A 111,842-nucleotide genomic window follows, 5' to 3' on the forward strand; every position below is an offset into this window, starting at 1 on the left:
GGACAGGCTTCCTGTGTGTGTCTTCTGAGTTCCTGTCTGGCCAGAGCATCTTTCCCTGACAGAATGTTAGTCTGGACCACTTGGCCCTGCAGCACTTAGATGAACCACGTGCGGCCACACCCCAGTCCTAGCCTAGGTCACCAATTTCAGTGCCAGCTGAAGCCTGTCCCAGGGTCTATTCCTTATCTGGTTTCATTGAAGATGAACCTTGGGCCTGGAAGACTTGAAGACTTACACAGCTTTCTACCCATGTAAGGGTTTGTTTTTGTTTGTTTTTCTGAAGGGATCAGACACCCATCACAGCTGGAAACATCATGGAGACCTGTGGGTAGGCCAGTACTCAGGTCCCGGGGGCAAGCTGATAAATGCTGCTGGAGGGGGATCAGCTGCTATGGTGCCTTAACCCTCCTTGCTCATCTTGAGAATTGCTTTCTAAGTGACTGTCCAGCTTTAGGAGTGCAATCTGGTCCATTCCTGTGTCCCCAGACACTACAGGGATTTGAGTCCTGGGGCCTCAGTCTCTACCATCTTCTCTGCTCCCAGATCCTACTATTGGGTGACATGTAGCTATAAACCAAATCTGGGATCCCCAAAGACAAGACAGCACCTCTCAAAGAGAAGCAAAAAATGCTGCAGGAGTAACAGCCGCCGCCACTGAGATTCTGGGTGGTTTTAGGCTGGCTTTGCGTTTTTCTGTGTTTCCTGAAATCTTTCTAACGAGCATGTGTTGTGTTTCAGTTAGAACAAGGAACATTACATGTTATTTTTAAGGGATAGCAGAGAATTCTCTGTGTGTCAGTCAGGGTTCCTAGCTCACACAGAGCCTGTTCGCAGCAGCCTTATCTCGTGATGGTCCCAACCCTCTTGCCTTGGTGTCAGGGACAAGCGCCAAATTTAAGGAGGTGGCCCCCCGCAGCCATCTTAGTTTGCACTGGCCAGAGCCTGAAGGTGATCACCTCCTTCCATCCTGTGCCGAGTGCCTGCCTGGCTTGCTCTTGCCCCCACTCCAGCTCTGTGTGCTCATCCTGTTTTGCAGAGGGATAAACTAAGGCTGGACATGTGAAAGGTTCCGCTCTACAGGTAGCTATAGAAGAGCAGCCCCTGGTGCCAGGGATGGTGGCACACGCCTTTAATCCCAGCACTCAGGAGGCAGAGGCAGGTGGATCTTGGAGTTTGAGTCCAGAGTGAGTTCCAGGGCAATTGGGCTACACAGTGAACCATGTCTCTCAAAACCAAAAAAAAAAAAAAAAAAAAAAAAAAGCATCAGCCCTATCCAGGCTCCTGAATTTGAGTGCTCTATGGTGCGTTCCCTTACCTCACTGACCAGGCCAAGTCAGGGTTGGGACCAGGCCTCACAAGGCACCCTCTAGTATGGAGCTGCCAGCATGCCTGGTCACCATACTGGGGACCCAGGAGCCTCTAGCTTCTTTGTGTTGCGTTCTGCACCTGCAGGAAGCTCCCATCTCCTCTCATTGGCTTTCTCAGATGGAAATGTGGCAGGTGGCAGCACCAATTCCAAGGGTGGACGCTCAGAGGACTACAGATTTGCCCTTCTGCCCATGGGACACTAAGTGGAGCCCATCACTACCCAGCCCTGTTCTTTCCAACCACACAGCCTTGCTTGACCCTGAGTGCCCGGCCCCAGTTCCCACCTCAGTACTACCACTTCTCCCAGGCACATGCCTCAGAGGGTCCTAGCAAAGCCCCCCATCTGGATCTGGGTTTGGGTCTGCTTAGGAACTTCTGGGTTGCCACAGGACTCAGCACACTGTCAGGTACACAGTGGTGCTCAATAGATTCATTGATTGAAGAGTATTCTTCCAGGTATGTGAAGCAGTAGGTGGGACATGGGGTCCTGACCGCTTCCCACTAGAATCCCCTGATCAGCTATGGGGTGCCAGGACACAGGCCTCTCTCGGAACTGGGCTTGAGGGTAGGTAAAGCTGTAAGCTGGGTCTTCTGATCTCCATCAAGAGTGGTGGTACTGACTTCTATCCCCAACTGGGTGCCCTGTGCAGATTTCCAGTGAGGCCTGGGAGACAGGGTTTGGGGGCGGGGTGGGGGGCTAACACAAATTTCACTGTCGTTGCTGGGCATTACATTTTACACACACACACACACACACACACACACACACACACACACACAAGACCCACAGGCAAGAGCTTTTTTCAGGTGCTAAAAATATTATCAGGAAATACTTTTCAGCAACATGCCGTTTTAGGTCCCCCCCCCCCCCACTGGACTCAAGGGCGCCTTTGTCTCTACCACAGAAAATCCACATTTATCACAACCAAAATCGTTTTATCAAGCAGGCTCATGCTCTGCAGCAGGAAACTTGAGCTCCCCAAGAGGCCTGTGACACTTTAATTTAGAGCCCAACTGTGTGTGCCTGTTTTAGTGGGGGAGCCCCAGAGCCACCCACCAGATGTTCAGGCCTCAGGAATCCATGAAGGTCAAGATGGAGAACACTATTCTTGTTCTGCGTGGTAAGGGGATTGGGCTAGTCAGCTGGTCCCACACAGCAGGCCTGAGGCTGCCACCCACCCTGCCTTTTTCTCCTTCCCTTTGGATATAACTAGAGAAACACATGCTCCCCAGCTCTTTCCATCATGAGGCACAATCAGAAGCCCCCACCCTCTGTTGTTCCAGGATGGGGCCCAGGGCAGGTGGGCCCCGCTTCTGAGGAGAAGCACATAGCCCACCTATAGGTGAGACTGGACAGTCCACCTTGACAAAGGGGAGCGATGCTGTACCTGCACAGTATCTGCACATGAGGCCTGCCGACCTCAGCACCCACGACATGACCTTTGCTGTTGCTCTGGGGAAGACAATTAGCTGGAGCTCAGCATGGGCTTCCCAAATGGCTACAACTTGCTTTGTTTCAAGCAAATAGGAACTGAAAAGGCCAAGGCAGGTGGGGCGCAGGCAGAGCTTTCCCACCCATTTGAGGGGGTGGTGATGCAGGAATTGACCTATGGGAAACTCTGAGTCCACTTGAGGTACAGGGTGGCTGGGGATATATGCATATGTGTACCTGGGCTCCACTAGATAGGTACCTTGGGGACCATCTCCTTCAGGGACAACTCTATTTCCTGCTTCCTGAAAACTGAGGCAGCTGTCATAGGATGGACATGTAGACCTGGAGAAACCACAGCCAATAAAGTCACTCTGCTGGGATATTTTTAAAGGCATTGGGAAAACTCTGATGATATCATGCCAAGTAAAACATTTGGGAAACAGCATTCAGGGTAGCATGCCCATTACAACCATCCTAAGTGTGTTTTCTGGAGAAAGGAACTTCTCAAGTTTCTCCTCTGTAGCAGCGGGGTTCAGATTATGTGTGGTGGTGTGATCTTTACATGCCTCCTGCGTGGTTTTATTTTCTTGTATAACAATCTTTCAGTCAGGCACAGATCACATATTCCAGATGGTCTCCAAAGAGTGGATCACCCAGGAATATTGCAGTGATCTTGATTTGTGTAATAAATTCCATGATGCTCTGTAGTGACAAAGTTGCCCCATGACATTTCTCAGATGTCCATTGTTCAACGACACAGGATGTCTTTTTAAAAAATATTAATGTTTTAGACATCTCAAATAAGTAGTGCATGTCGATTGCATCCTGCTCCAGCGTAGTTAAGGGGAGTCTTTGCTCCTACTCCGGGTCTGATGCTGGCCAATCTCTTGATGTGACATCCGAGCTCTCAGTCTGGCCTTTTCTCCAAGCTCTCCCTGAGCCCAAGCCCTTCTGTTCTATTTGTCTTCTCCCTACAGTGACCTGAGAGGTTGGTGAGGCTGGGAGCTCCAGACTGAGGCACCCAAGGGCTTGGTCAGAGCCCCTGGTCAGAGGGAATAGGGATGTTAGTACCCTCAGTATGGTCCAGATCTCTCAGTGGAGGTTGCACAATGGCATGTGTCTGTCAGATTCTGTGTTCTGTCTCTAAGAACTGGGCCAATGCCTGATTCTGGGCCGTCTGTGTATATGTGTACCGGTTTGTCTGTCTGTCTCCTGGTGTTCAGAGCCCTGGGAGATATCTCTGTATTTTGTGCTCCCCAACCCCTGGAGGGGATGGAGAGCAGGCCGAGGCTCATCTGTGGAATGCCAGCTGAGGAGTTACACATGAGATCCAGGCCTAACAATGTATGTGCCACTCCAGGCTCCACAAGGAGCTGAGACTCCATCGTTGCAGGACAATGCCTGGGAGCCACTTTCTCATTCTCACAGACATCCAGAGAGCCTGTTCAGATAGCTCAGGTGAGCGGCAGAGCTGAGGCACCCATCTGAGGCTAGCACCTCTCAAATGGATGTTGGGATCCATCAGACTTCGTACAGATCAGGAACCAAATGTGGGGCAGTCTTAAAAAAAAAAAAAGAAAGAAAGAAACTGCTTGCCTTTCCTTGGAAGTAAGACTGGGCAGTTCCAGCAGTGAGGTATCAGAGTCCTTTCCTCTCAAACTCTGGGGAGGACAACAGCCAGAAGGCTAGGTCCCCCACCATCTGCCTAGTCTGAATTGTTCACCCCAGCTGCCTCCTTCTTTGGCCTTGCCTCTATCCAGGGATATCATTCCACCTTCTTTAGTTTGTGCTTGCAGCTCCACTGGGCAGGCGGACTGAGGCAAGGCCCGAATGGAGTGAGCTGTGGGGTCCTGGATTTGACCCACTGGCTGCCAATAGTTAGTTACCTATCTGATCTTGGCCCAGTTGCAAGGTTCCCCCCTCCCCCCAAACAGTGGTCTCATAGCACAGATGTGAAGGCCTTTCACAATTTCCACCACTCTGCCCAGAGCAGTAATCAACAGACTCTGACACACACCAATGTGCACACACCTTAGAAAATGTTTAGAGAAATGCAATATATTCTTTAGAAAACATCTCTTTTCCCAAACACATTCCTTTATGTTGAATAAGTAAGAACAATATCCCCTGAACTGATTTAAATACTCAAAGCGTGGCACTCTCAGAAGGCCTCACTGTACTCTGAATGCTCTCCTGAGCAGCCAGTGTAAAGGCCCCGGATCACCAGGGAGCACCTTGGCCAGATCACAGTGTCTTTCACTTTGGTGCTGAGAAGTATCCAGGCTTCTTCCTGCTGAAGTGTGTCCTCCGCTTCCAGGTACATTTCCAGGATACCCGCTCAGCTGGCAGCTTCAATCCCATCAGTGTCCCCGGGACACCAGTGAGTCCTGCAAGGACAGGAAGAGCCACACTGCACGTGGGCTCCTGGAATGAGCAGTGGAGGAACTCCCTGGCTTCCTGTGGACATCTCCAGCTTCTGCGCCACTCTGGGGTCCTTGAGCAGGGAGTTCACTCCTACCACCAGAGAACTGTAGACCAGGGAAGGAGGGAGGTGAGGCCAAGTAGGAAGTCCCAGCTTCTCAGTCCTTGGAACAGGCCATCCACTCTCCTCCACTAGGCTCAGTGTTGGCTGGTACCTGGCAACTGTAGGTGGGCACATATCAGGGTACCTGTGCCACTGCCAACTTATCATTTGTCCAGGGAAGCCATTGCCAATGGGTCTCTGTGCTCTTTCAGAGCCTGGGCTGAACTTCAGGATCCTTCTTAACACTGTCACCAGTGATCGAGCCTATCTGCCCACCTTGACTGTGCAGGATCTGGTTACTAGGTTCAACCGAAGGTCTGATGCCAGGATGGCTGATTTTAAGTCCCTGGTGATCTTGAAGTGAACTGACAGGCTGTCACATGTCTTGGCCACAGCTACATGACTGTGACTGGATGGGCTCCAGGAGCCTCTGGCCTTTCCTGCCCCATGCCAGGGTCCTCGAAGATGCTTCGGGAGGTCCTGGAGGAGGCACAAGCTGTGGGCCAACCTGCACCCTGTGGTGCAGGCAAGCATTTACCAGGCTGGCTGGTAGCCTAGAGGTACTGGAAAGTGCCATTTACAATGCCAAAGAGACTGGTCGGAGGGGAAAACAAGTCATTCTGGCTAGTGCTAAATAGGAGAGAGGGATACAGATGCCAGCAGGTGAGGCAGGAGCAGGCTCTGCTAAGATGATGGCCTTGGTCTCCATAGCAACCAGAGCAGGGTTCTCCACTGGTGTTTTCCAGCATTTTTTTTTTTTTTTTTTTTTGGTGTAGAAATGGGAGATGCTGGAAGAGCTTCATATCTCCAATGCCCCTGTGGTCAGCGAATCAAGGGGACTTGCATCTGAGTCATTTCCAGCCACCTGCCACCAAGCCGGGACTGCAGTTCCTGGATGTGGAAGATTCTGTGGCCTCTGGATGTGGGGTGTGGTGGCCGGCCTTGCAGGACATTGTGTTTTTGGCTCTTGCTGGTGGAAATGTTTTCCATGTGTTTCCCAGTGTTTACAGAGCTGAGGGCATGGAATGCAGCCCATGGCAAGGGAGCTGGTCTGACAGGGCCCAGCCACCAGTGCCTGGCCCAAGTAGCAGGTCCAGTTTGGAAATGGAGCCCCAGGCCCGGTATGGGCTGAGGGGTGATCAACGCCCCTGCTCCTTGCAGCAGGGAGAAGTTTTAAAGAGCAGTGACCAACAATGTGGCCCAGGTCAGCGGGAGGCTGAGGTCCCCATAGGCAGGGTTGCTGCAGTCTGGGGAGGCACTGGTAGTGTAGTGTGCTTTGGTTGGTGGCTGCCTATACGTGCAGCTTCTCACAACACACCAATGTTTGTTGAACTTGGCCCCTCTAGTATAGTGTGCATAGCACCAGTTTCCCCAGTAGCCCAGGGCCCCAACATCCACCCCAGAGCCCGCTGTCCTGGCTGATTGGTGCAGGCCACCCAGCACAGGGGTGCAGGGAAGGAACTGCAGTCATTGCTTAGCTCAGAATGTCGTCTAGTCGCTGTGGGCCTGTCGCTGCCGCCGCCACACTTCCTGGTCCAGCTGTTTCTTCAGGCTAGCCACCTGGGGACAAAGTAGAGCCTCAGTCAGGTGGGGGAACGACCCCAGGAACAGAGCCATGAAGAGTTGTGTCAGGAAGGGCTGGTGTCGGGGGGGGGGGGGGGGGAGGCTGTAGTCCATGGCTCCCAAGGGAGTGTGCATGGGATAGAAACAGCAGATGGACAGGCAGAGGGACTCATCAGCTTAGGCCTGCAATGATGAGCATCTGTAAGCACCCTATGAGTAGTGAAGGGGATTTTTTTTTCTGCTATGACCAGAAATGTGCTTAGAATGACTGGGTTAGAATAAGCATTGCTAGTGGGTCATGGACACTAAGTCGGAGGTAACACTGGGCATCCACTTTGCCTCTCTGTATCCATTTCCGTAAAATAAGGGTTTTGACCACCAGGGGTTCTAAGGTTCTGACTCAGCAGTTCAGCTGGGGCAGGCTCAATGCACACACACGTACTTGTGCGAGTGCACTGTACGCACACTCCCAAGCTCTGTGTTCAGATGCATTTTCCCAGCCCGCTAAACTAGCTGCTCACGTGCTGATGTTCTCCCTGTGACTCAAAGGACAGGTATGGGGCCACCACTGTTAGCTGTACGCCACAGGCAGTCTCTGCATGTCACTGGTGACGGCCAGCTTTACGGCTACCTCTGACAGGAATCATCCTCTCAGGGACAGGGCAGTGGAGGTCCAGAACCCATGTTCTACCACTCATTGAGCTGCAGGTGATCCGTGGAGTCGCTCATAAAAGGGCAGACAGACACACAGAGTATGCTAAGAGCCAAGGCTCCCAATAGACATCACGTGGTTACCCTTGCATGGGGTGCTATGGGAACAGGGGCTCTTCCTTTCCCCTTATGCAGCCCTGCTCAGAGGACCTGGGCTCCTGGCCCTACCTGTCTTTCCAGGACCTTCACCCTCTGCTGGTGTATCTGCTCACGGGACTCCAGAGCCTGTGTGGCCTGCAGCTGGGCCTCGTGGAGCCTCTTGGCCTCAGCTGCCAGGTCCCGCTGGTGCTGGGCAGCCAGCTCTTGGAGCCGCTGGGTGTGGGCCTGTTCCAGCTCCGCCATCTGGGCCTGGAGTGAGAACACAGGCACTGAGGGCTGCTGGGATCCTGGGGTCAGGTCCAGTGGGATGCCCCACCCTATCTTTGGGGCTGCACTTCCTGTCTTGGCCCCACTGCTTTCGGCTGAGGTGCTGGCCCTGGCCCAGGACCAGCAACAGACTGGAGCTGGCATACATATTTAGCCCACAGGTTTTGAGTCCAGGCCACCTGCTAAGGGTTTTGCTGGGCTGGAGCCCAAGCCACAGGCCCCAGGAGTGGGCCTTAAATCTGTGTGAACAGCCTCCCAGGTTCCCTTGGAGGTTACTGAATATTGATGATTATCCATCCTCCCTAAAGGTAGTCAGCTGGAATGGGGGGTGTCCGTGGCAGAAGGGGGGACAGAACCCTCAAAGGAGCACAGGCTGGTATCAAGCCCTGGGCCTAGGAGATATGTATGGCCCCATCATAATGGAGTAGGCCTGTCTGATCCTCCTGTTTCTTGGGCCATTTTGCAGAGCCTGGCTCACAAGCCCCCCCCCCCCCCCCCCAGTCCTAAAAGACTGCTCTCAGTCCTGACTCCAGTTCTGTTTGGAACTCTGAGGGGATCTCTGGTGGACTCACTGTCGTCTCGGTCTCGGCTTGGCACTCGTCACAGCCAGCGACCTGTCCAGCTGCCTTTTCTGTACATGTGCATGTATGCACATGTGGCATTCGCATGCATGGGATACACATGGGCCCACCACTTGGGGACCGCACCATTTGACTCTGCCCCAGGTTTATCCCCAAGCGTACACAGCGCAGGGCTCCACTGGCTCAGCTCACCTGCAGCTGCTGGCTCTGACGAAGGGCCCCGTCTACTTCCTGGTGTAGACTGCTCAGAGACTGCAGCAGCAGCTCCTTCTTGGCTCCCAACATCGCTGTGTCTTCCTCCTTCCTCAGGGTCTCCTGCTCTGTCTGCAGGGAGACAGGGAAGACCTGTGGTGGGATCTTTTTAGGGTCTTTCTGGAAGAGGTGCAGTATCAGGGCAGACTGCCCTCCGGAGAGTAAAGGATGCTTCTGGGATGGACTCCAAATCTCCCAGTGGAGTTGGCAAGATTACTGCCCCTGCCCGGATCTATTGGCATCTGCAGCCAGAGTAGGAGCTAAGGAAAAGGGGCCAAGTGTCTGCCCTGTTTTGGACCAGCAGAAGTTCCTGCAGTGATCCTTGGTAAGGGAGGGGGTATTTGAAGATCCATGCAACTCTACCTCTTGCAAGACTTACTCAGGCCTCTTGAGCCCTACATGCCCCTATGGTCTTTTGCAATGCACAGGACCTTCTAACTCTGCACACCCAAAGCCATCGTCACTGTCACAGTGCCAACAAAGGTGTATCAAAGTGGCATAGCTGTCTTTGCCGTCCTGGGACAGAGTCCTCCTTGTCACCCACTCCCACCAGGATGGGTACAGGACAGGAGGAGGAGCCTGTAGGTTAGATATGAGACATAATCATTTCCCGTGCGGAGGTCAGGGATCCTTTTCTCTTGCGGATGGAACCTCTGGAAGACACAACTGACGAGAAATCCTCTCCCTTGAGAACGGCAGAAGCCTGCCTACCCACCCAGGGAGCCTAGAGTATCTGCATGGTGCTCTCGGAAACGCAGGGGATCTCGGCTTCATAGTCTCACCAGGCTGGCCATCAGCAAGGCAGGACTAGAGGCAGGCCTTGTTCTTAAGCCGGACTGTCTCTTTGCTCAAACGCTGGGCCTGCTTGCTGCTGGTCTGCTGCGGTCATGTCCAAGTGCCATGCAGCTCCCTTTTCAGTACTAGGCAGACCTACTTGTGCCATCTGGGGCCTGGAGCCCAAGCGAAACTCTCGGGACCTTGGGATATAGTGAGTTGTTTGCATGGGCAAAGTTATAGGATCAGGATCTGAGCCTTAAAAAAAAATAAAAATAGAAATTTTCTTCTTTAGCATTGAGAAAAACAAAGAGTCCTCTCCACTGGAAAGGGAACCCTGTTTCTTTAAAAAAGAATCTAGTTACACTGCTAGAAATGCGTATTATAAAGAGAAGAGAAAAGTGAAATCCAAAATAAATAAATGTCCACATCCGGGTTTCCCCTCCTGAGACACCAATAAAGGGTTTATGGGTTTGTGGGCCCCTCACAGCTGACCTCCTGGAACTAATTAGCTGTTCCTGCCCTCCCCCTCTTGGGCCCCAAGGACCCGACGCTGGCATTGTGCCCACAGCTAGCTCTGTTGCCCCTAGGCAGTGCCACCTCCAGGGAGGCACTGATGCTGCTCCCCACCCCTCCTCAGCTGGGACTAGCACATCTTTCCCTCCAGCAACTACAGTAAGATCCTAGTGACCCTTTCCCGCTGACACCACCTTCCCTTTGTGGGAAGGCAGGCAGCCTTTTATGGACAAGCTGGTTGGTGGCTTTTGTAACCACCCTGGCCTGCTGGCTCCTGTGCCCTGGGCAGGCTGGGGTGTAAGGGTGAGTAAAGAGGCCTTGAGAGGGGGGGCCTGCGTTGGAGCCCATGCCTGAGGCCCTCAACATCTCAACACAAATGTTCCTGCTTCGCTGCTTTGCAAACGCAGACACAAAGCCCCAAGCAATCAGGTTGCTGACGCCACTTGGCCAGCCTGGCAGAGTTTACCCTTCCCTTCTCCCTTCCACACTCCATCCTTCATCTCCCTCCTGACTCTTTCTCTGGGGCCAGTCCTCTGGGCCTTTTCTATCTTGGAGAGGGCAGTGAGGGTATCAGAGTTCTGTGGCCACAGCCTAGCCCTGTACTCTGCAAAGCTAGCTTAAATGAGCCGTGTCCTGCTCCTCTCTGCTTCTTCTAGTGGGTACCGGGCTGCACGAATTCTGTCTTGTACCCTGACCCGTGCTGAGCAATGACCATCCATAGCCCTACGCAGCATCAAGACCACTGGGTCTCATTGTTTGGCCTGCCTGTCTGCTCTGCTCTACATGTGCTGGGGGAAGGGGGGCGCTCTCAATGAGAAATATGAGAAGGGGACAGGCAATGAACATTGAGAGAGGCTTGCAGAACACTGTATCTGCCGCCTCACCTGCTGCCCCTGACAGCCCATGACATCCTTCAAAGTTGGGGGCTAGTTCCACTGTGAACAGGACCCAGGAGCCCAGGAGGTAGTTTGGGCAGAGCTGGCCACAAATTCAGGGGTGGTGCTACTAATCCATGGTACTTCACCTTCCTCAAAGACAGTCAAGATAGGGTGCCTTGTCACCACCAGAGGTCTCTACAAGGTGCGTGGAAGCGCTGGGGCTGCCTCTGAACTTGGCACCATGGCTAGGCCGGATGTAGACACTGAAGCCTGCTGGACCAGCCTTTCTTTTCCTAGCATCCGCTCTCGGGCCAGCCGTGGATCTTCCCCACTTCTTGCCGCTCTCTCCCCTGTATCTCTAGGAATCTTCCCCGCCTCAAAAACAAATACCTGTATGAGGCGCGTGCGCAGCGCCGCGAGCTCCCCCTGCAGGCGGGCCCGCTCGGTGCGCAGTGAAGTTGTTTGCTCCCGCAGGGCTCGCCTCTCGGCCCGCTGGGTCGCTGCCGCTTCCTGCTCCCTGTGACTCCGCAGAAGCACCTGGGTGGGAAGAGGCTGCATGGGCATGGACCAGGAATGGGAGATCCTTGGCCTCCCGGAGTCAGGCATTCTGTCTGAGGACGGTCTTGGGCTCAGCTTATCCCCCCCCCCCCCCGCCCCCAAACTATGCATCTGCTAATAACCCATCCTTCTGGAGGTGCCTACTGTGGAGCGAGAAAGTCAGTCCTCGGACTCCCTGTCCCTCCAACCTCAGTTTTCTTGACTGTCTGTCATCTGGGAATTGGATGCACAGTCGACTCCACACCTGCCTCTGGCATCTGCCTACGGCCTTCTTTTATGCTGAAGAACTTTTTAGGTATTCCTCGCCATGGTGAGCAGGTTCACTGCCTCCCTGCGACAGGTATACCCTGTCCTCCTGGGGCCCCTCACCTGCTGCAGTGGCCCCAGCTGCCTCCCCTTCTCTGTAAGGCTCTGGCTGTGCTTGCTGCTCTCTTCCAGGGCCTGGCGCAGGGTGTCCACTTGCTCCTAGGAAGGGAGAGAGAGAGGGGTGGGGTGGGGGTGGGAGTGGGGGAAGCATGAGAGTCACGGCCTCTGCCCGAGAGCCTGCGGGTGTGTGGATGTGATAGACAAGAACATGGTCGAGGATAAGGTGCTGTGCGCCGGTAGGCAGTGAGTGGTTAGTGCAACAGCAGAGAGGTGGAAGGCTCTTTCAATGTCCTCTGGCTTCATTAAGAAGGACAGAACAGGGGCTGGAGAGAGATGGCTCAGGGCTTAAGAGCACTGAATGCTCTTCCAGAGGTTCTGAGTTCGGTTCCCAGCAACCACATAGTGGCTCACAACCACCTAGAATGAGATCTGGTGCCCTCTTCTGGTGTGCAAGCATACATGCAGGCAGAACATTGCATACACTATAGATAAACAAATCTTAAAAAAAAAAAAAAAAAAAAGGCCGGAACAGGCTACCAAGCACCCTAAATCTGTCCCTTGGGCCCAAACTGATGACTTTGGGTCATTGAGGGTGTGTGTGTATGTGTTCATATGGGCTTGTGCACATGTGTGTGCAGGTACATAGGCCTGTGCATGTGGAAACTAGAGGATGCTGTATATCGTCCATGATCATTCTCCACCTTAGGGTTTTTAAAAATTTATTTTTATTTTATGTGTAAGAGTGTTTGCTTGCATGCATATGAGTGTACCACATGCATGCTTGGTGCCTGCAAAGGCCAGAAAAGAGCTTTGATTGGATCCCCTAGAACTGGAGTTATGGAATGTTGTGAACCACCCTGTGGGTACTGTGAATCGTACATTCCTGGGTTCTCTGCAAAAGAAGCAAGTGCTTTTAGCTCCTGAGCCATTTTCCCAGCTCCTCCACATTTTTTGAGACAGGGCATCTTACTGAACCTAGAGCTCATTTATTCCACTAAGCTGGTCGTAAGTGAGCTCCAGGAATCCACTTGCCCTCTCTTCGAGGCTGAGGTTACAGGCACACTGCTGTCTACGTTGTGCTGGTTCTCCTATCTGATCATGCTGGCCACCACAGTTTTAACATTCTCCTTCAAAATTTTGTTAGCATATCTCAAATATTATCTACCCTGTAAATAGACAAAACCAAACCCAAAGCGCCCAGCCAACATGTAACCATCAAGCCCACACAGAAATAAAGACCCACATGAAACTGATCTAAGCAAGCCATCCTCTGTGCCAGAGCCCAACCCCTCTAGGGAGCATGTGCACAAGGGACGCACAGCAACAAGAAGTGACAAAAGAAGCCAGGGACACCGGGAGAGAGGGTGAGAATTTATACTCCAAACTTCAGGAAGACTGGGATGTAGCTCAGTGTGTAGAGTATGTGCCTAGCATACATGACGTCCTGTGTCTGATCCCTTAGCACCACATAAACTGGGCATGATGGTGTCTGCCTGTAAATGAAGTGCTTGGGAGGTGGAGGCAGGAAAATTAGAAGTTCAAAGTCATCCTTAGTTATGTACTGAGTTCAAGGCTAGCCTGGGCTACACGACTCTGAGGAAACAAAACCAAACAAACAAACGAATGAAAACCACTGCAAGGACACACAGCAAATCACAGCTAGGGAAAATGGAAAGAGAGCTCAAACACCAACAGATCACTTTAAAGAAGTAGGAAACTGCAGCAAAAACAATAAGATATAGTATTATTAGTGATAAGAGCTGGAATGAGTAATTGAGATGGAAACGGGAGAAGAGATAAAAGTTGATTATTTGAAAAGACGGACTTGGGGTAAGGCAGATTAGGAATAACAGAGTAACACCAACAGCAAACCCTGCAATGGTCAGGGACTGTGGGGTATACGATTCCAGACACACCTCCACCCAGTAAACCATTGTGCACATACATTCATGTACCACATTTGCATACATGTGTAAGTCAACTGAGGCCCAGGGTGATGTACATACAGGTTCTTGGCATGCCTAACTCCCAAATGACATACTGATCCGAGAAATGGCAGAGACAAAGACTGGCCAGGACTGGAGGGGATAGCGTGCATGACAGGAGCTGTAGGGTGGAATAGTTAACCTTTCTTGAAAAGCTAATTCCCGTGCAGTTTCTATCACTCCAGTGATAGACAAGGATAGGAAGCTCAACAATTCTTTTTATAGCAGGACATATTCTTAGCACAGATAAATCCAAACACATGTGACATCACTGAGGAATTACAGCTGCAAACATTGACAGCAGCTGGGCCCGCATGCCCGCGATGTGAGCCCCAGCAAACGTGCGCCCCCAAGGCAGGCCAGGTACGCCCAGACTTGGAACCCAGAGCTTGGTCCTAAGGCTTCTTTATGCCAGCAGGAGAGCGAGCGAGCGAGCGAGCAGTGGGCTGTGTAAATCAGTGGAGATGTTCAGGGTGTGCTTGCCACAGGGGAGGCCTGGGCAGGAGTCCAAGGACTCTTCAGGCGCCGCTAGGACTCTGGGGCTGTGACCTGGTGCCAGTCCCACAGAGAATGTTAGTGGCCTCTCCACTGGGGCATGAGGAATGTGTGCACAGGGGGCAGTTCTTGGTTCCTCTGCTTGAAAGCCCATCCAGATGCATGTGCCCTGGTGCTGGTGGGTGTATGTCCTCATGCTGCGGACACGGCTGTACATGCAGCTGGGTCCCCGGGGTAGTCCTGTGTCCTGTCCTTCTGCTGGGTCCCTAGGACAGTCCTCTGTGTCTATCATTCTGCTGGGCTCCCTGAATAACCTTTGTGTCCCATTTTTCTGTTGGGTCCCAGGATAGCCATGTGTGTCTTGTTGTTCTTCTAGGTTCTCAGGGCAGCCCTGTGTGCCCTGTTGTTCTGCTGGGCCCAGGAGTAGCCCTGGCAACGGGAAGGAGTTGCTCTCAAACAAGACTTGTACTGTTTGCATAGCACAGCCTACCATTTAATTAGAAAAATATGTTTTTAATTAACTTTTTCTTGACAAACACATTGGCTTATGTGAACGGGGGTGGGGGGGGTGGGGGGGTGGAGGGGTGGGAAGAATCAGTCCATGAAAGTGAAAGAAGTGGTGTAAAATGCAGGGCTTGCTTTGGAATATGCCCTAGGTTTGGCAGAACCAGGAGGGCACTAGGCCAGCCTTGTGGGGGCTGGCAACAACCCAGCTGTGGCAAGGGGGCACTGGGAAGCCATAAGAGTAGCCATGTCCCCAGGCCTCCAGCTGGCCAAGAACAAAAGGCACTTTTCTAGGGTTATGAGAAAAAGATGGCATAATGTTGATAGGTTTTAGGAGACTTCTATTAAAAAAAAAGTGAATCTTCATTGAACTGAGAAGTGGCTATGGACAGAGGAGAGCAGAGAGACAAGGGCCGATATCCAGATCCCAGGGAAACTGACTCATATGGATAAGGTGGCCCCCCATGCCCCCCAGGACCCCACACTGGCAAGCTTGGAGCAGAGGGCACCTCAACAGCAGCGTCACTAGGAAAGCAAGGCTTTGTCTCTTTGTTCCCGGGCAGAGGGTCTTTGGAAGGGGGAGACGCTGCTCTGATGCAGGCCGACATGGTTCCCCACACCTTTCTGCCTTTCCCCTCAGCCTACGATGTCAGGATGGAGTCTCCAAGTTCCCACGGACTCTTCTTCTACTCTGACTTCCAACAACAGCCAAGTTCCCCTCTTTTCAAAGACGGGCAAAGTAAAAAAAATCATGGAAGAGTGCCATTCAGAGGGGTTAGGTCTGCGGCCTGCTAGCTAGCCAAACTGAGTATTGTTTTTAAGGTGAGCTAGGGCAGGGGCCAGAGGTCCAATGATCAGAAAAAGGACAGTCACAGCCCACGATGCAGGGAAGACTGATGACCCAACTTCTGGATTTGGGGGAACAGTGACAGGAAGAAGAAGTGGGAGGCAGGGGCCAGGAGTCCAGCTTAGGCCCCAGTATCAAGAGTCTTGAGTTAGACAAAGCGCTAAGAAGAGACTGGTGAAGAAAGGGGGGTTGTTTGTTTGTTTGTTTGGTCTATTTTTGCACTGGAGATTGGGCCTAAGGCCTTGCGTATGTTGATGAGAGCTCTACTCTTGAGTCATATCTTCAGCCATTTTCCTATTTTGTTTCTTTTGAGTCGGGGTTTCATGGCTACCCAGGCTGTCCTTGAACTCCGTCAATGTTTTAGGTAGTCCTTGAACTTCCTCAGCCTTCCCACGGCAGCATCTGGAGTGGCTGAGGTTACAGCCCTGGCTGAGATGCTTCTGAAGTGGCAAGGACTGAGAGCAGAAGGCAGGTGACTGGACCCTGCTGGTGCAGAAGGCTCACAGCAGACAGGAAAAGGTGGTAAGAGGGACTGTGGCAAGGCAACATTTTGGTAATTCACATAGCCCTGGCTAACTTGGAGCTCTCTTGTTATACAAAGCAGGCTGCCTTGGAACTTGTGGCAATCCTCCTGCTGCTGTCTCTTGAGTGCTAGACTCACCATCACACCCAGACTTGGCAACATTTTTTGAATTTTAAAGACAAGCGAGCCTTCTGGCTTCCACCTTAGAGAGAGCTCTAAGAAAATCTGCAGAACTGTCGCATCTTGGTAACGCATCTGAGACGGTGCTCAGAGGGCAACAAAGAACCTGAAGTCTGAGAGAAATCAGGTCCCTCCCAGGGGAGCAGGGCCACACAGTGCTTCCTCACCAGGGCTATGATGTCATCTGGAATGCCCCGTACAGTCGAAACCATACCAGTCAGGTTCTGAGGGACCCTTGCATCTCCTTGCTGTGCTAAGATCATGTGAGGTCACAGAGCAAGGCACGATGTAGGGGGTATGAAGGCTACGACTCTGTTGATGGGTTAGCCACACGGGAGGCCTGCTGCTCAGCTCCATCTAGTCGCACAAGAGCTTTGAGCTGGGATCAGAAGAGGAGCAGGAACTGTCTTGAGTTGTCTAGCTCACATTGTCCTTCTGTGAGTCAATCCAGGAGGGCCCATGGTTGGGAGCCTGAGTCCTAGAAGCTAAGTGGTACTTGGCCCAGGCCCAAAAACCTCAGCCTTAGAATGGCAAAAAGCTGGACTTGCCCTAGCAAGCCTGGAGGGCCTTCTACGAGGCCTTTGGTAGGGATTCTGCCAGCTCTCCCCAGGAGAGGCCCTCTGTGCCGGTGCTGTCTCTGAGAATGGGCTTCCTGCATGAGGGAATTTAGATCATTGGCTCATGGTCGGTCACAAGCTGCAAAGTCACGGGAAGCTTTTGACCAAGTGTAAGCTGTAGCGGGTAGAGAGCCCAGGTCTGTGGCAGAAAAGGACATGGAGGCTCAGGGCACAAGTGTGGGATGTGGTGGCAGGCAGCCTCCCAGAGGTCCATCTAGAGGAGATTGAGGAACAGACAGATCCTCAGCACCAAGACACAGGCAGAAGCAGTAGGGAAGAGAGACAAAGACCCCTGCCCCGGACTTGGGAAGTGGACCTAGCCCAGCGGTGGGAGGACCCCTGAGCACAGCCAGCAGTGACCACCTTTCAGATGACCCTAGAGGAAGACCTGAGAACTGAGGCTGGAGGAAGACGGGAAAACAAAGAATGAACTTTCTGTTCACGGATGAGAAAGCACAAGTCTAAGAAAGCTCAGAGAAGCAAGTGTGGACGCAATCCGAGGAGAAACCGTTTCTCATCACGTGGCCCTTGTCAATAGGGTAAATGCCTGAAAAGGCAAAGTTGGATAGAAACAGCTGTGAATGAACATAAAGGGCAAATGAATGCAGCGGGGGCCACTGTCAGCCTTGGGTCAGGTAGGATTCAGGACAAAGCACTCAACTGGACCCAAGGCCATTCTCCCCTGTACACTGGGGTGGGAACACTCCATTAGGAAGAGCACATTACACACACACACACACACACACACACACACACACACACACACACACACACACACACTTCACAGCAGCTGTGCTTAGAGGGGTCTTCCTGAAACCTCCTGGGCAGATGAGGAAGCGGCTCCTGGAGGCAGGACAGCCTCTGTCTTCTGCCTTTTACCTCCCTGCAGGAGGCTCCTGCCCACCCGACTGCTCTGTACAGAAGGCCTCTGAGGGTGGCTAGACTCCCCCCATGATCCCTGCATGGGGAAAGGGTGTGTAGCCTAGGTGAGGCTGGTGACCAGTTTGGCCTAGTATTTGCCTCTTCAGCTGACGCTTAGCTAGAAGCCTGTGGAACCCATGATGTCTAAAAGCTAGCATTCACCTGCAGCTCCCTCCATGGAGGGGTACTTGGGGACAAGTGACCTGTAGTTTTTAACCCCATTCCTGTCCGTGGTTGCCAACGTTATCCCCCTGGCAACAGACCTGGGGATCCTGTTTCCCTGATATTTGGGGGAGACCTTCCAGCTGGGCATGCTCTTCCCTACACATCTGGGGCTGCCCAGAACATCTGGGAAGGTCTCAGCTGTTCTCTGGAGTCCTGCCCCTGGGCAGGGGAGGCTTAGCACTTGCTGCATTACTCCATCTGTGGTCCATGGTAGAGCCCCTTACTGAGAGGGCAGAGGGAGGCCAGAGCTAGGTCCTGACCTACGGCCTGGCTGCTCCCTCTCTAGGGTTTCTAGGCCTCATTGCAACTCCAGCAGCTACTCATGGCACAGCACCCGACATGGGGACACATGCTTGAGTCTCTCGCAAACCCTTTTGTGATGGAGGGACACAGAATGAAGGGCAGGCCAGGAGCAACAGCAAAGAGCCCTGCGAGGATCTCAGAGCTAAGCAGGACCTCCCTGTGCCTGCCCATGGGACCTCAGATAAAGGGGTGGACCTGGAAGGCAGGAATCCATCCCTAGTTCTGCCCCTTGCCAGCTCTGCCCTTACCAGAAGATCTCAGTTTCATGGATTTGTAAGATAAGGTCGAAGACCACTTCCAAGATAACTGTGCTGGGGAATGGGCCCAAGACCCACGTCCTGATGACGGTCTCTGATTTGTCTGTAGCCACCTCCCAGGAGTCCTACCTGCATCCTCCGCCTCTCCTGACTCGCAGCTCGAGTGCTGGCCAGGTGCTCTGCTTCCAGCCTCTGGAGTGCCTCCTTCTGCAGGACCTGAGCTGCCTGGGCACTGTGCAGTGCACCCTCTGCCCTGCGCTGGCCTGGATGGGTTGGGGGGAAGCAGTGTGGCTTGAGGCTCCCACGCTTGGCAGATCTATGGGGTAACTGCCACTTGCCTGTGCCCCTCCCCAGTTCACAGGCTGCAAGTAGACTGGGTAAACTGAGGCAAGTGTCACCTGGGTGCAGGGCTGGGAGAGGCTCCCCATCTCAGGTGGGGTGCGGGGAGTGGTCCTGGGGCTGACCTTCTGAACGTGGGTCACTGCTCCCTGTGTCTGCCCTGCTTTCTCTACCCTTAATCCTTCTCTTCTTCTTTCCTGGACTTTGGGCCATGTCTCCCACTGCCTTTTTAATGGGGGGCAGTAAGTTTAAAACAGAGGGGGGTGGGGAGAATTAGCAAAGGGCCTCTCTGAGGAGGTGACAAGCAGAGTCATGTGGATTTCTGGAAGGGAGGGTGCCAAGTAGAGGGCACAGCTGCAGCTGGCCCGAGGTAGAACTGCAGGAGGTGGGGGCATGGCCAAATTCAGCAGGTCTCAGAGGTCTCTGGAGTCCACCCCTCTAATGGGAAGGCATCAGTGAGGAAGGTGGCACAGAGCCATCCTGGGCATTGGGCATAGTCCCAGGCCTACCCCAGAGCCCCCCTGAGGCCATACACTAAAAGTGGGCAAGGAAGGGACACGGAAGGGGCCCCCCCTCATGGGAAGGAGAGGTTCACCTTCCTCTGCATCGGCTAGGTCCCTCTGTAGCTGCTCTACACGGCTCTGTAGGTGGATGCGCTCACTCTCTGCCTCGCTCAACCGGCTGCTCAAACTGGCCACCTGGATGCTAGAGTTGTCCTAGGCAGGAAGAAAGAACTCAGCAGGGTGGTCTGGTAGGCAAGAGGGAGGGGGCAAGATATTTACTAGTGAGCTGGGAGGCCAGGCAGGCAGCTTCTGGTCTAGCCCATAACATATGGGGCAGGGTAGTGGGGTGAGGTAGTGGAACCCTACACTGTAGGGAAGCCCAGCCATAGTGGATGGCTGAGCTTACACACTAGCCTGGGAGGGCATAGAGGCTGGAGAAAGGGCAGAGCCTGAAGAACCTAGATTTGGAGCATGGACATAGAGTTGGGGAGCTCCCAGGGGTGGCCATAGGAGGCTGGAGCAGTAGGCTAAGGATTAAAGCTGAGAAACCTGCTCCCAGGTCTAGCACTGCAGGAAGGGGGAGCCCAAAGAGAAGAGACAACCCCTGTGGTCTCTGTGATTATCTGTTTGTCCCAAGGAAATCATAAGGGGACAGCCATTGTGTCCCTGGTGGATTCCTGGGACCAGAGGCATCAGTGAATAGGAGGGGAGGGTGTCCCCCTGTGAGAGACTGTGGGGGAACACTCAGGTGACCTGGCCAGGTGTATAATGCAGTGTCCTCAGACTCTGGAATGCCCCAGCAGGGCGAGCGCCAGGGCATTTGTTGCTGCCTACTCTGAAGGATGGTGTAGTCCTGGGCCATGTGAGGCAGTTGGATTTGAGAGGTGGTGGCATTCCTGCTGTTTATCAGCACAGGGCAGTCTAAAAACCAACCACAGAGTATTTCTCAGGGTCTCAGCAGGCCCAGGAATGGACAGGCAGATGGACAGCAGTCTTGAGTGAGTGACTGAGTTCCTCCCTGCCTCTCAGAGTCTCTGGGGGTATATGCCCACGTGGGTGTAGAAGATCTGAATCCCTCTTTACCCGCTCCTGCTGGGCTTCCTGAAGCTTTTGCACCAAGTCCCTCAGGGCATCCCTTACAGAGGCCACATCTATGATCTGTGAGTCAGGGTCTCCAGGTACAGGTGAGGGCCATCGGGATGGAGAGGAGGATCGAGTAGTGGGGCTGGCCCTTTGCCGTCCAGGGCGAGTCTGGGAGCTGCCTGCAGGAGGTGAAAGCCCAGGGAATGTGGGTAGGGACAGACACATAGATGTCCTGCGCTCTTCTCTCTGCAGCTCCTGCCCTGTAGGAGCGGGTAGCAAGGCTATAGTAAACACAGACTCCTGAAGTTGTTGGCACTGGTCCAGTCTCATTATGTATGTTGTGAGGCCTCAGGAGAGGTTGGGGAACTCAGGTTGGGGACAGAATAGAGTGGAAATCACTGACCTGTTGTGGGAGAACGGGACCTCTCTGGAGAGGCCAAGTGGCTCTGACTCCGGAGCCCTAGGCCACTGCGAAGTGTGGAGCAGAGCCGACCCAGCTGGGCCTCCGCATTGCGCCTAGCGCCCTCAGCCTGGGCCAGCTCCTGCTCCAGGATGTGCACTCGGCTACAGGCATGGTCCAGGCTGGCCTGAAGGCTGTCGGCCTGGCTGCTGGCCTGCTGTAGCTTCCTGGTGAGCTTGCGCAACTCGGCCCGCAGGGTCTGCTCGGCCCTCTGGCTCTCACAGAGCTGCCCCTCCAGCTGCTTTACCTGGGCCTCCCTGGCTGCCTCGACTCCAGCCAACTTCTGCTGTAGCCCTAGAACCTGTAGGAAGGACGCTGGGACTCAAGTGTAGGATTCTGACATCTAGGCTGGCTGGACCAATGGTTCAGCCAGGCCAGTGGGAAACCCTGTTCTGCATACCCTTTGAAGACTCACAGCATCATCCCAAGACAGGCTATAGTTGGAAGGTACCTAGCTCAGTCTCCTAGTGTATTTAGCAGGTGGCTATATCTAAGTCAGGTGAGATCTGCCCCTCAGCATCGTGGCGTATCTTTCAGCAGCAGAGAGCTCTGAAAGATTTTGCAGCTGTCTGCAAAATCTCAGCTAGCTAGGGCCATAGACCGGCTGCCCTCTCCTGCTAGGGACCCATCTCAGCCACTTCTCTTCATCTGCCGCTTCAGAGCCTGGTCATGACCAAAGTGTGCTTTGTTACGTTTCTCACCATGGGACAATACTGTACCCTTTATACGCGTACATGCATGATCAGGGGATGGACAGGCTGTGGGGAAGAGGGAAAGGCAGCCTGCCCCCTTCCCCTGAGCCAGAGCAAGGGGGCCTGGCCCCATCTCCCTTTCTGGGTGGCTGCAGCATAACAATGGCCTTATTCACGGAATGAGGTGTGGGGCTGAGGTCATTCTGGGTCATATGAGCTTGGGAGCTAAGTCCCCACATTCTAGGCATGACTGGTGTTCAAGATGGCCAGGCATGCCATTTGGGTCTGAAAGCTGGGGACTGCTGGGCTCAGAAAGGCCGCTCTGTCCCTGGAGGCATGCAGTACCGTTAGCACACTGAACTACAATTTCGGCTGTGGCTAAACAGTATCTTGGGAGCAGGCGTAGGGGCTATGTGAGTCTGGGACATGGGGGGTATGTGTGCATGGGTTAGGCATGTGTGATGTGGACAGGCAAGGGTCTAGGCATTGACTCAGTGTCCTGAGGTCTCCCGACCTGGCTCCTGCCCAGAATTCTGCCCAGCACCTGGGCAAGATTTGGCTCTTTCCTAAAACAGATCTGGGTAAATTAAGAGGCTACAGCTTAACCAAACCCTTGCCCCCCTCAGATCCCTTTCACTTGCCCCTTGCTGCACATGGTCAGGCTATCACGGGGACAGTGGACAGAGAGAGGAAATGGGCATCTGGCCTCTTTCCACCATCCCTACTCACTGCCTCCTGCCTCCCCCATAGGTGTTCCCAATGACCTTGTCTTGGTCCCCATTTGTACCAGAGCTCAGTGGTTCCCCCTCAGAGGGACAAACAGCCTTCCTACCTCCTTCTGGGCACCGTCGTGGGCAGCCTGGGACTCAGCTACCTGCCTCTGCAGCTCCAGTGCCTGCTGCAGGTTCTTCTGTCGCTGCTGTGCATCCCTGGAGGCTTGGGCCTGCAGCTCACGCACCTCCCGTCTCTTCCTCTGGTTCTCAGCTTCCAATGTCCTTACCTAGAACATGGGGGGCAGTGCCGAGGGGTCAGGGGCCCAGCAGCTCCAATGACCTCTGCCTCCATTTAGGAGCTGTTCACGTTCGAGGGACCTCAGTTCTGGGCAGAGGGTTTGGGATCCAACCTTTCTTACTCTGCAGACATACACCTTGGGCTCCTTTTTGGGTGAATGTGCTGACTGGGGAATATGGGAGGCTTCTGTGAGTTAGTTATGGCTCTCACTGGGGGGGGGGGACCTCTGGCCAGTGTCACTCCACACAAAGAGCGGGGTAGAAACTGGCCCCCAGGGTACCTATGAGGCAGGGACAGGGGAGGGGGACCCGGGACAATCTGGTTGGGTGGAGTCCCCCTCACCTGTCTGTGGCGCTCCTGGAGCTTCCGGCGGGTATCCCCCTGTGCCCGTTCCAACTCCTGCAGCCTGGCCCTCAGCTCACAGGCTTCCTTCTGAGCTGCTACGTGGGCCTCCTGAAGCACCAGCAGCTTTTGCTCCTGCTCCTCCTTGGACCGCTTGAAACTAGGCAGGGCACAGGCTGGCTGGACACTGGGCCCAGAGCTCGGCAGACAGACCCTCCCCAGGGAGGTGCTACTCTCAGAGTGCACCCTCCACACTGCCCTAAGACATAACCTCCGCAGGGCTCCCATTACCTTCGGCTCAGAGGCTATGCAAGTCTTAGTAGCCAGAAACGTGCCCCTGTCCCCTTTCCCCTTTAGCCCACCCTTCCTTACCTCTCTATGACACCCCCAGAGACCCCATGTCTAGCCCACTCACAGGGACTCAGGTTCCCTAGCCTGTTAGGCCTGCTGGATGGGAACTCCTTGAGGACGGGAACAAGTTGGCTTGGTCCCTAGCCTCCTTGGATAGGCTGGCATTTGTAGGCATTTTAATCTGGGTTGTCTTCACTCTCTTTCTGGCCCAGCTCATTGGCTACCCCTGCCGTGCCCTCTCCCTATGGCCTGGTTGAACAGCAGGGCTGCAGGCTCCTCCCGTAACTGCTCTTTAGGGTACCTGTCCTACCGTCCTACCTGGCTTTCTCTTGCTCAGCCCTGTGGATGGTGGCCCGCAGCCTGGTGTTGGAGTGTTGCAGCACATCCTTCTCTTGAGCCTCATCGTCCAGTGCCCGGCGGGCCTCCAAGGCCTCCCTGCGAAGCCCCTCCTGACTCTCCTCCCTGTCCTGAAGCTCTTGGCGCAGTTCAGCCAGCCTTTCATGGGCCATGTTCAGCTGTGCCTGCAGCCCCTCAGCCTAAGGCAGAAATATGCTCCAGTGACCAGCTTGGGGACCATGGGGCTGTGGGTGCACAGGCAGCTGCTCCCGGAACCAGAGGGAGTAGAGGATTCTGACTCTGCCTGAGCATCCCTGGGTCACCCAGCACTTGCAAGAGAAAGCAGGTCCCTCAGGTACAAGGCCCAGATAGTGTTCACCCTGACCCTTCCTGGGGCTGGCTCTGCCCTGTGTTCACTCTGTAGAACTCTGAAATGTGGATTGGTGGTCACCGGGCTTTCCTGGGGCATGGCTTTGTCCATACATCAGCTTCGACTACAGATAACCTTTCCTGCTTGCTAACCCAGGGCCCGCGCCTCCCTTTGGATAACTATGTAGGTAGTGGGTCAGCAGCCTGGTGCCTAACACCAGCATCAATATAGTCCTGAGCTCAACCATCCCCTCCAGCCTCCTTCTCCTAATAGTGTGTGGTGGGGGAGATGGAGTGCAGAGGGAGAGTTCAGGCACCCGTGCCCTTCAAATTCTCCAGTAGACTCAGGGCTTCTCAGGCCAGGCTGCTCTATGAAGCAGGAGGCTATAAGCATCATAGGAGTCTTCAAGGCAGGGCTCAACCCATAGGAGCATGGATACACTCAGACATGAGGGTGACCACTTAGTACCTCTGTGAGCTGACCCAGGGAAGGCAAGGGGCCATGGATGTAAGTTCCCATCTCCTGCTGGCTGGCCCATGGTCCAGAGGGTGACCCTATCATGCCGGAAGCAGGGGTAGTGCCTGCACACTGCAGGGGTACCGAGTCCTGGTTTCCTGCCTTGGAGCATGAAGCATCTCTGGGCATCCAGGTTCTACATGGAAGGGTCTGGAGGAGGGCAAACCCACTCTCAACTCCCAGGCTATGGGGTAGGGACTTTCTGAGGCCTCTCAACCTACAACTCTGACCAGAAGCATCAGAGGAGGCTCCATTCTGGCTCTCAAGTGTCCCTGGGGAGGAGGTGGAGGAAGCCAGCAGGGACATGTTGAGAGAGGAAGCCACAAGAACTCAGTGATGTTGAGTGGCTGGTTTGCCAAAAGCAAACCCCTCTCTGCTAGCTGTTTTCACGGGACATTGTCCAGGCCCCCGGCCGGCCTGGCTCCAGAGTCCGCCCGCTGTTATTGTTGTTCTGTTTTTGGGAAGGGCCAGGGCCTCCCCACTGCTCCCCACCCCCCACCCCCCACATGTGGGAGCCACAACCGTGCCGAGCATTTTCCGCTGAGCTCAGCAGAATCCACCCAGAAGGTCAAGGACCAGGGAAAGGGCCTGTCCATCATAAAAGGAGCTGTACTCATTTCCCGGAGTAGGGGAGATGAAAATAAGCAAAACAAATGGGGGAAGGGCCCCCCTGCCGCCAGGCCACCCCCTCCCTCGCTGTCCAGCACCCCCACTCGCCGCCTCCTGAGGACAACCATCCCTTTTGCAGGAATTTTACAGCCAAATCGCTTAATGTGATTATAATAATTATTTCTTTACTAGAAGTTGTATAAACAGTCTCTTTTGAAATTTCCTGCAGGGAGGCAACTCCAGAGCTCTGCGGGGAGGAGGGCAGCAAGGCAAGCAGGGGAGAGGTGGCAGTGGGGTAGCCTGTGTGTGCATACATGCATGCATGCATGCATGCATGAATGAGGGTATTCATGTGTGCTTTGGTGCACACCCAAAGGACAGGTGTGCATGCATATAAATGTATGCTTACACATACACGGTAGGTATGCTTCTAAGTGTACATGTGTGTTTGCTGTTCATCTTCATGCACATGTATATGTTTTTCGATGTTTGTATGTGCTTTCATATGGGAGCCCCGCGTGTGTGAACAAATGCATTGGGTGTGCATATGCATATTACTTAGTGTGCACGTACCACTTAGTGTGTATCTGTGTTCATAGATGTGTGTTGTCTTAAGTTGCACAAGATGTGCACAAATGTGCATACAAATGGGAGGCATCAACATGTAGGTTTACCTGTGTGTGTGTGTGTGTGTGTGTGTGTGTGTGTGTGTTTACATGTGTGTGAACCCCAAGAAGGTCTGTGGGAACATGCTAGTTCCTCCAGTTGAAAGTGGGGACATTATGCACCAACCTGGCACCTGGGACGCTCTTCTGCAATTATTTCTTTTTTCCACCCCATCCCCCCACCTTTTCAGACTCCCATCACCCCTTATCACTTTCTGGGGGGCTTCCTTACTGAAAACTTGACCTTGCTGTGAGGTTCTTATCCTTCCTCTGACCAGAACAAAGGGGCCCCCTCCCCAGATTCTTCTCTTTCTGCCCCTAGTTTTGAAATTACACTTTGCTTCTCCATGTGGCCGCTGACCAGGCCTCGGCTTTGAAATCTGTTGGAAGGAGCCCGTTCTCTTTGGGGCCAATATAAACAGCCCGTCATGTTCAGTCATGCTCTCTTCCTCTCCCGGGCTCTTGGCCGGCCCCTTGGGGTGTGCTTGGGGAGGGAGAGCCCCTCTCCTCACCACACCAGGCCAGCTGCCCTGCCTGCCAGCCTTGGCACACAGCCCAGAAGCTGTGAAGCTGCTTTGTCCCCACAGGCCCCACCTGGGTTCTGGCTGACCCCCGCCCCCATCCTCAATCCACATACCCTCCTGCCCTTGCCTCTCCCAGGCTCCCCCAAGTCCTGTCAGAACTCCTCAGAAACACCTTTCCATCTGCTTGCCTGCTGGGCCCCTGCCTGGCCTCGCCCTGGCCTCTTCTAGCCCCGCCCAAGACTGTCCCCCACCCTGTTGTGGCCATGTGGTTCCTGGAGCCTCTGTGTGAGCATCAGGGCCCATGACTGTCCCTGAAAAATCCCACCACCATCCCACTTCTCCTGCCTTTCTGCCTTGGGAACCCTAAACTCAGCTTCACTCCACCCCAGCACCCCATCCAACGTAGAGTCTAGGCCTCTAGTGCAGGCAGAGCCTACCTCCCTGGGGGCTCCCCGTGGCTTGTTAGGTGACAGATTTTTAGATAGACTCTTCTCACGGCTGTGTCACAGTGGCCTCTCAGGCCGGCTTTGGGAGGAGGCTATAGCCACCATACAATGACAGCTCCCTGTATCTGAGTCCCAGTCTCTGAACTGTGTGGAAGCGTAGGTTAGGCTGGGGTGACCCTGGGGAGCCCCTGGGGAGCCTCTGGAGCCTGTGCCATGGTTTTGATCAATTGTCCAGGGCTAGTGTCCCTGGGTAGCCAGCCTCTGACTGTCCCAACAGGACCACAGATGCTCTGTGGTCTTCCTGGGAAGAGGCAGGGCCCGTGGTAGCCATGACTGGGCCTCACAGCTACCTGTAGCAAACCACAGCATCTCTGCTTTCCCTCAACAGTGGCTTCTGTCCTCTCAAGCCTCTCACAGCCAAATCTATCACTTTGGGCTAGAAAAAAAACCTTCTTCTACGAGGCCATGGTCAGCTTTCCCCAGCTGATGCCAGGAGCCAGGTACCATTTCACCCCTCTGAGAGATGCCACTGGTTGCCGAACCAAATGGGTCTGTCCGTTTGACTCTTGCTGGTCTTGTGGCACCCTCCTCTCTGGGCATCCTGACTCTCCCAGTACCCTCTTCACTGTACTCGAGAGGCCCACCTCCTCACCTCTCTCCTCACACGGCTCCGCTCGGCTGCTATCTCTCGGAGCTTCTCTCTCAGAGTTTCAGCTTCTCTCTGGTGGGTGGAGATGGCCTCCTCAAACTGGACCTGGAGAGTTCTCAGCTCTGTGGTCATGGTGGTGATGGTGGCCTGGAGATACAAAGACCCCTGGAGGCTGGTCTGAGGCCTGACGGCCAGGTCATGAGAGGAAAGAAGCATCGTGGGATGAATGCTCCCCATGAAAGGGAGCTTGGGCTCTGAAGTCCCATGCCCATGTCTCTTCGCTTTCCTTCTGGGGTTCCCGAGCCATCAGATCATGGCAAGTGAGTGGGCATGGCCTGGTTGGGGAGTTTCAGGTGTCCTTTTTCTGCCTTACATTCCTGTTTAGCCCACTTTATATAGAGAGGGGACGGGAACAGCTGCTTAGCAGGTCCGGCCCTCAATGGCACTAGCACGTGGGCTACCTGGCCAAGCAATGGATCTGGGGCTAACCATCTACCCCAGTGAAACTTTTTGGTCACTCAGGTCACCCAGGTCTGCTTGGACTTAGGGCATTCTGAGCCCTTGGCTCTGAGACCTGCAGCATCCACTATAGTCAATGTTGAGTCAGTGTTGGGTGAAGAGGCTGAAATCCCAGTGGAGGGATGTGGTGAGGGGCCGGACACTGCTCACCACATACGTCCTGTCCACCCGGCACCCAGTTTCCTGACCTTTCCAATGGGTAGGTGGCAGGAGGGGACACCTACCTTCCTGCCATCTACAAATACACGTGCCCCAGTCACATATGCAGAATGCTGCCATCCCTGCTGGGCAGTAGGACAGTGCCGTGAACTAGGTGCAGCCCAGGTCTGCTGTCCTGTTACACCACAGCCTGTTCCCGTCTCTCCAGGGGTCTGTTAACTACTGAGCACCCAAAGGAGGTCCTCTAGGCACCAGCTCCCGGGTTCAGTCTGAAGCACTTGCTTGTCCACAGACAAAGATGTTACTATCCGCACCGCGATGAGGCCCAGCGCGGTCTCCTGTTAGGACTCTTCCCCACTCACTCTGGGCCCCAGCCCAGGCCTCGTGTGGTTCTTTCCCACGACTGTAAGGTCCTCAGCATTTGGAAGAACACACTCTTCTCCCGTAATAGGCTACTGTGTCTGGGAGGCTGGGGACCATCTAGGCGAAGAGTTGGGCCCCGGGTGGTGTCAGGGTCCCTCTAGAGACTGCATTGCTACAGAGGGGCCAGTGCAATGCAGAGACCCCACTCCCACACCTGCATTCTGCAGGCCTCCATCGGGGGTTACAGCTGGATCGAGGCTCCCATCAGCCCCACCTCTTGCTCTGACCCTTGGCCGCTGCTCTCCTTCTCAATGGGCACGAGTCACCCAGGATGGCCAGGTCATGGCTTTGTGCCCACAGGGTCCAGAATTGCTTGCTCAGGGAGGCTGCAGTTTTCTGTGAATCTTGGGGACCAGCTCCTGGAGGCAGTGGTGACTCAGGCCAGCAGGCCCCTCCACCCGTCGGTGGCTCGGTCCCATGTCACCCCACAGCTGGGGTTCCTTGGCTGTACTTCCTCTCTCTCAGCGGGTTTTAATTTCCATTTTCTAAGCTGAGGTGGCAAAAGAACCCTTAATGAGCTCCCCGAGGAGCCGTGCTGGCTGGAAGGCCTGGTCCTTAGCCCAGGGGGAGATTTGGCCAGCATGAGAGAAAGCTCCAGAAGCCAGTGCTGGCTCCTGCAGAGGCTGGTCTGTGAGCAGGAGGTGCCAGCTCCCAGGGTCTCAGGATGAGACTGGTAAGGCTGCGTTGTGGAGAGAAGGGCATAGCCATAGACTGAGACCCCTCCAGGCCTGTGCCAGGGAAGTGCTGTCCAGCCCTGGTGAGCGGCTGTGGGTGAGAGAAGACAGAGCAGGATGGATAGGAGCAAGGGGGAGCTTCTGGAGCCTGGGTACCACTTAGGTTTCCCTATTCTGTGATGTGGAGTCAGAGTTTATGTATTGGGGGGGGGGGTCATACCTTATTGCCATACCACCTCCTACGACACAGCACTGGGGACCAGCCCCTGTCTACTTCTATCTGAATCACCAGGACGCCCTCCCCCAGGGCCTGCCACCTCTGCACACCTGCCTCTCACTCCAGCTGGGTGGTCTTCTCTCACTCCCCAGGTGGGCAACAAGAACAGATCTCCAAGAGTCAAAGACCAGCCACAGGGACAGCCTCAGCTCCTCCTCTGGAGGCCGTCTCCAACAGTAAGACAGGAGCAGTTGTATGCCTGCTCACAACTGGATTTACTAGAACTAGCCTGAGCACAGGCAGGCAAGGCTGGCGCTATACGGATCAGAACGTGGGACACAGGCCTGGGTCTACCCCTCTCCTGGCTGTTGATATTCAGTATATGGTCCAGCCTGGCCCTTCTGTCAGTCTTGATCAACTCTGATTCCCAGGAGCACCAGCCTGGAAGAGTCCCAGTGCCCGTAGCCACCCCAGGCAGGGGCCGAGGCATAGACAGCCACAATCACTTGGCTATTCCTGCCTTTGAGATAGCAGCTTCTTCCAGCAGGAAGCTTGGAGGCCCCAGGGGGACATCAGACTCAGGAAGACACAGAGGGTACTATATACTTCTAGGACCAGACAGAAAGGGGGTATCCTGGGGGCTCTGCCGGGACTTGCTTGGCCATACATGACCAGGCTGGGAACTGTCAGTGGGGCTCACCTCAGCTTGCGCTTGCTGGTTCTGGGCCTCTTGACGGGTCCGTTCCAGCTCCTTATTGGCCCCAGAGAGCTCCTTGCTCAGCAGGTTCTTCTCTGCTTCCTTCAGAGACATTGCCTGCACATGAGGAGACAGAGTGCTCGTGAGGCAGCTGAGGAGCTGGGGAGCTGAGTGGAAGTGCGGCTCCCTCTCCGAGGCACAGCAGAATGCTCCATGTTGAATTTCCTGCCAGGCTTACCAGCTTTTCTTTGCACACCCAGCCACTGGGCAGGGGGTGGTTCTGAGCTCAAGCCTTTCCTGGTAACATACTCCTTCGTCCTACTCTTCCCCTTCGGGTGTTCAGCAACCCTTCATGCCATTCCCATCCTTCCCTGGCCCTGGTTCTCACCGGGCAGGCTGGTGTTTCATGATTCCCTATCCTCCTAGGCACTGCTTCCTACGGTGATCAGGAAGAAGCCACTGATGGCACTGTACCCCAAGGATGTCTGTCTCACCAAGGGTGTGAGCGGGACACAGCAGCCAGACTCGGGGAGACCCAGCTCCCAGAGTGGCGGGGCAGGAAACAGACTTCAATCATGTCCCAGTCGTACCATAGATCATGCCAGCCAGGGAAGCCCCCAGAGCCTTGGACACCAGCTCAGGGAGAGTCCTGGCTGGTGAATACAGACAGGCGAGGGGTGTGATGGGCCAGTCCCACCGGGAGCTGAAATCAAACTGGTTCTCTGACTTGTCCTGGTTATGTCTGAGGTAAACTACGGCAGCAAGCACAGCGCCTTCCTGGCATTCCAGTCCTTCTGCTGAATCCCTAGTTGAGGGTCATAGCACTTCCTACACTTGTAACCACTCTGGTCAGGATGGGTGGTTAGCTTCCAGCCACTACACTTCTAATCTGTGGGGTCTGCACTCATTCCTGGCAGCTAGGATGGGTTGCATTGCTGAGGAATTTAAAAATGACAGTAGTCCCCGAGGAAGAGGTGGCGAGAACCCCATTCTCCATGTTTTGAAGAATTAAAAAACAAAGAAAACCAACCAAACAACCCGGTGCTCCTCACATAGCCTCTGCCTGCCAGAACCCAAGCTTGCTTGCTTCTGCCTCATTCTGGTAACCTGCCCACCCCTGGCTGTGAGACCTTGGAGGCCTGGGATCTTGATCTGCCTTCTTGAATTTCTCACTAAGGGGCAAAGCAAGAGTAGTCAGTGTCTTGTTCCGTTGAGACTCAGTCCACACAGACTCTCTTATTGCCTGAGGCCTCCCGAAGACTGCCTTCTGGTTTAAACTGTCAGCTTCCTCCAGGAGGTATGGCATGCGAGATCTGCCGCCCGATCTTCCCCATCTGGCACCATTGACATGATTGGCAGCAGATAGTGCAGGCAGAGGGCCAGGGAAAGTCCACTGGCTGCTGCGGTGACCATTGCCCACATGCCTGGCTTTCTGTATTATAGCCCGGGAGCACAATGTTATTGTGGTCATGTTGTGGGCAGGGAAACCATCTTCTCAGCCTGTTCTGCTCTTACTGACTCTCCTTTCTTGGGACTCTTTGTGAAACCAGGAAGCTGCAGTCAGATGAGAATAGGTGGGTGTGGCCTGGTGGGTGGTCTCAGATGGCAGGCAGTGAGGGACTGCATAGGGCCTTACCACTGCCCATGCCCCAGGTAAGTTGTTTCTATGAGCATCTTCTCATACACCCATGGGGGTGATGTCACTGTGTTCCAAGTGTCTCGGGATCCCCCACAGCTGCACCCTCAGCTTCAAGCTCTCTCTGTTCTCCCTGACTCCAGCCTCATTACCCCAGTCGTGTTACTCCTGCTTGGAACAGCCCTGTTTTCCTTACTTGAACCTGGTGTGTAGGACCTTCAAGGCTCCTCTGAGGTCCTTACCATTCAGCTCACACAGATTCTGGTGGCCACACTGACACATGCATCCCAGATATCCCTGAATGCTCTCTTCCCAGTCTCTTGCTCCCATCTCAACACCCTGCTCCTCTTGCAAGGCCTTAGCTTCCTCCAGTACAGGCCACAGTTAAAATCACGGCTCCCATGCCCAGACCGTACACTGTGCAGCTTCGGACAGGAGACCAACTTCTTAATTTCCTACCAGTCAAATAGGCCTATAAGGCTTGTGCCCTAGAATGTTGACAGTCAATTAGAAACAGTCTGGTCACAAACCCTGCCTCTTCCAGCCACCCACATCCTCTCCTTGCAATCTGTGACTGGTGCAGAGAGGTTATTGCCCTTGCTGACGTGGTGGCATGCTTGTGTGTGTGTACTTTTCTGCTCAATTCACTAAGCAATAGACTCCTTAGGATGGCCCAGTTCCTTGGGGAAGCCTGGGCTCAAGGGTAACCTTTCAGACCTAGTATCTAGACCTGTAGGATGGAAGAATGGCCAGGTTGGATGAGCACTATGTGGCTGGACCTTGCAGATGATAGGGTGACTGGCTGATCAGGTGAGTGAGTTGACAGACACATGGATGAATAGTTGGGTACATGGGTAGGTAGCTGAATGTATGGCTAGCTGGAAGGGCACCTCAGTGGGTAGACAAGTGGATGGCCAGGTAACTTAATGGATGGACGGTCAGCTGTGTGGATGGATAGCTGGGCATATTTCTGGATGGCCATGTACGTGAGTAGAAACCGGGGAGCGTAGAAAGGAAGATGTACAGCCAAGTAAGGAGAAGGAAGATGGCTGAGCGGAAAGACATTCAAGTGCATGGATGGGCAGGTGGGTGGAAAGAAAGATATAATGTATAGATGTGTGTGTGTGTGTGTGTGTGTGTGTGTGTGTGTGTGTGTGTGTGTGTGTGTGTGTAAAGGGGTGGTTAGATGATGTATGAATGTGTGGATGGATGGTTGGTATATGGGCATGTGGATGAATAGACGGGTGTGTAGATGGATGGATGAGTAGATGGGTAGATGTCTGTTCGGCAGGATTCCTGTGGCAGCACAAAGCTGTATCAATCTGGAAAGGATGCACCTGCTTGGGGGAGGCTTCAGCGCAGCCCTTGTGCTGGGACCAAGAAGCGTGAGGTGGGCGAGGCTCCCAGTTCCCATGCCATCATCACCTGCTGCATCTCGTGCTCCAGCTGGAGGAGGCTCTCGTCCCGCTCCTGCTTCAGGCTCTGAATTTCCCCCTCCAGAGCCTCCCTCTCGGCTGTGCCTCTTGTCACCAGCTCTTTCTGCCGTTCCATCCACTGGGCAGCCACCTCCTTCTCCTCTGCCAGGGATAAACTGAGGGTCTCCTGGCCAAGGCGAAGGATAGGCTGTGAGGTCGGGGCTGGGTGACTGGTAGGCACTTGAGGCTCGGGGTTAAACCTCTGCAGCTGGGCCAGGTCCTCTCTGTGGGCCAGCGCCTTCCCGGACTTCTTAAACTGTGGAGAGCGGCCAGGTCCCTCCCCCTGCTCCTCCATCTCTGCTTGTTGGGAGGACATGGCAGACCAGTGGCCAAGTGGGCCCTCGGGAGCTAGGCTGGTGGTCCAGCATCAGCTCTCCCTTTGTCTTCTCTACAAGATCCCCCAGACAGAAGCTGGGAAGGGTCTCTCTGGGTGTCAGCATCTACCATCCCATAATAATCTAGCAGATCTTAAGCTGTTCCTGAATCTCTACCAAGTGCCACTGGTACAGGGGCATGGACATAAGGAGGGATGAGTATACAGATAGGTAGATGGATGGATGGATGGATAACAGGCAGGTTGGATATACATATAGATGGAGGGATGGCTAGATGGATGAATGGATATACATATAGATGGAGGTATGGACAGATGGATGTGTGTTTGGAGGGATGTGTGGATAGACAGATGGGTGTGTGTCTATATGGATGAGTAAATGTGTGGATAGATGGACAGATGGATGGATGAATGGATGGAGGGATCGATGTGTGAGTGGAAGAATGGGATGGAACACACAAGGCCTCCAGGGCCACATGACTCTGGTGGTACAGCTCTGACAGGCACGAGACTCTGTTTGTTCAGCAAGGGTAGCGAATCTTCAGGATTGGTCCCTTCTGTGAGCAAGGGCCTGCCCTGCACATCAGCTGCCCCTCCCCCATACTGCACCAGGCCTTCCCGGACTTCTTAAACTATGGAGAGCGGCCAGGTCCCTCCCCCTACCCCTCCATCTCTGCTTGTTGGGAGGACATGGCAGACCGGTGGCCAAGTGGGCCCTCGGGAGACAGACCTTCTCCCTCTGTAGCCGGGCCAGGTCCTCTCTGTGGGCCAGCGCCTGGCGCTCCAAGGCCAGCTGTGCCTCCTGCTCCTGCTGTGTGGCCTGCTGCCGCAGCTGTCCCAGATCCCACCGCAGCTTCGTCTCTCGGACTTCCCAGTCACTTTTCAGCCGCTCCATTTCCACTGTGAAGGGGCAGGTGTGTCACCACAGCGCCCTCTGTCCTTTGAAATTGCCCACTTAAGAGGCCGTTGCCTGCTCTGCTAGCACATGGCGGGTAGGCCAAGTGGGGACACGGATACTGGGAATGGGTACAGGGCAGGAAGCCCCTGTACCAACCCTGTGGCTGCACCTCAGGTCTGAGCTCAGAGTTGGCCACAGAACAGGATGGGCCAGGCATCCCCCTGTACATCACTCACAGTCACACAAGCTCCAAATCCCCGGGTCTTCCCCTACAGGGTGGTCCAGGGAGGGAGAACAACACCTATAAGGACTGAGTTCACCCCAACAGTGACTTGTGAGTAGGGACAGGGAGAGTCTACCTAGTACAGCACCTTGCAAAGCCCTGCGAGCGAGCTGAGCAGCCTGGGCCTCCCCTTCCAGCTGCTCCTGCTGGGTCTGCAGCTGAGTTGTTAGCTGTTGGGCCTCCAAGAGGCCGTTCTCCAGAGAGTCCCTCTCAGCCCTGTGGAGAAGCATCGGACAGCAGACATATCATAACCCACGTGGTCCCGCGGCGTCTCACGGTTTGAACGTGTAAGAATCAGTTGTACCCTACACAAAAACACGTTTCAGGCCGAATGAAAAACCAAATCCAGAAACAAAACAAAACAAACAAGCCATAGCAGAATAACTCAGAATTGTAAAATGGAACAGATGCAGAGGGTGTTTTAATCTTCTTAAGCTCGACACGAAAGTCAGAATAAAAATAAAATAAAGAGGCCAACAGATCTGGATATACTTAAAGGAGGGAGGGATAGTTTTCCATAGAAGAGATTCCATAAATCAAGTTGGAAGGAAAGGGCAGGTAATGAAACCCATCACTTTGTCTGCTAACTTAAGAAACTGATCTTTAAAAATTATAAAAAAATAAGATGACAAGGCGCAGAATTGGAAGAAAATCTGGTTTAGTATATAAACATAGGGGTAAGCATCCCTCATATGTAAAGAGTTCCTGCCAATCATTAACAAAATCAGCAAATGAGAAAAGTAACAGTTACAAAGAAAACATCAAATAGACAAAAGCACACAAAGTGTACTTTACCTTACCTGGAGAGATCAGGGCCCAGGGAGATTCTAACCACAGCCAGGCTGTATCATTAATCATACACCAGATTAGCAAAGGATTAAAAGCAATCATGTCTAGTGTTAGTGAGAGAGTGGAGGGGGAGACTAAGTGTGCTGACTTTGCCCTGGCAAGACCACACCCAGGTGCCAACTCTAGAGACACCTCACAGCCAGGGACAGGATGCTCACTATGGCTTTATGCGGGGTGTTAGCTGGAATGCCAAAAAAAAAAAAAAAATGGGAAAATGTTGCAGACATCATGGTGCATCTAATGTATGCAGCAACATGCACTTGGCAAGGGAGGAGTCACCCACAGAACCACCACCAGAGCTGGAGTGCTGCAGGCAGTGTGACTCCACTGCGGGAAAAGGAGCCCAGACGCATTTGCACGCAGAGGTCATCATTCAGAAAATACATGGAGCGAGGTATACCAACCCACAACTTCCGGGGTTCTTGTGGGGGTAACTGAAAACAGCTTGACTTGCTGACCATAAGTGACCTACCAACCCAGCCCACCAGCATGAGTTGTCACTGAGCTGTGATTCCACCACGACACTCCAATTTAATGTCCTCATAATGCAGCATCAAGGTTTGTTCTCAGTGGGTGAGGGAAGCCATGGCCCTTCAGTCTGACAGTCTCACCACAGCTCCTGGGTTGTCCTGTAGAGCGCCAGAAGCCTGCCAGGACCTCCTGATGTGTGAGGGAAAGGTCCTCTGGGCCCAGACTACAAGCTCTAGAAGCCTCACCACCCGCCACACCACACCCTGTCCCTCTTGTTAACTACGCATTTCCTGCTCCGAGAGTGAACATGTCGTCTGCCAGAGTGTTCTTCCCAGTTGTGAACGGAGAACATTCTTCCGTTAGCTGCTTTGAAGCCTTCCTCCTAGAACTGTGACCGGTTTTGTCTAGGGGACATGGCCTCTGACCCTCTGGTGTCTGCTCACAGCCTGGGGACCTGAGAATGTGTCCAATCTCTTCTTCCACAGAGGCATCTCACTGGGTTTGAGCTCGAGGGTAGAAGCCTGGTATCACACAATGGGTCAGCTGCAGCATGAGGTGTAGGTGGGAGCCTGGCCCATCCTCCCGATGAGCGGCCAGCACTCCATGAATGGAGAGAGGTATGGTTCAGGCAAGCCGCCGCCGGCAGCCCTGCCACCAAGGCTTTAGCTGGTCGTCATGGTACACTGATGGTTCTTCAGGGCTGCCCGGTGCAATGGCTCTGGGTCCAGAGGTCGAGGCTGGAGCCGGGGAGTGTGGGAGTGGGATCCTACCCATGGAGGGCTCTCACCAGATTCACATTAACCAGGCTCACATTCTGGGCAGCATATGTTTCCAGGGATGAGGACTCTTGTCCACCTGGGAAGCCTCCCCAAAACATGCCATTTGGATGTCTGCACCAGCTTTTATTCAGAAAGTTCAGTTTTGACAAGTTGAAAAGCTGGGTCCCTCTAGTTCCCTATGGCCCTAGTTTCTGGAGTTCTGGGAGGAACTCCTCCAGGAAGCCCTCCATGACTGAGTAGGCTCTGGGAAGAGAAAGCACCAACCAGCCTTGGGTCTCTGCAAAGGCCTTGGGACCAGGCTAAGCTACCACTGTTCACGCCTCCGCATTCCCACTCCAAGTTCTGGATGCTGTCCTGTTGGTTGTGGGGGTTCCCTCACCTCCACTGTCAAGACCATCGTTCCCTGGGTAGACCCTACGCCAGGCTGCACAGCTTTGTGCCTCTGGCTCCTAGGACTGCTAGGGAACAACCACTGGGCAGAAGTTTCAGATGGGCTCTCTTGCTACCTCTAGGTATCTCTCTGGGAATGAAATCTCAAAGCCACTCAGCAGAAGGAAGCAGGAGGGGGGGGCGGGGATCTCTGGGGTTGTAGAAGCTTCCAGACACAGGCAACCTGAAGCTCCACCCTGAACTCCTCATTCTTCAGGAAGAAAGTGCATATCTTTCTTTGGCTGGGCTGAGCTGAGTTTCTGGTCTCACAGGGTTGCCCCCCTGTCTTTAGGAAGCTGACCCCAGGGCACCCCATCTAATACTGAACCACCTCAAAGGCACAATGTCTCCTCTCTATACAGGCCCATAACACCAATGCTGACAGCAGACATACCCTGCCCTACGCCACTGTGTCAATATCGCGCCCCTGCAGTCATAACCCCACGGGCTGTCTGAAGGCAGGATCATGAGTCAGGGCACACCTCAGATCTGCTGCCTCCTTAGTCACAAGCTCACGATGTCTCTCCAGGGCTTCCTGCTTAGCCAGTAGTTGGGTCCGCTCCTCCGACAGAGTGTTCTTCTCGTGGAGAGCTTCCTGAAGGATGTCCATCTGGGCCTCCTGGTCCTGCAGGCTCTGCGCCAGCTGCTTCTCCAGGGCCTGCTTCTTGCATGTGACCTAGGGGAGGAAGAGGGACCATCGGACAACGGAAAGAGAGTGAGCAAATGGGAAGAGGCTGCTGAGGGTAAGGGAGGCATGGGAAGAAGATGGCATGGAGGTGACAGGAGACACAGTAGGCTGACATAAGAGGAGGCATCAACACTCATAAACTCATGGATGGACTTTCCAGTAGAGGGGATGGCCACTCTGAAATCTTGGAGGACGTGTGATAGAAATGGGTGTTTCTAGGGAGGAGCCAACTGTCCATCTCCCTGGCAACCTTTGCTAGACTTTGAGTGCCCAGGGAGCTGGACATGTGGCACAGGGGTGCAGATGCAGCACAGGGCACAGTCTAGTGTTTCCACCAGTAGCCTCAACAGGGTCTGGACAAGGCCTCTGGGAGCCCTAGGGCTGCAGAAGCAGCAAGGACTGGAGCAGCTGAGCTCCTGGAGCAGGAACAGCCCCTTGGGCCTCTTCTCTCCTCAAGACATTTGCTGCTTTGTAGTCTGGGCTGGGAAGATCCTGAGGAATTCACAGTTACCAGGAACACCGTAAGTCTGATTTTGTTCCATTGTCCACAGAGGGCTTGACTCGAGTCATCGCTGTGAGCCAACTATGGGCCGGGCACTCCTGCAGACTGAAGCTTGGGAGAGACACTTAGGAGGCAAGACCTAGCGAGAGGAAAAGGTCACTAGGAACAGGCCCTTAGGGGATCCTGTCCCTTTCTCGTCATTATCTCCCTGCTCCCTGTCCTCTATGAGCTGAACTGTCACTGCTTCCTTCTCCTTTTCCTCTTCCCTATTTTTAAGACACCGTGGTATTTTGTCTCAAAACTGGCCCAGAAATATGGGGCCAAATGACCATGGCCTGAACCCCCTTGAAATCATAATCCCAAATGCAAGGTCCTCTTAAATGTCTTTGTCACTCTTTTATTGCTATGAAGGGACATCATAACCAAGTCAGCTCTTATAAAAGAAAACATTTAACAGGGGGCTCGCTTAAAGTTTCAGAGGCTTAGTCTATTATCATCATGGCAGGAGCATGTGACCCTCATGGCGCTGAAGTAGCTGAGGGCTACATCCTGATCCACAGGCGGGGGGCGGGGCGGGGGAAGGTGCTGTGGGCTTTTGAAACTTCAAAGCCCACCTCCAATGACTCACTTCCTCCAACAAGGCCACACCTCCTAATCCTTCTAATCCTTTCAAACAGTTCCACTCCCTGGCAACTGAACATTCACATATATGAGCTTATGGAGTCCATTCTCATTCAAACCACCATGATTAATATGTCAGATGTTTTGCCACAGTGACAGGAACGTAACTCACCCAGCAAGGCAACCCAAACATGAGAGTCCCTTTCAAGCAGGACCTGGGCAAGTGAAGCTTAGCATGAAGGACAGCAAGTGTTAGTTTCCACGCTGTCCTGCCCACCTGTGCTTCTCACACTCTGACGGGTATCAGAGTCAGCTGGAGGCTAACTGAACTCCATATTTGAAAGTCCTCCTGAGGGAGTGTCTGACTCAGTGGATCAAGAATTTGCATTGTTGCACACTTAGAAATCCATGTGAAATTGATATGAGATGTACTGAAGACCTCACCCAGGCACATGAAAACACAGAAGGCTAACTTTTTGTTCTTGGGCAAACTTCAGGACCTAGGAAATACTGATCAGAAGAATAAAAAAAAAAAAAAAAAAAAAAAGAAAGCCTGGCCTGGGTGTCCATGCATATAATCCCAGCAGACGGGGAGATGAAGGCAGGAGGGTTGCTACAAATTTGAAGCCAGGGTGGGCCACATAGTGAGAGTTTCAGGATGCTGTCTCAAAATCAAATCAAACCAAACCCAAACGAGTCTACCACAACAAAATAAAGCAATGATTAAAAATGTAAAAAAAATTTGTCCAAGTTAAAATTCTATGTTCTGCAAAAAATACTATTAAGAAAATCAAGCTGGGTGGTGGTGGTGCATGCTTTTAATCCCAATATTCAGGAGGCAGAGGCAGGCGGATCTCTGAGTTTGAGGCCAACCTGGTCTACAGAGAGAGTTCCAGGACAGCCAGGGCTACACAGATGAAAGAAAGAAAGAAAGAAAGAAAGAAAGGAAGGAAGGAAGGAAGGAAGGAAGGAAGGAAGGAAGGAAGGAAGGAAGAAAAAAAGGAAAGAAAGAAAGAAAGAAAGAAAGAAAGAAAGAAAGAAAGAAAGAAAATGGAAAGATAAGACACTACTTGGGGAAAGCATTCACAGTACATCTAGCTGACAAAGTACTTGTATCTATACATATAAAAAACTCCTACATAGACCAAAACACAAAATCCACATTTACAAAACACACGAAATCCTAAAAAGGACACAAATTCAACAGGCTCATGAAAATGTGCCAACATCATCACTAGTTACCTTGGAAACAGGAATCAAAGCCTAGTACATAGAACATCACACAGAGAATAGCTTAAAAAGTAAAACAGATGATATCAAATGCTGACAAGGCTAAGGAGCAGCTGAAATGACAGAACCACTTCTGAATTCACCACACTCCTTCACAACGACTCCCATAATTTTACTCTTTGTATTTGCTCAAGAACAGTGAGAAGTGAGTATACAAAGGTTTTTAGGAGCCTTATGTATTACTGCCCAAGCCAGAAACGGCACAGGTGTTCAGAAACAGTGAGGAAGTAGCTGTGTTTATTCCTACCATGGCATGTAGTCACGTGCAAAAGCAAAGAGCTATGTTACATGTACCTACATGGATGAGTCTTAAAGAGTATGTGGAGAGCTGGGCGGTGGTGGTGGTGCATACCTTTAATCCCAGCACTTGGGAGGCAGAGCCAGGTAGATCTCTGTGAGTTCAAGTCTAGCCTAGTTTATAGAATGAGATCCAGGACAGGCACCAAAACTACACAGAGAAAGCCTGTCTCGAGAAAAAAAAAGTGTGTGGAGAGAGAGAAGCTTGGTGCAAGTGATCCACCCAACCAGTGCAGGGTGCTCCATGTTGGAACAGAGGCTCCTGGGGCCTTAGGCATTTGAGAAAGAAATGGGTGGGCTACGAGGGAAGCTTCTGGACATATTCTCTGTCTTGACTGGTCATCCACAAGGGCACACCACTGTCAACTCATTGTCCTGCCTGTCACCAACACTGGACACTGATTGTATCTTAACAAAAATGGGGATCATGATGGCAAGAATAGGGGCCTGAGGATGGAGAGAGGTCACACTGTCCCACATGAAACAAGGGTGCCTGTATGTCACCAGAGGTCTGAGACCCACCAGAGACATGGTTTCCACACAAGACACATTGTCAAAGACCAACCAAACGGCTTCAGACTCAGTCCACACTGAGTGATTCTTTTGTAGCTCAGTGGGAAGCACAAGAATCTGAGTTCAACCCCAGAACCCATGTTTTAAAAAAAAAATCTGGGCATGGTAGTGTGCTTTTTTAGTCCCAGCCTTGGGCACTGGTCACTCATCAGCCATTCTGGCTTACTCAGTGAGCTCCAGACCATCGAGAGACCCTGTCTCATGAACAAGGTGGATGGGGGCTGGAGAGGCAGCTTAGCTGTTCTTCCAGAAGACCCAGGTTCAATTCCCAGCACCCACATGGTGGCTGACAATTATCTGTAACTCCAGTTCTAGGACGCCCTCTTCTGGCCTCCACAGGCACCATACACAGTTGGTGCACAGACATACATGCCAGCAAAACACCTATATACTTTAAAATAAAAAATTAAAAAAAAAAAGCAACCAAGGTAGTGGGTGATGCCTGAGGAGTTACATCTGAGGTTCACATGGATGTGCACATATAAATGCACCCACATGTGCATGTACACCTGTACATAAACATAAAACAAAACAAAAACCCCCAAAGATACCCAACAACCAAAAGACAGGAACTAAACAAACACACAAAGGCTTGAATGACGAGTAGCAGGAGAGTTCAACTGTGCACACGCAGACTGGGCATCAGAGGCCAGGAGCAGAAGCCCAATCGAAACGTGGAGGGCATACCTGACTCAAAGCCCCCTCCTACCCACACCCCACGCCTGCCCCCTGGAGCTCCAACAGGGGATCACGTGTGCTGCTGTTGGCTCCTCCGTCCTGTGGATCCTGACAACTTCAACTCAGGTCCTCAGCCTTGTGCAGAAGGCACTTTATCCATGGACCCACCTCTTTAACCCTCTTCAGAGGTACAATAGCAACAGCAGGACAGACGTGTGACTGCCCACAGCCTGGCCTCACCTGGCCCACGTGCTCCCGGAGCTGGGCACTCTCCTGGCCAAGCAGGGCCACCTGCCCCTCTAGATGTTCCTGCTTTTGCTCCAGGTGCCCACACGTCTCCTGGAGACTTCTCCGTTCAGCCCGAATGAGGCCTAGCTGCCGCTCCGCCTGCGCCAGCTGCTCCCTGACGCCGGCTTGCTCCTGCTCCAGCATCTTCTGCTGCTCCCGAAGCTGGTCCCTCTCCTGCTCCAGCTGCAGAGCAGGTAGGAAGACATTTAACCTTTGGACCACACACCCCGAGTGCCCACAAGCCAGCCACCCATGTAGGCCTTCCATGGAGATGCTGTGGTCCCTGCTTCGGGCCTGACCAGGATCAGTGGTCAGGTCCTGCATCTCACCTCCAGCACCTACTCTTGGGATGGTGGCCTCAGTCCAAGCAGGAAAGAGATCTGGGGTATGCAGATGACAGGACAAGCCCACAGAGAAAGTTCAGGGGCACCCTGGCGGAAGTGAGGCCTTGGCTCTTGCCTTACCTGAAGCACCAGATGGTTTAGGGTGTCTTTGTCCTGGGAAAGCCCTTCCGTCAGGGCAGCCATCTTGGCCAGTGAGTCCCGCTGCTCTGTCCCCTCCGACGTCAGCCGTGCCACCAGCAATTCCAAATCAGCATTGCTAGATTCAGCCTGTGAGGCGTAGTGGTCACCCAGAGATGGCTCCTAGGAGAGGCTTCAGATTCTTCCCAGGAGAATTAAGGTTCTGACTAGAGTTAGTGACTGGTGGCCCAAGGAGATTCCCTAGGAGCAGATGTGGCCATCGGGGTTGGGAGGGCAAGGTGTCAGGAGTGAGGCTGGTGTACAATGGCGGTGACTAGGAGCCCTGGTAGTGGTCCAGGCCACGTGGGTAAGGACAGAGGCAAGGACTATGTGTACTGGGGTACATACCCGGGCCAGGGCACCACGCAGGCTCTCCCTTTCAGCCTCCACGATGTCCCTCTGCAGCTGCATTGAGCTGAGTGCCTCCCGGGCCGTGGCCAGCTCCTTCCTGAACCCAGAGACCTTCTCCTCCAGCTGTTCCAGGCGGCCCTGGCTGAGGCCCCGCGGCCAGAAGGCAAAGTCGGGTGGTCTCTTCAGAGATGCCCCCACAAAACTTGTAGGCAGGGAACTTCTAACAAACCCCTTTAAGACCAAGGAGCCCCAAAGCTGCATGGTGCCTCTGGCTGTATGCCTGGGTGAGGTCTACACATGGGTGGATTGTGTACACAGGGCCAGGCATTGGGCTGATATAGGTGTGGGACTATGGGTTGTGTGGTACCCTGCTCAGGAGGAGCTGCCCACCCCCTGCCCCTGACGCACTGTTTGTATCTCACCCGTGGTCTCATAGTCCAAGGGACCCTGCTGGCCTGCAGCTCCCCCACAACCCACCTGGCCTCCAGCTCACGCAGACTCCGCTCACTCTTCTGGGCCAGCTCGGCTTTCTGCTCTGCCCTCAGCAGGAGGCTTCTCCGCAGCTCTGCATTTGTGACCTCCAGCTTCTGGGTCTCCGCATCCCGAATGTCTGCCTTTGCTCTTAGCTCCTTCATGGTTGACTCCAGGGCTACTTTCTCCCTGGGAGCAGGAACAAGGGCAGAGGCAGCCTCAAGCCATGCTTCAGGAGAGAAGCACCTGAGGCCATCAAGACTCACTGTACTGGGAAGGGTGGCCAGGGGTGAGTGAGTATGGATCAGTAGGAACAGGGGGGTATGTGTCAGTAGGGGTAGTGTGGGTACAGGTCCTCAGGGGCCTCAAAGGCAGATGGAGTCCAGGGAGGCACAGGAAGAAGAGTTAATACTGTGACCCAAAGCCTCAGGTCTTCGCAAGGTGGCTGAGATGAGGTGGCCACTGCCTGGCTTGACCAGCCTTCGCCTTCCCTTGTAAGAGCTTAAGGCCCAGCTCTCTGCCACAGAAGCCAAGCCTGGGCAGTCATCACAGACCTCTCTCTGCCACACAGTTAATGTCCACCACGTCCTTGCAAACCTCCACCACAGGAGGGACACCTCCCTGGCCACGGTCTCCCTGCTCTGTCCCTCAACCCTCAGGTGCACACACTCTGTGGGTCCTGAAGCCCCTGTGCAGCGGCTCTGCGGCTCTGGGTGCTTCTCCCCGTGCCTCCTACCCTGTGCACAGCCACGCCTCGTCGTCGTTCAGCTGGGTCCCTGAATGTTAGCCTCTCTCCTCTCACCCTGTCCTCTGAATAGCGGATCCTATTTCCCGAAGGGCTTTTGAATCTGACACTGCATGGGCTCACTGTGTCCTGCTGAAATCCCCCCAGCATTCCCCTGCCACCTCTGCTCTGCTCCTGCCTCCCCCAGACACTCCATCCCATGTGGCCTTGTGTGCCCTCTGAATTTTGGAGAAGTGGATAGTCCTTCTGTGACATGGTCCTGCCTGCCCAACAGGCTCACCAAAGACTCCCTATGGACTGCCACACAGCACTGCCTCCCTCTGGGAAGGCCTCCCTGCCCTCCTTGAGTTTATTACTGCTGCCTTTGGATTTCTGCCCACTCCTGTGCAAGGCTGCCCTGACATGCCCACCCCTGTGCCCTCCTGCTCTGTGTCTCTCCAGGATAGGACTGATTCATACTCATTTTGTGCGCCGAAGCACCCAGAATATGTATAGGCTGCTTGGAGGAGCTGTGAAGGATGTGTGGTCTGTCCCCAAACCATGGGGTCAGGGGGACAAGGGGTCATAGCTGTCTCCGCTCCCTGGGACATTGCACACCTCCTTCAGGAAGATTCCCAGATCCATGGCTGACACCTGGCTCTTACTCAGCCTGCATCCAGTAGATCCCAGAGATTCCCTGTACACTCGGTGGCCCTGATTCTTGCCAGCCCCAGGTTAAAGAGTCACGTGTAGAAAGTATCTAGAACTCTATGGTAGCTGCAAAGGAGCCATGGAACCCACAGGGTATGTGGGAAGTGGGGTTCTTTTGGCCATGGTGAAGGGTCACTGGTAGGGGGAGGTCACCTAGAGGGGAGTCGGGAGCAGGGGTGGTAGAAGAGCAGAGCCTGATGAGGCCAGAGCTTCTGGGGATAGGATATGGGGCTGGCCCTGCAGAGAGCTAGGGCATGTGCAAATGATGCCTTTGCTTTTTAGCAAAGGGAAACCCAGGTCAGGTACAGCATAGGAGCACAGCAAAGGGAGAGGAGCAACTCAATCCAGGCAAAAGGGGGTGCAGAGTGACGGGCAGCCTGGCCCCTAGAAGGTCTTATCTGGAGATGGGGCCTTTTCCTGTTCCTGCTGTGAGGTCTCACAGAGGACAGCTGCACAGTGCTGCCCCGTCCTGCCCCGCTGCTTCCGTCACCTTTCCAGGAGATGGATAGATGCCTGGCTGTGCTGTGCCTCCTGCCTTTGGGCCTCCAGCTGGCCCAAGAGATCCTCATGCTCCCGTGCCCTGTCCTGCAGAAGCCTTTGTGAGGCCCGCAGCTCCTGCCGATACCCAGACAGCTGCTCCCGGAGCCTGGCTACTTCCTCTTGGGAGGACTCCAGCCTGAGATGCAGCTCCTGCCGGGGTCATGGAACCCACAGTGAGCATCAGCAGCCATCCAGAGCACCTCAGTTCTTCCAGAAGTGCCCCTGGCACATGAAGTTCCTTCCCAGGCTGTGGAGCTCAGGTACAGGCTCCATGGAGACCCAGCCACCAACACCCCCCAGGGAAGGCTGTGGAAAGTTCCCACACCCAGCTGGGCAAGGTTTGTGACCCCGGTGGCCCTGTGGGCCATGGTCACACACCTGCTCCCTCTGCTGACGCCTCTCAATGGCTGCCTTCACGGCCTGCAGTGCAGGGTCCAGGCTGGCTGGAGGGCTGGTCCGTGTTGGGGACAAATGCCAGTGGGGTGATAGAGAACGTGGGGGGCTCCTCAGTTGGCCCGGTAGCTCCCTGACTTCACCACTGCTGCTCCTGGTCAACTCTGGACACACTACATCTGCCTGGGCCACCTTCAAGTCACAGAGAGAGAGAGAGAGAGAGAGAGAGAGAGAGAGAGAGAGAGAGCAGAGGGAAGAGTGCAGGGCCACGATTAAACAGGACCTTCTTCTCATGAGGACCAACTAGAACCAGTGTCCCCACAGGTCTTCTGCATCCAGGAAGGACATCAGGCAGGACCATACCTCCTTGATGCTGGCCAGGACATGGTGCAGTACTTCCAGCTCATCCCTCAGTTCGTCAGCAACCAGCTGGCCCCCACTGCGCCGGGATTTCTGTGGACAGAGACTCCTGAGCCAGGCAGACATGCACCCATGGCAAAGCACCCCATTCCCCACCCCACAAACCAGTCTCTGGATGTCCGCCTTGAGTGTCAGGATGGCTCTCTCCCCTTCTTCTTTCTGCTCAGAGAGCTTCTCTACCAGCAGTGTCTGCTCTGAAAGTCTGGAGAGAGATGAGGGTGATGATGAGGGGCCCTGTGCGTGCTGTGGGCCATCAGGATGCCTCCCTATGGGACGGCCTCCCTACAGTGCTGAGGCTATACCTCGGTCCACGTCCCGACTGCATACCTTCTCTGCTACAGAACTCTGATGACTCCCACTATCTTGGGAGTAAAACAACAATTCCAAGCTCAGCCGTCATGGCTCATGCTCTCATTCCAACTCAGATCTGCAGCCCCATGTCGGAATGCTGGGTGTGATCACCCGGGAAGCTGGCGCTGCTCTCTCCACCTCACCTCAAGTCCGTGCCTCTGGGGCATCCCTGCACCAGCCACCCAGAGCCCAAGGCCCACCTGGCTTGTAGCGCCACCTTCTCAGCAGCCCAGTGGCCCTGCAGCTGCAGCATTTCCCTGGCCTGCTCCCTCAGCCTCTGCTCCAGGTCACTGGTCTTGCTGCTGGCTGAGAGCTGCAGGTGGGAGTCGAGGCTCAGGCAGGCCACATGCAAGCGTTGGGCCGTCCGGGCCATGTCTGCCTGAGCATCAGTGAGAGCCCTGCAATACACGAGTAGTACCTTGGCTGAGCCGCATGACCTTGCTGTGAGCTTGGGGCCCAGGATGCTGCAAGCCAGACCTCAGAGGGAGAGGCAGGTCACATGAACAACGACCATTTTCAGGAGAAGCCCTACTCTATGCTGTGCGGTAGCTTATATGTCGTAGAATGGTGAAGATAAGAGCCAAGGAAGAGTGAGCAGGGATGGGCCTGACCAGAAATGACAACCTTGAGTAAGACACTGGCCTCTGGGTTTTTATCTCCTCCTGTGTAAATGGGGGTGCAATTACATCGAGGGCCACTGGGCATGCACAGGACAGATGCCCATGAGATGCCCAGAAAGGACTAGATGGATCTCTGAAACCTGAAGGCCACTGTTCACCGTCCATACAAGTGCCAATGCCCTGCTCTCCTCCTCCTTTTTCTCCACTTCCTCCCTCCTCCCTAGCTCTCCACCTTCCCACAGGGCAGCCAGAGTCAGCATAATTGCAGCCCAGGAGGAACCAGTCTTACCACTTAGGAGCCACGAGGTGGGCACTTCTGCTTACCTCTCAGTGGAAGCCCGAAGCTCAGCCAGGTGTGTCTGCAGAGCCTTGGCTTGTCTCCACAGCGGAAGGATATCCCGAGGCTCTCTCAGGCCCAACCTTTGGGTCTGGTAACAGGAGGTTGTGCTTACTTGGGCCATGTACCTTTCCTCTCTCCTACCACCCCACCATGGGCTGGAAGGGGAACCTGTATCACCTATTAGGTATCCAAGCCTCATATCCATCCCACGGGCTTCCCGACCCCACATGAGAGACACTTCCATGCCCTCCTACCATAGCAGTAGGGAGTGTTGTTCCCACAGAGGGCAGGGCGCCCGAGAATCAGGCCTCCCCAGAACAGAAAGGCTTTCCTAGGAGCTGGTGCTGCCCCTCTGAGGGAGGGGCTGCTCCTCTGTCCCCTCAGTGCCATGGGAGGTCTCACGCTAGGGGGCTCTCCAAGATGTGCAGGACCCCCACAGATAGTGTAGCAGCAGCAGAGGAGCCAGGAGGAAGGAGGCTGGTGACGGTCACGTGACATTGCCAATCATAACACGGGCCCACAGCCTTTGGGAACAGTGGGGCCCAGAAGGCTCTTGGGGTCTATTTGATACCTTTCCTATCATCACACCCCACTGTGTCCTGTATGCTGGCCTCTGGGACCCACAGGGTTCCCTGTACCAATTGCTTTCCTATCGCTTCTTGCTGGTCCCTGCACAATTTTAGCTCTACCCAAGGCTCTTCAGCATGGCTTTCCAATGGACACACTCTCCTTATGCCTGTCAAAAAGCCACACTTCTTCTTGTATAAGGCCATTCCTGACTCTTAAGCAGACCCTGTGTCTGAGCCCTCTGTGGGCCCTGGTCCCAGGACCATGTGTCTGTACACCTTGGGACACAGCAAGGGACACTTGACGTCACATCCCAAGGGTGAGACATCTTAGCTCCTGTCTCATGGGAGCATGAAATTCTAGACCTTTTCCTCTTCTTGACAAGGCTGAGTGGACTAGCCCAGGGAGAGCGCACAGCCAGGACATTTCGCGCAGGTGAGGAACCCCAGCACCATGCAACTTCTTTCTAAAAGGAGCAACTTGAGCATCAGTTTCTTTACTCTGGAGAGCTGAGCAATGCCCAAAGTGGGGGTCTTCTCAAACATGGAGGAGATCCCAAAGCTGCACTCAACACACTGAAGGTGGGGACTAGAGAATGAACAAGAATACCTCTGACACACCACAAGCACATGCTTACACTTCCATCCTACTCTCATATACTAACACTCACCTAGAGCCACAGACATGCAGATTCACACGCACACAAACACCAAAGAAACACCACACTCCAACACACTATACTCACACAGCTCTCACACACTCACATATCCTTATACACTCAGACTGTCACTCACCACAATGGACTCCCACATGCACACATACCACACTCCCACACTCCCACACATGCACACATACACAATACATTTATGTCTTCACATATACACACCACTCACATCTATATAGGCTTGCACACACCCCCCCCCCCACACACACACACACTGTCTTGCAGAGAAACAGCCTGTCTAGAATGTTAGAGCTGAACAAAAGCAACAGCTCTTCCCTGTGCCTGGAACCACGATGAAACATCATGTAGCCTAAATGCACACCACCTAGGTTTTCACAAACACAGAAGCTGAAAGCCTACTGCAGTGTGGTTCAAAGACTAAGGGAGCCTCTAGCTACCCATCAAAAGCAGTTGAAAATCCTTTCTGAAAAACTCCTGCATTCACCCCACTTTCAAGGAATTTTTGCAAAGTTCCAAGGGAAATAACCAGCTCCCTGATAAAGAATAAGAGATTACCAATGGCACAAGGAGACAGTGCATGGTGATCGGGAGTCAGCAGAAACACGGGATCAGAGTTTGGAGGACTGCAGGTGGTGGAACATAGACCCCGAGCACAAGCTAGCTGCTTAGGATACACACCAACCAAGGAGTGGAATACTTAGAAAAGACTCAATCTATTCTCCTGAAGATGAAAAAACCTGCTATTTGTAATTCCAGTCAAGGAGGCAGAGTCCGAGATGATTAGAAGTCAGAAGCAATAATGATGAACAAGAACACAAGACTGGGCCGGACATTGGTATTGCACGCCTTTAATCCCAGCACTCAGGAGGCAGAGGCAGGCGGATCTCTGTGAGTTCGAGGTCAGCCTGGTCTACAGAGCGAGCTCCAGGAAAGGCGCAAAGCTACACAGAGAAACCCTGTCTCGAAAAACCAAAAAGAACACAAGACTGAAGAAATTAGCCTGGCTCAGGGTAAGAGAGGAAAAGTAACTCAGAATGACTTTGAGCACTGGAGATGGTGTAAGTTGGCACCGACACCTTGTTGGCATGAGAAGAGGGAGAGGTGGGCATAGGCAATTCTGAAAGGGTTAATGGCCCTTCCCAGTCATGAGGAAGGATGGATGCCAGATAAGCCTTAAGCAAGATAAACAGGAAGAACCCACACTGGGGTGTGTCATAGAACGCTGCAGCCTGCCAAAGCCAAAATGAGGTGGGAGAAGTCGCCAGAGCAAGGAGACCAACAGCCTTGGGTCGAGTTAGGGTCAGGGGAGGCCATAGCCTTGTGGGCTGCAGCAAAGAGTCCAGAGGCAGGGCCCTGCACAGGCCTGAGAGGAAGGACCATGATGAGCAAAGCCAAGGTGACTGTGGACACTGTTTGTATAGCTTTGTTTGGTGGAAGCCACTCGGGTGGGTGGCATGGTAGACAGGGCAATGGCTGTCATCTGCCTCAGCAAGCCTGTGTCCAGATCTCCTGGGATGACAGGCCCAGCTCTCTGGTGACACTCTATGAGACAGTGCATCCCCCCCCACACACCTTAGCTGACACCGATACCCTCTTGTCTCCTGCAGAGGCGGTGACAACAGGTGTGTCTGTTGTAGCTGCCACCAGGAATGACAGGTGTGGGGCAGGGGTCTCTGTGGTTGCCTGTCCTGACCTCTGAGGGGAGGGCAGTGATGGCCTCTCTGAGATGGATTTGTTTGAAGGGACATACGTGGACCCAGGCCCAGGGGTCTCCCTCAGCTCCTGCTTTCATATGGAGAGAGCATATTCTTCAAGTGGCTTCAGAAAGGGAATCTTGCCACTGGTGTGTGCAGGACGCTTGGAGGTGCATTCAGACCCCTTTGGGGCCGGGCTGTCAAGGGGCTATTTTAGCTTCAGTTGTATAGGCCACACCCTTCTCTGGAGGTCCCAAGACCAGACCTAGACATCTCCCAAGGCTTGTAACATTGTTCCCTGATGCTTTGAGTGAGCAGACTGTGGGTCTCTGACCAGGAGCTTAAGAAGAGCCATGAGACCCAGGTCCTTTGAGCAGCCTTTCTGTGCGGCCAACAGTGTCACACATCAGAGCCAAGAATGGCCCAAGAACCATCCAGTCTTATTCTCTTTTCCCCCATGACACAGGCTGCTGTGACCAAGCAAAATGGATGGTGAGGCCTCCCACCAGGAGGGGCTGCATGGAGCCAGCATCCGCCTTCCTGATCCTTGCTGCCCCACCTACCATCATTAGCTGCAGCCACCAAGTTAGACATGCAGAAGCAGGGACAGGGTGTGGGGGCACCTCTCTCTTGGGTCAGTGACATACCTCCCGCAGCTCCAGCTTGCCCTGCAGGCGGAGCAAGCTGTGTGTTGTCCTGGCCAGCTCCCTGGCCAATGTGTCATTGGCCTTCTGCATGTGCTCCAGCTGTCCCCGCAGGAGGCTGTTTACTTGGGAGAGGCCCATGCTCCTAGATGGACAAAACCCACAGCTTCATGCACGGTGACTTCCTAAAGAAGCACACAGAGTCCAGGGGGCCTAAACCAAGGAGGTCTAAATGGTGCCCTGAGACTCCTGAACTCAGCTCAGGTGCATAGCCCCTCCCCCTCCCCCGCTGTGCTCCCAGGCAGCACTGACCACCTGCAATGAGCCCCACACAGAGCCAGCATCAGAAGGAACCCCCAGGACCAGCTCCACATCATCTTTCCTTCCTGAGAATCCTGTTCTCCCAAGCTCTCCCTCACTCCTAGCCACTCCTCTGCCTGAAAGAAATTTGCAGGGTACAGGAGGCTCAAAGGGAGCCTTAGAGGGAGGGGCAGGCTGGCAGGAGCTGGGCACCTCTGGGAGATGCTAGCCATCCTGTCAGCTTTTCAGGCATCAGGCTCCCCAGGGGCTTTTCTTTCCCCTCAAAATGGGTTTTCAAAATGCTTTTCAGCATTTTCTCCGTTCGTTCGCCAGATTCCTGGAGGATAAGCCAACCACAGGATGTTAGTGAGGCGAGCTCTGCTCAAGTGGGGCTCTAGGGCCGTTTCTGGGACTGGGGTGGGGTGCATTCTTGCCAAGTACGAACAAAAGGGCCTGTTGACAACAGAGAGGCTTGAAGCCAAAAGTTCGGGGGTTGTGGTTGGGGTGGTATGGAGAGCTAGGGAAGGGGCATCCAGGATTGTGTGTGCCCATGGCTCGTGGTGGACTGTGGTAACCCACCAGCAGGGATGGCCAGGCAGTACCCTGAGCAGGCATCCTGGCATCGCACTCAGGGGATGGGGTCAGGGAGCCCTTGGCAACAGCTGTGCCTTGGGAGGCTGCCCATAGGCCCAAACCTAATCCTCACAGGGAGGGAGCAGATTCACCCTCAGTTGCTCCGGGCTAGACATGGATGCTCCCACGTCCAGGGTGTGGGGATATATACTGAGGAGTGTGGGCAGAGGACAAGGCCATCTCTGATGCCAGCTCTCACTTGTAGGTGGCCTCTCCTAAGAGACCTGATTCCCAACTCTGGGATATTATGGCTTCAAGTCTCTCTGATGGCTTTGCTTCTTGTACTCAGAATAAAGATAATCACTATGGAGGAGTCTCACTCACCCAGCAGTGATAAGGGAGCTTTCAGCTCTGCACTATCAGTCCCCTGGCAGGGAAAGGGAACCTGTTGCCCACTCTTCAGACTACCCTCCCTCTCCCTTCTCACACTCCCTGGCTCCGAGGAGTGAGAAATTGTATGCGAGGATATGGGAGTAGTCTCCAATGGAAGGTAAGGGAGAACAGCATGGTACCCAGCTCTGCTTGCTACTGGCTCTTCCTTCCCAGGGTCCTTCCCCTGCGCCCATTTTCCACAGGCAAAGTTAACTCAGAATAGCTTCGATTGGCTGACCAATAGCTGTGAGGCACAGTAGGGTCTGCCCGCTTTGGGGAGATGACCGCACTCCTGCAACCCTGACAGCCTGTCCATTGGACCTCACCTCTGCTGCGAGGCCTCCAGCCGGCTAAGTGCCTCCTCCAAGTCCATGCTATGCTCCAGCTCTGACTTCCGAAGCCGGGCCTCAGTGGTATCCAGGCGGGCCTGCAGCTAGGAAGGAGTGTAAGCCCACCTGGTCCACCCCTCTCTAGTCAGCCAGGTAGGGCATCTTTGACATAAAGCCCACTCTGGGCAGAGTCAGGGTACAGGGCTTCCCAGGAGCCTGTTCATACCCTGCTTCTCTGTCTGTCCCGCCCACAGAGGAGGGGGCGGGGAAGCATGCTGGTTGAGCGGAAGATGCTTGGATACTATTAGGCCTGGGAATCCTATAGGAGTGGTTGGAGGCAGGGCTCTGGAGGTCCCTGGAGACACTTCACTTCCAGGTTAGTAAACTGAGGCCCTGGTGGCCCTGGTGTCTGGGGCAGTCCAGCTTTTAGCATAGGGCTGGGTGGACAGCTGAAAAGCAGGCTCTGCCATGCCTCCATGGGGCATGCATCTGACTCTTCTGGCCTGGCCTATTTCCCAAGCTGCATCTCCCCTCTCAACTCTCATCCTTAGCAGGTGGGAACTAACTCACATGGGTGCCAAGTCCCCTTGCTACCAACACAGAGCATTATCCCAAGGGGTTAGGAACGGAGGCTGGGAACCATGGGGGAGTCAGGAAGGCACAGCCAAGGCCTACTGCCCAGAGCCACTCGGCCGTTACAGTGGGGATCTGAACCCAGAGCCTAGGAAGTCACAGGGTCAGGAAGTTCTGGGAGGAAGGTACAAAGAGCAGTGGGGAATGGAGATGGGACACAGGAGTGGCCGGTGGCCAAGGACCTATTTCTCAGCCACCAGCAGTGTGACAGTTGGGATCAGAGGACTTCAATTATAAGGGATTGTAGTGTCATCTGGGGAGGACATGCTGGACACCCCTCACCCGGTTCCACCTGTGTGCTGGGAAGTAGTTTGGGGCAGGGTCTCCTGGCACCCCCAGCTAGCGGGCTGCGAGCTGAGTTCTGGCTCATAGCTTATTAGTTTACTCCTCTTTGGAAGGACTTCTGCAGCGTCTATTCCCTGAAGTCCATTCCCAACATCTCCCGCCCCGTGCTAGGAAGATCTCTGTCCCCAGAATGCACCACGGCAGAGGCTTACAGGAAGAGCAGCCTCAGGGAGCTCCTGAGCCAGACCACGATAAGGGGGTCCTCACAGTCTTTCTTAGAGGGACTCTTGGGGTGGGGGGCTAAAGGAAACAGCATTTCCCATATAGGGTAGTTTGGTGGAAAAGGGTATCAGAGAACTGGGACCATTGGCAGGGGGGCACCTTAGGGCTACTGTGGTTGTACCAGGAGGCATAGCCGAGGTATGGCCAAACATGGCCAAACCTCTGGCTTTGCACGGGTTTCTCTACATGCCATAGAAAGAGCAGATTCAGGCCAGGACTGGGCCTGGGCATGGTTGTATGGCCTTAGGACAGTGGTTCTCAATTTTCCAAATGCTGCCATTCTTTGATTCAGTTCCTCATGTTGTGGTGGCCCTCAACCACAAACGATTTCATTGATATTTCATAACTGTAATTTTGTTGCTGTTATGAATCATAATGTAAATATATGAAATGCAATATATCTGATATGCGACCCCCAAAGGGGGTCACAAGAACCCTTGCCTTAGGAGAACACTAGCCAGAGCCGAGCCTGAGTTTCCTCCTCTGTCCTGTACTCAGGCTGGGTCCACAGACGGCCTGGGGGTTGATGCTGGGGACTCGGAGCCCCACACAGCATGCACTGTTCTCCCTTATCTTGTGCCTATCCTGCCCAGGTATGCTTCTGAAGCTCTCATGACTTGGAGAGAATAATGCATGAAAAGGGCCCTGGCCTGGAAAATGTCTTAATTTTTCTGCCTGGGTTTCTCTATCTTCATAGAAAAGACATTCCCTAGCCCACAGGCATCCTCCCCCAAAACCTCTGGCTGCAGCCTATACCTCAGAGTCACCCCTCACGTCTCCCATCCTGAGGCCTGCCTGGCAGGCACAAGGTGCACATGAGAAAGGCATGGGCTGGAGCAGAGCTGTTTGCCCACAGGCTTTGCCTGGGGTCTGGGGCCAGGCCTCCCTGGCTTTCTCCTCTGTTCAGAAGCTGGCTTTGTGATTACGATTGACAAAGTCCTGAGACCAACGGGTCATCACTGACCAGGCCACTCCACAGGGCTCCTGGAGCAGATGAGAGACATGCATCTGAAGGGGCTGTCTCTTGCTTCACCTGCTAGCCTCCATCTATCTGTTGCCCATGGTCCTGAGATTGGCTAATGGCCTTGCAATTATAATCACCGGTTCTGGGGAGTGATCTCTAATAGGGGCTAGTCTGTGAGCACTGGCCTGCAGGTACCAGCTACACACTTACCCTCTGGCTGACCATATGACACCTGCTAGCCAGTTCCTCCCTCTCAGCATCTGCCTGAGCCAGCAGATCCTCCAAGCGGGCCAGCTCCTCTTGCAGGAGTTCACTCTCCTCCTGTGCGTGGGTTGCAGTAGCTGGCAGCTCCCGCAGTCCTGTGGTGAACATAGCATTCAAATCAGGCCAGGGCCCTACCCAAACATCCCACTGCTACATCTGTACCAACAGGAAAGGGCTTCCATGAGAAAACTCACTTCCTCTCCTGTTCCTGAGCACCCACCTACCTTTATTACCCTTGACAAACATCTTTAACCCCCTTAGACTAATGGCCCCTGCCAATCAAAGCGTGTGCGGGGGACACTGGGGACAACCCGTCGTGTCTAGGTCCTGAGCAGTAGTGGGCTGCTGCTTCGGGGTAGCAGGACCCTGCCCACAGTAAGGTTGCCTTCCAAATATGCAGAGGTTTTTCTCTGTCCTTTCCATGCACCCAGCAGTAGCCCGGGGCCATTAGAAGATTAGACAGACCCTTATGACACAAAGCGGTCATCAAGACCCCTGCAGAAGGGACGCATGAGCTCAACTGGGGTCAGAGAGCCTGACTCCTATTTGGCCTCCATGCAGGGATGGATTCCTTGGAGCCTGTTCCTGAAGTGTGATAATAAGAAAGTTGTGTGCATGGGGCTGGACGAAGGGCGAAGACAAAGCTCAGGATGTCTGTGCTCAACCTAAACCCAAAATGTCAACCTTTAGGATTTTCACTCTGGTGGGAAAAAAAAGCGACGACGGATAAAATCAAGACACAACGGCTTAACTGTCACAGCACAGAGGTCAGCTCCATACAGCATCGATAATAGCCTCGTAGCTATCTGCATGACCCCTGGGGACCCAGTGAGGAGAGTGTGGTCGGGAAAAATGGGGCCAGGAGAGTCTGGGATGGGCAGTAAGGGCCACAGATAGTCCTAATGATGTGGCTCCCTAAGGCCAGACTCCAGTGTGCTGCTCTGACCCCCCCTGCCCCCCCCCGTACCTGAGTAGCTTTAGCACCCTCACCTGGGAGTGGTTCCTCCACCAGGCTGCCTGACACAATCTCTCGGATGCGGGCTGGTACAGGGGTGGGTAAGGCGCGCTGACCTTCCCCACGCACAGTCAGTGCCCGGTCTTCCCTGTTGGCCATGGGGCTCAGGATGGTGTCCTCCAACTTCTGAAAAACACCCCAGAGCTCTGGTTCTTGCAGGCCCTGGACAACTTGCAGGCACCTCACACCAGTTCACTGGTATCAGTGGGAGCCATCACACGGTCACTTCAACGTAGCAAAGAGTCCCAGAGATAGCAAAGTGGGGCCAGGCTGGTCACTCAAGGCACATGCCTCAGTCTCCCCACCTGTGGGGTGGGATTTTGCCAGTTGCAGGCTGAGCTTTGGCAGAAATGAGGAAACCAAGAAAACGGCTATTTGAGAGGATTCCTAGCCGAGGTCAGCACAACTCACCTCTAAGCCTTTTCCAACGCTAAGGAGGCTGGGCTAAGTCCTAGGCCGATTCTTCATGTCAGCCTCTCTGGGATGTCAGGAGCAGGTGGCCACAGAAAGACACCCAGCCTCCTGCCCCACCTGGAGCAGTTAGTCTCAGGTGCACAGTAGAGATGGGGAGGCTCCCGAACCCCACCCAGTGATCCCAGGCCTGGGGATTACATGTAAAAGGATCGAGAGTCCACCCCCTGTTCTGAGAGGCCCATCCATCATAAGGGGTGTGTGGGGCCCTGTGAGGCAAGACAGGCACAAGGTGACATCAGTGAGGACTCAAGGACTAGCAAGGTCAGCGGGGTCATGCTAGTTTTTAAAATGTCTCCCTCGGGCTACCCTAGAAGGTAGCTAGTGTGGCCTACTTCCCTAGTGGGTTCTGGAGCTGCTGAGCTCTCAGGAGAGAAACCACACAGGCCCAAAGTAAGCATAAAGTCCAGGGGTCCCGGTGAGACAGAGCAGAGGGACCTGGCCCTCTGTGAGGGCATCTAATGAGGAGTAAGCACCTTCAAACGTTACGAATGCTAAGGATGACGATAGGGTCTTTATCGTAAGCACTCTTTCATGGTTTCCTTCAAACAAGCTAGGCTGCTGGGGGCTGGGAGATTTTGACTTCAACAATAGTCACTCTTCCCTTGTGCCTAGCTGCCTTGAGCAGAGAACCGTTAAATTACCAACCCCATTCTTGGCAACCAACTGGACTGTTATCATGGTAGCCTGGCTGCTATGAACATTCCATGAACATCTCCACGAGGCTACCCCGCCCCCATAGGTGCTGGGAGCATCCCAAGCTGGGATGCTGGGGCTGCAAGCCCTGTTTTAGAGGACTACTCCAGATAACCTGCATCAACTCGAGGGAACTTCACTTGGGGCAGGACAGCCTCGGGAACTCCAGAGGATACCGTGTACTCTGTAGGGGTTATCACTCCAACTCAAGGGTGGGCGCTTTCTCTAGGAACTCAACAGAAAGCGTGAAGCTTGTGCTTGGCTGACCACAAGTGTGGGGTGCCCTGTCCAGCGCCTAAGCAGCTTGCCGGTCACTCTTTTCAGGTTAAAGCCCTCTCCTGTGTTCAGCACTCTGGTGCCACAAGATCAGAGCCAAGAAAAAGCTCATTCCAAATGGGTTCTTGGCCCATGTTGTGGTCTTTATCATGAGCGACATAGGCTGGACTGGTTGAATGAATTATAGGCAAGACCCCAAGCTTCCAAGTCTTAGCGAAAGTAGAAGCAGCTACTTTGAAGGGTACCAGGAGCCAAGAGCCAAGAGCCCAGACACTGAAGCTATGAGCTATTATATAACACCCATCTTGACAGCTGACGTATTCGAGAGAGCAACTGAGGGCAGAAACTGTGAGAAATTAAGAAAGGTGACAGGGAAGCCAAAACTCAGTGAAGAGCCCAAGGGCAGGGCCTAGACTATGGGGACTGCAAGCCCCAGAGGAATCTGGGAGGGCTGCTGAGGGTTCTAGAGGTAAGTCTGGGTACCTAGAACCGAGGACACGAACAGGTGCTCTGGGCCCAGAGCAATCTAGACCTCTGTCTCCAGCACCTATGGCAATAAGCTTCTGACTGTGAAGGCTTGGAGCCAGAAACCTCTGGTCCCAAGGCTTAGTGCTGTGAGCCTCTAAACCTCTAAAACTGAAGGTCATCAACACCACGGGGACAGCTTCTTGTCTACCTATGACTCCTACCTAGGTCTTTGGGCTCCCAGATTTCTCAGCAACATTTTGTTGGGGGAGGGGAGGCACATGTTTCAGGGGAAGGAATGGACCTGGGACTGAGACCTTGTCAGGTCCGGTGGACGGACTTGTTCTGTGTCAGCTGGAAACTTCCGGATATGGGACAGGCAGACAATATGACGGGGATTAAGAACAGCCCACAGTGGCCCACCTGCTCTGTGCATGAAGGATGTTTGAGTTAAAGGCAGTGGGCTAATGACTGGTGATTGACGTCGCCCCCCCCCCCCCCACACACACACCAGAGCTTCCCAGGGCAGCAGCCACAGTGGGACCCCTCAACCTCCTGACTTCCATCTTCCAGCTCTCACTGATGACTCCAGTCTGGAGCCCTCCTGGTTCTGACTCTCAGGCCGGCGCTCGTGGGGAGTCCCTGCTTCTCCAAGCACCCCACCTTCCCTACCCATTCCTCCTCTTGACTGTAGCCAGGACTCTTTTCACTCTGAATCCTGAATGTCTCCGTGGAGAAAAACCACAGCCTTCACCTAGTCCTCCTAAATATACTGCCCCCGCCCCCTTTCCAAGACAGAGTTTCTGTGTATGTAGCCCTGGCTATCCTGGAATTCGCTCTGTAGGCCAAGCTGGCCTCCAAAACAGAGATCTGCCTGCCTCTGTCTCCTGAGTGCTGGGATTAAAGGCCTATGCTACTGCCCAGCTGACTCCTCTCTTAGGCTAGCCAGTTTGGAGTCACCCCAATAGCCAGATTCTGCACAGCCCTGGACAGGGCCTGTTCTGGTCCCTAAGAATCCTGCAAAGGTCAGATGTTGCAAATGAGTGAGCTCAGGGCCTGGTTAGTCTGCTCCTCCAGGCTGTGCAAAGACTTACTTTCCCAAGGCTTTGCACTTACTCCCCTAGGTGGTCCTGGGAAGGTGTCCTCACTTCACTTCCCTCCAGAGGACCTCCCAGTCTCGCTCTGAGTGGGTGGTAAACAAAGTCTTCCTTGGGTGCCGCAGCTCCCCTGGTGAGGAGCAGAGCTTCGTTTGCTGCTTCTTCCCAAGACCACCACGGCCTCTCCTGCCTTTCTAAGAGTTCCGCTTGGAAGTGCCTAGCCATGGCTGCCCTGTTTTGCACAGGGGGAACCTAAAGCCTAGCGGGGTAGCAAAAGCAACCCAGGCCCCCAGATTAAAGACGTGATGCTGGCTCCATTCAGAGGTTCCCTCCAGGCCGGAAGGACCCTGCCTCCCCTCCCTCCTCTCCCCGGAGCATCAGCGGCGCCACCCGCTAACGGGAAAGCAGCGGCGCAGCACAAACTTGACTCATTCCTAACGTTTACAGAGGGTCACTTATTAGCCGGGACGTCCCGAGAGGCGCTGGGGGCGTAATAGGTTCCAGCTGTGGCCGGGTGCCTGCGATGGGTCGACGCCCAGCCAGAGCAGGAGGGGTGCGGAGGGGGAGCGGGAGGGGCGCGTCCCTGGCAGCCCGCCCTCTCCTCCCGCCTCCAGTCCCCAGCGCGCGGGAGGATTGCAAGCGAGGGCCGCCCCGCCTCCACGCAAATAACGCGGGGGAGGGGCGCGGGGCTCAGCTACATCGTGCAAGGAGGTCTGTGCTGACCCGGGCTTGGATCCCTTGAGATCTCATCTGGGACTGCCTCCTTCCCCATCCCCAACTCTGGCCCGTGGTGAGGAGTGGGGCTAGGGAAGTTTCCAGGATCCGCCCCACAGACTCTGTCCATGTTGCCACCAGTGGCCCCCGAGCCTGGGTGGGTCACCATCTCCAGGACCAGAATCTTTCCTAACCAGCCTGGTTCTTCTGGGGGAAGGCTCTAGCGGGGCAGTGGGGGTCCTGGATAGCCTCTTGCGGGGAGCCTCGGACTGTGGGAAGGACACCAAGGCTTGGCAAAAGGGACTTCCAAGGTCACTTTTCTAAAAGACCCCAGACTCAGATGAGCTGGGCCATGTTTGTTCCTTCCTATTGCTCAGTGTGCTCCTCAGCCCAACCTATGCCAAAGACCCCAGGGAGGCCACTGCCCCTGTCAGTAGCCTATGCGTCTAGATCTAGCCCTAGATGGGTCTATTTGAGACTCAGTGGGGACAAACATCATTGCCTCCCATTGTTCTGTGGTTGTGTGGAGGGAGTCCCATCTAGGGGACTGGCCTCTTTACCTCACTCTCTGGGTCAGAGCAGGACTCCCTTCTAAGAGAACTGAGGAAGGGTCCCCACTGTGCCGTAAGTGTAAGGTGCGCGTGGATATATCATACCGTGTCTGTGAAGTTATGGAGTACGAAACGCAGGGTGGTATTACAGGCCATCCTGGGTTCCAGAGCCCCAGGGGCTGTTGTTGAGTGAAGGGTGGGGTTCAGGTCTGGAAAGGAGGGAGAGTGAGCAGGAAGAAGACCTGGCACCAGCTGCCTAATAGGTTTTCTGTACCCCGATAATAGGTCGAACACTGCCCACCACCCCCTGGCCCCATGGGAATGGGAACTGCTCAGATCTTCCTTGGTAACTGGCCTCTCTATCCTGTGGCCTAGGAACCTCACACTGCATCTTTGCCCTTGCCTGGAGACTAGAATGGGGAGTTCTGGGGCTGGGGGGTTGTATCTTCCCCCATTCTGGATCTTGACTCAAACATGTTGTGATTGAGGTCAGGGGCAGGGCTCTAGCCCTTGGTATGGGGCCATATCCAGGAAAAGAGGCTATCACAAGGATGGGCTTCAGCTTGGGGCCTGTCCTATCCTCCAACCCTGCCCCACAGGCATGACCCTTGTATGTGTGTCCTTCCAGATTTGGGGTGGTAATCACCCTGAAGGGGAGTCCAGGCAACACCCGAGCACAACCCACCGGTAGGGAAGGGCGGGGGCCCCCAGAGCCCAGACTCTGAGGGGCATGGCCTTTCTCAGCTCTCAGATACTCTGCCTGGGCTGCTGTCTAGGTTGGGCAGGAGGAAGAGTCAAGTGTGTCCACTGCAGGGGGCTTCTTGAGGAGGGGTTGGGTGGCCGAATAGAGCATGCTGGGACAGGTACCCCAAGTGGTCCTAGCAGGTAACCCAGCACTCTCCTGCACTCTAGGCTGCAGGTAGAGGAGGAAACCAACCAACAAAAAGACAAAGCAAAACAAAAACAAGCAAACAAAATCCCTTAAACTCTGTCAGATATAATGGAGGCTGGTTTCCATTTTCCCAGCTGAACCACCACCAAGCAGGGGCTGCAAAGGTGAAGGTGTGAAGCTCCCACTACCCGCTAAGTCACCCCTTGGTGGACTCCCTGGGGTCCTCTTACAGTACCAGAAGCACTGGCCCATTCCCTGAAGACCTGCAGGGTCTTCCTGTGTCAGGGATGGTGTGATACAGAGACAAGGGGAGGGGTCAGTAACAGAAATGGCAAATTCATGAGCTAATTCACGGCCTCTTGCTCATCACTATAGCCACAGAAGATGGACCGTCGAGGTGCTGGTCCCAGGGGAGGGCAGAATGGATTTAAAAAGGAACTTGGCTGCTTCAGGTATGGAGAAAGGCAGGACTCAACCATGTCTTCCAAATAAAGAACTCAGCAGCAAGCCGGACGGGACCCCCAAGCCCCCGTTTAAACTCTCCGAGGGAGAGGACATTCAACAGACAAGCCCAGTGTATCTCAGGCCCTCATCTAGGCAGCAGGCAGGACAGGGCTGGGTGACAGAGGTGGAGCAGAGATCTGTCGTATATCTCAGTGCAGTGCAGTCTGGATGCTGCTAATGATTGGATGCTAATGTCTGGATGCTGAGCTCCAACAGTGCCCCCATGTGGCCCCATCCAGTAATGCAGAAGGGCTGCAGGGCCTACCCAACGTCTGGAACCGAGGCTGGGCTCAGGGGCTCCAACATGATGGACAGTAAGAGAACCTGTGACAGGGTGTGAGTTGAGGCAGATTAGGTGGGTTGAAGTTTCTTAGCACTATCCACTATCCAGGAGCAGATGTTCTAAAATCAGTTGTCTTGACTTGGAAACTGCCCTTCTCCCTCTGTGTGGGCAAGCCGGGGCTAGGCAAGTTTAGGACTGCTGACGGGGTCTGTGTTAGGGCTGAGACTCAACCCTGGGTCCTCAAACACTTATGGGGCTAGTTTTCTGGATGACCAGGTCTCTGGACAATCCTTTGCCTTGTATGCACCTGGTTGGATGACTATGGACACTCCTGCATCCCCTTGGTGAACTGGCCTGGCCAAGGGCAGGCCCGACTGGAGGCTCAGAGCACTTTGTCCTCATGCAGAGGGTTTGGTCGGTACCACTGGACTTGGTACCTGGTAATGTCTACTCCTGTGCACGACAGGCTGGCTTTATATCTGCTTTGATTGACATCCCTCACGCCCCCCCTCCCTGCAACTATACCTGCCAAGCTGGGGCATGGGCATTGCCCCTGGAGCAGAGGTTTCCGAAGCCATGAGGGGACTAGATGTTGGAGCAGGGGATGACAGTGAAGGACACAACTTATCCATCCACCCCTAGTACAAATGCTTGACATAAAACAGGCTCAGACAGGTTCTCAACACAAGTGATTGATGTTGGAATGGCCGAAGGTATGAATCACTAAGTATAAAATGACTCAGAGCAGGGAATGCTCAGCAGGATGAGGATGCTGTCTGTCTTGTCTGCCCCTATGTCCTGACACCCACACAGGCCTCCTGGGGAAGGCAGCAGGCCTGCAAAGCAGTGCAAGCAAAGGCCCAGGATAAAGAACAAGGGGTGAGGAGTAAGGAGAGGGGAGGGTGTCTAGACAGAGGAGGAAACTTGAGTGCCGTTGTCAAGGCCTGGGATGTTCTGCTGAGGAGAGTGGGGCCTGTCTCTGGACCATGGGTAAGAAAAGTCTGAGTCGAGGATGTGGCCCATCTGGTCAGTGCAGTGGCACTGGTGTCTGGACATGTGGCCTGGAGATAGTCCGTGTGTCCTTCCCTGCCTGGCATGTGATTAGCACTGTGGCCAGGCCACACTTGGGCCACTGTCAGCTCCTGTCCCTGGTGGGCCTGCACTCCTGAGACCTCACACCCTTGATCTTTGGAGTGAGGAATGCCTTTGAGAGGGGAGCGTGAGGGGAGTGGCTGGGTCCCTGGGGAGCTCCATAATGACAGAGCAGGATGAGAGCTCTGGACTGTTCTGCCTATCCCCAAGACATCTAGTGATCTAGTACTTCAGTCACCGGGGCTGTCATCAGTAGTATTTACACAGGAAGCACCCATGAGAAGCCCAATAGGGCTTGGTGTAGATGCAGGGCTGGGACAAGCGTGTACCCCAACAGGGTGCTTCAGCTCCACCTGGCATCACTCTGTGGATTTCCCTGATTGAGTCCTTTAAGTCAGGGATGTGGTGCTGGAGTGTTGAGCTGTTTTGGCAGATGACTGAGCTTGAGGAAACCTCAGATGTAGCTGGCCAGGCAGAGGGCAGAGGGCAGCCTACGATGGCGTCTGAAGTGTTTCATCCTGTGAGGCTGGGCCCCAGCACTTCCCCTGGGTAGCTGATGTTAGAACAGGGGGGACCAGAGGGTTGAAGAAGCGGTTGTCGTCAGCAGTTGAGTGAGGGAAGATGGTTCCTACAGCTACAGTCTTGCTTTAAATGCACGCATTCACAGAAGAAAGAGGGAATGTAAAACAGTGGCATCACTGAAAAATAAGGCAGGCTCCTGTAGAGTTAGACCTGGATCCCACAGTTCTTCTAGAACAGACCTGCACAAAAGTGAAACCAGAGTGGATGAGCCTGCATCCTGATGATGCTCACAGCGGTGAAGCGGCTCAGTGGTCCATGGAAGAATGACTTGGTGAGCAATGCACAGTCCGTCCATGCTGTGATTTGGGAGGACCTTGAGGACACTGCGCTAAGTGAAATAAGCTGACAGATGTTTCCATCCCTGTGAGGTTCCTAGAACTGTCAGATACACAGAGACAGAGAGCAAGCTGGTGGCTGCCATGGGCTGGGTTGGTGTATAATGGTTTCACTTGAGAAGATGAAACTGTTTGGGGCCTGGATAGTGAGAAAAGACTGACCTGTGGTGTAAGCCTGTGGGGGTGTTGTGTGGATTAATGACTGATGTGGGAGAGCTCATGCATAGAGGACAGTGCCACCCCTGGACAGGTGGTCCTGGATTGTATAAGAAAGCAGGCTGGGGCTGGAGAGATGGCTCAGCGGTTAAGAGCACTGGCTGCTCTTCCAGAGGTCCTGAGTTCAATTCCCAGCAACCACATGGTGCCTCACAACCATCTGTAATGAGATCTGGTGCCCTCTTCTGGCCTGCAAGCACGTATGTAGGCAGAACACTGTATACATAATAAATAAATAAATCTTAAAAAAAAAAAAAGAAAAAGAAAAGGAAAGCAGGCTGAGCAAGCCATTAAGAAGCATTCTCCCATGACCTCTGCATCAGTTCCTGCCTCCAGTTTCCTTCCTTGACTTCCCTGGATGCTGGACTGCAAGCTGTAAAAAGAAATAAACCCTTTCCTCCCTGGGTTGCTTTTGACCAGGGTGTTTTATCACAGCAATAGCAACCCTAACTAGGACAAGAGCCCATTAGTCCAGCACTTTCTTGTACTTAGAATGTCTTAAGTTCTGGACACTATTTTCAGACCCTTTGGGAGGGAGCGGTGGCTGCTCTCCCTGCTTGGGGTCCTATGGTATTCAAAAGACCCTTGTTCATGTGCTGCTGCTGTGGTGAGGCTGGGCCTTGTGTGGCATGGGGGTCATTTAGCTCATGGAGCTGGAGGAGTGCCTCTGCTGGGCACTGGTGAGGTGCCTGGCTGTATCCCAACATGGCAGATGCCACTGTGATGGATATACGTGTGGAAGAAAAGAGTATATGGTGTATGGAAGGAAGGAGCCAGAGAACGCAGGGGCTGGATTTGCTGCCTTTTTTTTTTTTTTAATAACAACTCATCCTGGATGGAAGTGGGGGCCAGAAAGAAGCCACCAATCCCTTCTGGGGCCAGTGCCCTATGACCTAAACACTTTCCGCTCTTCATTACCGTCACCCCCTAGACTTCCAGCTCGTGAACCCTTTGGGGGCACATTCAAACCACACCCAAACCATAGCAACAGCTTTTGCCAACAAATATGAAATTTTATAATGGACAAGTTCCCAGAAAACTAGAACTTAACCCAAAAGAAACAGTTTGAAAAGTTGTATGTTATTAAAGCCACCAAGTTGAGGGTGGGAAATCTTCCCACACTACTTCCCATCTGTCTTAGGTATACTATCAGTTCTGGGTCTGAGAGGGCTCAGGAAGCTCCATCTCCTGGTGCACCGTGAGCCCCTCATTTCTTATGTAACTTTAGGGGTCTTTGAACTCACAGTGAGCCAATGTGTGTCCCCGCCCCCTACTTGGGACCAAGCCCAAGGCTCCCAAGCCTGGACCTTGTCTCCAGTTCTAGCTCCCCAGAGGCCCTTGGGGCTGGATGCTCTGGGACACCGTACAGAGGCTGTTGGGGGAGGGTGTGCAGATCAGGCAAGGGAAAGGGAACTCTGGCCAGAGGAAGAGGGATGCCGAGGTGCTCTTCCCGGCACAGGGAGCACGTTAATGTCAAAGGCTATGCTCCTGGTCATGTAGGAGGCGTCCCCGACTCAAGCTTTGCCCTTCTCTGGGTGCCACAGTACCCTGTATGTAGCCAGAGGAACTGGAGGTCCCTAGAGTCCTGCCACTAGTCTGATACGCCTATCTGGGTATCCCATGGCGCCTTCCTGCTGCATGCTCACCTGATGTAATTGCACAGAGATCTCAATCACAGCTGTGCAAATAGCAGGTGTGGCCGGGCCGATGGAACAGTCTCACCAGTCTCTGCATGATGTTCAGGTGGCAGCTTCCCAGGGACAGTGGGATTAGGTTCGGGCAGAAGGCCCCAACACCCGTATCCAGAGAGGTTTGCATTGTTCTGGGTTTCTCCCTTAGGTCCACTGGTAAACACACAGCCACTCACTTCCTCCCTCAGGCCTCAAAGGAGCTAATCGGGTCCTTGCAGGGTGATGCGATGCACGGATGTGCTAGGCTGCGAGCATTTTGTGAGCTGAGCTGTGCGGACCAGGCTTTCTGAACCCACCATCAGCCTTGCCCTCAGAACTCAACCTGATACCCCCTCAGGCAGAGCTGGCAGAGTGGCCTCTGCAGGTGAGAGTCCCTACCCAGGACAGCCTTGTCTCGTTGCATCAACTAACTTATTTTCTAAAGTTACATTTAGTTATTTGTGTGTGGGGTTGGAGTGTGTGTGTGTGTGTGTGTGTGTGTGTGTGTGTGTGTGTGTGTGTGCCATAGTGTATGTGTGGAGGTCAGAGGACAAAGTTTGGGATTTGGATCTCTTCACCATGTGAGTCCCAGAGATCACACTCAGGTCATCAGACTTGATGGCCACTGTCTTCACCCACTGAGCCATTTCCTCCACCCCAATTGGCTTTAATACTCTGTTTGTGTCACGGTCCGTCCTCTGTGGGCAGATGTGTAGGCCTGTGCGTGCAGAGGTGCTACCGTGTCATTTAGACACTTGGCACCAACCTCTGCGGTTACTCCTCTCAGGGGACTCGATGCATTGTTTACCTCGGACCGCGTCAACCCCCTGCAGCATGGCTTCGAGGGTGTGAGAGCTGGGTTAATGGACACTCCGGGTCATCAGGTCCATCTGGGGTACACTGAGATCCCCCAGGGGATGGGGACTGCCTGGCTGGGGTGGCCGGCTGATCACAGTGCTGGGGAAGCAGAATGTGGAGGCTGAGGATGAGGGGCATCAGGGCTGGTGAGGAGGTGAGCTTGGAGGAACGGGAGGTGGCGAGGAGGACAGGGATGTGGGGATGGATGATTCCATCAGTACTGTTCTGCAAGCAAGTGCCATGAAGCTAGAAAAGAAACTTCTGTGGCTTTCAGAGTGGGCATTGGGGATACCCCCAAATTGAGGTCCTCCTTCCAGCTCAGACCCAACTGTCCCCATACCTGGCTACCAGAGCAGTGGAGTCTCTGTTCCCCACACCTTGCAGACTGCAAGCCCAGGGCTCCACAGAGGCTGGCCTTCTGAGCTGCTTTGCCAGTCTAGAGGTCTGCACTTGCCTGCTCATATTCACACTGAGCACGTGCACACGAAGAGCATGCTCCTGGGCGGTGCAGCACCTCGCCCTGCTGCGTCCTATCTAAAAGTGCTCTCAAGACCTGCTCTCCAGGGGTCACAGAGGGCAGCCACTTCACTGACCTGGATCACGGTGTCCAGCCCCAGCTGTGACTGCTCGGTGGTGTCTCCATCTTCAGGATTGCTGGAAGTGGAGCTCATCCTGGGCAAGAGCACAGAACCTCAGATCAGCAGTGCCTGGGCTCCTCAGCATGCCTCCTCCTGGAGTCTTAACTGCCCAGTACCTTCCATCTGTGTGCCTCCCCGCCCCTGTGTGCAGTACCTGGGGCCGCTATGCTGGTTTCTGCCCTGTTGAATTCTCTTGCTCCTAGACACCCAGCTGCCCCACCTTAATTGTGGAGACCACATGCCAAACAAGCCCGTGAGTGTTGCTGAGGCAACCAGGACGCTGAGGGCTGGGTTTCCCTGGAAACAGGAGTAGGGCTTGTTGTGAGGACTAAGGAACACTGTTGGCCGAAGCTGTTTCCCTGGAGACCTGGAGTGAAGCTGACCTAGGGGAGGGACCAGCCTCTTCCTAGAGCCCCCATTTACCGTCTAGAGAGACTGTTTGCTTGCTGACCACACCTCAGAGGTGCAGACCACAAGCCCATTTTCCATTCAGGGTCACAAACAGACTTGGTTAATGTGTCAAGGAACTTTACGACCAGTAGTGAGATGTGTGTCACGGATGTCTAAGGATTAGAGAGGGACAGACCTTTCCCAGGAGCCAAGGTGGCTCCATCTTCTACATCCTTCCCCCTTGGAGCCTGGCAGCTTACCCACTCTGCAGTGTGCTCTGTCGAGGCCACACAGAATTGCATCTCTCCCCAGTTATCCTCTTGGCACTGGTCTGGTTCATAATCTTATCAGTACAGAGTCTTAACCTACTTCTGAGACCTTTTGAACTCTGCCTCAACCTCGTTCTGTACATCCATTCTGTAGCCTATACATATGCATGCAGATATAGAGATATATTTACCACGTGCTATGTGGTATCCAAGTTAGTATTAGTAATTAAAATTGGAATCCAAGAATCTGCCCTCACCTTGGGCCAGGCGACCAAGGAAGGTGGAATTATATGAAAAATTTATGCTATTGAAACTGCTAAACCTGTGTCCTTACTGTTATTCAAAATTTGACATGGAAAGCATGAATGTGTTCATCTACTTTTCTGGCATGGCATGCTCATGACAAAGAGGCATCTTCAGAGTGTCCTAGGAATCAGAGGGCTGATTCTCAGGTGGGGCCACCCTGTTCCCTACTCAGGCATACCGTATGACCCCCATATTCAGTCTCTGGGTCCAAGGATGCACTCCATCATCTGACGGCCACCTTGGTCTGCCCTCCTCTGGCTTGTCTGAAAGGCCCTTGGCACTGCTCATCAGTTCTCCCCTCCCAGCCATGCACAGGGCCCTAAGATCCTGTCTTTGCATCTACCCTGGATACTGGGTTTGGCCTGGGATCTATGTGGTACATGAACGTAGCTTCTGGTCCAGGGCTGTTGGTGACAAGGAGAATCTTCATGGCAAGCCTGGAGCATGGTCCAGAGTGAGCCTTGTTAGATTGGCCACTGAGGACAGTGGGGCTCAGGAGGGCCTGGGCCAGTCCTGACCCTCCTCCTCACAGACTGGACCGTTGGGCCCAGGACCCTGAGCCTCCCGTCCTGAAGTCTTGGAGCAAGTTCCGCCATAGTTGTCAAGGACATGCTCTGGCCCTACTGTCCATCCTCCCAGCATGTGGCTGATTTTGCCCCGGTCTGTTGCCACCTGTCTGGCAGGCTGTTCAATACTCCTGTCCTCAGAGGGAGATTTCTTTTCGGAGGGGCTTTTGTCGCCATCCCTTCCTCCATACCTGGCACCTCACCAGAAACAGCCCCGGGACACAGCAAACCCCGGATTTCCAGTTCCTCAGAGGACAGTTCACAGCTGTTTGGTACTGAACATGAGCACCATCGTGGTTGGCCTCAGGCATGGATAGGCACAGACACACTGGTGGTAGTGGGAAGTGAGCCTTGGCACAGTGAGCAGGGCTGTGGTGAGTCAAAATAAGTACAGGGCACAGGGCCCACTTCCTGCGAGAGCCTCCGGGGCATGTACTTCAGACAGCAAAGGGGCTGCAACCCAGGTCAGCCCAGACTCGGTTGCCCTCGAGAGCCACTCCCTATGAGCAATGGCTGCCGCCTCTGGACCTGTGAGTTCAGCACGCGTGCAGTCCACCCTATCTCCGGGGCACAGAGTCACCAAAGGGACAGAGATGGCCACAGAGAGCAAGTCAGAGTCCAGAGCAATTCTGGCCAGACAGGGCTATCCTGGGGCTGTGAGGCAAGGACAGGACACGGCATTCCTCTGTGCCCTCCACCCTCTTCACAGCACAGAAGTTGTCCCCCACATGAACTGTGCTCGAGGATATCAGAGTCCAGCAGGGCCAGGCACCAGAGCTACTTCTGAGGCTGAATGGCACCATCCTCATTCCTGACTGTTGAGTGAGGTAGGGAGGCCAGGGCAGGGTTGGGGTGAGGCTGTGGGCACCTGGCCTTCACACAGAAGGTACATGCAGGACCCTTCATGAAGACTTCTAATGTCCCTTTCCTACTCCAGGAAGGTTTGGGTCAGGGATGGCAAATTATTAGGACCAGTCAATGATATCTGAGAGGCCAGGTATGTCTGAGGGATTCAAATAAGGAGGACCTGAGGGTTCCCTGGGCAGAGGAGAACCTCACTCTCTACCTGCTTGGTGCTCACCTGGCCTGTTCACAGGATGGTTGGTGGAGTCCTGGAGAATGACTGCCAGGATGGCTCAGGGTGCCTGCCCTCTGTCACTCAGTCTCAAGGAATGGAGAACACTGAGTACCAAGATACAACCAGGAAAAAAACTGGGAGGACAGTTCTGCCTTCGGTGACAGGAGAGGGTGTGGAGCTGCTGGTCATTCACAGCTTGGCAAGGACCACAGCATAAGAGCCGAAAGAAATGAGGAAGACCCAACACACCGGATCTGGCTGTGACTTCCTGGATACAGCCAGGCAAGCATGGATGTCAACAATAATAGATAACTTGAACTTAATAAACATTAAAACATTTCATACCTAAGGACAATATTAAGAAAGAGAAAAGACAGTTGGTTGGTGGTGGCACATGCCTTTAATCCCAGCACTCGGGAGGCAGAGGCAGGCGGATCTCTGTGAGTTCGATGCCAACCTGGTCTACAGAGGGAGTTCCAGGACAGGCACCAAAGCTACACAAAGAAACCCTGTCTTGAGAGAAAACCAACAGCAAAGAGAGGGAGAGAGAGAGAGAGAGAGAGAGAGAGAGAGAGAGAGAGAGAGAGGACATCACCCAGAATATTAAGTGAGAAAATGCTTGCAAATCATTCACCTGGTAGAGGAATGAAATCTAGAATATATAAAAGTTTCTTAACACTCAGCAATAGAGCACAATTAAAAAAACAAGTCAAGAATGGGAATAGACATTTCTCTGTTAGACACATATAAAGGGCCAATAAGCCTACAAAAATGTTTGACCTTACTAATTAGTAGGGGAAAACTGTCCTGATGAACATCACACCCATTAGGGTGCCTACTGTTAAGAAAATAGAAAAGTATGCTGATGAACAGGTAGATGAACTGGAGGCCTTGGATGCTGCTGGAATGTGAAATGGTGAAAGCTGATTGAAAACAGCATGGTACTTCCTCAAAAATCAAACACATGCCACGTGATCCAGCAGTTGCACATCTGGGTGTGTACCTAGAAGAACAGAAAACAGAGATGGAGAGATCTGGCTGCCATGTTCATAGCAACCGAGTGTCTGCGGGTGGATGGCTAGATAAGCAACATTTGGCTGTCCATACAGTGGATGATTGCTCAGTACTTAGCAGGAGGGACGTCCTGACACATGCCGTGGCAGGGAGGGACCTGGAGACCACCAGGCTGAGTGAAGTGAGCCAGTCACAACAAGACAGGACTGTGCAACTCCATCTATGTGAAGTTCCTGGAGCTGTGAGGTCTACAGACAGAAGTAGCCGTTCTCCCTATTCACTGCTGAGTCTGGAAAGGAGTCGGGGGGCGGGGGATAGAGTCTCATGGTGCTACATTTTTCTGTTTGAGAAGAGGATAGTCTAGCCCAGCATGGTGGTGCACACCTAGCACTCAGGAGACAGAAGCAGGTGGATTTCTAGCCCAACACACCGGATCTGGCTGTGACTTCCTGGATACAGCCAGGCAAGTATGGATGTCAACAATAATAGATAACTTGAACCAGCTAGCCTGGTTTACATAGTGAATTCCAGGCCAGTCAGGGATACATAGTGAGACCCTGTCTCAAAAAAAGAAAAGAAAAGAAAGATGAAATTCTGAAGGTGGATGGTAGTAATTATGGATGCTCAGTGTGAACATTTCAATGTCATTTTAATGCATATTTTAATATGGTTAAAATAATAAATTCTGTTTATTTATTCAATAAAATTCCTATGCAACCCCTAAACTCAAAGCCAACAACAACAACAATCTTTCTTGTGAGCATGGAGATAAAGGGAGACCTAGCAGAGAGTGCACCCACAGATTCTGAACTCAGAACTGGCCAGCTTCTAGTCTGTCCTGGGCTGACTAGATGGCCTGGGTCAGGCAGAATGGCCTTGTGTACCCCATGTGTTGAGGTGATCCACGCTTGTGCTTCCTCGGCCTCAGAATTTCCCCCAGCACTCCCTTTCACACTGGTGCCCCTCTCCTTTGCCAGGGCATCCCCTATCTCTTGGTCCCATACCCCCCTGAACAGGTGGCACGGCCCCCATACCCCCACATGCTCAGCACTGAGGCTGCTTGGAACCCCATCGGGAGACTGTGGGGTGATAGTAAGGACATTCTGAGGGTGAATGATAGGTGCTGATCCCAGTCCTGGGTCAGCAGAGCATGTGCCCTAGAGCCCTGTAGAAGATGCCCCCCAGTAAATCACCAGACACAGAGGAGTTTCACATATTATATGTCTCCTCTATATGGTGTCAGAGGTGCCTCAGGCCCAGATCATCTCTCTGATGGAGGCCTGAGGCCTGAGGTTGAGTAACAAAGGGGCGGGTGGAGAAGGTGAAGCCTGAGGAGGGAGACGGTACCCGCCGTCCCTGAACTGCAAGGGTGGGAGGAAGGCATAAGGAAGAACGCAGTGGAGGACAGATGGGAAGATGGAGGACAGATGGGAAGATGGTCTCCTCGGGTGGCCTTGACCCCACCTGGGCAGTTGGAAGGAGTAGGCGGGGCCCAGACGCTCTCTCTTGCAAAACCTTCCCACCTAATGCAACCTCACTCTTGCATTATCTTCTCCCAGACCAAGTGAGGCGTGACGGGAAGGGTGAGGACAGCAGGGCTTTTTCTACGGCTTGAACCCTTCGTGGGGCGTGCTCTGGTGTCCTCGCTGTGTAAGAAAAAGAGACAACCGGAAGCTGTAGCGTCAGCTCCTGCCTGGAGCCCGTCTGACGTCTGTTGGTGGAGCTGAGGCTACTGGGAGCTATCCTCCTGCCTGCCCCTCAGTCCCCATCTGCCAGCTCTAAGCTTGGATTCCACTGCACCGGTCCCAACGAACACACAGCGGGGTCAACTCCAGGCTGTCAGTTAACCGAACACAGCCTTGAAGACATCTCAGAGACTGGTCTTCCTTACTGCCTAGGAGTGAGTCATGACCCCTTTTGCAGAAGTCACATATCAGATCTCCTGCATATCAGATACTTACATTATGATTCATAACAGTAGCAAAATTACAGTTATGCAGTAGCAACAACATACTTTTATGGTTGGGGGTCACCACAGCATGAGGAACTGTATGAAAGGGCCACGGCATGAGGAAGGCTGAGAACCACTGTCCTAGCATGACTGTGGACATCTGGCTTCTCTTGAGATCCAGCTTGGTGATGAGCACAGCAGATCCTGCTCAGCTCTGCTCCTGGCTGGATTGCCACCCGACAGATACTCTGGTGTGGCTAGGGTTTCCCAGGCCTGTCCCCGTGCTGGAGCTCATCCTGTTGGCTCCGTTGTCTATTTCAAGTTATTATCGTCCTCCAGACCATCCCCAACTCCTTGTCCCCAGTGTCTGTACTTCCTGAAGTGCATTTGCCTCAGTTGCTTGCTTATCCCACCAATGATAAGCCTGGAGTTCTCGTAAGCACCCTTAGGTGGGCTGTGGGGCTGGTGTGTGAGCCAACAATGACCTCAGCTGCTGTGAGCATTAGGTCACTAGGTTGTAGACAGTTGTCTGTCCTGTTTTGAGCCTTCTCAGTGGGCACACACACACTCTACTTCTGAGTAGCTCATGGGGTGGGGGCACACTGAGCAAGTAGAATGCAGGTCTCTCTCACCGTTCCATAACAAGTAATGCTTATGACTTCCCCTGCAAGTTCAGTGTTATTCTCAGAGAAATAGCTGTGTGCTGTGTGCATTATCAGCCATCCACACTGGGCTTAGACTACGATGCCCCGTAGCAGGCAATGTGGGAGGGGACTAGGGTTTGCTCAGCATGGCGAGCCCTGCTGTTCCATCGGCGATCTTGAACTACCCACCTCATCAGGGCCACTTGCTTCCCCAGCAGAGGCCTTGTATCAAGGGCCTCTGGGTGGTCAAGAATCTGCTGGACACTGTTAGAGTGTGGAGGGAGCTAGGAGCACATATTGTGTGACCTTCCATTCTTGGTTAAGGACTTTGAGCCCAGAAAACATAGTGACTCTCCGTGGACACACACAGAGAGGGACTCCGAATACATGTGCTCTGGAACCTGACTTTCTGTGTCCATACCTGAGCTTTAACAGGCAACAGGCACTCTGGGCATAGGAACCCTGTCAGACCGCAGAGTTCCAGAGAGAAAGAGCACAACCCACACAGAGGAGGGGTGCCTCCCAGAGTCTGTCATGAATGTCAGTGGACCTCAGTTGACCTTTCTTAGGGCACCAGGTGGTGTCTGCCTTCTTGTGTGTTTCCTTTTGGTCATTGTTGCAAATCCTAGGGTTTGGCACAGAACTGCCTGGTAGAGAGTTGAAATGGTGGCCTGGGAAGTTGACATGGCCATGCAGGACTGATGGAAAGGGCTGTGAATGCAGGACCCAGGTAGCTAGATCCTGGTGTGGTGGTATGTGACTTCAGGTCACAGGAGGGGAGAGGCAGCCAGATGACAAGGAGCTTAGGCAGACCGTGCTCAGGGGTGGCTGGGTCTCCTGAGTGACTTTAGGAGGCTTCTGTGAGGTTGTATGGAGATCAAGACTCAGAAAGCCCAGGCTTTGCCAGCCCACTGGACAGGCTGACAACTGGCCACTTGGAGTGCCAGAGTCTGTATGTGGTCCTCATAAGGAGAACATGAGGACTGGGAACTTTATTTGGTGGCCTTGGATGCCACTTCAATTTTCCTCTCAAGAGAGACCGAAGGCAGAGGAACACGGGGTAGGACCTCCAGAGGATGGGGGCAGAGGCAGTGTGATGCCACTGAGGCAGTGGTAGTTGGATCCAGAAGAAGCCCACAATGCTTCTTGGAGCTTCCTGAGAGAGCTCAGCCACTTTTACCCTGACCCAGGGCTTCCAGTCTCTGTGTCCTGGAAGGCAGGTCTGCTGTGGAGAGCTGGTAGCCAGGGAACCCACAGTGGCTCTGAGCAACATCCTTGCAGAGACTACAGTCATCGGGCCACGTGTGAAATGTTGAGGCGGTGTGGAGCCTGCACCTCACACTTCCTGAGCTCCATTTCATGCAGTCCGTTTAGGCTGGAATGCCCCGCCCTGCCAGCCTCTGCCAGAGCACTTGGGAATCCCCGAGGTACAGGATCAGCATGCTTGTCCCTGTGCTGCACTGAGAGGCTAAATCAATACGTTTGTGGTTGGTCAGAGTCACCAAAGCCTTGTGAAACCCGTGGGCTCTGACAGCTACGCTGACCACTCTGGTTCTACTCTCCCTCCATTTTCCCTATTGTACATATTGACACTCTGCGGTCTGCAGGGTGGTAGGCTTGGGTCCCTCCAGTGGGTCCCTTCAAAGTCAAACCCTGCCACCAGCTCCATCTTCCTCTCTCTACTGTCCCCTTATGAGGTCCTTAGACATCCCAGCAGAGCCCAGGTCAAGCTCTTCCTTATTCACCTCTCACAGTGCTTGCTGTCCATTCTGTGTGCTGACATCAAGACCAGATGAGGAGCACACGGAGAAGGAGGAGGAGGAGGAGGAGGATACTGCCCCAGCCCTGGGGAGCTCATGATGGCTTTTACCACCCTCCAGAGGGGCCAAGGAAGGAAGGACAGAGTTCTGGCCTGCTGGGCACTCGGGGTCACAGAGGGGAGAGGCAGCATAGAGGGGGAGAAGCTTAGGCAGCTCCTTGCTTGGGGGTGGCTTGGTCTCCTGGGTGACTTGAAGAGACTTCTGTGAGGTTGTGTACAGAAGCTAGAAAAGCCCAGGTTCTGAGCAAGGAAGGAACTACCTGGCCTGGCTGCTGACCCTGCGTCAGAGCCGGGCTGTCTAGGGATGCGGGACCCACTGCTCACAGACTACAGTGCTGTGGAGGAGCTGGGTGGGGCCTAGCACGAACAGTGTGAAGGCCAGAGGCAGCACTCTGGAACCCGAGCAGCCTTGGCGAGGATGAGCCGCATGCTGGGCAGCCCTGTAGACAGAGCTGGACCAGGCTGTTGGGAAGCCTGTCATTGTCATGGAGGCTGACAGAGGCCTGTTTACAGGTTGCAACCTCTCAGAGGCTCTGAGCAGCCAGTCCGAGAAGGGTGGTTTTCCTACCCTATCATCAGGTAGCTCTGACTTAGTGCAGGCGGCTGAGGTCCGCGGCCATGCGCGGCGTGGCTGCAGAGATAGCATCTCGGAGACACCCGTGGGGCTGTTGCCTTGTAGACTGTTTGCAGACTCGAAGCTAAGCCGCCTCTGTACTGGGGCATCTCTGAGGGCCAAGGGTCGCTAGGGGCGGCTCCCTCCTGCCAGTCTGGACTTGCCCATCCCTGAGCAGGGAGGAGGCGGTGGGCAGGGCACTGGCAGGTGGCTTGTAGAGTAAGACTTTCCAGCCATGAGGCAGAAGCAGAGGCCGCTTCTCCTAGAAGGCCGCAGCTCCTGACCAGGTGCGTGCTAGCTCTTCTCAGAGGGAGACTGGAGGGATGGGACAGGCAGCCTGAGGGGCCGAGCTGATTTACACTGGTAACTGGGGGATGCTTAGGAGGCACTGCCCAGGTCTGGCCTGAGGCTTGTTCCTCTCCAGGCTGCCTCAGAGAGGACGGGAGTCACACAGGTTCTGGTAGCCATTGCCTTCCCATCTGAACCATGGGAAAGGAGGCTGGGCAAGGAAGGCTCACTTTGCAGAGGCACTGTGACTAGCTTTGGGGTTGGGGTGGGGTGTGAAACATTAGATACACGCCCTCCTCCTGGTTAGGCCACTGTGTTTGGGGCCTAAGATTCAGGAAGAAGAAGGGAGGGGGAGAGTGGTAAGCCATTGGGCCTCCACCTCCCTGGACAGCCCCCCTGTGATACTCTTAATTGTTAGGTACTGACTCACCCCACTTCAAAGGCCTTGGCCTCCGTTCAGGTATTTAACCTGCTGCACGGAGCCTGTCACTCTGGAATTCTGCTCATGGGGAGCTGAGCCCGACCTGCAGATCTGCTCCTCACCTGGACAGGTACCTCTTCCTTCTAACCGGTTCACACCAGCTGAAGAGCAGTCCCCAGGGGCCACCAGGGCCCTGCTGCCTACTGCTGCTCAGGGATGCCAGCCCCCTGTGTCTTTGCTCCAGACATGACTGAGCAGGTGCCCCTGTGGCATCACTACCTGTTGGCCATCCAGTCACGGGAGTCACCCCGTGTCCAGGACTACCAGAGAGCAGAGAACATCCTGCTCACTGTGCTGGAGCGTGTCCATGCCTTGGACCCCCGCTTCGTTGTTGACTATTCTCGAGACCTGGAGGCCTTCCAGTTTGCACTGCGCTCCTCGGAGGACCCTCTGGATGTGGAGGTGCCCCTGGGGGTGGACGCCGAGGCTCTCCTGATTGAGGATTCAGAAGCCACTGAGCCAGGAGATGGGCCTGCGATCTGTCGCCTGGGTGTCCTCAAGAAAGCATCTGGCCTGGAGCCATGGATGACTGATGACGTCTTCAGTGTCTCAGAGGGCAGAGACAAGTGCTGTGGCCACATTGTACCCAGTAAAGTCCTGTGTGTCCTTAAAGATCTTCTGGTGGCTGCGATTGTACACTGCAAACACCACAGCCTCATTCCACCAGGTAACGGCATGGGGGTGGGGTTCAGAGGTTCTCTGCACATATGTGCAATGTGTGAGTGCATGTGTGTGACCACTGTGTCTGAGTCTCCGGGCATGGACTAGCCCATGGGGGCTGCATACAGGTCCGTGTGTGTGTGTGTGTGTGTGTGTGTGTGTGTGTGTGTGTGTGTGTGTTCCTTGTGCATATGAATGCACTGTGAGTTGTCATTGTGTGTCGGGTGTTTCCCTGTGAGCCAGGAGACTTACTCTGGCCCTTGAGCCCCCAGCATCTCTGAGAAAGCAGATTGTGAGTCACGTGTGGCCTGTTTCTGCACAGTGACTTGGGGAAGACATTTTAACGACTGTCACTTTACACATGTCTGAAAGTTTAGGACAAGTCTGCTGTTTCGTTGGCCAGCTTGCTGCACTGGGTCTCTGGCAGGGTTCTAGGAAATCAGTCTGTTACCTGTTACAGTCTGTTGTGGTGATGCTTAACGTCTGTTCCCAGTTCAGATTCAGTCACCATCTGTCAGATTGTGTGTGAACACGGCAACGTGTCTGAGTCAGGATGCAAACACATGCTAGTGTGCACACATATGAATGTGTGGGGATGTGAACAGACACAAGTATGCATGTGAATACATACATGTGAATGCAGGCTTCTACATATACAGGCATGTGTGTGTGCATGCCTGTTCCAATTTATGACTGAGTCGCTAACTTGGTATGTTGAGACCCAGATGGCTCTGAGGCTGCGTATTTTCAAATGTGCCAGGGACCCAGCCTCAGTCTCTTGCTGGACATCTTGTTTATATAATCTGGGGTGTCAGAGCTCCAGGTGGGTGGGGCCCCCAGTAATGACCAGAAGCGGCCAGTTTCTTTACACATAGGTGGCTGGAAGGGTAGGTACAGCCTGTGATGAGCAAGGACCTTGGGGACCCTCAGTGATGATGCTCGGTCTCTTGGGTTCAGGTGTAGGACACCAGGTTGATAAGGCACTGGAGGCCGAAACAGAATGTTCTGTTTTTCTTGGGAGGAGACGGACACGTGAGGGTGGGAGTTGCTCCTTTCTCACGTGTTTGTCTTCCCAAGTCAACTTCCTGGTGTTTGTACTGTGTCATCAGTGAGTGGAGTAGTTGTCTCTCCCAGAGGGCAGTAGTAACATGCCTGGGATGCCTAGTGTGTGGAGTCCTGGTCTGACTGTATGTTTAGGGACCTGGGAGCCTGGGATAGTGGACTGCTGTTTCTTCTCATGCTTCCTAGGGCTCTGGGAAAGGATGTCCAGCAGAATCCATGACTGGGCACCTAGGCTGCAGTCTGGAAGGCAGACTTCGGGAAGCCCTGGGCTCTTAGACGTCTAACACTAGGAGGTCAGCTTCTGGGGGCAGTCCCTCCCAGACTGCTAGGCCAGGTGTCCTGGAGCAGAAGACTGACCTTCGGGTGGCCAGAGACTGTCATTAAGTGTCTGGTGTTTTGCGGCTCCTTGGACATCTTACCTGGTCATCTTTTGAACTCTCTAATTCAGCAGGACCATTTCTGCCTTCCTGCTTGACCTAACACAGCCATTGTCAGCTGGCCCTGGCTTCTGCAGCCCACTATTTAACTGAGGCACGGACCCACCTGTTGGGGGTAACTAGGAGACTTCCAAGTTCTGGGCCATTAAGGACCATCCAGACCTCTAGGCCCCCACCTTGCATATCCAGGTTGCCTGCTGGCTGAGAAAGGAGACGCCACAGTCAAGGCCCATTCCTGCTGTTGTGGCTGAGCTGGGCCCATGGGAAGTTCCAGGCATTGCTTCCAACACATTCCTTAAAAGGGAAGCTGTTGCTGGTGACAGGGTTCAGGTGTCCACTCCTTGGAACCGGTGAGACCAGCCAGGCCTGGCTTAGAGGTAACCTCGTGAGAACAGGTGTGGCTGGCTGTCTTCCAGGCTGCCATTTCACAAATAAAAATGTGTGACTAGAGGAATACAAGGAGACATTTAAACGCTGAGCTGGGGAGGTCCCCTCCCCCCTTCACGGGGAAACTGAGGCTCATTTGGGATGGAGAATTCCAGAGGTTGCCTAAGAGCTGTTCTGCAGATGGTGGGGGCTGAGGGGATACGCAAGAAGGCTGGGGTCGTTCCTTACAATGGGGGCCCTGTTACAAGGCTTGTATTGGGGGTTCTGTTTTGAGCACACACAGCTCCCGGAGGGTTGGCTGTTCTGGCCTCTGACCCAGGCCTCTCAGTGGACATGGGAGGATAGTGCTGGGATAGGAGGAAAGATGGCTACACCCTGAGCCTGTGTGATGGCGTGGGTGTCTTAGTTATCCCCCTCACCATCTCTGGTGCTGACTTGTTTTGAAAGGAAGAGAACACTGAGGTAGAAGGCACACGAACACACCATCACCCAGCCCTGTCTCTCCTGAAATGTTCTTTCTTAGGTGGCCTAGAGGTTCATGTTAGGGACGTGAGTTCTGGTTGGGGTCTCAGTAGGGAGGGGAGAGAGAAGTCTCTTGGCCATAGTGTGTCATTCATGAGGTGATGGAGGTAGCCAGTTTCTGGAGTGTTAAGTAGATACAGACCTCATCATACAGAATGTTCAGGCTTAGCCTGGATTTCTGGGTCATGGCAGCCTGGAAATGGGGTCATCAAAGCCGGTCGGTACCTACTCCTAGGACATCAGGGCCTTTCCCAACACTGACAGTAGTCTCCCATGAACTGGATCCTAAGCTTTCCCTGGCCTTTGTTGCCCAGTCCTACCTGTATGGTATGAGGACCAGCATGCATGTGTGCATAGGGTGACTATGACCTGAGCTGTTTTGGAGGCTCTTAGTATAGGGGATGCATGCGGTGGGCACAAGCTCCTCACCAGCTCATCAGGAGAGGTCCAGCCTGGGATTGATCCCCACAGCTTTCTTTCTTCTCAGGTGGGCTGGGCTATGTCTGTTTGTTCTCAGTGGCCATACCTGGCTGAAGGAGGGGTGTGAGTCTCCAGACACTGTAGGTGACACTGTAGTTAAAGGCTATCCTTTAGAATTATCAGTGTCCAGAGGGTACAAAGTCCCTGGAATTGGGTGCTGTGCCCAAGAGCACCCCACTGACTTTCATTAAAGACTGAAAAGATTCAGAATGAAGCCAATGGGGTGTCTTTATCACAGCCATCCAGCAAAAGAGCTGCAGGCTCTGAACTGCCCAGGGTGGCAGGGGTCAGCCCAGCTCTTCACACTCCAGCTTGAAGCACCAGCCATGTCCAGTGCTTCTCCTTGGGACCTGGTCTCTCTCCTGGCTCCAGCCTGGACACTGAATGGAGCTGAGCATGCGTGGAGGTGGAACAGACAGGGGGCAGATCCCACAGGTCTGGGAGGTGTGGGCAGCAGACTCAGGCCACAAGACTGAGGGAGGAGCCCAGCAGAGGGAAGGATCCCGAGGGAAGCTGTTGTTATGAAGGCCGCTGTGATGTGGCTCAGCTGGCAGTGCTCCGTGAATGGGGTTGTGCAATAGTTCAGTATGGATGGGCAGGTAGAGAAGCAGCAGATACAGGGAAGGGCAGTCATGACGGCAGGTAGGGAGTCCCGGACCACAGCAGGGTTAGATCCCGAAGAGGGGAGCTAGACTGATGGCAGGTTGTTGCAGGTTCACTGAATGCTGCTAGCCTGAAGGAAGGGCAGCTGCACCTGTCCCTGCTGGTGTCCAGCGGCTGGAGGAAGATCCGCTTCAACGTTGTGCCTGTGGTGAGGAAGAAGCACAGTGTGCCCGCCTTGGAGAGGGCCCAGTTGAAGCCTGGATTCCCTGAGGGCATCTTGAGAAGAATCGCCAGCCATGGGGTGGACCTGGTGCCAGCTAATGCCCAGCACTGGAGGTAGATGTCACTCTGGACCTTTGGGTCCTGAGGGAAGGGGGAAACACCTTAATGTTCCCTGAGCTCCATGTAGGAGGATCTGAGGGGTTCTTGCCTGCTTCTGACCTGTGGGTATCCATGTCATGCTAAGGTTACTAGAATCTCTGGGGGAATTCTAGTGTTCAACGACTCCCAGGGGGCTCTGGGCAGAGCATAGTCATCTTCTGCATGGGAGGTGACCAGTAGCATAAAGCTGTGTTGAGATACCCAGTGTGGGAGGGGGTCCTTCACCAACAGTCAGGTAAACACTAGCAGAGATGTTGTCTAAGGTCTTCACACAGTGAGGATGCCCACACAGCAAAGATGCCCACATAGAGAGGATGCTCACACAGTAAGGATGCCCACACAGTAAGGATGCCCTCACAGCAAGGATGCTCACACAGCAAGGATGCCCACATAGCGAGAATGCCCACACAGCAAAGATGTTCACACCAATGAAAGTAAATGGGGCTTGCAAATACCTTTCACCTGGGGTGGCCTCGCCAGATTTACAGAGCCCCCTCCCAGAATGTTCCTCTACCTGAGCTGTTTAGTTATAGATGTTTCCCCTCGTCTGCCAGCCCTTATCTCCAGCACTGGCATCTTTGAGTCTCTCAAAGCCTGTGAGTTCAGTGAGGGCCACCTGCTACCAAGTCAGTGTCTGTGAGAAGGTGAAGGGAACAGAAACGGAGCCAGCCGGATTCAGGGCCTGGAGCCCATCCGAGTCTGACAACACTGGCATCCACATGTAAAGCCACAGTGATTCTGCTGGGGGACTTAGCAAAACACATGCCCAAGGTACTGCCAGTTTAGAACCAAATTGTTCCTTATAAGTGACATTTACAAGTTGCTGTGGCATTCTGAAGCCTTTGCAGAGCTCTGTGGGCCCCATCCCCCACACCCTTGCTGACCCATTCATGCAGAACAGGGCCCGTGCCAAGCATGCTGAGTCACCACCAGCCCACCAAGGCAGGTGAAAGGTGGGGCCGAGCAGAACCATCTTCCACAAAGAAGAGAAGATGGCTTTTCTGTTGCCCCATCTCTGCCCATCCTTTAGGACTGAGACTCACAGGCCATGGAGGTCCTACCCTCTGATGGTCTGGCAAGCACAGAAGTGAGAGCCTGTGAAGTGCCGTGCCCTGTGCTGAGGGTCGTAGATGAGGCCGTGCCCTGTGCTGAGGGTCGTAGATGAGGCCGTGCCCTGTGCTGAGGGTCGTAGATGAGGCCGTGCCCTGTGCTGAGGGTCGTAGATGAGGCCGTGCCCTGTGCTGAGGGTCGTAGATGAGGCCGTGCCCTGTGCTGAGGGTCGTAGATGAGGCCGTGCCCTGTGCTGAGGGTCATAGATAATATCTTCCACATATTATCCACCCTCTGGCTCCCATGGGGGGGGGGCAGGCTTCGGTTCTCCTCATAAGCCCAAGAGTGGAGTCCACGCCCTCTGCCAGCCTGGGGCCCCACCAACCTCTAATCTAAATAAAGAGTGAGCTGGCTGAGGTCTCCCCTAGTCCCTGCGATCTTTGATAGGGAGTCTGAACCCCAGATGTTCAAGCTAGCAAATGGAATCAGCTGCTGAGAGACAGGGCGTGGAGCCACAAAATGGCCACAGTAAGGATGTGCCCCTCACATGGGGCTCAAGAGGCTCTAGTATTGGGAAGCAGCAGCAGCCTGGACCTTTTCTCTCTGGGGGTGCACGGGGTACTGGGCTCTGCAAACCCCAGACCTGACAGGTGGGTCTGGCTTTCAGGATCTCCACTGGCTACCTGCTCAGCCGCCTGCTTGGTGCATTGGGCTCCTTCCCTGGCCACCGCCTGGACAGCCTCTCCATCCTCGACCGGGTGAACCTAGAGAGCTGGCGAGGTAGCAGCCAGAGCCCTGGCCTAACTTTTGACCACCTGAAGGTATGCACGGTAGCTCACCACGCGCCTCGCTCTGTTACTCGCATTTGTGACTAGATGACAGAGGGCAGTGACCCCCTACGTGTGTCCCTCACACCAGCTCCCATGATTAGCAGTCACAGGTATTGAAAGGATTCCAGGTTCACTGGAGGAAGAGATCACGGCTCTGAGGTCTCGTAGGCTGTAGAGTGGTGCTGTAGCGCATCAGGCTGGCCTTGGCCATTTCAAGACAGGTGACATGGGAGGTCCTGCAATCCAGAAACATGATTGGGTTGGGCCACACAAGGCTGAACCTCTCCCCCAACATGAGTCCTCCCTGTATCTATGAACAATCCTGGCCAGATATCCTTATAGACTGGGGTCAACTGGGTACCCATGGGAGCACTGGCTCCCTTCCCATGCTCCCTGGGGCAGGATGCTCAGTCACCTCACATCTACATCCTGCTATGGCTTTGTAATAGTCCAGTGCAGAGAAGAACAAGAAAGATTCTTATCACCCCGAACCCCCAGGACAGTGAGAAGAAAGTAGGTAGGGCTGTGAAATCTTGGGATCCTCCTGGAGTGTGCGTTCATGACTGAGAGGACCCTCTGCTTGGTCCAGGTGTTAAGAGTCAGGTGAGTTGATGTGTCATTGACACTGGCTCTGGGGAGACTCCCCTGTGTGGACTTCGGTCATTCACTGCTTTCTCAGACCTCTGCTTGAGTTGGGGATCCAGTTTCCAGTGGTCACTGGGGTCTGATACGCAGAGGATCCTAGACGAACTGAGAGGTGGTGGAGGAGGAAGAGGCTCTGAGGACACAGACATGTGGTTGGGTGACGGGGGCTGGTTATCTAGTAAGGGCCTTGGAGCAGAAAAGAGGAGGATTTCTAATGCCCAGGGGTGGGCCCTTTGGGTTGCTCTACAGAGAATGAGCTCAATGGAGGAGCATGAAGAAAGCCTCGGGGATGAAGGAAACCTCAGATAACCCTGAGGGAGTTCTGAAGTCTGGACTGGGGTTCAGCAGAGGGTAGAAGGAGAGGCCCAGAGGAGAGGGAGGGGCAGAGAAGGTGATGGGAGCCTCAGGAGCTGCTAGGGTGGCAGATATAGGAGGGGCTCAGCACCCGGAGATGTTGAGGAGGGGTGGTGAACGTAAGCCGGTGCAGGTGGTGGGGAACCGGTCCAGCCGCCCACTGACAGGTCTGACTTTGCGTTCTACAGACGGTGCTGCTATGGGCCTCGGTGCTCTTCCCAGCACCCGAGGACTGGGAGGACCTGCAGGGCGCGGTCTACCGCTTGCTGGTAGTGCTGCTCTGCTGCCTGGCTACCAGGAACCTGCCCCACTTCCTGTACCCGGAGCGCAACTTGCTGCAGGACAGTGGCCTGGACCTCGGCGACATCTACCAACGTGTGGAACACTTCGCCAGCCAGCCTGAAGAGTCCCTACGGATCCACGTCACCCACCTGGGCCACAGCCGTCCGCCGCGCATTGACAACGGAGTCAAGGCACTCCTGCAGCTACCTGCCAGTGACCCTACTTACTGGACCACTGCCTACTTTGATTTTCTGCTAGATAAGGTGGGTGCAGCTGTTTCAGGGGGGTGTGGCTGGAGCTCTGGTCCTGAACCCTGACCACTCCCTCCCAGGTCAGGAACTCAAGGATGGCTGGGGTAAAGCCAGACCTCTGGATGGCTGAGGGTCAGATGGGACACAGAATGCCACCTCAAGAGAGGCCCCACGAGTGTCAGAGTGCTCTCTGGAAGCCAGGGCAGAGTGCCTGAGATTGCCCCAGTGCCTGAGATTGCCCCTGTGTCCCGCAGAATTATCCTAAACCACACAGAGCGAATGCCAAGAACCCTTCTCTGCCTTGGGGCTTTGGCCTTCCCTGAATCTCCTGGGGCCCATTTCCTGTGTCTTCCTGGACTTGGCATTCTGATGGTCATACCCTGTGGGACCTTGTTGTGTTCGCTGGCCTGCTGTTTAGAGGCGCCTACCAGCTGCTCCTTCTATGCGTATAGAACTCATTACTCCCCTGCAAAGGCCCAAATACTGCCTCCAAGGCATGGCTGGCATTTCTTGGTTAGAAACGTGTAGGGAAAGAGCCTTCAACCAGCATTAGTGGGGCCTCCTTGGGGGTCATTCCTGTGTCAGGGATAGGTTGTGTGAGGCAGGGCTGCTGGAGGAGGAATGCTGGGGTGGACCACCTGCCGGGATGACAGACAGGTGGATACTCACAGACAGGGTCTGTGGTCAGAGAGGATGTGTGAGACAGGTGTGGCCTGGCTGCCTGTGACCTCCGTCCCTGCCCACTCCAGTTCCAGGTCTTTAACATCCAAGATAAGGACAGAATCTCAGCCATGCAGAACATCTTCCAGAAGACCAAGACCATGGGAAGTGACAGCGGCTGAGCTGGGGTGGAAGGCCCAGTCTCGACCAACCTGCAGAGCTCCCGGGAACTTCTGGGAAAGGAATGGGGATCAGGGGTATCTCTTTGAGTGACTGGTGGAGGGACTTAGTCCCCAAGGACTCCTGTTCAAGGGACGCCTGTGAGAATCCAAGGACCTAGCACTGTGGTCTTGAGCCAGCTGCCATGTTCCACACTGGGATTGAGGTGGACGGTTATATGCTTCCCAGAGACCCACTGATCCATCCATTTGACAGTCAGAACAGGTATAGGCGTGAGACAGCATGGGCGTTTGCTATGCCTATGCTCCACACTACTCCTGGGGGTTGAAATCCTGTGTGTGCAGTGTTGAGCACACTAATGCCCCAGTGTACCCTGTGGAGAGGGTTCCCCCAGGTTCTGTGTCTCTCGGTGCAAGTATAGACTCCTAAGACCATGAAAGGCGTATGTGCAAAGGATGATTTCTTTTTAGTCTTCTCCACTCTCAGGTAGAGAATGTCCCCCAGGACAGATGTCCTGACCCTCCAGTTCAGAAGAAACTGAAACCAGAAGAGGGAATTCCACAGCTCCCCTTCCCCCATACCGGTCTGTCCCACTTCTCTGTCACTGGAGGCGTGTCCCCTGTTCCCAGAATCCTGTGATTCATGTCTTCTCATTAGCTTGAAGCAGCTTCCCTGGAGCCCAGGGACCTCTGAGTACCCCAGCTCAGAGACATCTCTCCTCCATTGTCTTTGGAACTTGGTGACATTTACTCCTTGGCTTCAGAACTGCAGGCTGCACTCCAGGCCCTGAGGGGGGAACCCAGGGTCCCATGTGTGTGCAGGTCATCCGGTGTCCCTGTGTCCTCCAAGGACTGACAGCAGGTGTCAGAGTAACTACACACTGAGCAAGTGGCCAGGGCCTCTGAAGGTTGTGGGACCAGAGCCTGAGTTATCATCAACACAAGGGAAATGCCATGTTGTCTCAAGAGTGGGACTGAGCTAGACCCAGGCCCACCCTGGCCACCTCCTCAGTGATGGCTATAAATCACAATGGCTGCTCTTAACAGAAATGAGAGCTGTGAGCACAGGAAAGACCAAGAGGACACGAAAATGTTTTTTTAGACAGGGTCTTACTATGTAGTCCTGGCTTGCCTGGAACTCTCTATATAGACCATGCTATCCTCAGACTCTTAGAGAGGTCTGTCTCTGTATCCCGAGGGCAGGGATTTAAGGTGTGCACCACCACACCCAGCTAAAATGTTTTAGAATTATATTGTATATATTTATTTTGCTTCTACCAGTGTGTGTGTGTGTGTGTGTGTGTGTGTGTGTGTGTGTGTGTGTGTGTGTGCGCGCACGCCACTGCTCATGTGTGGAGTGCAGAGAATAACTTATAGGAGTTGGTTCTTTCCTTATGGTCACTCCAGGGATTGAACTCAGGACCTTTACCCACTCAGCCATTTCATCAATCCTCAAGGGAGTATTGAAGTCATCCCTAGTCCACTGCCCTTTAAATAGTCTACCCAAACATACCACATGAGGGTGCAGGAGCAGAATGTAGCACTCCTTAAAGTGTGCCACAACACCCCCAGTAAGAACCAGGTGGACTGTGGTGAGTGTTGGGGTTCAGAAACTTTGCCAAATTGTGATTTGTCACCAAGATGCTGTGTTAGACATGTGATCTATGGTAGCACGGGATGACTGGGCTTCTGGAGCTTGCTCTGTAGGCCCCAATACAGGAGGCACATCCTCTCTGGTCCCATGAGAAGGGGGGACTAGAAGGGGTGTGTCTACTTGGAAGGGGGCAGTGTAAGTTCTAGATCTGACCAAAGCTAACCCTCCTGCTCTGGGCATGAGACAGACCTTGGGAGACATGCTACAAAATGGTTCTGTGCTGATGATGTCATGCAGATCTGGGCCAGGGAGGCTCGCTGGCAAGTTCTTCAGTGCCTTCCACATGTGTCCTGTCCAACTTTTGACATTACAACACGACATTGAGGTCTACAAATGAACTGGGTTGCATTCCTAGCTATTCGGGGACACATGTGGTCTGCGGGCCAGACTGGACATGCCTGCAGGTTTATAAAATGCACTCATTCCATAATTCAAATAACAATTCATAATTCAAACAGGGAGAATCTTTGTATCACTTCAGGGTCTACCACACAGGCAAAGCCCTTGGGCTCAGAGGCTCAGCATAGGCTGGGACTTTGTCCCATCTGCCTTGGTGCTTGGGGACCTCTCTGGATCTTGAAGACTATGTATGACTCAGCTAGGAATGTCCATCAACTAAGTGACTGGGATAATTATCACTTCTGAGTGGGATCAGCACACAAGCGGCTTCCACAACAAATCTGTGTTGTAATGACCATAGTGTCAATGACATTATGGGGATCCCTGCAAGCCCCACCATAGGAGCTGAGGCCCTAAAGCAAGAGAGTGTCATGAACAACAGAAGGAGCCCCAAGATACCATGTGACTCTGTTGCCACTGCCACAGGCCCCCGTGTGTGTTGGCAGTGGTGGGAGAAGACGGTAGCGCAGCATGGATCTGGGGGCAATGGATGCAGTCTATCTGGGCCAGCCAAACAGGGCGAGGGACAGATAAGTTACAAGAACAGTGGCTTGGACCTTCCTGTTATCACACCTGGTAACCGGGCTTCCCCCTCACCTCACACTGACCTTGGTGACTTCTCTGGAGACTTAAGAGTCCTGGAAGGCAGCAGGGAGGAATGGTCCTCCCCGAAACAGAGCTTCAAGAAGCAGAATTATTCCTTAATTGCAGAGACAAGAGGCCCATGGGAAACACACAGATGTAAGACGGGAAAGGCAGAGGTGGAGGCGGCTGCAAATGACGTACACATTGAGTTCCGAGCCCAGAAGTTCTGAGGTTAAACAGTCTCCATAATCCACGAGGACCCACGAGGACACAAGGACACTTGGAGATTTGAACACCCCACTCTCAGTACCTGATGGAAAAAAAAAATCAACAAGTGCCTACTGTCACCAACCAGCCTGAATGCTGTCTGGAGAAGTCCACTCCCCTCAACAAGATCAGGTTTTAGTGCATTTACACAGAGCTAAAATCCATATGCAATATGCTTTCGGATCTCAACAGACACAGATTAAAAAATAAAAACCAAGAGGATATTTCCAAATATATGGAAATTATATAACACACATAAAAATAATCTATGGTTCCAAGAATAAGTCCCAGGTCAAAAAGTCATAAAATATTTTGACTTGGGTGGTAATGAAACAGGTCCATCAAAGCTTGGAGATGAAGCCGACACCGTGCTCAGAGAGAAAACTTCAGTTTGAAACACCTGGAGAAGCTTAGAGAGAAGCTGGGTTTCAAAATCAACTTCTTAGGCTTCCAATGTAGGAAGCAGGGAACCAAGAGCAGCCCACAAAGATATGGACAAAAATTGCTTGTCAATCAAGAATTTGTCAAAAATTTCAAAGGAGGGCCAGTGGGATGGCTCAGCAGGTAAGAATGTCTGCTGCCAAACACAATGACCCGAGTTCAAGTCCCAGGATCCGCATGGTAGAAGAGGAAGACCAATTCCTGCCAGTTGTCTTCTGGCCTTTACACATTGTGGCATATGTACACACACACACACACACACACACACACACACACACACACACACACACACACACACACAGAGAGAGAGAGAGACAGAGACAGAGACAGAGACAGAGACAGACAGAGACAGAACAAATGAGAATGTAAAAGAATTAAAATGAGTAAGCTAGAACCGAAAGCAGTCAAATGAGGAGGATAACAGAGTAGAAATTAGTAGAGGACAGACCACAGAGAAAAGTAACACAGCTGAACACTGGTGTTTTAGGAGACTGACAAAAGCAATATTTTCTAGCAAGGTTAATGAAGAGAAAAAAGGGAGAAAATATAAGTCACCAATCTAGAGGATGATGAAAGAAAAGTCACTACAAGTTCCACAGACACAATGAGTCTGTAAAGGGACACTGTGAGTTTTCTTTCCTCAACTAGGACATTGAATAGCCGAGCTGAAAAGCAAGCACGCCATGAATAGCAAGCACAGTTATCAAAACTGGTGCAAGAAGAAGATAACTTCTAAAGAGCCCCACATCTAGTCAGCTCTCAGGAAGCCCAGGCAAGAAGAAGATAACTTCTAAAGAGCCCCACATCTAGTCAGCTCTCAGTAAGCCCAGGCAAGAAGACTGTGAATCTGAGGTCAACTTGAGCTCCATAAGGAGACCCTGTCTCAAATGGAAGGAAAAAGAAGGAAAGAAGGGAGGGAGGGAGGGATGGACAGACAGACGAACGGATAGAAGGACTCATACGTGCAGATTTTTTTTTTTAATTTTTTCATAAAGAAAGTTTCCATCCCTAAGTCCTGGGTTGTTGAATTCTACCAAACACATAAGGGAAAGAAAGTATGTCTAGTTGCAGAAAAGCTTTATCAGAAAATAAAGGAGGAGAAAATGATGTTTAAATCATAACCTTAGTGCCTAAGAAGGACTGCAGAGCAGCAAAGGATGGAGGTGCTGTGAGCGCCGTGTTGACAGCACACTTGGCACACGGAGGTAGACAGTAACTACAGGAAACCCGCCACGGACGCCATTCACAACCTGAACACACACGAGCGCCCGTGTGCGCACGCACACCAAACAGGTAAATATTTTAAGATTCAAATATTAAACACTTTCTCTAAGACTGAAGTTCTAACCATTTTTTTTTTTACATTGGGTTTATGGTCCTCAGCAAGGTGAGAAAGAGAGCCAATGAAAAGTATACATATTTGGAAAGATGTATAACTGTCATCATTCATAGGCAACTTGATTATCTACTTAGAAAACCCAAAGAAATCTACAAAGACGTCATTAGAAGTGTGAGCCTAGCAAGGTCCATAAATGCAAGACTAATATTAAAAAACCATATTAAGGGCCGGGCAGTGGTGGCGCACGCCTTTAATCCCAGCACTCGGGAGGCAGAGGCCGGCGGATCTCTGTGAGTTCGAGGCCAGCCTGGGCTACCAAGTGAGTTCCAGGAAAGGCGCAAAGCTACACAGAGAAACCCTGTCTCGAAAAACCAAAAAAAAAAAAAACCGAAAAAAAAAAACCAAAAAAAAAAAACCATATTAAGAAGAAACAATTGGAAGTGAAAAAAAACAAATAGCATTTATAATATCAGCAAAACAGCAACCCCTTAGGATAAATCTAATGAAAGACATGCAAGACCTCTGCAGTGAAAATTTGAAACATTGCTTAGTGAAATTTAAAGTCATCTAAATTAATGCCAGAAACCAAGCCACAGATACGTAAGTTTGTGATCCTTGCCAACTTGGCAGGTCAACTGAACAGAGAAAGCAAGTTTTGTTTAACAAGCGTACCGTTGGGACAACTGGGTACTGCTATGGATAGAATGCACTTTGCCCCATGTCCACACCACAAAACAAATGATAAACCTACATTATAACTCCAAAAGAAAATACACGAATATCCACAACAGCCCCGAAGTAGGAAAGACTTCTGGGGCAAGGTGCAAATAGCCCAGACCACATAGAGAAAACCCACACGACTTTGCCAAAATTAAACACTCCTGCTCTTTGGAGCTATCAGCAGGAAAATGAATAGGTGAGCCACAGAACAAGGAAACCCTTGGGACACAAACATCTGGTTGGGTTGAGAACTCATTTTCTAAAAAGAAAATCTATGATGGTGCTGGCGAGGTGGCTGAGTGGGTAGAGTGCTCACCAAGCAAGCACGGGGACCTAAGTTTGGAGCCCCAGCATCCTCATAAAAGCTGGGTACAGCTGTGTACACCAGTAACCCTAACACTAGGTGATGGAAAGGGGCAGAAACGGGTTCGCTGGACAGCCAACCCGGGCAAAATGTGAGTTCTAGGTCCAGGGTGATTAAAGGTGTCCCCAAAATTAAGGTGGAAAAACACTGGTGGGAGACATTCCAAGTTTACCTCTGGCCTTTATATGCTCCTGCACAGGCAAGTGCACCCCATCACACACATGCATATAACACACACACACACACACACACACACACACACACACACACACACACACACACACACACACACACACATGAACTCAAGGACTATTACAAACTACAAACCCCAAAGGAAAAAATCCATATTTGAACTGACATGTCTCTAAAGGTTTGCAAGCGGCCAGTGTCACATGAAAACATACGGACATTGTCAGTCACCAGGAGAGGGTACATTCTAACGCAGTTAGTTTGACAGCTGCTAGAGCAAAAGGACGCCAGTCACCTGGGCAAGGATGTGGAATGCCCACAGCTCCTAGGCACAGTATCTCCTCGACAAGGCAGCCTGTGACTGAAATCCTTGTCATTTAATCAAAAGAAGTGAAAGCATACAGTCACACGAAGCCTTGAATCAGGAGGCTGTTATAGCTGTATTTATCAAAGCCCCAAACTAGAAATGATCAGGTGTCTGTCCATCACCAGCAGGTAAAGGAACAGAATTTCTACAGTGCGGTCGTGCACGGAAGGACAGTCAGGCACACACGTGCAGGAAGGTCCAAGATGCTGGGCAGGTTTTCATCAGAGAACGTGTGTGATCCATAGTGACACAGCTGGACCAGAGCCAGGAGATCTTCCACTGGGTGATTCCTGGGTCCATTCTCAGCCGAACCACGTGTATACCTCAGTGTCTACCTCTTGGGAGAGCAAATCAAGATAGGGTTCCTCTCTGGACAAAGGCCAGGCTCCAGGTGATCACATGGCCCTGGGCCCTGGACTTCCAGAACCCTCTCCAAGGACCCTCTCCTTGCTCTGCTCCAGGTCCCTGTGTGGCACTGATCACAGCTCTTAAGACTGTCCCTTCTGGTCACTAGGAGCCACAGGGCAGCAGCCTCTTTTGGCTGGAGAACTTACTCCAAAACACAACTGTGACCAGTTGTACCAGGGATGTGGACATAGCCAAGTCAACCATTCTCTCTCAGGATTCCTACTGGTAACCTGGTAAGAGGGGGGCTGCTCTCCAGCCTTGGTAAGAGGGGGGCTCTCCAGCTTTCCTTTTGGAGGCTCTGAGTATAGCTGTCCAGTGTGCTCCAGCTCTGAGCCTGCTGGACAACTGGGCCAGAAGTGAGGTTTGGGAGACAAGCCGAGCAAGGAACTGGGGCTCAGGGGGCCTCTTAGGTGAATGTGAAATATCAGAGTGGAGGGCCAAGGATGTGGGCCCTCATTGCCATGAACTCAGGTTCTGGTCATGTGTCTGTGGGTGTCTTGTCTTTATGAGAGGGGTTTCTTGTAGATTCACTTGAAGACAGCATTAGGAGAGTGTGTTTGCGGGGGTGAGTGACATCTGGAAACTGAAGACAGTATCCTCACCCTGGGAAAGCAGGCTCTAGAACAAGTGGCTTTCCTCAGAGGGCCACACTGGGGCTGAACAGGCAGCTGAGGGGTCCCATTCCCTCTTCCACACCCAGTCGGACACAGCCAGAGGAGAGGATTGACCAGCGCTTTATTGACTATTCCCAAAGGCCAGTGGCCTGTAGACTGCAGTGTTGTCGGAAGGTGATTACCGCCCTGTGTCCACAGGGTCCCATCTGTGGGGAGAGGGGCAGCTTTTCCCTGTTCCTTCCCCCCTCACCAGGCTGTGTCAGCAGCTTTGCCGTCCCCAGGCCTGGTGGCCTTGAGCTTTCTTTTGGTTCCTGCTACACTCCCAAGCCCCTCAGGAGGGCATAGTCTGGTGAGAGGATGCTCACAGCTTGTTCTTAGGACAACGTTGCAGGGCCTCCCTCAGGGCCTGGGCCAGGCGGTCCACGTTCTCCATGGTGGCATTGTAGCCCAGCAGGCCAATCCGCAGCACCTGGTAGGCACGGAACAGGTAGATCTCAGCCTCTGTTTGCATCCCTCTTCCTTATAGCAGCTGGTCAGGGTAGGGTACATTTACCACATGAGATCACCATCCATCCGGTATGCAGGAGGGAGGTGGCCTCATGCATGCCACACAGGGGCCAGAGCCAGCCTTCCCTTCTATACCCGAAACATAGAGAGAGTCCAAGGATATACCAAGGGAGGGTCACTCAGCACTCAGAGTGGACCTGGTAAAGCTGGTGATGTGTGACCTTCCTGGTATGGTGGAGTGGGCTGAGGACATTCTACCTGAGGTGATGGTGCTGCTCTGGGCCTTGCAGTGACCCAACACAGGGGGTGTGTGTGCAGCAGGACTCAGCACCAGGTGTCTCGTACCTCTGACCATAAAGCCCTGGCACTCCAGGAGCCCCCTCACCTTCTCCTCAGAGGGCCCAAGGCCACCAGAGATTTCAATGTGGAAGTGGTCCAGCACGTAGCTGACGATGTCCCTCCAGTTGTAACCAGCAGGCACAGTCACGGTGGTGATGGTGGGTAGCCGGATTGCCTGCAAGGAGTGCCAGCCTCAGCCATATAAGCTGGCACCCTTCCTACCCTCCAGGGCCATTCGTACCCTCTAGGATGATGCTCAGGTCTTTTGACCTGTGCTGGCTCTTAGAGTCCAGAGAAAGGGCCAGAAACTGGTGGCTGACACAGGGCTCCCTTGGCAGGGAACAGGAACCATCTGGAGATTGCCAAGATGCCCCCAGCCTCAGGAGGCTCAAGTCCCACCGAAACATGGCATTTGTTTTCACCAATTGAATATAGCCTCACCCTCCCCATTGGACTAGTGCCTGGGTCAGTCAGCTGACACCCCCTTCCTTTGGGCTCCTCACCGGGTCCTTCACAAAGAGCTGCAGGCCCAGCTCTTGCAGGCGTTTGTGCAGATATGCTGTAGCCTCCCTGTGCCGCTGCCAGGAATTCTCCAGGCCCTGTGGGGGAAAAGGTAACCATGACCAGCTGACAGGGTGGGAGCCCCTCCTTGAGATGGCAGGGCCCACAAGGCTCTGTGGCCTAGGTGGACTGGAACCCCAGGCCCTGAGGAGACAAGAGGGTCTATGCTGAGCCAACTTGAGGAAAGAGGGTATTTTCTAGGTCTGGGAGGGAGAGAGGTGGGTACCAGCCTCCAATGGGTACCCAGTGGGCCCTGGGGAGACAGGCAGGACACATTTCAAAGTGTAGATTGCCACTCCGGGAGGCTGGGGTTGCTGGCCACACGGGTGTGGCATGATCAGTCAGGTCCTATTCATTCTGACCCTGGACCTCAAGGAAATGTGATACATGACCTCTAGTAACTAGTTCTCTCCACTCTAGCCCCATAATTACTTCCAGGTCATATCTTGCCAACCAGCAACTGTTCATCTTCTTAGCGCACTGATCCACAGGCAAATGCTGCCAGAGTCCACTGAGCTTATCTCTTTCCCAATACTCTTCCTACTTCTAGCTACAAACTCTTGATCCTACATCAACACCTGGGGTTCTGAGATCACAGGTAGGTGCCGCCATACTTGGCTCCCCATGACTCCTTTCTTTTCCTTATCCAGCTCAGCCCTAGCCGCTGCTCCACAGGGATGTACCCCCAGTTCAGAGCCCTAGTTAGGGTATAGGTGACCGTCTAGATCATGGGTCACCACATTTCTAACCCATTCCTCATGGAGCAATTTTATGAGTAGTCCTAACAATACATACATAATAACCACAGCTCAGGGGCTCTTTCTGGCCTCTGTGGCTGGCAGTGGTCTACAAGGACCCAGAGGAAAGTGGCCAGGCTTTGGTTCTTTTTTCTGTCCTGTGACCTACACAACCAACTGGGCCTGTAGCCACACTTCACCTCCATTTCCTGAGAGTGGACTCTGCACCAGACACAGGCACTGACCTAGTCACACCCAGCTGGCCTGGAACCTGCACATGCCTGCAGAGTGCCAACCCCTTCTCGACTCTGGTAAGTGCTGCAGTGGCCAGGTGTGTCCCCAAGGCTCGTGCGGAAACTATCTTGGCTAGCAGTACAGGAACCATAGTGGTGCATAGTGGTGTTGGCTTCTGTCTGATGGTGAAGTTTGAAACCCAAAGTAGCCGGGCATGGGGGCACATGCATGCAATCCCAGAACTTGGGGGGTAGAATGGGAATTCAAGGCTAGCCTGGAACTCAGATACATAGCAAATTTGAGGCTAGCCTGAGCTACATGAGACTTCAGCTTTAAAAAAAAATAAAGTCAGAGTAACCTTTCTTGTTCCATCTGGCTCTCTGGCCAATGTTGATACTTCAGATATTTTATGATGGAGTAAGTGTAGGCCCTGGCCTTGAACTTAGATTTTTCAGCTTCCAAAAACTATCATCCAAATAAATTTAACTATAAAGTACTCTGCCTGTGTCATTCTGTTAGAATGACACAAACTAAGATAGCCATTGCTTTACCAACCAGGGGCTGCATAAACCCCATCCCTGAGACCCCTCTCACCATGCCTACCTCTCTCAGAGGCCCCCACTCTGTGTTGGGGAGCCTCCCTCTTACAGCCTCCCCTGTGCTCAGTAGCTGAAGGGTCAGATGAGAGTGCCTCTGTCTGTCTGTCCTGGGCTCTGTCCTCGAGTCTGCCCACAGTTAGTGCTCCACCCTCCTTGTTAAAGAAGCCGTTCCTTCCTTGGTCCTCCATGGGAAGAGCTCCATCTCCCCAGTTACACCACAGCTGATCCTACCCGGAAGCATGGGCCTGTCGGCAAACAGCGTCACTGCTGTCTCAGGAACCCTCTCGTTCCCTTTCTCCAGAGCAATCTGAGGGAGTCATGAGAAAGGAAGAATCCCACTGGTACCCAGTCTGAGGTGACTCAGGTCTGAGGGGCTTCCTTCTCTTCCCTTTCTCCTCCTCCTCCTCCTCCTCCTCCTCCTCCTCCTCCTCCTCCCCATCTCCCTGGCCGAAGTCCCTCCTATTACCTGCTCTGAAATGAGCGCCAGGCTCTCCCTCAGGCAGTATAAGCTGGTGACCGGCGTGGTATGGTGAATTCTGGGGAACAAAAGAAGAGCCTGGTCCAGTGTCATGGTAAGGACAGGGACAGGAGCTGATTGTCCCACCCCAGCAGCTCAGGATCTAGGGCAGGAGCCAACCATTTCCCAGGGACACTTTTCTGCTTCAGAGTCACAGAGTCAAGGATGCCGAGGAGGGAAAGCCCCCCAGGGCCTGGCAACATGGAGGGGAAGGGAAAGGGAAGAAATACAGAGTTGATCGCCTTCCTACCAAGACTCCATCCTCCTGTGAAGCCCGCCCTGGACCCCTTGCACCCACTAGTCTCCAGCACCATTCTGGTTCCCTGGCTTGTGTTTAACACAAGACCACTCAGGATTATGACCACGGTGGACTACGGAATCTCTGGCTAACCTTCCAAGAGGGGTAAACTGAGGCCTGGAATGGAAGGCTATAGCAGAGCCAGGTGCAGAAAGCTGATGGAGGACAAGGATTATGGAAATGGTCGTGGGGGCTGTTTATTGGACCTGAGTCTCTGGGTGACAAGTGAGGCCTAAATGTAATGGTTAGCACAGGAGTCTCCAATTAGAGCACGGAGGCTCAAAGGCACAGAGGCATGGGATGCAGAACTTGGCATGCACGGCTGATAAGAGGTTGGATGCAGGGGACAGCCACCCTCCCACCCTCATCCCTGCCCGACACTCACACTCTGGTCTTGCCCTCACAGCCCCACAGCTTGGCCAAGTACGTGATGTCTGTGTAGAAGGAGACGGGCTTTGTCCGCCGAGTGTAGACCTTGTGTCTGGGCAAGAGAAACCGGCCTGAGTACCCGCCCCTGGCCTTGGGACTGTCCTGTGTCAATATGGGAGTTCAGGGGCAGAAAGCTTACTGTAGAGCTGTGCTCACGGGAGCTTGTGAGCATGTGCAGGCTGCCCAACCCTCTGAGATCCGAATGGATGTGACTGTCACGTGGGTACCTAAGCCCACGGCCCCACCACGCTTAGTCTCTTCATTTCTTCAACTTCTGCCCACAGGCTTGTCCTGCCTCATTTCTCAGGGAAACTGAGGCTCAGGCTTGGGTTGCACATGCTTTCCAAGGCGGGGCTCCCCAACCCTTCACTCCGCTCCTGATGAGTTTCCTCCCCTCCTACACAGCTCTCAGCTCCCACTTTCCCTAAGGCACCGCTGGTGTCTGATATGACAGCCAGGAAGAATCCCTGACCATACCAAAATCGCCTCATTTGGGTTGGCACCCAAGGGCTCTTTGCAGCTGATGGTCATTACCTGCTGACCTCTCTCTCTCTCTCTCTCTCTCTCTCTCTCTCTCTCTCTCTCTCATGACCCTGTCTGTCCCTCCAACCCCCCACCAGCCTGGCTCGGGATCTAGACACCAGGAGCCTTAGATGATGATGGAATTGCAGAGTGAGGGGTCGTTTGTGCCCTGTCTCTGGCAGGTCCTGGAAGCTGGGCTGGGCTCTGAGCATCCAGACACATTGGATTAATCACCTCTTAGCATGACACTGGGAGTCTCCAGAATGCCAGCCTCTGATCCTACCCACAGCCCGGGCCCTGGCATGTGTTTGCCTCCCCACCTCCACCCCCAGCACTACCACTACCCTGTGAGCCAGCTTTGGAGCACATCTTGGCTTTTAGGACATCCCAGGAGGGTGAGCAGGAAGAGGTTTCAACATGGAGACTTTCCCTCCCTCCCTCTAAGGGCAAGCAGCACCCCAATCTGCATCCACACCCCAAGGTGAAGTGTGAACTACTCACTTGGCCTTGTCACTGAAGGAGATGAGGGAGATCCCTGGTGGGGCGTTCAGGACCTTCTGGGAGCCCGAGTACAAGACGTCAATGCCTAGGATGGGGATGGAGAAGGGGATGGCTGAGATCCCACAAAGGAATTTACCAAATAGGTGTGTTTGTCCATGCCAGACCGTGTTCTGTGACTGGCGGATCAAGATTTCACCGAGATGTGGACACCAGGAGGCATATGGGAGAGCCCGAGTTTCAGATCTCAGCATTGTTTCATCATACTTATGACCTCAGGCTGGAGCCTCTCATAACCCTGTGAACAGCCAGGCCGGGGCAGTATAACGTGGTGTCTGAGGGATGGCCCCGATACCTGCAGTGCTGGAGTTGCTGCATCTGATACACAGGGCCCAGCCTTTCCTCCTCCTGTCTCTTCCTATTGCAGCTGGAAAGCCTCCCAAATACTCGCAGGGTAGCATCTGCTTCCTGAAGCCCCCACACACACCCACACCCTATCTGATGGCCTGGCAGAAACTCGGGCTGTGGTGTATGTGTGGTGTGCCCCCCAAGGGCTTACGTGTTGGAAAGTTGGTCCTCAGTGTGGTGTGGGAGGGTTGGGGCCTCTAAGAGGCCAGGCCTGTCGGGAAGTGATTGGGTCACTGGCTGTCCTCGGGAATTGGCCCTGCCTAGTTCTCAGGAAAGGGTTGTTAGGAAAGTGCAGGTCTTTCCCTTCCTGGTCTCTGGCTTTTCATTCCACCCTGTGATTGCTTCCCCTTGTTTACCGTGTTGCTGTCTTCGATGAGGTGATGCAGCCAGGACCCACGCCAGAGACCCTGCCATGCTGTCTGACTAGCAGATGTCAAGCTACATGACCTCTTTTGCCAGGGCCTCTGGAGACAGGGCCGTAAACCCAGTTACCCAGGTCCAGTGGTAGGCCTACAGGAACTGTCATACTGAGCATTCTGTAGTCTCACGGTTTGCCAGTGTGTGTGACCCGGAATATGCGGGAAGGGGTGTCGGGCATGCTCTTACCTTGCTGGTCCATGTAGATGGGGACCCCGCCCAGTGATGCCACAGAGTCCACCAGGAATAGGCACTGGTACCTGAGGAGTCATGGGCATTGAGGCAACGCAGGGAAGCAGGAGGGAATCCTGGGAGTTCAGATTTCAGCCTGGACTGGGTGTCTGGCAGGGGTGGGGGTGGGGCTTGAAAGTCTTTGGAAGGGCAGCAAGGAAGCAGAGATGGGTCTCTCTCACTTCCTACATGGGGTCCCTTCCCTGAGGTAGCTCCTTGAAACCAGAAGAGCTGTAGGGTTGGGTTGGGCAGGTATCTATACCGGGGCCTGAGTGGGTGGGTCATGACCCAGATGGCTGTGCCGCAGGACCTCTCAGAGAGAGATGAGGGTCAGCCTAAGCAAGCAGAGTTCTGGGTGCCAAGAGCCAGCGTGGGCCCCAGAAACCTGGCAGCACAAAGGTCTGGGTCTCCCTCTACCAATAGCTACACACTTGGCCAACTGCCACAAACACATGGCCTTTAGAGGCCAGAGTCCAGCTCGAGTAACAGCGATATTCATCCTCTTCTACCCAGGTTTCCCCATAGAACCATGTAGGCACAGCCATGGGCCAAGCTTGAGCCCCATAGTCTAATCATGCCTAGGCAGGACTCAGTGTGTGGGACTCTTTTGGTGGGGGCCCTGCCCATATGGGCTCCATGACCCTGAGGACCATGGTAACTCTGCCATGGTAACCCTCTATGGCTGTGGAGAGGTCCTCTTCTGCCCTGTGGTCAACTCTACAGACAGCAGGGTTGGCTTCCAGAGGGGCTACCCCGTCCTGGAGCACCTCTCCTGTAAACCCCTGGGTGGGGGTGGGGAAGAAGTGCAGGCAAGGGGCAGCTTTGGTGCCTGGAGACTCTTTGAGTGAGGTGAGAGCAGGCTTTGAGATGCACACGGTGGGCAGCACCAGCCCTTGCTAGCCCTGGGACCTCCAAGGCCAGTACCACTGTAGTGGCGTCTGGCTAAAGGGTACTCGGTCCTACTCCAGCCACTGCATCCTCACCCAATAAAAGCTGACCACACATATTCAGCCTGGAGCAAACCCTCCCACGTCATCGTGGGACAGTGGCAGGTGAACTGGGGACAGTTGGGATACCTCGCCACTGTCAGCCCTGCAGCTCCCTGCCGGCATCATCCAGCCAGGCTGCATGCTTTGCTCTGCCCTGATACTGCCACCCTAGGTCAGACTCACCTGTGGCAGAGCTCCCCAAAGCCATCTAGGGGTTGCACCACACCAGTAGATGACTCCCCGTGGGTCAGGAACAGCAGTACTGGTTTGTGCCGGGCCAGGCCCTGAGGGACAGAGGTGACAGCCGTGAGCAGAACTGCTGGGGACCTCTGCCTGGATCAGCCAGCCCCTTACAGAGGGACATTGGCATGTGAGGGCAGAGTTGGGATCATCCACATATACCCAGCTCCCTCCAAAATGGAGCAGGCCGACTAGAAAGCAAGACCGTGATGTGCCTCACCTTTCTGTCAGTGAGTGCTGATGGGGGGACCTGGGTGGAAGGCTTTGCCAAGATGAAAAGGTGGCCAGCATCCTGCCTGGTGTGTAGGTTGGGACTGGCCTGACCCCACAGGGAGGGGCTGTCATCCTGGAGTTCAGTAACGAGTTGTGCCTCCCTGCCCCCACATAGCCTGCAGCCACACTGGCCCTGCCCACGGGCCTACATCCCAGACTCCATTTCATTTTCAGACAGAGGTAGGCTTCCCACCTGTTCCTAAGAACTGGATCCCCTTCTATGGCTAGTCATAGACACTAAGACAGATGTTGAGCAAGCCACAGGCCTCAGCATCCCAGCCCACCCCCTCCTGGGATGACTCAGTTCTCAGTACCTCCTCCACCTCCTGCAATGTGTAGTGTTCTCCAGGGTCCTTGATCATCTGGTGCACATGGGCTCCTGAGGACAGGGGCAGAATGGGGAATAAACAAGAACTGGCGTGGGGGACCCCATTCATGCTGGCCTCCAGGTGGCCGTACTATAGAGGGAGAGGAGCATGCTCAGTGAGGGCTGATTTTCGCTTAGATGCAGCACTGTCCTGGCCTCCAGGGCTTTGAGTCCAGAGCTTTGAGAAGTCCCTCCTCAGGCTACAGTACCCGAGGCTCTTGGTGGCCTCATCATATAGTGTCTATAGAGGTCACTTTGAGCATCGCAGGTGGGATGAGATCCCACCTAACCCAAGTGTAGTTCACAGAGATCCCACACCATTTGATGAAAGACGGAAGGAATGAAGGGTAAGAGGATGAAGCAGACCTTGATCCTGTGGGTCTGGTGACTCCAGGAACCGAGCATATGTCCTGATGGTCACATGCACCTGTTCACACCAGTGTCCTAGCAGGAAAAGAACCTGAACCACCCTGGTCTCAGTGAAGGACAAAGAGGAGCCTGAATGACTGATGTGCCCTTGGGTCCCTAGCCCTATCCTACTTTGGCTACTTTTGAAAAAGGTGGCCTAGGGGCTGGAAAGATGGCTCAGTGGTTAAGAGCACTGGCTCCTCTTTCAGAGGACCTGGGTTCAATTCTCAGCACCCATGTGGCATCCCACCACTGTCTGTAAATCCAGTTCCAGGGGATCTGATACCTTCACACAGACACACATGCAGGCAAAACACCAATGCACATTAAAAAGAAAGGAAGGAAGGAAGGAAGGAAGGAAGGAAGGAAGGAAGGAAGGAAGGAAGGAAGAAAGAAAGAAAGAAAGAAACAGAGAGAAATAGAAAGAAAGGAAGGAAGGAAAGGAAAATGGTGGCCTAACAGGAAGTGACTGAGAGCTGCACACCCTCCTGGGCTCTCTGGCTGTCCATCAACACTGCGACTATGCACTTGTGAACCGTGCAGGCCATTTGCAGAGGCTGGGGTCTACCAGGAAGTCTGGGGGCATGCCTGCCCTCTTCCATCCTCAGACTGTGGAGGGAGAACTGTTCCTAGGTCCACATTTTACAGATGAACAAGGCTCTGAGATTTGGGGAGGGAGTAAGCCTCTGAAATTCCAGTCTTCCTGAGGCCCCCAGAGAGCTGCTGGGGCTCAGACAGGGGGTGTTCCTGCAGAACTTCTTCCATGCATTCCAGAAACAATCATGCTCTAACTCTGGAAGGCCAGGCTGCTGTCGTCTGCTGGGGCAGGGAGAAGACCCTGGTGCCTGCCTGGAGGAAGCAGCAGCTGGGGGATGGGAGGTGGAGGCATTAGGTCCACAGGAAGGAGTGCCCAGCAGGATTGTACAGGTCTGACCTGTTAGAGATAGCTTCAGGATTTCCCCAGGAGGCCTTTGGAGGGATAACATTGGGACAGGGGGGATAACACGGTGTCATAGGCAACTCTCTCCCTTACCAATGCGCTCAGCAATCTCAGCAGCCCGCATCCCCCAGATGCCATTGGCTCCAACTAGAAAGGAGTCCCCAGGCTCTAGGAGGTTGAACAGGGCAGTCTCCATGGCACAGTGTCCAGAGCCGCTGACAACCAGCGTGAGGGGGTTCCTGGTCTGGAACACGTACTGGATGCCTTGCTTGATCTCATCCATGATCTAGACAGTGGGCACACAGGTGAGACCCTTTCCTTTGCCCGCCACCTAGCGATCACCACCCCTAAATAGAGGCTGTTGCCACCAAGGCCTACCTGAAACATCTCTTTTTGCATGTGGCCAATCATCCTCAGCCCTCCGGCCGCCAGCACTCTTGGAGTCAGGTTGGACGGCCCTGGTCCCAACAGGAGCCGCTTAGGAACTGACAGGGGCTTGCTCAGGGCCTCTGGTGGTGGCACCAGCAGCTGGTGGGAGCCCATGGTCCGTACCCAACCTGCTGCTCTGGTGCCCAGCGTCACACTGGTCTTGGTCAACATCCAGAACATTTCCCAACTAGCTCTGCGCTGGACTCAGAGGTGAGGCCTGGTTGGTGAGTCCCTGTTGCTCCTGCCCTTTTATTGTCAATTTAACCCTGATCGATGTTTGTCCTTCTGTCAGGATGGACAGGACAGTGGAGATGTTGGACTTTCTGCAGGGGGTGGGGAACCTCTGGTGTCCTGTTGAAGAACAGCAGTATGACAAGTATCCCACCCGCTCCCTGGGTCCCCACGCAGCCCAGCCAGGGGTCTGAAAGTTTCTTCAAGAGTCAGAGAGCAAGTGCCTGAGGCCTGTAAGACCAAAATATTGCAACCACCTGCCTAAGCAGTGGGTCCCATAGCAGCCAGGATGGATGTGGCTGCATTCCAATACAGCCTCATTCATTGGTGCTGCCTGTGTGTGAATGGTGTAGGATTACCCTCTGCATCATGGGTTAGCCTCTCAGGGGCATGAAGAAAACGGACTGTCTCTCCCTCCATTATCAATCACCAGTAGCTCCTCAGATGGGATGGGATTTGTGAGCTCCTGCCCCATTCACGCTGGAAATTTGGCTGGCTTGAAAAAAAAAAAAAAGAGCATGTGAAGTTGGTTAAGGGGTGGATTTGGTCAAAACACATTACACACATGTAGAAAATTCTCAAGTAATAAAAAAGAGTCACTCTTTAGGTCAGAAAAAATCAATCAATAAATCTTTTTAAAAGATTTCAAAGACAAAACACTATATGGTTTTGTTTTTTATATGTTGATAACTAAAAATGGTTTGTTGCAGACATATATTTATATTGGTGGGCAAATCTGTCCATAGACTCTCAGAGGTTAAAGAGGAAGAGAAAATAAAACACTATTTACAGAATCTTACCATGTCCTAACTACAATGCTTTGTTCATATTCTGCCTTCTAGTAAAGGAATATCTTTGTCAAGAATGTGTGTGTGTGTGTGTGTGTGTGTGTGTGTGTGTGTGTGTGTGTGTGTGTGTGTATTTCATTCACATTCCCAAAGCAGGGTATGGGGCCCAGAGACTGTAGCTTGCTGACCCTGGCTTGGCAGACGGACAGGTGCATTTCAGCAAATGTATATGTGTGTGTGTGTGGGGAGATTTCACCACATCCTCCCTCACTGAGAGCCTGCATGGAGACACGGAGACCTCCACCTCACTTCATGCACTCACTGAGACACTGAATGGAGACTGGCGCCCCTCAATATCCCCTTCATGCAGTTAGCCACACGACTATACCCTCACACAGGTCATACTCATATTTAGACATTAACTTTCACACTCATGATCACACACAGACTCATACAAGTCACACTCACAGAACTCACATTCACACACACACACACACACACACACACACACACACACACACACACCTCTCACACTGACACACTGACTCATATATGTTCCACACACTCATACAAATTCTCACACTCTTGCATATGTGCCAACTCACGTACACTGATTCTCACACTCAGGCACTTGCACAACCACACATCTCTCTCACACACGAGCATGTTAACTTCTATATTCACACCAGCTCTTACACACACACACATACATCAATTCAAACTCATTCTTACACTCACATAGCTGCCAGCTCACCTGCTGTGAATATGCTGAGTTCTGATCTTTTGGAAATAGCGATTTCCCACATCCCCCCCCCACCCCGCCCTGTCAGAAATCTCTCGAGTCAAGTTCACACTCATAACCAACCAGCTCTTACAGAGCTCTCTCTGCTTGCCAGGTCAACATTGAGGAAGAATGAATGAAAACTCGGGGCCGGGCGGTGGTGGCGCACGCCTTTAATCCCAGCACTTGGAAGCAGAAGCAGGTGGATCTCTGTGAGTTCGAGGCCAGCCTGGTCTACAGAGTGAGATCCAGAAGAGGCTCCAAAGCTATACAGAGAAATCCTGTCTCAATAACAACAAAACACAACAATAACAAAAGAAAAAGAAAAAAGAAAACTCGGGTTCCTAAAGAGGAGGAGCCAGCCTAAACTTAGGGTCCTGGGAAGTACAGAGGCTTCATAATCCCCCCTCCCTGCTTTGGTAAGGCCCCGCCCCTGTAACCCAGCATGAGAGGAGGCGGGGTGTGTGCTGTCCTCTGAAGACTAGGTTTGCTGACAGCAGTGGTTATTTCTTCATGGTGCTCAGGGGCCAGGCTGTAGCCTCACAGGACCTGAGGCCCCTCTAATGGGGCAACCCTGGGCTTTGACAGTTGAGGTCACATGAATCCAAACACAGCAGGAGCCAGCACAGTGTCTGGGAAACAGTGGTGACCCAGGGACCTGCTCTGAGCTGGACAGAGCACAGGGTACAGGGCTGACTAGTCAGGATCAGGTTCATTCTGTGGTCAGCCTGCCCACACCTTAGAGGACCAAGCTTCCAAGGCCCAGGTCATCCCCTTCCTTCATTCCAAGTGTCCTCAAGGTGTCATCACCGAGACCATCACCCTGGACTCGGGGATATAGCTGAGGACCTGCTGTCTTTGGAGCAGCCCCTGCTTCCTCACGGACAGCCCTCCCGCTCAGCTCAACCTTGCTGTCGCCTCCTTGCCTCTGAGCATCTTCTTTCCTCCAGGGCCTCTCCCCGGTCCATCAGGCCCTAATCCCAGAGATTTTCTGGACCATTGTCTTTTGCTAGCTCTGGGTCTTGGGTGGCTTTGTCTCTTTCATTTCCTCACATTCTCGTCTGCCCATCTAGCAGATACGTCTGGGCTCCTAACACAGTGGTCTTTCTGCCTGGGATGTTTGCCCCCTTCTTGGCTCTGCTCCCTCTTGGAATTCTGGGAACTGTCCTTCACTGGAACTTCTGCACGCTTTTGGGTGACCTTCCTCAGGCCAAGGGCACCTCCTTCAGGCCACGTGCGTAAGTGTGACACGGTGCATTTACCACCTGTGAGGCACTCCGTAGCTCTGTGTGCCCAGTATGGCTCATGGGAGGTACAGAACATGAAGGGCCACTCTGAGGGGTGTGGGTGCAGCCCACCTTGAGTCAGGAAGGTCTGCACTTTGCTCCGGCCAAAGCAGGCTCACCTGTGCCGACAGAGCTAGGAACCAGAGGAGTTGTTGCAACCCGGGAGGGCGTTGTCACAGGCCTCACACTGATTGGGAGCTGGGGCCCTGACAAGACAAACATCAGGCCAGGTAACGACCTCGGTTTCCCTGGAGACAAAGGCCACCTGGGCCTGGCAGCTCCAGCCTCCACGTCAAGCTGGAAGAAGCATCCTGGAGTTGGTGTGTCAGATGGGAGCCAGAAGTGTGTCCAAGGGTGGGTGTGTCAGATCCCCACTGGAACCTGGGTGGCTGAGGGGTCCCAGCAGGCTCCTAGCTCTCCACAGAGTCCCCGGTGGGTCCAGGCCCATCACTCCACACCACAGTCTGAAACAGGGAAGACAGCTGCTCTGGCCTGCGGGTCCAGAACTTGTGTGCTGAAGGAGCATGCTCTGTGCCACACAAGCTATAATGTCGCCTGCTCCTGAGGTGGGGTCCCTTACTTCTCTTCCAGGCTGCTTGCTCCTGTCAACAGCTCTAAGGGGCACTGCTCTGTGGCATCCAGGCTGGAGTGACCACTGAGAGCAAAGAGTGCATCTCCCTCACAGCCAGTATAAATGTCCGTCTGCAATCAACAATATTTAGTTATCAACACATAAAAAGCAAAGAACATACAACATTTTGTCTTTAGAATCTTTTAAAGATTTATTGATTTTTCTAATCTGAAAGAGTGACTTTTATTATTTGAGGATTTTATACATGAATGTAATGTGCTTTGATCAAACCCGTCCTTTCTCTCCTCCCCCAATTTCTCCCTTATCCCCCCTCCAGCAGAACTAACTGTGCCTATTAGCCAGCTGACACGGCTGAGCGTCTCTGCAGAGGGGGAGGGTCCAAACTCAAGCTGCCCTCTGCAGGTCAGGGGGATCTGTGTGGCAGACATTGGTCTTTGCCGGGTGTATGTCTCCAGAACCAATCCCATCAAGCAGCCTGTAATCAGACCGCCGGACCTGGGTGTCTGTTTTGGTGGGTGGTGATAAGTACCATAGGCCAATGTCCTGACCACCTGTGGAATCTGACACAGTTTCTTCACCTGTCCTTGGGCTCAGGACACAAGGCACTCAGACATGAAATGTGGACACACATGCCAGACTCAGCATGGGAGAGAGGACAGCGGAAGGCCTGAAATCCAGTTAGAAAAAGGAAACACCAATCTGGACTTCTTTTCTGAACAGCAGTATCACATCCTGACTTAGGGTCCCAGGGTAGACGTCAGGGGCCCAAGGGGATGAGTTGGAGGGAGGAGGTGGATAATGTAAATACAGTATTTATATGTAAAATTCTAAAAAAAAAAATAAAAATTGCTAAAAGACAACTTAAACCTTTAAAAGAGACTTGTGCTCTATCGTAACCTGTCTTCCTTCGGACCCTGTGGCTGGACCGTTTGTTTATTCAGGGCACTGTTCCCATCCATGTTCTCTTACCCCACTATCCTGCCTTATACAAGTCTTGCACATCTGGGTCCCAGACAACATCTGTACCAATGCTCTGTCTTCAAAGGGATGTCTTGGGTCACAAGGCAAATACAGGTTCAAAGTAGGAACCAGGTCTCCCTCCTGGACCCTATCAACCTGAAACAGTGCTCATTCCTCATGCCACCCTTGACAGCTTGATAGACTTTGGGGCATCCCTCCCTGGGCAAGGAGCAGGGGTCCTGCTTAGGAATTTGGTATAACCCCTAAACCCGAAAGCTCAGGAGCCGGGCTATTAGGGGTTTCCCAGGAGGCCACCAGCGTCCCTCTCCTGGTCTTACTGGTCTAGGCATGTTTTCATGGGTGTGGCACTAACTGAGTAGAGTTGGGCTTCCTAGAACAGGGAATCCTCAACCCCATCTTCAAGACCCTCCCAAATCTCCCACCTCAGGGACTGTGAAAGGCTCACTGTGGGCTTGGGGAGCATAGGGCTGGCCTCCTGGACATGGTAGTGTAGGGACGGCCTTGAAGGGTCACTTCAGCCCTCCAGTCTGAGATCTGGACAGAGTGGCCTTGGCTCTAAAGCAGGAGGAGACACTCAAGCCCCAAAGGCTTCGGTGGCCAAGGAGATTACAGATGATGGGTTTGCCGGATCTCCTGCTGTGGTCTCGGAGGCTTGGACCCCACAAGTCTAGGAGGTCTCCACCCCCACCCCACAGGACAGCCTATCACTCATTTCTGGCCAGTGACATAGACATAAACCGGAAGGTGGAATTTCCCAAGGTGCCTTCCAGGCAGGTGGGCTTGCTGCCTCAGTCAGTCACATCTAGAGTCTGCCCGCACATGCATGGTAGCGAGCATCCCAGTACTGTCCAGGAAATGGGCACAGTCCACACCAGTCCTGGTGGTTATGGTTGTTATGCCCTCCTAATATATGTTCTAGTCCTGACCCCTGATGCTTCTGATGGTGACCTTGTATTTAGGTCTTTACAGATGTGGTAAGATGGGTCATTCTGCATTAGGGTGGGCCTAATCTCATGACTGCTAACCATATAAGAAAAGGGAATTTATACACACACACACACACACACACACACACACACACACACACACACAGAGAGAGAGAGAGAGAGAGAGAGAGAAAAAGACACACACACAAAGACAGAGAGAGAGAGAGAGAGAGAGAGAGAGAGAGAGACTGAGAGAGAGAGAGATGCACAGAGAGAGAGACTGAGAGACAGAGAGAGATACAAAGACAGAGACAGAGAGAGAGAGACACACACCCTGCGTCACACAGTGACAACTCAGGAACCAGGCGAGGCAGCCACAGCCTGGGACAGTTACAGTCACAGAAAGCGGAGGAAGCAGGTAGGACACTAGCCTGGAGGCCCCAGAGACGGGCCTGCAGACACCTGGATCTTGGACAGCTTGGCATTTGTCATCACAGCCACGGGGGACATTAGCCAGCGCTGAAGTCTGGTCTACCTAGGGTTTTGTCATCAGTACTTGTAGGCACCGACCGAGCTCAGGGCTGCTGCTCACCTCCTAAGTGTCCATCCCAGCTTCCACCCTGCCTGGGTCCTCAAGCCTCGGGGCTGCTGTCTCCTCAGGGCTGCTGTCTCCAGGCTTTCCCTGCTTCACTTTGACTCCTCGGCTCACATTTAGCTGCTCCTCTGAGGCCGTCACTGTGGCTTTCTCAGTCCCTTACTGTTCTTTTCCTGGATAAACCCCCAAAGAGTTGTGAAATTCTGAGGCAGGGAGCACATAAGAGTGGGAGCAACTCCTCATTCCAGCTCTCACAACTCTCACAACCTACTGAGTACTATGTCAAGATCAAACCGCAGCAAGAATGTACAATGCCTTGTGGCTGCCTGCCAGGGAAGTGCAGGCTGAGTAACCAGGCAGGTGCCTGCCACGCCCAGTCTTGCCTCCCCCGGTTTCTGTGGAAAGGTCTCAAAACTTTTTGTGTGGCTGTGAAGGTTTCTAATCCTGAGAACTACTATCCTGGCCCTACAGTCCTTCTGTGCCTGGCCATTAGAAGCACGGAGGGACACTGTCCAAGAGTTAGAAAATCAGACCCACTGTCTTTACCGCGTGGGATCTACATGGTGTATGTGAGTGGGTGGGGGAAGCGGGGGAGCAGTGCCTCTGGAGCTGGGTTCAGTCCACCAGCATCTGAGGGATTTTGAAAGATTGACAGACACAACGTGAGGGAAGATGCTGGTGACCCATTGCCATCAGAGCTCCCTAGCCTCTCCTGGGATCCCCTAACTCTCTTTTGGGTCCTCTGGCCTTCCCTGAACTCTCCTGACTTTCCCTGGACCCCATAAACCTCCCTAGGTTCCTCTGGTCTCCTATGGGATTTCTCAGACTCTCCTTATTCTCCCTGGCCTTCCTGGGGGTCCCTTCAGCATCCTTTTGGACTCCTGGTCCCTTTTTAGGCTCCCCTGGTCTCCCTGGAGTTCCTCTGATCCTTCCTTACCTTCTGCTCCCCTCTGGCCTTCCTTGGATCCCTGACCCTCCCTAGGTTCCCTGAGATTCTCTTGACACTTCCTGATGCTCCCTGGGATCCTCTGACCTTCCCTGGGATCCCCTGACTGCCCTCAGGCTCTCTGGGGCTTCCCTTGGGATCCCCTGACCCTCTTTGGGTTCCCCTAACCTTCCTAGGCTCCCCGGGTCCTAGTGCCACCTTTCCGCTTCGGCTTGAACTTTGGACCCTTTCCTTGTAATAGGTCACAGCTGTGAGTGAACTGTTCTCTCCAATTAAAAGATGTGTGCATCCTGTCCTCACAGCTAGGTAAGTCCCTGAGAAATACAATGATTCTATGCCAGGGGACTATGACCTCAACATAGCAGGCACCGGTCCGGCACCCACATCTGCAGGGGCCCTGGGATGGCCAGAGTGCCAAACGCATCAGCCCAAGACAGGAGGGCTCAAAGGGACTCTCGGGAGATCATGAGACGCAGAAACCTGTGCTTGAACTCACCCTACCTAAGGAGCTCTCAGCCAGGAACTGTAGGAGATAGACAACGTGTGCTCCCCTCGGAAACAGCGACACCCAGTGGCCAAACTGTAGCAACCGTGTGTCACACACCCACTTCCTCACAGGCTAACAACTTCCTCGTTTTGTTTTGTTTTTTAAAGGCAAGAAGAGTTGCAGGCAAAGGCATGAGGTGTAGAGTATTTTGCACAGGCTTTTTAAAAATCACCGTGACAAATACGGGAAAGAAACGGTTTGAAGAGTTTGTTTTTCTCCTGGTTTCAGCCCACAATCAGCTTGTTTGGGCATTTCTAGGCCTGTGTGGAGCTGAACATCCTAATCGCCAGGATGGAACAGAAGAACCTGCTCACACTGCATGGTAGCTGAAGAAGCTGAGAGATGACAGAGAGGGAGCCAGAGAAAGATAAAGTCCCCTAGGAACATGGCCCTGTTGACCTCCATCATACCTCCATGTTTCCATCATCCATCAATGGATTAATCTATTGATTATGTCAGAGCTCATGATTCAAATTCCCTCTCAATGACTGGGTCTGCTCGTGAAGGCAAGCCTTCAGCCTATGGGCACTTGTGAGGTAGGGGCACTTCCAAACCATAACATGGAGGGACACAGAAAGGTCCAAAGAGGACCTGAACCTATGCCAGCGCTGCACACAGTGCCTTGGACATGGCATGTGGTTGCAGATTCTGCAATCAACTTGTGAGAGGGCAACCTGGGAAGCTGGACACCGACCTTCTGCGTAAGGAACTCTGAGCCCAATGGCAGTGGCCTCTGGCAGACACAGTCTGTGAGCAGACAGATGTGTGAGGCAGTGACAGGTGACGTGCTCCTGCAAGGCCAGAGC

The 111,842-nt window shown here is 53.4% G+C and overlaps 3 protein-coding genes across 7 annotated transcripts; 1 reads left to right on the forward strand and 2 right to left on the reverse strand.

Annotated features, from left to right (window-relative positions):
• Positions 1–4,449: 4,449 nt before the first annotated feature.
• Crocc2 (ciliary rootlet coiled-coil, rootletin family member 2) lies at positions 4,450–68,116 on the reverse strand. 5 transcript variants are annotated; one of them, XM_052750350.1, is made up of 34 exons: positions 68,026–68,116; positions 67,827–67,905; positions 56,507–56,657; positions 55,463–55,611; positions 53,086–53,192; positions 51,458–51,599; positions 47,849–47,952; positions 47,105–47,302; positions 46,659–46,755; positions 46,497–46,586; positions 46,119–46,325; positions 45,691–45,890; positions 43,772–43,954; positions 43,292–43,436; positions 42,887–43,033; positions 42,375–42,605; positions 37,968–38,161; positions 35,046–35,173; positions 34,507–34,676; positions 33,393–33,569; positions 30,335–30,448; positions 27,646–27,789; positions 23,846–24,063; positions 23,177–23,336; positions 22,656–22,823; positions 21,075–21,432; positions 20,672–20,850; positions 19,681–19,801; positions 18,876–19,009; positions 11,893–11,988; positions 11,356–11,502; positions 8,738–8,869; positions 7,767–7,946; positions 4,450–6,884 (listed from the first exon to the last, which is right to left on the reverse strand). In XM_052750350.1, exons 1-34 carry the CDS (start codon positions 68,109–68,111, stop codon positions 6,816–6,818), a joined length of 5,205 nt encoding a protein of 1,734 aa, XP_052606310.1. In that variant the 5' UTR covers positions 68,112–68,116; the 3' UTR covers positions 4,450–6,815. The 5 variants fall into 5 exon arrangements, with proteins under 5 accessions (XP_052606310.1, XP_052606309.1, XP_052606308.1 ...); XM_052750349.1 differs by having other exon boundaries at positions 35,034–35,173; XM_052750348.1 differs by having other exon boundaries at positions 46,497–46,755.
• Positions 68,117–77,446: 9,330 nt separating this feature from the next.
• On the forward strand, positions 77,447–86,357 carry Mab21l4 (mab-21 like 4). Its single transcript, XM_052749277.1, has 5 exons — positions 77,447–77,957; positions 81,552–81,777; positions 83,540–83,693; positions 84,890–85,246; positions 85,984–86,357. The coding sequence occupies exons 1-5, from the start codon at positions 77,447–77,449 to the stop codon at positions 86,074–86,076; spliced, it is 1,341 nt and encodes a 446-aa protein (XP_052605237.1). The 3' UTR covers positions 86,077–86,357.
• Positions 86,358–93,781: 7,424 nt separating this feature from the next.
• Agxt (alanine--glyoxylate aminotransferase) lies at positions 93,782–103,552 on the reverse strand. Its single transcript, XM_052749278.1, has 11 exons — positions 103,313–103,552; positions 103,028–103,220; positions 101,534–101,598; positions 100,890–100,990; positions 99,676–99,746; positions 98,665–98,749; positions 97,598–97,693; positions 96,864–96,933; positions 94,770–94,865; positions 94,313–94,441; positions 93,782–93,889 (listed from the first exon to the last, which is right to left on the reverse strand). Exons 1-11 carry the CDS (start codon positions 103,541–103,543, stop codon positions 93,782–93,784), a joined length of 1,245 nt encoding a protein of 414 aa, XP_052605238.1. The 5' UTR covers positions 103,544–103,552.
• Between the last annotated feature and the right edge of the window lie 8,290 nt (positions 103,553–111,842).

This window comes from Peromyscus californicus, unplaced genomic scaffold, assembly GCF_007827085.1.
Source record: "Peromyscus californicus insignis strain IS unplaced genomic scaffold, ASM782708v3 Scaffold_21__1_contigs__length_65335640, whole genome shotgun sequence".
In the NCBI taxonomy this organism is placed as follows: domain Eukaryota; kingdom Metazoa; phylum Chordata; class Mammalia; order Rodentia; family Cricetidae; genus Peromyscus; species Peromyscus californicus.

Coding starts and splice junctions, on each gene's coding strand:
- Crocc2 (XM_052750347.1), bottom strand. CDS start 68,111: ATGTGGTCTCCACAATTAAGGTGGGGCAGCTGGGTGTCTAGGAGCAAG. Junction 35,174..37,967: donor AAGGAGGCAGCAGATCTGAG/GTGTGCCCTGAC, acceptor GCTTCTCCACAG/GGCTGAGAGGGACTCTCTGG. Junction 27,790..30,334: donor ACCAGCAAGCGCAAGCTGAG/GTGAGCCCCACT, acceptor TTGTATCTCCAG/GCCACCATCACCACCATGAC.
- Mab21l4 (XM_052749277.1), top strand. CDS start 77,447: ATGCCAGCCCCCTGTGTCTTTGCTCCAGACATGACTGAGCAGGTGCCC. Junction 81,778..83,539: donor GCTAATGCCCAGCACTGGAG/GTAGATGTCACT, acceptor TCTGGCTTTCAG/GATCTCCACTGGCTACCTGC. Junction 83,694..84,889: donor TAACTTTTGACCACCTGAAG/GTATGCACGGTA, acceptor TGCGTTCTACAG/ACGGTGCTGCTATGGGCCTC.
- Agxt (XM_052749278.1), bottom strand. CDS start 103,543: ATGTTCTGGATGTTGACCAAGACCAGTGTGACGCTGGGCACCAGAGCA. Junction 97,694..98,664: donor TCCTTCAGTGACAAGGCCAA/GTGAGTAGTTCA, acceptor TCTCTTGCCCAG/ACACAAGGTCTACACTCGGC. Junction 94,866..96,863: donor TGGCGCTCATTTCAGAGCAG/GTAATAGGAGGG, acceptor TTTCCCCCACAG/GGCCTGGAGAATTCCTGGCA.